The sequence below is a fragment of the Lycium barbarum genome, chromosome 11, assembly GCF_019175385.1.
Source record: "Lycium barbarum isolate Lr01 chromosome 11, ASM1917538v2, whole genome shotgun sequence".
NCBI lineage: Eukaryota > Viridiplantae > Streptophyta > Magnoliopsida > Solanales > Solanaceae > Lycium > Lycium barbarum.
Window position 1 is genome coordinate 39,826,404 of NC_083347.1, and position 144,179 is coordinate 39,970,582.

Below are 144,179 nucleotides of genomic sequence, written 5' to 3' on the forward strand. Positions count from 1 at the left end.
TTCTAGATATTGGAAGTTTCACAGGTTACGATAGTATTTATCCAACAAGAAGAGTAAGGGACTTTTCCAACCTTGGGGGAAATGCATTACAGGGTTTTATCTGGATTTCCCATTAGAACTTCAAATAGGTTTCTTTTTTAAAATATATGTGATAAAAGACCATGCAACAATAAAAAGGATGGATGTGATCCGTATAAGAAGGTTTACCTTGATTTTCAGACAGATGTGGTGAAGGTCACTTGACGACAGAAAAATAAGAGTGATGTTGGCTTATGAATAAAAAGGAAAGAAGATTAGGTGTTCGAGTGGAGATCGTTCATTAAGTATATATTGCCAGAGGCTCATAATCAGGACTTAGAAAATATGCTAATAAGTCTTACCGATTGAGACATACAAAAAATATGAGAAACCAAAATAGCCAAGGGAAATTAGGAGCATATGAGCCTTACGATTAGAATTTTAAATGATCGTGAGGTATAAGTCGGGCTAGCTGGGCAAAAAGAGGGAGATGTATTAAAGCCACAAATCCAGGGCAATTTTAAATAACATTGGGATATTTCGTAAGTGAGGTATTAATAAGCGATGTAAACGATAACTCATGTGTGACCACATTAAATATTATGTATGCCCTTATGATCGACCTTACGATATGCTAAAGGTATTGATTGAGCTGGGTATTGAAGTTAAGGTAGCAAGCGCTACAGGGCAGATTGATATTGTTCCCTCCGAATGTTAAAATTGGATAATCATGATTCAATAATATCAGGGAGAAGAAGAGAAGTGTAAGCAAGGGAAGTATGTTGCTAGAAAGGGTCAAGTAAAGTTTCCAAGAAAAGGATTAAGGCGGCGGTAGAGGCGAAGAGCCATTCGGATAATTTTTTAAAGTAAGTAAGCAAGAAGGATAGAGTATGGCAATATGTGATAAAGGAAAAATGCGAAGATCTCGGAAACAGATCTTGATAAACAGGATTGAAGTATAATAACGATGGGTATGGATATAACCTGAGAAAGAGTAATCAGGTTTTACGGAAGGTGTCAAGGGATTTCTGACTCTTAAGGTACATCCGAAAGGAAAAATATGAAGCCATATTGATACGTTCACCTAGAAAACGGAAAAGCCCCCCCCCCCCCCCCCCCCCCAAAAAAAACGATTTTAGAAATAGAAAGGATTCGTACTTCTAATAGAATATTCTATGAATCCCAGGGCCAATGCTATAGAATGGCAAACGGGGAAGAGCACTTTATGAGCAAGGGAAGTCAAGAAAGACCCTAAGGGCAAAAGTAAGGAAAGTGCACTAATGAATTGGTTAAAGGAAGGTGTGTAACCATCAAGGACAAGAGGAAGGTTGATAAGCTAATAAGTTTGGCCAAGAGGCAAAACATCGATAGCATAGGAAAAGAGTCTTGATAAGGAGTACAAAAATTCAATTATAAAGGAAATAGGATGAAAATACGAGGGATATGTATAAAAATGAACAAGTTATGGCATCGAAAGGGAAGATAAGAAAGGGATGAAAGGAGGAAAAAAAAAGATATTTTATAAGTATTTATGAGTAGGACAAGGATCGATAAGATATTGGAAGAACTACGACGCCTGACTATGGCACAACCACCTAGTAAAGAAGAACTACAGAACAGTATGAGCTGGGCAAATGCAAGAGAGAGTCATGGGAAATAGATGCGATGGTACATTGACTTATAATGGTATTAAAAGAAGAAACCAGATACGGTGGGCTAAAAGATAAGGTCAGTATAGGAGAGGGAACAAACAAGACTCTTCAATCGCAAAAGGTAAATACAGGAAATGAGTATTTACGGAATTTGGATATCTGTGCGACTGATAAACTCAAACAACAAATAGGGCATGCCAGACTATAGGGAAGATTTATCAGGTAAGAATCAAGCGAAGGCCAAGAGTCCAAGAAGAATCTCAAAGGAAGTAACAAAGGGATGATGTGTCTGACTGGAACAAAGCTGGTGGCAATGAAACCTTATGGAACAAGCAAAATAATGGTTCTGCTAGATATCTATGATTGAAAACTGCAGACAAAGGAAAGAGTGAAATGATTTGAATTTACTGCATGGTAAGGAGCCTGGTTCACATTTCGCTAAATTTCCAAATTTATCCCTAATTTATCAACTGGACTAAGGATTAGCAACTTCAAGGATAAATTGAAAGAAGAAGATCATTGAAGAAGAGATTCGAGATATTCTTGATGTAAGTACAAGAATTTCCGATAGCCAGACCGAGCATAAGAAGCCTTATTAAAAGAAGAAAAAAAAAATCAAGTAAAGTGTATGGGTGAAAGGAAATTTTGGGGTTATATTAGCTGGAAGATAAAATACCGCAAGGATTGATTCAGTTGCTACAGGAAAGCAAGGGATACTAAATTACCAGTTTCTGAGGTTATCCTTAGGGGGAAAGAATAAGTTAAACTCCAAGAAGATGAAGGCATGGAATGTCTGGGAAGCGTAAGAAGGATACATAAAGGTCAAAGGAGTAAGGATTTCTGATATACTAAAAGGGGATAAAAAGGAAGATGGGATCAAAAGTGTATAAGGGTATGTGGTAAGTACAGTGTAAACAAGCATATAAGGGTTTAAATGACAAAGGTCGAAGAGATAACGAGGATGATAAAGTATGAAGAACTAGTAGACATATAGGTGATAAGAAAAAGGGATGACCGTGAGTACGAGCATAAGTTTTAGCCACAAGAGAGGGAGAATAATATTCAAGAATCGATTGGGAAAGAAATTCAGCGAACTCGAGAATACACCCATTCGTAGTAAAACAACAGTAACCAATAAATACGAAATGAATTGTGAAACCATGAATATAGAGTCTACATATACGTAAGGATGATGAGATAGTAATTGCACGAGGAAGAACTATACATGTTAAGAAGAAACCATGTTATTGATCATATAGAAAAACCAAGGAATCCAAAAAAGATTAATCGTCAGAAATTGAGGCGCGCTCCAGTGTAAAGAATTATCGAATACTACTGCAGTAAGACTGGGAATGCCAAAGATTCAGTGTAAGAAAACCTAAGAGTTAAGGAAAATATTAATTAGTTGAGCAGAATCAATCAGTGCCGGCATAACTGAACGGTATGCAGACAAGAGACAGAGTAACATTTCAGCAGAAGAGCTCCAAATACGACTGTCAATCAACTGAGAAATGGAGGGTAAAGCTCAGAGGGGTGAGAATGAAGGAAAAAGTAAATACTAAGTTGATCACTATTCATATGAATGATGGGGTTAATGGATAAGATCTCAAAAATCGCCAGCAGAATATAAGGAAAGACTGAATGGACCATAAGTATAAAGATTTAAACCCCAAAATAAACAGGATAGGATTGTCGCTTCAACAAATAGATATAGCATCATAAGTCTGCAAATTATGGTTGCGATTTATTAATTTAAGGTGTATTGCCTCCAGGGAACCGCGAGGAGGATCATAAGTTGCGTAATTCGAATAAGTTCAGTTCTGAATACATGGGTAAGCCGGCAAGTAAGAAAAGTAACTACCAGCAGATGCAGGTGACAATATTGACATCAACGTCAAAACGAGCTCTACTTCAACATTCGAGGACGAATATTCCTAAAGGGGGAAGCATATTACACCCCGTACTTCCGGAGAAGCACTTATCAAATTTTAACGTAAGTATGTTGGACTATGCCTAAGTAAAAACAACTTTGGGAAAATAAGGAGTGGAGCATTATTGAGTATATTCTAGGAGTAAACAAGGCACATAAAGAGTACCGGGAGTTCCTATAAGGAAATGAGTTGACGAAGTTAAGTTAGTATGACTTTGGAAGAAAATGAGCGCTACTTTGAAGGACAAAGTATGAACAAACTTGGGGAAAGAATATCTTCTAGCATATGAAGAGTTTTGAAGAAAATCAACCTGCTAAGTTGAAGTTCAAGAAATCTAGTTTCCAACGCAACAAACCACTGGTCAATACGGCATCGGAGTAAAGAGTTATGGACGTTACAAGTCTGGCTGATAGGCTAAAGGGTTGGTCAGTGGGAACGCGCCACCACTAGGCACGAACGCGCAGAAGGGCATCAGACAACACAGTGCGTCCGCGCCACTTCCCAGCGCGATCGCGCAGGGTTAATTTTAAGTCGGTTTCCACCCACTTTGGCAAGTATAAAAGGGCCATCTTGGTCATTTTTGTGATGATTTACCAACTCTAGAGCATTCTACAATATAGATACATGTTCCTACAAGTCCATATGATATTTTTTATCATAAAGTGTTAAAGTTAGCCATCAACGAGGCTTGGGAGGCGTATAGGGTTTTGTAGTTCTGGTTCTAAACATCAAATCTTGACAGGACGAAGGAATCTATTGAAGATAAATAAGATTTCAAGCTCTTCCAACCTTGATTGAGGTAAGGATATTCTTTACTATTGATATTATGAATCGTATTATGGAGATTTAGTTGATAAAGCTTCGTAAAGTCGATTGATTGGTTGAGAAATTGGATAAACATCATGTGGGATGTTTTATTGAGTATATTGGTATTAATGATGATGTTGTTAATGTTACTGTTACTATTATTTTTCTTTTGTTGGTATTGTGATTTCGGGCTAAGGATATAAACAGAGGAGATGCTGCCCGAATTTCGGCACATTCTAAGAGGATTTAATTTGAAGCCTTAAGACAAACATATGACGATGAGCCTAACAATAGTATGAATAGTTTTATATGTAGATTATGAGACTACGAATGATCTTATGTAGCTTGCAAAGCAAGACGTAGGTTGGAAAGTCGAGAAGTAAGCTCCAGGTATGTTAAGGTTGTTCCTTCTTTTCTTGGCATGATTCCATATATAGTAAGAGCGTAATGAACCTTGTGACTAAAGATTTATCAAAGTAGAGCTTGTCATATTGTTTCATAACTTTTGAGTGCTGTGTTAATCTTTCTGAGGGGCTATATCCCCTCCCTATGTCCATGAGCTCATAGAGGGACAGAAAAGGGATGTCACAGTATCAGTATTTTTCAGCATATGCGTGATATGTTGCATGATATACATATATTTTCTTTAGCCTGGCCACTTGGTCAATGAGACAGATATGCCTAGCCTACAGGTCAGTGAAACAGATATGCCTGGCCTATGGGTTAGTGAGGTATTTTATTTAGCCTGGCCACTTAATTAGTGAGACATTTTTATTTTGCCTGGCCGACTGGTTAGTGAGACAGATTTGCCTGGCCTACGGGTCAGTGAGATTTTACAGTTGTCTGGCCACTTGGTCAGTGAGACATATGATATTATTGCATTACATTTCATATAAGACAGAACAGAGAGATATTCTAGAAATTCTTTGGCCTCCAGATTATGTTGTTTTCAATTCAGTTTCAGATATCGTTTGCCTTACATACTCGGTACATTGTTTCAAACTGACGTCCCTTTTACCGGGGGGCGTTGCTTTCATGCCCACAGGTTCAGGTAGCCAGACAGGCGATCCAGCTCAGTAGGTCTTCCACTCAGCTGCAGTCAGTACGCTCCACCTGGTTCGGAGCTGCAGTCCCTTTTGGTATGCTATTTTGACGTATATATATATATGGGTATGACAAGGCCTTGTCCTGTCCTTTCTACAGCTTGTGCTCCGTAGAGGTCTGTAGACATTTGTATGTAGTTGGGATGTCATGTAGCCTTGTCGGCTCTTATTTTTGTTGTACAACATATGTAGCGGCCTAGTCGGCTTGCACTATTATCCTCAGCACGTATGTGTGTATATATATATATGCTGGTTGTGCGTTCTCGATGCAGATTCTGTTGTGTTAATCTTACAGGAGTTAGCATAGCTCAGTTATAAATTATATGGGCCACCCTATTGCTTAGTGAGATCCAGGCATAAGTTTCAGGGTGCTTGGTCAGTAGAGGTTGGGCACTCGCCACGACTCATCAGCTTGGGTAGTGACAGCAGTATGCTGTAACCTCGGAGCACGAACTCCGCCTGGAGCTGGATCACCCACTCTGGCACCTTGAGCACCTGTAACAGTTGGTAACACACCTTCCTTTGTCAAACCATTCAACAAGTTCAACACTCGGACCATCACATCTGACAACACCGGAGGAGCTATAACATCTGGCTGAGCTGGTGCTGCTTCAAACTCTGCTACCTTATCTGGGACTACCTGAGGCTCAGGGGACTCAGCGCGTTGCTGACCAGCCGCAGAAGCCTCGCCCCTGGCGGGTGCTACTGCTCCCCTACCTCTACTATGACCTCGGCCTCTAGCTTGGCCTCTTCCACAAACTGCGGCCCCAGCAGCCTGACCTCCACCGCGCGCTGTGACCCCAGCGGCCGGCGCGGGTACCTTGTTAGTTGTTGCTACCGCACGAGTCCTCACCATCTGTGAGAGAATAGAAAGAAAAGCCAGATACCAATATGAATCATCCAGATACCAATTGCAATCAAGTAGCACGAAAGAAAGAAAGAAATTGAATTTTTCTAGTGTCCCATAGCCTCTCGAAGATAAGTACAAACGTCTTCATACCGATCCGCAAGACTCTACTAGACATGCCCTCTTATAACTAGATTGACTAAACTAGGGATCTGATACCAACTTTGTCACGACCCAAACAGATGTGAGTGGAACCAACACAAATCCCCTAGTGGGCGAATCATCTAATTAACTAACCATCCAAACGATTACCACATTACTTAGCCAATTTTAAAACATTCAAGGATATAACAGATATAAAAAATTCCAAACGTCTAGTCATGCCATAAATAAATAAAATTTGCGGAAGTCTAACTATTACAACCCCAAAATCTGAAAGTCATTGTACAAGGACTCTAAAACATAACTGCCTAAAGAATGAATAGTTGTTTAAAATAAACATAAATGTCTAAAAAATGAAATAGACATCTAAAATAAGAAAGATCTTCAGGCGGCCTAGCATTAATAAGAGCTCACCCTCGAATCTGTTGGGAATTGGCCTCACGCTAAATATGAGGTCTCATAGATGTCTCTGGATCATAATCTGCACTCAAAAGAATGCAGCAAGGCAGTATTAGTACAAACATTATTTACTGGTAGATATCATAGGTCGACTTAGTATCATGCATACAATCACAAAATCAATAAAATAGACAAATAGGCACAACATCACATAATCTCAAGAACTATCAACAGAAATCATCCAACACCGAAATATCAGCCAACACAGGGATAAGGTAGATCCACACAAGTAGAAATCAATAAGAGTAACTCAACCCGTGTAATCACCAAACACAATCGTAAATCACAAATTATCTCCACTCTGTCACATATCCGTACACACATGTTATATGGTAGTGTTTGACCCATTAGCCATAACCTGTAGGGGACCCATGGTGTCCATGTACCACTCGATCCGGAATTGACATCGGATCATGAGCCCATAACTAGGCCACATCCTCACCCCCTGTCAAATTTGTCTTTTCATATTTATAATATCTTTCTCATCACAATGTATTTTCGTTCCACAAACAACAAGGAATGGGAACAATTAATAAATCAATATCAAAGAACACAAGTCACCATGTCACAAGTCATATCAAGACTTAACAATCAATAACATGAATAAGGGAATCCTCCAAGTCAACAAAAAGAGTATTTATGAACTCTTCTTTGTCATTTGATATCAGTTCATCACATAATTAATTAATCAATCAATATCAAGCTATAGCAATTATCAACCAAACTTTATGTCTGAAGCCCTAATCATGCTTCTCCTATCAATTTCGTAACATATAAAATCAGCTAATCAAATTCTAACTCAAGTAGACTGTAACGTACCTCAAAGCAGAACTGGGACAATGCAATCACTCCGCAATAGCTCTCCCCTTTCGCAAAGATTCCGAACGTTCAAAGTCTAGAAATATAGAGCTACATGAATATTCAAATCATCTACTCCAACAATACAATAATTTAGGGAAAAGAACCTAACTACTTATACCCTTTTCAAATGGGTGAACTATCACTAAGCGTGAATTCGTCATAATATCAACCCCAATAATAATATTCTATCTGTTCATAGGCTTTCTAATCTTTCCAACCCTTTTACAAGCAGTTTGTATGCCAAAGTTATCATCTTTATGAAACCTTAGGTCTCGTTCAACAAGTTCCATCATTAATAGACAAGTTCTCACCCTAGGAAGTGATAATCAATACTCATAGATGATTAGACAGTAATAAAATCCATAACACATTCACAAATCAAGGGTTTCTTAAGTTCTTTTATCCCTTTCATTCACCATTAACGGACCTTTGACTAATCCCAGAATCTAACATGATGATGGAATTGACAAAGTCAAGGGTTGAGACTTACCTTTCAAGAGTACTCTAACCCTAGCCTTAGAATTTCGCCACAGGAGTTCTTGGAAATTGTTTTGAAGTTATGTAGGGAATGAGTTCGGAATAAAGAATATAAAACACGAGTTCGGCCTCCCATTAACCACTGCGGCGGTCTCGCTATAGCGGAAAAGCTCCCGCTATGGCAGACCTCAGTAAAGTCTCGCCTCCCCGCGGCGACGATCTCTACTCACTACGACGGACCACTACAGCGGTCCATTTTGAGCAGTAAATCAGTTTTTTGCACCAGTTTCCACCCAAACATCCCAACACTAATCCGAGGCCCTACAGACACAAACAAAACATGCACAGACACATAAAAAATTGCTACGGACTCACCCGCGGCCTCGAAATTCCCAATGGAGGTCTAGTTTTCTGAGTCACCCCGCTAGGTCGTTACACTATGTATGTCCATTATAAAAAATTATGACGATATTATTAAGTTTCAAAATATAGCAATAATTCTTTTTTTCAAAACATATCATACATACACACATACACTAGCCGTTGTACGTATATAGTCATACATAAAAAGTCTGCTATAAAATGAAAATTTAGCATTTTTTTTTAAATAATTTAAAAGTATTACTAAAACGAGTAATTAGTAGACTCATGTAAATCATTAATATCACGTAATTTTTTCAAACAAAAAAAGGCAAAATACATCAAATGACCCTTAAATTTTACCCAAAATGTCGATATCACATCTAAACTATACGGGCGACCTATTACACATCTCAACATCTTAAAAGTGAATTAAATTACCCCTTACACACCAAAACCCAGGCGCGTAATTCTTGACATTTTTTAGCGCGTTGGAGCTGATATAATGGGCATTAAAATTAAAAGAAAAAAGGAAAATCAATTAAACCACCCAATTAATGAATCCCAATGGTAAAATAATTTCACCCACCCACATTAATACCCATACCCGACCTAACCCTCAAGAACCCTAACTCCCCTAAATTCATGAAGAATAAGCGCAAATCAAAGCTCAACCCAAGTTTTTTTGAATCAAAGGTAACTAAATTCTAGTTTATTTAGCTTGTTCGACTGTATAAGCTCAATTATTGTTGTATTTCTCCGCTGTAAAAATCGCTTGGATTTTTCGCAATTTTTTTTTCTAGTTGTCTGTAATATTTCGTATGGAGCACTACTTAATTTGCTTTGTTTTTTTTTTCTTTTTCTGGTAATGAAGGTTATACAATGGCTAAAATAGGCTTGAGTAAGTTGTGTAAGTAAGAGGATGATCATAAGTTGAAGGATGTGCGATGCAAACATGGATTTATTCTGCCATTGTTGACTTCTTGGACCCCAAGGAACCTGGTAGAAGATATTGGAGTTTTCCATATTATGGTGTAAGTAAAATTTATCTCAAAAATTGAACTTTGAATAAGTGAATTTGATTTCATATATTAAACTTTGAAGAGTTGAAAGACTGATTTTTGTTTTCTTGATTTTATTACATTTTAGGATGCTAGATCATGTGATTTTTATTTTTGGAAGGATGATGACATTGATCCAAGATCCAAATTTGTGATTCCTAAATTGGTGGGAAGAATTGGTGAACTTGAAGCATCATTGCAGGCTTTTGGAAAAGATGATTACAAGCCTACTCCGTCAACAAACTCTGTGGAAAGTAAAATTGATATGAACAACATATAGATTCAACTAGACAATTTTGGAGAAGACATAAAGAAGATGACGGAAAAAGAGAAGAAGTGGAAGAGCAAGCTGGCTAAGTCCAAGAAAAGGGAGAAAGTACTTTTGATTTCTTTATTGTGTATTTGTATTGTAGTAGTAAGTTTTCTGTTTCAAAACATGTACTTGAGAGGTGTTTCAATGAAGTTGCCCGAAGCTCTTGTTGTAGTTGTTTTTGGCATGTTGTAAGGGGGTTGCAATGTTTAGTGTTAATGTTAATGTTGCAAATTGTTAATGATAGTGTTAGTGTTGCAATTGCAATTGTTAGTGTTGTAACCCTTATTTTGTTTAATGAAATGGTATTTGCTGGTTTTTAGATTGGTTTTGTCCATGTACTTTCTCTGTTGTTGCCTTGTTACATTTTGTACATCTTGTGCATATACTACACTAGTGGTGTCATTGCACATTTTGTGCCCATTTTGTGCTTATAATACACTACACATCACTGCACTTTTTGTGCATACTCTACACTAACTCACTGCACAACACATTTTCTGGTTATAAACTTATAATACACTGCATAGTTTGTGCATATACTGTACTAGCATTGCACATTTTGTGCCCGTTTTGTGCTTATAATACACTGCACGTCACTGCATTTTTTGTGCATACTCTACACATAATACACTACACAGTTTGTGCATAAACTGCACTAGCATTGCACATTTTCTGGTTATAATACACTTCACTAACTCACTATACATTTTGTGCATAACCTGCACTATAAAATTGAATACACAAAACTGCCAACAATAACTTCTTAACAATTGCCAACATAAATTAAAGTGCAGTCGCAGCTGCATAACCATTGATCAAAAGAGAGTGACTTTACATAGACTAGAACTAATGTTAAATGCAGTCACAACAACCAATTCAAGTGCAGTCACAGCTGCCCAAAACATTCTTAAATGCAGTCATATCTGCCAAACCACAACATATAGTTAACCCCAACCAAATGCAGTCAAAACTACCCAAAACAAAGTATTAAACAAACCACTAGATAGACAAATTCACAAAGTAGTCACAGCTGCCCAAAACAGAGTCTTAAACTAAACCACTAGAAACATAAATTCACAAAGCAGTCACAATTGCCCAAAACAAAGTCTTAAACTAAATCCAGAATTGACAAATTCACAATGCAGTCACTACTTAGACAATTTCACAAGGCAGTGGAGCTTCCTTGGCTCATTTGTGCAGCTTTAGTCCTGGTTTGAATCTACTTTTTGCCCCTTCTTTGTTGAAGCTGCCTGGAGGTCATAGCTTGTCTTCCTTGCCATTTCACACCACCACTTGCTTTGTGCTGCAGTTCTCCAGTGACAACTGCACTTGACTTGATGTTTCTAAGCCTTTGAGTAGGCAATCCAGGCTGCTCAAATGAATAGAACTACTTGCTAGTGGTACTAAATTTCAGAAAATGATATTTAAGTGATAAAAATAGAAAAGTCTTACATTGATGATAGTTTCTCCACTTTGTGTGCAACACTCCCATTCCAACCATTCTTGGCCTATTAGTAACAACACTCTACAAAATATACCAAAATATTAGCAACCAATTCAGCAACCAAACTATACTTGAAATAGGTGAAATTATATTACCTTTTCAGTTGATCCCTTTGGCCTACCCCTTCCTCTACCAGTTGGAGCAGCTGCCTTTCTTGGGCCAGAAGTTGAACTTGGGCCAGTAACTGAACTTGGGCCAGCAGAAGCACTTGCACTTAGGCCATCAGTGGTAGGCTCTCTAAGACATCTCCTTTTATTGTGACTTGGGTATAACACTTGATGCAAGTCATTTCAACCCCCCTTTTGGAGAGTTTTTTTTTTAGGTTCATTTTCTTCCTTCCTCCTAACAGTCTTAGGTCTGTCTGGCATCTTCCTCACTTCAGGTGGTGTAACAGTAGGATTTGTAGATGGTGGCCATATCTTCAAGTTCAGAACTGGTTGAATAAAGTGGCTATATGTCTTTATATAGGTATCTCTAGAATACCACTGAGAAATGTAATCCATTGGGTTCAACCTCTTGTGGTGAAGAGCAGCAATTGCATGAGGACATAGGATGCCTTTAAACATCCATGCTCTACAAGAACAAGTTTGTCTAGGCAGATCCACAACATGTCTGAATTGACCTTCAAGAATCTCATACCCTGTATCAGAATTCCACTCAGTACTGCACTTCATAGACCTTGCAGTGTGATTTGTTAGAACTTTCAATGCCATTGGAGAAAAGTTATGTATCCAACTGTCACAAAACTCCCTCATCTGTCCTACTCTCTTCATCATTTTCACTGTTATTTCTTCAAGCATAGTTATTATAGTCTTGTGCCTTGCAGTCAATATCCAAGAGTTGAAACATTCAGCCATGTTGTTGTCTATAATGTCACACGTTGTGGTACATTTCATGTAAACGTTGCTCCACCTTTCAGGGTTGTAATACATCAACTTATCAAGACATTCTTCTCCCAACAGTTTCATGTAGTCTAAGTTGTCATTCAGCTGAGACTCAAAAGTTGACTTTGCACACCTGCAGAAGCAATTCTTCCTCTCAAGGCCTCTGTGTTTTTGGGACCAATTGGCGAAAACATGCCTAGCACACATTCTATGTTCAACATTGGGCAGGTGCTCTTTTATGGCACTTTCAAGACCCTGTGAGGAATAAATAACATGCAGTTAGTAAAGCAAAAGAACATTAGTAAAAACAGTTATGAAATGGAGTGAATTCAACACTTAAATCTTACCTTTTGCATATCTGTTATAACAGCAATGTCTGTCCCATCTCCCAGCTGAAGATCTTCCTTTAAGATTCTAATAAACCAAGTCCAGTTGTGCTTGTTCTCAACCTCAACTACTGACCAGGCCAGTGGCATCATCTGATTGTTTTCATCTTTACAAACGGCAACAAGTAACTGACCTTTTGAGATTCCTTTTAAAAAGCAACCATCCAAACCAATGCACTTCTTACAACCAGCTAAGTATGACTTTTTCATTGCATCAAAACATATGTAGAATCCTCTAAACATTTTCCCCCTTCAAATGTCTCATCACTAAGCCTGACTACACATGTACTACCTGGATTTGATCTTAACAACTTATCCCTATAATCTAAAATTCTCCCAAACTCCAAAACATGGTCACCCATTAACTCAGCTAAAACCTTGTTTGTTGCTCTTCTACACACAGTTCTACCAACATAAAGATCCAACTCTTTCTTAATAAGCTGCTGAAACTCAAAAATCCTAATGTTTGGTTGTTCCTTTATTCTTTCATTATAGTGACTGGATAAGAATTTGGTATTCCAAAGCTTGCTCCTATTGGTAGGGTCACATTTGTGAATTGGATTATAGTTCTTCACCACAAAGTTGTTAGTCCTAGAGTCAAGACTAGCAAATAAAAGCCAAGGACAACCCTCTACACACCTAACCCTTACCCTTGTAGGTTCATTAACATGTTTTTCAATGGCAACATGCTCATGGACTGCATACTTGGTAACTGCAGTTCTAAATTCATTAACACTTTCAAATTGGAGGCATGTTTCCCAGACTATTTTCTTGCAGGTTTTATCAAACACAACTCTGTTTGTCACCTTCCTTCTTTTTGCTTTTACTCTCTGTTGAACTACTTCTTCATCATCAACAGATATGTCATCTGGATCAGTCTCAACACTGATAGCTTCATCTGAGGGGTAATAAGGCTCATCACCAGCCAACTTACCTTCTATGGTGTCTATATTACCACCTTCTGATTCATCATACCCCACATCTGGCCTTTTTAGTCCTAAACCTAACTTAACATGTTTAGGCACAGGAGCTCTTTCACCCCACTTCCTTCTTTTTGTTTTTCTAGCTCTCTTTTCCTCTCTAAAACCCTTAAGATCCTCATCTATATCACTCTCACTATGTACTTCTCCTTCATCAAATAATCCATTTAGGTCTGAATCTAAATCACTACCAGTTTCAAAAAAATCAGGGACAACCCTAGTTTGTGAAGATTCAGCAGTAGTATGAGGGGTATGATTTGATTTAGCAGTAGCATGAGGGGCATGATTTGATTCAACAGTGGTATGAGGGGCAAGATTAGATTCATTAGTAGTAGTAGGGGCAGGATTTGATGCAGGGGCAGGATTTGATGCAGTAGCAGTAGCAGTAGTGTTCGGGACAGGATTTGATTCAGTAGTAGTATTAGTGGCAGGATTTGATGCAGCAACAGTAGTATTCAGAGCAGGATTTGATTCAGTATTGTCAACAGTTGGAAGAGTACAAGGGACAGAAGTTAGAGGGCTAGGTTGGAGAGGGGCAGTATTTTGAGTTGGTTAAAAAGGAGGTTCATTGAATGGCTCTAAATTAGCATCAAAAGATGCATTATGTACACCACTACCCCCAATGTCTTGAGCAGTCACTTTATCAAAAGAAACATCACTTTCCCCCTCCACATAAGTTACATATTATAATAAGGGTGGGACCACTAGGGGTTCTTCAACCATGTGACACACAAAAGCCTCCAAAATATCCCCATCCCCCAAACATGCAGCAATTCGGATTGTATCCCTATCAGATTTGATTTCTACCAATGCCACACTACCAACAAATTTAAGCTAAATGGTGCATTTACCAGGGTCATACCCTATTTTTTTCACACAATCAAGCGATTCAAAGTAAGAAAACTTATCTAAATCCACACGTGTAAATTCAGTTACTTGTCCACCAACATAGGGATTTTTGCTAGTTGTTAAATTCCCACCATGGTAAAATTGTAAAGTAATCAGTTCATAAGACATATTTAGACCTGAAAACAGTATCAATACTTCAATTTCATATATAAAGTCAAACACTTGACAACGACCAAATCGACAACAACACATGCCACAACAATTGATTTTTACATATTCAAGCATTTACCTAATGGCTTATACTGTAAATTTGCAAAAACAATAAAGACACAAAAATACCCTAGTTCTAATTGCCTAACACAGAAACAAAATGAGACAGGGGGCTAACCTTTTAGTACTAGAGACGATGAATTGGTGTAACCTTTAAGATTGTCCTCCAAACGTCAACAAAAATGCCAACTTTCAATCGTCCAAGTTCAAAAAATCACCAACACTTCGATTATAGGTTTTTAAGATGAAGATAAACTAAAAAACTCTATGAAATCCGACAATATTGAGCAGGTAAACTAAAAAAATATATGATTTAGGACCAATATTGAACGATTTCTTGTTTGTGGTGTCGTTTGGTTTTCTTGTATTGGGATTTGGGTGTCTGATATGGGTTTAGGTGTTTTGAAACGGGTTTGGGGTGTTAAATGGGCTTGGGTGTTAAAATGGGTTGGATTATATTAAATATATTATAATTGTGCAATCAGGAAATTAATCAGTTCATTTAATACGTGGCATCACCCAAGGACGAGTGTTTCCCACGTCATTCAGTAATTGGGGGTTTTGGTGTGTTAAGGGGTAATTTAATTCACTTTTAAGATGTTAAGGCATGTAATAGGTCGCTGGTATAATTTAGGTATGATATCGACATTTTGGGTATAATTTAAAGGTCATTTGATGTATTTTGAAAAAAAAAAAGGTCAAAATGTTTAAAGATGTGACTAAGTTTGACCACCAGAAGCTGTCACCGGAGCGTTTGGTGCGACGTAAGGAAACTTCATGGGTACTTGCACCGAAAACACCTGACGGAAATCACAAGAAAGCGAATATAAAGGAGGACTTTTTTGTACTTTCACTCAACTTCACCCGTAGCCCAAGGCTTTCCTTTTCCCCTCTCTCTCCCGTTTGCCGATAACGTGAACGTGATAACACTACGAATCGACTTACAAACGGTTACTAATAACTTCAATCTGGCACCCTTTTTTCTCTCTCTCTCTAAAACCCTCAATCACAGTTTTCTCTCTCTCTCTCTCTCTCTCTAGCACAAAATGAAAATGAAAATGCGAGTGCTCTTCTTCGTTCTTCTTGTTCTTTCTTTCTCTTTCAAATGTGATGGTGATGGTGATGGTGATGAGAAGGTTGAAGAAGAGAGAAACGATGTGGTAGTAAATGGTTCTGAATTGAACAACTCGTCTAGATCTACGGAAGTTAGTTTCGCTAATATGATCGATCAAGCTCTTGAAAAGGAGTTCAATGAGACTGACGACAAGTCCGATGGTTAGTTTGTTCAATACGATTGCAATGCGGGGTTAAAATTGCAATGTTTCAGTAGTTGTTTCCCACTAGTTTCGAGTTTTCCTCTTTAAACTATTAAATCTGGATAATTTGAGTAGAATTACTTTCTGAACTGACAGTGTTGCTACTTGTGTAGATTTGGTTGTTTATTCTCTTGTATGCTAATAGAAACTTGATGGACTTGCCACTAATGCTAGTGATGACAATGGTTATGTGATTTAGGCTAAAATTGCAATGCTTCAGTAGCTATTTTCCCACTAGTTACAAGTTTACCTATTTAAACTAGTATTTAATCTGGACTGACAGTGTTGGTACTTGTACGGGTCGTTACAGATTTTCTTTTTCTAGATTTGGTCCTAGTATTACACTAGTAGTTTCTTGTCCTTCGATATCTGCTGTTATCTGCTGTTTCTTGTACTTCGATGATTATTATATTAATTTGTGGTAGTTATTGCTCCTTTTTTTTCAGACTGCTCTATCATGCTTTTTATAGTATTTTGCAATGGCTTATTCGCTCTCGTTATTTCCTTTTTTCGTACTGCTTTGAATTGCTTATCATTGTGCCGAGGGTCTATCGGAAACAACCTCTCTATCTCCCAAGGTAGGGATAAATTTTGCGTACTCTCTATCCTCCCCAGACCCCACTTTGTGGGATTTCACTGTGTATGTTGTTATGTAGATTTGGTTGTTTATTCTATGGTATGCTAATAGAAGCTTGATATACTTGCCACTAGTGCTAGTGAGCAAGAGGGTTCTAGAATGGCTTCAATATTGCTATATGTCTCTCTCGTACTATTATTTATCTATTTATTTTTCATTTCAGCTACTGACCAGAGAAGCTTCAACAACAGCGTGGCGGAACAAGAGGTTTGCCCTTAGTTCCTTTGAGTTGTCTTAAATAGTGAAAATAATTTGGGGTCAAATGACTTGTAAACTTCAAAAAACTACTGTTGTTTTACTTACCAGAAGTTATTGCGATAGTTCTTCAGTTATCTGTTCCTTGAAATAGCGGTTGGATAGGATACTTGAAGTCTGATTGCGGATCTGTAACTTTAATGGCTTGTTTTAGGGTTTTCCTTTATGTATTTATTTGCTACAGTTTTTGCGGTTTTGTTTTTTAGCCATAAATGGGAACTACTTAAATAATAATTATTCATCGATGAATTTTCGGGACTGCCATTTGGAACATCTTCTCTGAGAAAGTACATTCTAGTTCTGATGGCGGTTCTTTTCCTGCAAAGTTTTGGTTTGCTCGCTTGGTCAATTAGCAACTGTTATCTGTCGAAGATTCATTTATTACCAACTGGCTGGTCTTCTCTTACTCGAAGGAGATAAAAGGTCGGGGCTACAATGTGACGTCCAGTGGTATTTCTGCTCATATTTAGACTGAAACTTAATCCCTTTACTCCGATAAACCAAGTTGTCGCGCATGATAACGGTGATGCTTGTAGTTTAAGTTAGGCATGGCACAATTTGATGACAATGAAGTAGCATGCTTTTGTGAGCTAAATGGTATTGTGATATTTACTGTCTGTTTATGTGAAAATCATGATGATAACTTATAGCTTGTTGCCCTTTTGGTATTGATCTTTCCATTTTCAGTAACAGATGACAAGGGGAAAGATGCAAATCTGCGATTGCCAAGAAGAGCTAATAAAACATTGACTTTGTCACTGGAAAGTAAAAAGAATGAAGTGCTATTATGTTTGTAAATTAAATTTATGAAATAAGGATTTTGATATTGGAGTTTTATTGGTTGTTTTTCTTTAGAGCTAGATACAGATTAACATGGCTGCTATGGTGAAAAAAGATTTTTCAAAATTAGTGACTTGGATTTTTTTTTTTTTTTTTTTAAAGTTATTGTGCTAGTAGATTGAGAGATACAGATGCCCCAGTGCGGAGGTGTGAGAGGTTGGCCATGGATGGTTTCAGACGAGGTAGGAGTAGGCCGAAGAAGTATTGGGGAGAGGTAATTAGACACGACATGGCGCAATTACAGCTTACCGAGGACATGACCTTAGATAGGAGGGTTTGGAGGACCCAAATTAGGGTAGAAGGCTAGTAGATAGTCTCGTTATCCGTTCTTATTAGTAGTCGCATTATTGCAATATAATTTCTTGTGCTCCGATTTCTGCTATTATCTGTTATTATTTGTTATTTCCTGTGCTTTGGTTATCTTGTGTCATCTGCTCCGATTTCTGCTATTATCTGTTATTTCCTGTGCTCTGATTATCATGTGTTATCTGTGTCGCTTGCATTATTTCATTTCCATATCGCTTTAAATCTCTTATCCGAATCTCTTAACCTTATCTGACTTCTTTTTATGCTTTTATTGAGCCGGGGGTCTTTCGGAAACAGCCGTCCTACCTTGGTAGGAGTCAGGTCTGCGTACACTCTACCCTCCCCAGACCCCACGATGTGGGATTTCACTGGGTTGTTGTTGTTGTTGTTGTTGTTTATTGTGCTAGTAGATTGTATTAAATGATGCATTATTCCTTAGATTAAGGCTCTATTCTTTGCTTACCATGTAGCTTGTAGTTTAAATAAGAAATGTCAGAGAAGAATATTAAGATGTGTCTTCCTGTTTGTGTTATAACTGTGACCTGTTTCCAAATCCGTTGTATTTAGCGCAATAAACATTTCTTGAAATGCTTCATTTCTCAGGCAGTTTTGGAAACTGTTGCAAGGGTCAAGCCGAAGAAGAATGAGACGAAGGAGGAAAAGTAAGGTTAATCTAATATTTGGTACATGCTATTGTACTTTCAATGGTCTCCATGTTATTGGAAATGAAAAGACTGAATAGTGTTGGAATCACTGATTTTTAATAGGTCATTCCAGTTGCATGATGTTTTCCACTTGGAGAATGACAATGGAGCTGAAGATACACCTACCTTGATAGATCGAAAGGTACCTATTGCATCTAGAAAGTAGTGGGTCTAGTTATAGGCCGTACAGGAGCATTGGTAGTAGCGAGAGATGATTATGGATACCTGAACACGATTTACTAACTGGTAGCTTCCCTCCTGCTCCTCCATCAGGATAATGTCTTTATCATGTCTAATCGCAAGTCGAAGTTTCCAGTGCTGCAGCTGGACTTGAGGTTAGCTATAACTCTGTCCTACATCCTGGTCATTTTGAACTAAATGAAAAAGGAAGACTATTATGTTAAGAGGAGCTATATTGTTAACTAATCTGATTTTATTGTAAACCAATGGGCAGATTAATATCGGATCTCGTTGTTGTCATTGTTTCTGCAACTTGCGGTGGCATTGCGTTTGCTTGTGCTGGACAACCGGTGGGATTACTCATCCTTTGCATGTTTCTAATGCTAATTAAAGAGCATCTTTCATTTTCTTCTGCAGTTGTGCTATTTTAGATGCTGATGATATTTACTTGGGTGCTTTTACACACTTTAATTTATAAAAAAGTAAGTCCTCTCCTGGTAATATTTTTCAGGTTTTCACAGGATACTTGCTAGCAGGATCTGTAATTGGACCTGGGGGTTTTAACTTTGTCAGTGAAATGGTGCAGGTACGTTGATTTCCAGTCTGATTCATTAAAGTAATTTACATGGATAGTTTATCATGTGAAATACTTTTTATTCGATAAGTAACCAAGATGTTATAAATCAACAAAAACAAGCACTAAGATAATTAGCAAAATCCAGCACTTCCCCGTCAGCATGGTCAAATGTTTTCCCGGTGTCTAGTTTTCCCATCTGACTTTCCTTCTCATCTAATTCTGTCTGCATCCTGCTCATTGATTGTGCAATTCCCCGATCTAGTAAGCATGCTAAATAACTCTTCCAGTTCGCAGTATTGGAAGTATCTTCTGAAGTTAGGAGACCAAGTGTTGTTGTCTCTGTCCTGGGAGATGGTGGAGTTTGGGTTACTTGAGATTGAGAAGAGAGCTGGATGTTCATACTGGAGCGTACTGTTACCTATCCATCTGTCTTTCCAGAGCTTGACATGCAAATCGCAATCAGCTTAGTATTTACAGTACTGATTGATTTCCTCCCAAAGTTTAGCAATGTACTTCCAAGGGCCAACTCCAAAGGGTGCTCTGGAGACTTTTGTGCGCCAGTGTCACTGAATTCCATGTGTTGCGGAGTATCACCTTTTCACATAAGGCTTGATCTTCCCTATTAAAACCTCCATAACCATTTCATAAGCAGACATTTATTTTGGACGATCAAGTTCTTGATACCTAAACCACCAGTTGCTTAGGAAGTGCGATTTTTGGCCATTTGACCAAATGGAATTTGTGAGACTTGTTGTTCCCTCCAATAGGAAGTTCCTTCTAATTTTGTCTTGCTGCATCTATACCTTTTCTGGCATTTGGTAGAGAGACATGTAAGTACGTGGGTATGCTGTCTAGGGCACTGTTTGTGAGTGTAAACCTGCTCCCTAGAGGAAGGTATTGCATCTTCCATGAAGCATTTCTCTATGATGCCTCCCGATATATCCACAGCTCTAAATTTAGCCCCTAGATGTAAACCCAAGTATGTTTTGGGCAGTGTTTCAGTAGTACAACATAGGATGTCAGCCAAAGTTTCCAGGTTCTGGATTCACTGGATAAATGGTGCTCTTGAGCATATTAAGGTGTCATGCTGATAAGATTTCAAACATTAGTAATGGATAGATTTAAATGGAGCTCCTGTGAGTCCTCAGCTCTAAAGAAGATGAGTGTATCTGCGAGATGTTATTGAGTTTCCAGGCACATTCCCCAATTTAAGCCCCTTAATTCACTGTAGGCTTCTGGCTTTGTTGAGCATTTTGCTTAGCCCTTCCATTGCTAGTATAAAAAGGAAGGGGGACAGCAGATCCCTTTGTCTGATGCCTTTTTGAGGAGAGAAAAAACCAACTGGAAGTCTGGGATAGAGTTGATCAATATTGAGTATTTCTTTGGAGTAAAAAGTTATCTGTTCAATAGAATAAGATAAGAGATTTTTTTTGATTGGCAACAAGAAAGTAGAAACTAGAGAAACTGAATACTTTTTTTTTTTTGACTGAACATCTTCATGACTTTGTACAAGATCTAAACGATTTAAACCTATTAAGAACTAATAATTGGTTGTGGAGAAAGAAAAACAAACACACTTAATAGGCAAATTTAGGCCTCCATTAAGTGGAAACAAATGAGGCCTACGAAGCTACATACTAATTTTGTGCTCCTGTATTCAGATCTCCCTATAAAGCCCAGCTTAAGTCATTAGCATTGGAAGACAATAAGGCTGAGATAGAGTTGCAGCCTCTGACAAATTCTTTATACGTTAGCTCCTTTTGTCCCAAAGATCAGTTACAGGCTTTCAGGCCATGTTGTAGGTCCACTCAATTCTTGCACTTAGCCCCTCACTGAATTTTACGGACTTGAACATGTTACACTTACTATTTTGCCTTTTGCAATTTGTAATCTGTAAGGGCTAATGAGTCATTGCATACGTTTTCAGAGTTCTGAGATGCAAATTTATATAGTTGGTGAGCCGCTTAATGGCTATCTCACCATTTCTGCTCCTAGAAATTCAATTTCTTTACTAACTGCATATGGCAACAGTTATAGCCTCCTGATAGATTTTTGTGCTTATGGTGCATTTATGTTATTTAAGTTATCTTTTGGACTATCACCGTGGAATGTTGTGCTAATGGTCTAACGGGTATATTCTACTTAGGTTTTCTATGTTCGTGTTTCCTAATATCCAGTGGTTACATCATTCAGGTGGAAACAGTTGCTCAGTTTGGTGTTATTTTTCTTCTATTTGCATTAGGTTTGGAGTTCTCCACGGCGAAGGTTTGCCTTGATTTCTAAATTAAGACAATTTTGTACTTTATCTCATTGAGTAAAAGCAGAAATGCAATTTTAACCTTTAACCGCAGCTTCGCATTGTCCGAGCTGTTGCTGTGCTAGGAGGGTTACTCCAAATATTTCTCTTCATGTGTTTGTCTGGTATAACAGCCTCGGTATGTGATTTCTATCATCACCTTTTGTTGGAGCTACCTTTTCGACATGTAGTTCAGCTCTGGGGATTTGCATTTTTGAAATGTTGGTCTGAATGTTTGAAATTCCGCTTATGCAAAATTTAGCTTCCGTATCTCTATTATTTAGTTCCTTCAACTTACTCATAACTATGAACAAATGATACTTTCAGTTATGCGGCGGGGAAGCATCTGAAGGTGTTTTTGTCGGCGTCTTCTTATCAATGTCTTCGACAGCAGTGGCAAGTCCATGTCATTTTTGAATTTGTCTTTCCAATTTAATTCATTGTACCATCAAGTATTTTTCATGTGTTTTTGTTCAATTTTCATGTCGGGTGAGACTGAGAATAGCTCTCCCAAATAATGGAAGTTTCCCTGTTCCTAGAGGAAAATGGAAAAGGAAAAAAAAATTAGTTGAAATTTAAATTTACCTAAGGTATTCATTCTCAGAAAAAATTAAGGAAAGGACAATGAGAATTTCTATTGCGCATGCATGAATCACTTTCTGTTTTTGGTTCAACACCCTATATCAGTTACTTTGACAAAATGTTAGGACCTCTGTTGAGTGCTGAAAGACAGGAAGTAACCTCCCCATTCTAGGAAAGGTTTTCTGAATAATCTGAAAAGTGGTGTATTGTAGAAAAATGTACTAATAGAAGGAAGTGTATTATACAAAGATGTAGAATGGGATTCACTTAAATTGGAATATTGTCACAATACATGATGCATAAGCATTTCATTTCTGCCTGGATCAGTTTTGTGCTTAACTTGGTGCTTGAGAATTATGATTCGAGGTACTAAAGACCCAACAATAGAGTAACTGGAAATTGTTTCAGGATCCCTGACCTGCTACAGATTTTCTCTCCCAACACATTTGCTGTCATAACTGGCTAATTACTGAATAGAGAAAATGGTAAAACAGAGGGAAAAAATGCATTTTGAATGTTGAATCCTCTAATTGGATGTTATGGACCTGAAATATGGTAAAGGGCACATTATGCTTTAATTAGTAAAGCTTCTTATAATATATTGAAGGTCTTTTTATGAATAACAGGTGTTGAAATTTTTGATGGAAAGAAATAGTGTTAACACCCTCTATGGGCAAGTCACCATTGGAACTCTTATTCTGCAGGTCTGTCTCAGCTCTCCTCTTTTGTGAATATAGCAATGTCTTTGGCAAAATATTGGCTCACCACTATCTTTCACATGGATGTGATATAATTTTTTTTTTATTCATCAGATTTTTTTTTGTTCTTCTCAAGAGTCCTTCCGTGATTTGAACTTTTGAGATTTCTCTGGTTTCCAGGATTGCACGGTGGGTTTGCTATTTGCACTGCTTCCTATTCTAGGTGGTACTTCTGGTGCACTTCAAGGAATGTTTTCCATGGCAAAACTGTAAGCAGTTGTGATTGAATGATTTTTGAATTTGGAATGTAGACTCAAATCTTTGTGAAACAACTACTTTGTTACATGCTTTAAATCATATTTTCTGTCTACATAATGCCATATGTTGTTCGAATTTTGTCTTTCTTGGAGGTGAGATTATGATATCTATCATTCTATGGTGGTTATCTGGAAATTATGTTGCCAAGCAGAAGTGCTTTCAAGTTAATCTTGAACTTTTACCTTGTTTGACTCTTTCATTTTTATCAGTAAAAGGTAACTTTTATTTATGTTCAGCAACGAAGTATATGCTGGGGAAGTATTGTGTAATAAGCTCAAAAATCAGTCATAGCCATAGTAGAGTATAACTGCATTACTGGTTGTGTAATAAGCTCAAAAAATCATAGTCTTTTTACATCATTAACTAAATCCATGTTGCACCAAAAAGAAAGTACAGAGATACATATGTACTTCACTCTGATTATAGATTCTTTTTGCCCAAAAAAATTCTTGCATTTCCTTCCTTCCAAATGGACCGCCAGATTGCAGCTGAGTTTGAGTTCCAGTCCTTCACTGGAGCTTTTCCCAAAACTTTTCCGTGCTTCATTGACGTAGTTCCAATGTAGGCTTTGGCATTGACCAGTTAAGTCCTAACATGAATAAAAAGACAGTCTAAAGCTGAGAGGTGAAACTTTCAGTGCTTCATATGAGTTTTGACACCTAAGTCTGAAAACCCACTAGCTTAGACCAACTACTTTACTGAATGTGTTGGATTTTGTGCGAAACCAATAAAAGTCAGCGAGTGCGTCATTCTGGTTCAGGGTGTCATGTCTCTCTAAGCACTTAGGACGTATATCTCATACACTCAACATATGTATCAGTATTACAGGGTACATTTCATTTTCCCCTTCCATAAATCTTTACTCCAGTTTTGTTGATTAGTTTCACTACAGCACAACAAAAGCTCCAACTTTGCTTTAACCTCTATTATACCCAACCCCACTACCACCAAAAAAATAAAAGAGACCAAGAAGAAGAAGAAAGAATAAGAGCACATTTCCTGATTTTGTTTTCATTCTTCTATGCTATTGATATTAACTAGTTCAAATGTCAATCTTGTCCTTGACTGCTGCTATCCCTTTGATTACAGATTTGCTGTTCTGGTCACATTCTTGACCATTTTGTCGGTATTATGTCGCACTTGTGTACCTTGGTTTCTTAGGCTAATGATAGGCCTATCTTCACAGGTAACTTTGCATCTATTGAAATAAAACATCCTTTATGCCACAGCTGTTTCTATGTTTGACTGTGCTTTACTGAATTCTTTGCAGACTAATGAACTGTATCAACTTGCATCTGTAGCTTTCTGCTTGCTCGTTGCTTGGGTTTGTCTCTTTTTCACATCTCTGAACAGAAACTGCATGGTTCTCAACTTTGAACCTCTTACTATCTCCTAGAAATGGCCTACTTGTGGATTAAATGGACTGTTGCATCTCAGTGTAGTGATAAACTGGGATTGAGTCTTGAGCTGGGTTCTTTTGCCGCTGGAGTGATGATATCAACAACCGATCTGGCTCAACATACACTTGAGCAGGTTTGTCATCTCGTACATTTCATCAGCTTTTTGTTTTCCTCGTGTCTCTCTCATTGCTATCTTTATCTACGCGCAAGATACTGAATTGTCAAAGATTCTCAATTGACCCTTAGCTGTATCAAAATTATGAAGATTATCTAATTGGAACACGTATAAAAAATGAGAAAAGGGTAAAAAAATGCCCTCAACTAAAATAGAACAAGTCTACCATCGGCTAGAATTTGGTCCTAAATATGCCCTTATCGTTAATGGACGGGCTAAGGTTTACCCCCTCAGCTATAAGAAGAACAAATTTGCCCTCCGTTTGAATTTGGTCCAAAATAAATACCCTTATTGTGGAACAACTTGATCAGATTGGCCTCTCAGAACTAACAGAATTCATTTTTTTTCAGTCAACCCTTTTAGTTTAGGGTCAAAGGTTTATTTTACTTCTATTTAACAACGAGAGTAAGAACAAAAAGAGAGCCGAGGGTCTTTTGGAAACAGCCGCCCTACCTTTCAAGGTGGGGGTTAGGTCTGCGTACACTCTATCCTCCCCAGACCCGACATGGTGGGATTCTACTGGGCTTGTTGTTGTTGTTGTTGTTGTAGTAAGAACAAAAAGAAGAAAATAAATGAAAAGAAAAAACAAAATGTAGAAAGTTTTTTCCTTCAGAAATCACATCAAAAGTGGAGAAATATTTCCCAATAACATTCCTTTTTGCTCAACGGATGACTTATTTGACTTCTATTTTTTAAAACGAAAGAAAGTAACAACAAAAGAAGAAATAAAGGAAAAGGAAAAGGAAAAAGAAAATGTGGATTTATTTTTTTCTTCAGAAATCAATTCAAAAGCAAAGAAAATATTTCCCCAAAAACATTCCTATTTTCTCAACAGATAACTAATAAATCTTTTCGCTTTCCGATTTGTCTTTGAGAAGATCAATACTTCTTGTCTACGTAATTGTGATCTTTTTTGGCATCGCAACAATTGCTTTCTTCTGCAAGATCAAAACTTTTTGTTAAGCATATATAGTAACTCCTTCCAATTTCTCATTTACTTTCAATTATTTCTCACTGATTTAAGAATATCAATTCGGTGTGGGTTCTTGAACATTATTTATTTTCCCATGAAAAAAATTTGATTTTCTAGAATTTGTGCTCTATTTATTGTTGTTTTCTAGAAATTAGATGTAATTCAACTCTTTAACCATCTTGGTGTGACAACCTGTCACGTCATCATGACACTTAAGCGCCACTTGGAACTATTTTTGCCATGTAGGAAGCTTATGTGTACAGAAGAGGGTAGCTTATGTGAGAAGGTTCTAGAGAAATATGGGGATTTCTCTTGAAAGACCTTAGAACTCTTTGGTTTTGTTAGAAAGTCCTTGGAACTTTCTAGCCTTGTAGAGAGTTCTAGAGAAAAGGCCGTCTCTTGTAAATATGAGGGACTTGTACAATAATTATTATTTACCCACTAGTCCCTAAACAACTAGTATAAATAGGGGCCATTCATTTGTAAATGCATTAAGCAAACAAATCAAGTTCTCCACAATACAAAAAGCTTCTTTATTTTTTATTTTTTTGAGTCAAAGGTAACCATTTGTATTAACCATAACTTAACACCTAAAAAATGTTAAGTTAAGCACTTTACAGAATCATACTTACAGCAAAAATCAGTGCCCCTATTCAAAAGCTAAAGCTTATGCATTGCCAATTAAATCTACCAATTCTCCTATATCCCCCCACAAATTCTGTTTACACCAAAAAAAGAACAAACTAAGACAATCCATCCTGATTTTCTGAATGGAACTGCTAGTATCCTCAAAATGTCCTGAATTCCTTTCTTTCCAGACTACCCACCATATACAAGCAGGGATGACCTGCCACCAATCTTCATCACTATTTCTTTTCCCCACACTTTTCCAACTGCTTAGAAGTCCAAATGTAGAACTAGGCATTACCCATTCAACACCCAAAATACAACAGAACATGTGCCACAAATTTTTAGTTGTCTTGCAATGCAAAAAAAAGATGCTCATTGTTTTCACCTTCCTGCTCACATAATAGACATCTTGAACAAATCTTGAAACCTCTTTTTTTTTTTTTTTTTTACAAAAAGCTTCTTTATTGCAAATTTCTAGTCTTCCTTATCTACTATTTCCTTAGCGATCTTGAGTGTATTAATCTAGGGTGACTTGGCATAGCAAGATCGTCAGCAAGTTGTCAAGTGTTGCACGTGCGCTTAGTTTAAGACTAAGGACGTGACAACATGGTATCAGAGCGAAGGTTGCAAGTAAGAGAATGGCGAATAACGGAGAAATCAACACTGCTTAAATCCAAGCCAACATCACCAATGATGTCACTGGCAAGAAGGGTCATATCAAGAAGAGGAATGCCGCCAACAAGAGCCAGGAGGTGCCGCTCGAGGTTGTGTCAAGCGAAGGCTCCTCAGTGAAGTAGAGGTCTTGCCCGAGGGCGTCTAGCTCAGTAAAAAGCGTGGATCGTAAAGGTGAAATGAGGTCTTGCCAGAGGGCGTTTAGCCAATGCTGGGAGGAAGGTAGATGTCACCCTTAGCGTTCTTGAGGGGCACACTCTTGAAGAGATTGAGAGCATCCAAAATTACTTGGAGGGGCGTATGCGGGACGAGATAGAGCTAAGCCAAACCATCACTGCCTTGTGCAGACTCATGGAGGCGTTGAGCACTATCGAGTCCATAAAGGCAAAAATGGAGGCACTGGGGAGCAGGTCGACGCTGGCATGACTGAGGCAACCAATAATGTTGTGACGAGGAGGTCCAGATCGAAGCTCCCAAGACACCAGTGTTCAAAGGTGTTCGTGATGGACAAAAGGTAGAGAACTTCCTTTGGCACCTAGAGAACTACTTCAGGTACGGCAAAGTGAGGGACGATGAGGCCAAGATCAACACCGATGTGTTGTATCTATCTGAGACTGACATGTTACAGTAGAGAAGGAAGGTGGCCGATGCTGAGAGAGGTCTGTGCATTATTAGCACGTGGCATTAGTTCAAGTCCGAGTTCAAGCGATAGTTCCCCCAAAATAGTGTCTTGTACAAGGCAAGGCAAGCTTAGAGAGTTGAAGCAAACAAGGAGCATACGTGACTATGTTAAGGAGTTCACCACCCTTATGCTTCAAATCCTCACCTCACCAGCGACGATGTTATTTCACTTCATGGACGATTTGCCTTATTGGGCTAAGCAGGAGTTGCAACGCCAGCAAGTCGTGTACATAGATCAAGCCATAGTGGCGGCTGAGGCTTTGATGGATTTCAGGCATGACAAAGGCAAAGTGAATGACTCAAAAGGTGGCAATGCTAAAGGTGGGCAAGACCATGTAAAAAGGAAGGAGATACATTAACAACACCCGAAGACCCGAGATACCAACAAGTTCGATAGCAAGAAGTCGATTGGCCGCCAGGGCTACGTCGAGAAAAAAGCACAGACCGAGAAGAAGGGATGCCACATATGCATAGGGCCGCACGACTTTAGGATTTGTCCCGACTTAAAGAGTCTTAGTGCCATGGTACGTGAGCGAAAGAAGCAGACATAATGAGAGTTCGCGTGTGGTGCTATCACGAACTAAGTTGCGCAGACTCTTCATTTTTGATGCAGCTCCCGTCTCGACACGGGCTGGGTGCGGGTGCGGGAGCGGGATACATCTCGGAGACGGTCAACCAACTTCGGATACTTTGACCGGAATTCATAGACAAATTTGGGGGGAAAATTGAGATTGACTTCTCAAAATGAAAGATACAACAGATTTAAGACATGGAAAATGGCATACCTTTAATATTATAGTCCTTTTATCTCATATTCGTTGCTTTCTGTTTCAGCCCAAACAGAGAGAAACCAAGAATTCAAGGGGTCTTTTCTTTATAACTCTATATTTGTTATTTTGAATTTTCTTAGTTGAATCCCCACACCCGTATCCATACTTGGATCCACACCCCCAAATCTTAAAATTTATATTTTGCTGAATCCAACACTCGAATCCTTACCTTTATCGGATACCTGCACCCGAGTCTGAGCAACTTAGATCACAAAGCCAGCTAGCCAGCTTGAAGAGAATAACAATCAATACGCGGACCTTACCATTAACAACATGTTGGCTCTGTCATTGGTGGACATTGGAGTGACTCAATTTTGTGACCGAGGCCATAGCGAAGAGAATAGATTTGAAGTTCGCTCCAACTAACTCCCGTGTCAAGATCTTGAATATTGAGGCACAAAATGCTCGTCTGTAGCCAATGGTGTTGGTGTCAAATTGGGCAATTGGAAAGGTACGACAAATTTTACCGCTACATCTATGGATATCTTTGACATTGTGCTGGGGCAAGAGTTTTTTAGATGTTGCCACGCGATGATCGACCCCTACCTCCAACATGTCTTAGTGTTGGAGTGAGGAGCTTGCACGGTGCCTATTGTGACTATGTCGTAAGGACATTGCCAATCACAACTTTCAACTATGCAACTTATCAAAGGGCTTAAGAAAAGGGGAGCCGACATTCATAGCAACCATTGCAAGTTTGGACGAAAACAATGGTATTCAAGAAACACTACTGCCTTGCATAAGAAGTTGCTCGAGGAAAACATTGAGTTTATGCCTGACGAGTTACCTAAGCACTTGCCTTCTAGGCATGAGGTGGATCACAAGATTAAGTTGTAGCAAGGGGCTAAGCCACCCGCATTCGCCCTTTATCGCATGACACCGCCTGAGTTGGGGGAGCTTAGGAAACAATTGAAAGAGCTACCGGATGTTGGTCACATCCGCCCATCGAAGGCACCCTTTGGCGCACTGGTGTTGTTCCAAAAGAAGAAAAGATGAATTGTTGTGCGTATGCATAGACTACCCGACGCTTAAATAAGGTCACATTTAAGAACAAGTACCCGATCCGCTCATTGATGACTTATTTGATAGACCAGAACAAGCCAAGTACTTTACCAAGGTGGATCTTTGCAAGGGTTACTACCAAGTTCAGATTGCGGAAGAGGACAAACCGAAGAAAGTGTGTGTGACGAGGTACGAAGCCTTTGAGTGGTTAGTGATGCCCTTTGGTTTAACCACCACACCATTTGCATTTTCCATCCTCCTGAACAAGATCTTTCGTCCCTACCTTGATCCGTTCATGGCAGTCTACTTGGATGACACAGTCATCTACAACAACACCTTGGAAGAGCATGTGGAGCACTTAACAAAGGTTTTCCTAGCTTTGCGGGAGAACAAATTATACATCACGACGGAGAATTATGACTTTGCACAATTAAATGTGCACTTCGTTGGCCATGTCATTAGCAATGGTGAGCTACTCATGGACGAGGCTAAGGTATGGGCTATCCAAGAGTGGGAAGCGCCTACAAAGGTAATCGAGTTTTGATCCTTCCTTGGCCTTGTTAACTACTATTGTCGGTTCATCAACGGCTATTTAGGCAAGGCAGTACCATTGACTGAGTTGCTAAAGAAGAACAAGACATGGTTTTGGACAGAGCACTACCAAAAGGCGTTTGAAGACCTTAAGGCAGTCGTGACAGATAAGCCAGTTTTGGCGTTGCCCGACTTTACCAAGACATTCGCGATGCATACAGATGCTTATGACTTTGCCATTGGGGGGTCCTGATGTAAAATAGGCATCCATTGCATTTGAGGGCCGCAAGTTGAACGAGACGGAGCGGCGTTACACGGTGCAAGAGGGGATGACTGCCATTATGCATTGCCTTTACATATGGAGACACTACTTGCTCGGGTCAAGGTTGCCAAGTCAGCCTAAATTACTACACTCAAGATTGCTAAGGGATTGGTAGATAAGGAAGACTAAGAGAAATTGGCTAAAGAAAGCTTTTGTATCGTAAAGAACTTGATTGATTTGCTTGATCCATTTACAAATGAATGACCGCCTATTTATACTAGTCATTAGGGCTAGTAGGTACATAATAATTATTGTACAAGTCCCTTGTATTTATGGGATAAGAGCTTTTCTCTAGAACTCTCTACAAGGCTAGAAAGTTCTAAGGACTTTCCTAGCAAATCCATAGAGTTCTAAGGTCTTCGTAGAGAAATCCCCATATTTCTCTAGAACCTTCTCACATAAGCTAGCCTCTTTTGTAAACGGTAAAAATAGTTTCAAGTGATGCTCAAGTGTTATGATGACATGGCTGGTGTGACTCTCTCCCCTACCTAATGTTGCGAAGACCGCGACGCAATGCTGCTCCATGAACGCTTCAATTTTGTCCTCGGACTGCTGCAAGTCTTCGTATCGCTTCAATGTGGCTTCTTCCGGTGCTTGCCCCTTCCAATGGATGAGAAACATGGCGGTGGCCTTTTGTCCTTGTTTTAACCTGGCCTGGTAATCAATGATAGGCTTAATCTCTCTATCATACGAGGCAATGATAGTAATAGGCGCGCTACCCGATTGGCCCCTACTCGGATCATCCTTGTCTTCGTTCAAATAAGATGTTGGAAGTTTTTGAGTTCTGAGAGGAAAATCTGAGCAAGTTTTTCAACGATAACGGCATATTTGGGACCAAATTCAAGCGGAAGGCAAATTTGTTCTATTTCCCATAGTTAAGGGGCCAATTTGAGTCCGTCCACTAAGGATAGAGACATATTTAGGACCAAATACAAAAGGAGGGCAAACTTGTTCTATTTCCCCATAGTTGAGGGGCATTTTTGATCCTTTTCCCATAAAATTTTGATATCATTAGTTTTCCAGAGAAGATAAGTTTAACAAGATAAGTTTTAACAGATTAGAAAATCTATAATCATCAGGACAATAATGGATAGAGAGAATTCATTTGGTGGACCGCAACTAAATTGGCATTAGGTATGTTTATTGAGAAATGGTAAGTGTATTATAATATGGCGCCAAGGGAGGTGCTATAAAAAATATTTACAAGATACCATCAGAATATCCCTTCCCGTTCTTAAAGGGATTCTATGAGTTCTATCACTGCTTCAACATCATTTACAAAACCGAAAAGGGCCAAAACCGTCCCTGATCTATTATTGGATTGGTTTAAAAATGCCCTCTGTTAACTTATTGGACCTGAAATACCCCTACCGTATCTTATGGTTCAAATATACCCCTGAACAATTAAAAAAGTCCAAATATGTCCCTCGCATCAACTGCGGAAGCCACGTGGGGTTATATTTGGGCCTTTTTAATTGCTTAGGGGTATATTTGGACCATTTCAATTGTTCAGGGGTATCTTGGAGCTAATGTTGGAGTTAGGTCAAAGCTATTACATATAAAGCTCATAACTTGGACTCTGCTTAGCTTAGCTATTTCAACCGTTGTGTCTTATGCCAACTGGATAAAGTATACCAATTTAGCAGCAAAAGACGTAATTTGAAGCATGTCCACGAACAATTGAAAGAGTCTAAATATTAATCTTGAGCAATTAAGAAGGTCCAAATATACCCCGACCCCGCGTGGCTTCCGCCATTAGTGCGAGGGGCATATTTAGACCTTTTTAATTGTTTAGGGGTATACTTGAACCATAAGATGGCAATAGGGGTTTGAAACCAAATCCAATAGTCAGGGGAATCATTTACAAAATTCTGTTTACACCAAAAAATGAAACAAAATTAAATGATTCGTCTTGATTTTCTGAATAGGGTTTCCTTTATCTTCAAAACACCTGGCGTTTCGCTTCCTCCAACCTCTCTACCATATGCAAGTCGGAATGTTTGCCACAATTTCCTTCGATTGGAATTCTTGCCTCTGATGCTTCAATATTTCAGTAGCTCACAAGTGCACCCTGGCATGCTCCATTTTAGTCTCACCATACTAAGAAAGAATTGCCATAGCTGGTCCTTAAGATAACAGTGCAAAATTAAATGATTGATACTAAGAGGGTGTTTAGATTGGCTTATTTTAAGTGCTTATTGGCTTTAAGCTCTTTTCTACTTTTTGTGGTGTTTGGGAAAGATAAAAAGTGCTTTTAAGCATTTACTTTAACACCAAAAAAGTACAAAAAATAAGCCAAAAGCTAAAAGTTGGGTATTCCCAACTTAGGACTTTTAGCTTTTAGCTTATAAGCTACTCTTAAAAAGCCAATCCAAACACCCTCTTAGGCTTGTCTCCACATAGATAACGTATAGAGCACAACTGGAATCCTATTTTTTGGAAATTTTCATATCTTAAACAAGCCTCTTGTGCTACCAACCAAGTGAAAGAAGCCACTTTGTGAGGTGCATTTTGTTTTCTAGATTTGCTTCCATGGAGAATGATCCCTTTGCTTCCCACCAGAATCGAAGTGGAAGTAACATGACTTTACTGTGAAGTTGCCCTTTCTATGAATCTTCCAAATTAGCCTGTCACTGTTGTTATTGTCCAGACCTTTAAAAGGCTCTAGTGCATCCAAAAATTCAGCAAGCCTTCCCATTTCCCAGTCATTCAAGAGTCTTCTAAAGTGGAAATTCCAACCTTAATGTTCTCTGTTGATGGCCCACCTCGATCAGGCACCAAAGTAGGTCTGGAAACGAGTCTTCTAAAGGGGTTTGTCCAATCAAAATTTCTCGCCAGGAGGCAATTTTCCTTACATTCACCCACTTGAAACCCAACATTACTTGCAAACTTGTGCCAGAATGATCTGATGTTTTTCCACACACCAACACCAGCTGAAGTAGTTGCTGCTTTTGTGATCCAGTAGCCTTGAAGGCCAAATTTCTCACTGACAACAACTTTCCATGATGATTGTTCTTGTGAAGAAAACATCCAGATTTTCAAAATAGAAAACATCCAGAGCCATTTCATCATCAAGCTCGTGATGTCTTGGATTCCTAATGCCAAGACCACCTTCCTTCTTGCTATCTGTAAGAATACTCTATTTTACCTAAGGCAAAGATATTTGTTTCTCTATTGCCCTACCAAAGAAAGTCAACTCAATTTATCCAACCTTCTCCTCTTTGACAGGAAGAGGAAACAGGGACATCACATATGTAGAGCGTGAATCTAGAATACTATTAATCAGTATTAGTCTATCCCTAAGGACAGATACTGGCTTTTCCATCTTGGCAACCTCTTCTCACTTCTTTAACCACCCCTTGCCTGATATCTAGAGGCTCAATAAGTAGTAGGAAGAGTTCCCATCTCGCAACCCCACACACCAGCTGAGCTTCAATACTGCCGACATCATTCACTGGGAAGACATAAATCTTGTTCCAATTTTGACATGAAGATCAGACACTGGTTCAAAAGACAGTCAGAATTATTCTTAAATGTTTAAGCTGCTCACCTGTAGCGTCACACATCACGAGTGCCATGGACATATAGGAGATATGAAATTTCCAAGTTGCTATTCCTCCTACTGGTCACCTTGAAGCCCCTAATGAAATCATTCTGTTTTGCAATCTTTAACATATGACTCGAGAATAGGGGAAATCGGAGGGAAAGAAAAGACAAAATACTGGAACAAGTTGGCAGCCTAGAGGTCATTCAAGAACAAAGACCTCTGACTGAAGATGAGCAGTTGCAGAAGGCTCATCCGGATATGGATTATGAAGAAATGGCTAGAAATGAAGAGATAGTCTGGAGACAAAGATCTAGAGTGGAGACAAAAACACAAAGTATTTTCTGAAACTTTAATGGTTGATGGAGTTAGCTCCTCTGAACCTATGGATATTCAGAATGTAATTCTAGAATTCTATCAGAACCTTTACAGGGAGACAGAAAAATGGAGACCAAACTTGAACATAGCAGGTGTCCATAGCATTACTGTAGAAGAGCAAGTATGGATGTCAAGGCAATTTGAAGAAGATGAAGTATTGGAAGGGATCAAACTCTGTGCTGTTGACAAGGCACCTGGCCCGGATGGATACACAATGGCCTTCTTTCAGGCTTTTTGGGATGTTTTGAAGGAGGACTTGATCTTGACTTTTCAGAATTTTCATTCTCAACAGATGTTTGAAAAAAGTTTCAATGCCAACTTTGTGGCCTTGATTCCAAAGAAGGTGGGTGCAACTGAACTAAGGGACTTTAGGCCCATTAGTTTAATCACTGGTGTGTACAAGATAATTTCCAAAGTGCTGGCAAAAAGGTTAAAGAGGGTGGTGAGCAAGTTAGTCAATAAGCACCAAATGGCATTCATTAAGGGAGGCAAATTGTGGATGCTGCTTTAATAGCGAGTGTATTGAGACCTGAACTAGAGGAGAAGAACCAGGAGTGATGTGCTAAGTTGGATATTGAAAAAGCCTATGACCATTCGAACTGGAATTTTCTTATCAACAGTGTTAAGACAAATGGGGTTTGATTGCAGATGGCTAAAGTGGATGGAATTCTGCATTAAAACTACCAGGTTCTCTATTCTAGTAAATGGAGAACCTGTGGGGTTTTTTCCAGCGGAAAGGAGCAGAAAGGGGGCTCAGGGAGGGGGGGTTCTTTATCCCCTTTCCTTTTCATATAGCTATGGAAGGCTTGGACAACATGATGGGAATTGCTTCTCATAATAGCTGGATCAGAGGATTTAATGTGAGAAACAGGGCAAATGAGGCTATGAAAATATCCCATCTACTGTATGCTGATGATACAGTAGTTTTTTTTAAGGCAAATCAGGAACAGATCTGCCATCTGAGGGTGATACTAGTGGTTTTTGAAGCATGCTCTGGGCTGAAAGTTAACCGGAGGAAGAGCAGTATCTTCCCAGTCAAGGAGGTGCAGTAGATCCAAGTGCTTGCAAGCATTTTGAATTGCAAGATTGAGAACTTGCCTACTTTTTATCTGGAAATGTCTCTGGGATCAATGCATAAAGTAGTGGAAATCTGGGATGGCATCATAGAGAAGATTGAGAAGGAACTAGCTCTATGGAAATCTCAATACCTATCCTTGGGAGGAAGACTCATCTTAATCAACTCAGTCTTGGATTCTTTGCCTACATATGTGATGTCCTTATTTCCTATTCCAAGCAAGGCGGTTAAGGCTTTGGACACTCTAAGCAGGAACTTTCTATGGCAAGGAAACAATGAGGAAAAAAAGTTCAACTTGGTAAATTGGGAAGTAGTTCAACAAAGCAGAATGCATGGAGGATTGGGGGTGAAGAATCTAAAATTACAGAACAAGAGCTTACTTATGAAGTGCTTATGGATATATAATCAGGAACGCCAGGCACTAAGAAAAGAGGTGATCCAACATAAGTATGGCCAAAATGGAAAATGGTGTACAAATGAGGTGACAAATACCTATGGTGTGGGGGGTATGGAGGACCATTAGAGCTTTCTGGCTGGCTCTGAAGGCAAATGCTAACTAAAAGGTGGGTAAAGGTGACACGATTCTTTTCTGGAAGGAAAATTGGAGTGGACAGGGGACTCTACAACTACTGTTTCCTGGCTTATTTTCTATAAGCACAAATCTAAATAGTACAGGCATTGTTCATTAACTTGGCTATGGTGAACTGGACTATGGGTGGACACACTACAGACCTTCTAAGCTGTTGGATAAGGGGTGGGGGGGGGGGGGGGAGCGAGAGTCTGAAAATTTGGTGGAAAACAGTTCCTGCCTGCATCTGGTGGAACATTTGGAAGGAAAAAAAAAATGACGGAATATTTGAAGGCAGAGAATGTTCATTGCAGAAGATCCAATGGAAGGTCATTACTTCATTAAGTTTTTGGTGTAAAGAACAATATGTAGAAGAGGAAGTTTAGTTAGTGGACTTTTTAGGATTACTTCAAGTATTTTTCTTTCAGTAAGGTGTAAATTTTTGGAGGTGGAGCATACCCTTAATACTGAGGAATACAAAGTTACTAGTTTCAAAAAAAAAAAAAATGACTGAGCCCTTCCACGACTAAGATGAACACTAAAGGAGACATTGGATCACCTTGCCTTAATCTTCCTTTGGAGGGAAGGAGGAAAATAAATCCACCGGAGACCAAATGACTAAAACAGAGTATCTAACAGTGCTAATGCAGTAATAGATACCGCTTTTCCATTTCCTACCAAACCCCATCTGACTTAGAAGTTTAAGTAGGAAGTTCTAATTTACATGTCTGTTTATTATGAAAGCCGGCTGTGAATTATCCACCGGCTTGTTTATCTGTAATTCGTGACCTCCATTCTGACAATGTGCTAACATGATTGAAAAACCCCATAGGGTACCCGTCAGGACCTGATGCTTTATCATTAGCACTCTGATTAATTGTGTCAACAATATCCTTCTCTTCAAAAGGCCTCTGCAACCACCTGTTTTCCTCTTCAGTGATTTTAGGACATTACCCATGCTAAACTCTGGCCTCCATTCTTCATTTTGAGTGTAGAGATTCGTGTAGGGATTAGGCATGTTCAATAATCCCAAATAACACAAAATTTGTTTACATCTTCTCTGTTAATCAAAGTATTCAGTGATGTTACGCCACGGCAATGCCATTATTACAAATACATATATATTTTAAGTCTCGATGGAGCCTAATAACTATCAATACAAACGGCCCCTTCGAAAGCTCTTTTATTTCCCTTTTTTTCCCTTCAAGTTACCAGTTTCAAAAAAAAAAAAAAAACTCTTTTATTTCCTTTTCCCTAGTTTATATTAACCTGAAAGTACAAAATGGAGACATTCCAGCTTCAATCTGTGTGACCCCCAACTTGTCTTCATTTTTTGCCTCGGTTTTAGGAAAACCCAATTGAATGTTAAATACTCCCTCCGTCCCAATTTATGTGGCACCGTTTGACTAGGCACAAAGTTTAAGAAAGAAAGTACGACTTTTGAAATTGTGGTTAAAAACAAACCTTAGATATTTATGTGACTATAAATCATTTCATTAGGGGTAAAAGGGGAATTTTAAAATTAAGTTGTTTCTAATTATAGAAATGTGACATTCCCTTTGGGACAGACTAAAACAGAAAGTGGGCCACAAGGATGGAGGGAGTAATAAATATGCTAATTTCCAACTGTAACAAAATTACAGTGCAGTGGATAGTGATCGACATCTTCCCTTGTCTTCTATACAAGCAGCAACAGCTTATTATTACAGATCTCAGCCTTCTCAAATTATCTTGCTGTCAAGATAGCATAACTCATTGCACAAGAAGTGCTCTTTTCAGTGCTCTAGTACTCCACAATGATTTCCATTAAGGTCGAGTTGCATACAATGGATAATTGGAAATAATATTTTTGAAGGCAAATCAGGAAATATACTCAGCCTTAAGTTTAGATCTCTTTCTTTGTTAGCTTTTTGGTGCAACCTGGTCGTAGTACATGACGTAGATGCCCAAGTTAGATACGATTGAGTAGATGCACAATATGTAATTTGCTAAGATGCATAATTTCAAAGACCTCTCTCCAGGTTTGACTTTATCTCACTCACTTTGTTGTGGGTTGCAATATTATGCTCACAACTCCCTTATTTTGACACCTTTGTAACAATTGTTTTAACTTAATAATCATTAATGCAAACCAAAAAATACAACTTGAGTACTAGAGCACTGAGAAGAGCATTTCTTGAGGTTGCAACCGGACTCATTTTTTATTTATTGAGGCTTTGAGCTTATATATATTTTTCTTTGCTGAGGAAATGATCCTCTCTAACAGTTTCATAGAGTTGTATGTATGTTGGAAGATGTGGGTTTCACATACTCTTAGCTTATGCTTAGATTGTTACATCATCTGCACTACATGCATTGTTCTTAGCTGGGTTTTCATTTTGTTGCAGGTTGAACCTATACGGAACTTCTTTGCTGCTCTTTTTCTAGCTAGCATCGGAATGCTCATCCATGTTCATTTTCTTTGGAATCACATCGATATCTTAGTAGCAGCTGTTATATTGGTCATTGTTATAAAAACTATAGTGGTTGCTGCAGTTGTCAAGGGTTTTGGTTACACCAATAAGGCTGCCATTCTTGTAAGTTCTCCTAATCTTTTGAAGTTATTATTTCTGAACTCTTTTTGGTATATAAAGCATCTATTATATCTGGTCTTGTCTACCCATTTTACATTACTGACTCTTTTTTGTATGGTATGTCCAGGTTGGAATGTCTCTGGCTCAAATTGGAGAGTTTGCTTTTGTTCTTCTTAGCCGTGCTTCAAATCTTCATCTAATTGAGGTGCTGGTTTAGTAAGCCCTTTTTAAGCAGTGTCGAAAATTCTTTTATGCTTATGTCTACAATAATCTGATGCCCATGTGATATTTCAATTACCATTTTGGAGGAATTTTGTGTGACTTGATGGAATTGAAATTGATTCATTAATAAGTTGTCTTTCTTTACTTGTTGCCACTCTCAATTATGTATAGTCAATCATTGTTAGAGTTATCCGACTGCTGATTTGAGATGAATAATGGAATTCGGTTATGCTGCAGGGTAAAGTGTATATGCTGCTTCTAGGCACAACTGCACTTAGCTTGGTATGTTTACTGTTTATTCGCTTTTCTAGAAACAGTTGCTGTAACTTATGAGAGTGTGTTGTACGTTTTATTTGCCTTCTCGCTTTTGATACTCGTTTCCCTTTCTATGAGTGATAAATTGGCGAATCTGGACGTGACAGTGCATGTTCTCTTGGGAGGTAAAGAGCTGCTGCTTCGAAAAAAGTGGAGGACTTGTGATCACTGCATTAAGTGGTTTTCCATAATTCCGTCCTGGTAGGGGGTGGGTGTCAGTGGTTAGGCATAAAGAAGCATATCGAGACTCTTCCTGAACTAAGCGTATTTGAGCGCTAAACATCTTTTACAGTTATCCTGGTGAAATTTCTTGAACACCTACAATTGGATTGCAAATGAAAAGGTTTCTGCAGATTTTACCAAGAAAGCTTTACTTGTACTTGGCTGCATGGATTATTATGTGCTTGTGATGGGTTAAATTATACTTTAGAGTGGTCGACTAAACAGGTGAGCCAGTGTTACAGATAAATCAATTCAGAGAAAAAGAGTTGCATGCAAATGTAAGAGCTTCTGCACGGGCGTTTTGGAAAACGTTCATGGACTTCATGATCTGTTTTTTGGATTCTAGAGGAATAATAAATAGGATTCTTACATAAGGTTGTTGAAGATTAAATAGAAGAAAAAAACAGAATTGGAATGTCAGAGAGTGTGGAAGAGTGGTTAATGAAGGGTCAATGAAGTGGGAGTAGAATCTTGAGGTCTCAATTCGAAATTACAACGGAAGCTAAAACACTAGGTGATTTCTTCCCTTTGATTAATTCTTGATGAGGGTAGAGTTACCCAAACCTGTGTTGGTGGAGGTAGCAGTCAGTACCTGATGGAATAATCGAGGTGTGCTCAAGCTTGCCCTGACACCTCCTTCTAAAAAACAATTGGCATGTAAAAGGGTAGTCCATTGAGTAGTGTCTTCAACAAGGGTTGTAACAGCTCAGTTTCATTGCTACCAGAACACTCATCATTTCTTAGTATGTCTAGTTTGTCAGTCTTTTCCGGGAGTCTGAATTTTGAAATTTATCCTTAGTCAAGATATTGTTGGAAATTATATTTGCAATGCTTTGGCTAGAGTTAGCAACCAAACCTTGAATAAGGACTGCTGCCATCTGTTTTTGACAACTAAACTAATAATTTGGTGATGAAGACGACTTATGAATTATTAAATGGGCCAATATGGAGAATATTTTAGGGAAAGGCCCATCAGTAATAAATTTGATGGTTCTATTTTATCTTTCATTTTTGTTTCTATGCTGATATGTGAGTGCTCCAAATCAATGTTACAGGTGACAACACCTTTGCTTTTCAAGTTAATTCCTGCTGTTGTGCATCTTGGAGTACTACTACGGTGGTTCTCGCCTGAAATACCGAATGAGGTAACTTTTCCCGTGTAAAGTATGGCTGGTGTTTTTGCAGTTTTATCAGCTCACTTGGTTACATTTTCCCTTGAATACTTGCCTGGGTTGAGAGTTGAGATCTTAGAAATGATTTTTTCATCCCAGATTGGACCCAAAGGAGATATCCTACGTGCAGATAGTTCTAAGCGTATCAGTGTACTGATCCAAGGATCCCGTGATTCATGATAGTTAAACAAAAAAACAAGAAGCAGCAAACGCAATTCTCACTTACCTGATGGTATTCTTATGCTAGAAGACAGGAGTGCAACGGAGGTTGACTGACTGGACAGTTCATAATCATGAAGCTCCTATGCACCAACATCGGGTAGTTTTCTTTGATACATCAGAGAGATCGCAAGATGCAGAGCCCTTGATCTATCTGCCAACATTCTCTGGCATTTATTTTTTGATAGGTCATTACTTCCAATTAGGTGCGCGACATACAATTATGTCCATCTGTAATGCAATTGTTTATATTCTAGCTTGATTTTAGTTTTGTTTGCCGGGGTTGTCAAAATAACCCTCTCAATTTCAGTCTGTAAATAGATGATAAACACAAATGTACGAATTATAGCTGTATGTATACAACTGATCCTGAAATTTTCTGCTGGAGTATCCAGTGCATAAAATTGCATGTAAGCCAACTCCCCCCCCCCCCCCCCCCCCCCTCCTTCGGGGCTCTGCCGTCGACAGATCCCTCTCCCCTAACCAAGCATCAGAACTCCAGCTGATCTTATTTCGCATAACTTGTACCCTGTTTTCAAAGTTTGCACTTCATAACGAAGCAACACTGATGAAAATGCCAATTTTACTTTGTCGCCTGCAAACAAATTAAGAGCTTCTTGCTATGTTATTTAGTCGTGATAGCTGCAGCAATAACCACATAGCTTTGGAAGTGTATTGGATTCTTCTCACCATCTATATTTCTATGCAAGACCTTGTATGAAGCAAGGATTCGGTCCGCTAATGACAGGTTTTTGCTCAAGTGCTTGATTGGCTTGAAGGGACAGAAAGAAACTGAAAGTAAATGAAAAGAAAGGTAATGCACTTTAAATATGGACCATTTTTCTTTTTTCCTGTTTGTTCGAATCCTACAGTTCTAACAGGACCTAATTTTCTCTTTTTTATTTTTTATGTATCAGGTAGGGGTGTCAAAAAAATATGAAAAACCGACCGAACCGATTTATAGTGTTTTTTCAATAAAACCGTGGATTTTTATTTAAGCTTATAACCGTTCCGAACAATTAGGGTGGTCTTTTTAATTTATACAAAAAATCAAAAAATTTCCGAACCGAACCGAATAGCCTTACATGTATGAAATATATTTTATATATTACAAATATGTTAAATTGAATATATATAATATATTTTATATGTTCTGTTTCAAATATAAAAAAGAAATTTGACCACTAAATTTTGGGCCTTTAGTTGATTGGATTTAGTTTCAAAAGGATACGTCATATACATAGTCATACGGTCCTAGATTAAAATGATTTAAGTAGGCATTTTTTGTTATAGTTAGCACTAACAGAAGTTTACCTCCATCTTGATCTCCCCTACTATGTTGCTTGATGTATATGTATCAAATTCAAGCTGTGATTTCTGTGGCCTGTAAGCTAATGTTTGTTTTGGCTCAATTCAACATTGTTGTGTTTGGCAAGTTATTCTTCTCCCTGGTCAATCAGGAAGGTTTCACGTTGCGATGATGCCATCGTTGTTGTCTTGCTACTTGATATAACACATTTCAGTTTAATTACTTTGTGTAGTTTTTTTAATATCTTTTACATTAAATATTTCATAAGAAACAAATAGAATATTTATTTGATGGTGTACTACAAATAGGTTTGTGGAGGTTTGTGTCGTGACATTTTAATGGTGGTGTATTCTTAGGTGACACTTTAAAACTAAATTAATCGAACCGAACCGATATCGAAGAAAAACCGAGATGATGAGACGGTCTCGAAAAGTCTAATTTTGGTTATACAAAATAAAATAACCGAAGAATTAGGATGGTATAATTTTTTAAAAATATCCGACCGAATCGTCCCATAGATTATCAGGAACATTGTTTTAAAAGGCAGTGTCAAGACTCGCCCCGAGGCGAGCCTCGGGGCAGGGCAGTGGCAAAACGCCCTGGGGCTAACGCGCGGGGCTTAGTTCCTATGAGGCTTACGCCCTAAGCGCCCAACCGTACGCCCTAAACACGCCTAACGCCCAACGCCCAGGGCTCGCCTAACAGTTCTTACACAAATTATAATTTAAATTCCTTAATTAAAATCATTCACCCTCATAATTGTTTAACAAAATAATGATACTTAATAGTTTATCATCTATAGAAATAGAAGATTGGGTGTAACTCATATAACAAGTCGTAGTATTGGATATTTACTATTTGAGAACGTCGTGAGGGTGAATATCACTTAATTCTTAAAAAAAAAAAACACACATAGCGGAATTGTACATTTTAACTTGTCATTGGTCATAAGTCCTATGTATCAGGATAAAATGAATAGTATGATAGTAATAGTGTTTTAAGAAACTGTGTTTTTTTTCGTGTTTGAAAGTTAAAATGTTAGAATTTTTTTGCATTTCATAATAGCTTTTATTTCATTATATTGTTTATACTTGTAAAATTATGTTATATATAATTACAAGTTATAAGCGGTGTATAATGGATTGCTTTGATCATTTTTTTGTAAGGATCAAGCGCGCGCGCGCTCACACACACACACACACACACACACACACACACACACACACATATATATATATATATATATATATATATATATATATATATATATATATATATATATATATATATATATTCATTTATTTGCAGTTTTCTTTTATTTTTTTTATGTAATTTTATCTATTTAAAAATATTTATTGTAATTATATTATTTTAAGAAATACTAAAAATTAAATACCCATGGGGCTTACGTCCCGTGCCTCGAGGCTTACGCCTCGTCGAGGTGTATGTAAAACACCCCGCCTTACGCCCCCGCTTTTTAAAACACTGATCAGGAATAAGGTTGAGTCAGAGAAACATCAAATGGATTTAAGGTTAGATTTTGCATCCTTGTTGACAATAATAGGATAACGTGTGGACCCTGTTAGTTCAAACGCCACTGTTCTTAAAAGCTAAACTTAAATGTGAAAAGTCCTTTGCATCCAATTACATAAACAGTTATCTCGTCCTCACTGTCACTAGAAATATAACTACTCCCTCCGTCTTAATTTATGTGACACTTTTCATTTTTTGAGAGTCAATTTGACTAAATTTTGAAGCTAAATTGACTTAAATTTGTATAAAGTAAAAAACCGGATACGGGTAAATCCGGGGCAACTATGGATCGGAGAGGAAAAAGGGGCGAGAGTTCGTACGAGGACATCACCTTCCCGGATAAGCACTTTGATCGCTGCCGAGTGGAAGCGCCATCTGACTCGGTCTCTAAGCCACCGAGGGTTCGGGATCTCTTTCCGGGGTTTTATCACCGTTGGTCCGGTCTCCGTGAGTCCGTTGTTCGTTGTGACCGTTGCTGGGACGCGTCAGTGGTATCACATCATGGACAGCTACCAACTATGCGTGTGTCAGACGGCGCCGTCAGTCACATCACACCAAACCCGTGCAGGGGCTATCCCTTTTATTACTATTTTATTGATTCACGTTGGAGAGAGCCCATGGGCTCATTACTATAAATAGAGTACTCCCACCTCCCTTAGGTCGGTTGATTCTTCTTTTACTTTCAAGAGCATTTGTAACACAATATATATATATATATATCCAGTTCTTGTTGAACCTCTTCAATCAACTCGTCATATGTGTAAGCAGCCGGTATTTATGCTCCTTATTTGTGTATTAAAAAGCGTTCTTATCCACTCTTTGTAATCCATATTTAGGCCCAAGCACATATCCTATATCCACATACAAATTCAATTGGTTACCAAATCGGGGGTAAACAGTTTGGCGCCCACCGTGGGGCTAGGATAATAGTGGTCTTTGGCCTTAACTTTCACCGCATTCATCGAAACCAAAAACTCCCTCTCCGTCTCTGTGAAAACGGTCCAAATGGCTGACATCGAGCAATCCGGTCATGTCAATAATGCTGAGATAGTGGCGGAAAACGAAGGGAGCGGACTGCGGGCATTGCCGAACCCCGCTGATCCGAACCCCGTTGATTCAAGGGAAGGACTTAACCGGCAAAACACCGTAGATCAAGAGAATGCCGTTCCGCCGGCAACCGATCCTCTAAACACTCACCATTCCGTTACGTTATCCCGGGATAGGGTCCGGAGAGAGCCAGACGCGCCAAACGACGGCGTTAGCTTGCGTTTGATCTTTGAAATGCTGCAGGAACAAAGGGCGGCAATCGCCGAGCAAGGGCTAGCGATTGCTCAACTGCAGAGCGGAAAGGGTGAAGCAGGGCCGATAAAGTCAAAAGGTACGGTTGAAACCGGAAGAAACGGAGAACAAATGATCGAGAGCGACGGCTCCGGAGCCGGCTCCTCAACTGAGGTCCTAAAAATTCTCGAGATCTTGGCAAAACGGGTGGATTCGACCGAGAAGAGGGTCGAGACGTACAATTCTCGGGTGGACCAGATACCGGGGGCTCCACCTCTACTGAAAGGGCCGAATTCGAAGAGGTACATCCAAAGGCCTTTCCCGCCAAGTGCGGCCCCGAAACTGATCCCGAAGAGGTTCAAAATGCCCGATATACAGAAGTATGACGGCACCACAGACCCACACGAGCATGTGACCTCATATACTTGTGCCATAAAAGGCAATGATATGGAAGAAGATGAGATCGAGTCGGTGTTGTTAAAGAAATTTGGGGAAACTCTGTCGAAGGGGGCATTGACGTGGTATGACCATCTACCCGAGCATTCGATCACTTCTTTTGAAATGCTCGCTGATGCGTTCGTAAAGGCACATGCCGGTGCGATAAAGGTGCAAGCCCGTAAGGCTGATATCTACTGGATAACCCAAAGGGACGATGAGCTGCTACGGGAATTCGTCACCCGGTTCCAGAGGGAACGGATGGAGCTCCCTCCGGTGCCAGAAGAATGGGCCGCACAGGCCTTCACAAAAGGACTCAACATGCTAAGTTCGGTGGCCTCGGCCAAACCGAAAGAGAATTTGTTAGAATACGAGGCCGTAACTTGGGCCGACGTCCACAACAGGTATGAGTCAAATATCCGGGTGGAGGATGATCAATTCGAGCTCCCTCCGGTAAGGACCAAAGTAAATAGAGGTTTCGAGGAACCGAGGAAGGGATATGAAGGCAAGTCCGAATCATTGAAAGAGAGGTTTCGGCCATATCCCTACACGGAGAAGCAAAATTTCAGGTCAGAAAAGGCAGTAGAGAGTCCGAGCCATTTCTTGGGACGGGGCAGCAAGCGGGTTGAACGCCCGTCTAACAGTCGGGGACTCTCGTTTAGGAGCGACACCGGAAGTTCCGCCAGCAATAAAGTTTCTCCAAAAATTTCGGAGTACAACTTCAACGTTAGTACTTCGGGACTTGTCTCGGCTATTGGACGTATACCCGATGTAAGGTGGCCTAAACCATTGAGGACGGACCCGGGTCAGCGAGATCCAAGTGTAGTGTGCGAATATCACGGGACCCACAGTCATCGAACTGAAGATTGCCGCCAATTGAGAGAGGAGGTAGCCCGGCTATTGAAAAATGGTCACCTCCGAGATCTGCTGAGCGAGCGGGCCAAAAATCACTATAAGGAAAGAGAATCTTATCAAATGCCCGAGCCTGTTGAACCCCAACATACGATCAACATGATAGTGGGGGGCACTGATGCCCCTCGAGGGCCGGTAATGAAACGGACAAAGATTTTTATTGTCCGTGAAAAGCGCACTCGAGATCATTCGACCGAGGAATCTATCTTCTTTAATGATGAAGACACGGAGGGCATCATCCAACCCCACAATGATGCGTTGGTAATTTCTATACTGGTCTTTAAAACTAAGGTCAAACGCGTTTTGGTTGACCCGGGTAGCTCGGCCAACATCATCCGATGGAGGGTGGTTGAACAGATGGGACTGCTCGGTCAGATCGTACCAGTGGCCCGGGTATTAAGTGGGTTCAATATGGCAAGCGAAACCACAAAGGGGGAAATCTCACTGCCTGTAAATGTGGGTGGCACCATTCAGCAAACGGTGTTCTACGTGATCGAGGGTGACATGAAATATAATGCCCTATTGGGCAGACCTTGGATACATAACATGAGGGCCGTGCCTTCAACACTACACCAGCTGTTGAAGTTCCCCACGCCGGAGGGAGTGAAAACCATCCGAGGCGAGCAGCCCGCTGTAAGGGAAATGTTCGCAGTAGAGGAAGTGGCACATCAGCCCAAGGGGCCGGAAGAGAAATGTGCAATAGGAGGAGAAGTTCCCAAATAGCAATCAAAGTGCGTCGGGTTTAATCCGGTGCATGAAGAGGAAGATTACGAGGTACCCAGATCGTTCGTCATGCCGGATGACTCGGATGCAACCCAGTCGACAGTGGAGGAGCTGGAGCAGGTCATCCTGTTCGAATATCTCCCGGAAAGAAAGGTATACCTGGGCACGGGGCTCACCCCGGAGCTCAGGCGTCAATTAATTGAATTCCTCCTTGCTAATGCTGATTGCTTTGCATGGTCACATATAGATATGACAGGTATATCACCAGACATAGCAACTCACAAGCTCAGCCTGGACGGGAGGTTTGCTCCGGTAAAGCAGAAAAGAAGACCCATGGCGGAGGCTAAACACGCATTAGTGAAGGACGAGGTAACAAAACTTTTGAAAATAGGCTCCATACGGGAAGTGAAATATCCGAAGTGGCTGGCTAACGTTGTGGTAGTACCCAAAAAAGGTAACAAATTTCGAATGTGTGTTGATTTCAAAGATTTAAACAAGGCATGTCCGAAGGACTCGTTTCCGTTGCCCCACATCGATAGAATGATCGATGCAACGGCCGGGCACGAGATGTTGAGTTTTCTCGACGCTTACTCCGGGTATAACCAGATCCGGATGTACCCGGAGGACCAAGAGAAAACATCCTTCATCACCCGGTACGGGACCTACTGTTATAATGTCATGCCTTTTGGATTAAAAATGCCGGTGCAACTTACCAACGCCTAGTTAATGGAATGCTCGAAGAACAAATAGGGAAAACAATGGAAGTTTACGTTGACGATATGGTTGTTAAGTCCCTGGAAACAGAGGACCATTTAAAGCATTTGCAGGAAACCTTCGATGTGCTTCGCAAATACAACATGAAGCTCAACCCGGAGAAGTGTGCCTTCGGTGTAAGATCTGGCAGATTCCTGGGTTTCATGGTGTCAAACCGAGGGATCGAAATCAACCCGGACAAGATCAAAGCCATCGAAGATATCGAGGTGGTGAACAACATAAAGGGGGTTTAGAGACACACCGGGAGAATCGCAGCGCTAAGTCGCTTCATATCAAGATCCTCGGACAGGAGTCACCGGTTCTTCTCCTTGCTCAGGAAGAAGAACGATTTTGTCTGGACACCCGAGTGCCAAGAAGCTCTACAGGATTTGAAGAAATACTTGTCTAGCCCCCCTCTACTGCACACGCCGAAGGCGGGTGAGACACTATTTCTATATCTAGCTGTCTCCAAAGTGGCGGTAAGCGGCGTTTTGGTCCGAGAAGAATCAGGTACGCAATTCCCTATCTATTATGTGAGTAGAACATTGGGGGACGCGGAGACCCGTTACCCCCATTTGGAGAAGCTGGCATTAGCACTGGTGAGCGCCTCCCGAAAGCTTAAACCTTATTTTCAAAGCCATCCCGTATGTGTAGTAACTACTTATCCTTTGAAAAACATCATGCATAAACCGGAGTTGTCGGGTAGGCTAACGAAGTGAGCTGTAGAGGTTAGCGGTTACGACCTCGAATACAGACCCCGAACGGCCATCAAATCCCAAATCTTGGCCGATTTGGTAGCAGACTTCGCCCCGGCCATGGTCCCCGAGGTCGAAAAAGAATTCCTACTAACCTCAGGAAAGGCCACGGGCATTTGGTCTCTGCATACGGACGGGGCCTCGAACCTTAGAGGTTCCGGGCTTGGTATTGTCCTTAGGGCCCCGGCCGGTGATGTCATCCGACAGTCCATCAAAACTGCCAAATTAACTAACAATGAAGCCGAGTATGAGGCTATGATTGCAGGTTTGGAATTGGCCCGGAGCATGGGGGCAGAAACTATCGAGGCAAAGTGCGACTCGCTTCTGGTCGCAAACCAGGTGAATGGAACATTTGAAGTCAAGGACGAACGGATGCAGAGGTACCTCGAGAAAACCCAAGTGGTGCTTCACCGATTTAAAAAATGGACCATGCAGCATATACCAAGAGAACAGAACTGCGAGGCCGATGCATTAGCAAATTTGGGATCTGCGGTCGAAGGGGCCGAAATCAACCCCGGGTCAACGGTGCTACTATCAAACACGGCCATAGAAAACGGACACGCCGAAATATATTCAACAGGTTTGACTTGGGATAGGCGCAACAAATACATTGATTACTTGCGTGATGATAAGCTCCCAAGCGACCCAAAGGAGTCACGTTCGTTACGAACAAAGGCAGCCCGTTTTTGCTTAGTGGACGACCAATTATACCGACGCTCTTTCCACGGACCTTTGGCTAAATGTTTGGGCCCTGTGGAAATGGAGTATGTGATGAGAGAAGTACATGAAGGAACCTGTGGCAATCACTCCGGTGCGGAAGCTCTGGTCCGAAAGCTTATCAGAGCCGGATATTACTGGAATCGGATGGATGAAGACACGAGAAACTTTGTCCGAAAGTGTGACGGGTGTCAGAGGCATGCCCCGATGGTTCACCGGCCCGGGGAGTTGCTGCATTCGGTGGTCTCACCATGGCCGTTCATGAAGTGGGGGATGGACATCGTGGGCCCGTTACCCCGGGCACCAGGTAAGGCACGCTTCATCTTATTTATGACTGACTATTTTTCTAAGTGGGTCGAAGCACAGGCCTTTGAAAAAATCAGAGAAAAGGAGGTTATCGACTTCATTTGGGATCACATCGTCTGCCGTTTTGGCATTCCGGCCGAAATAACTTGTGATAACGGTCCTCAGTTTGTGGGTAGCAAGGTCAACAGTTTTCTTGAAGGGTTGAAGATCAAGAAGATTGTGTCGACCCCATATCACCCATGTGCAAACGGACAAGCGGAATCCACAAACAAAACAATAATCCAAAACCTAAGGAAAAGGCTAGAAGCATCAAAGCACCATTGGAGAGAAGTATTACCCGAGGTGTTGTGGGCGTACCGAACCACGGCCAAGTCTAGCACGGGCGAGACCCCTTTCTCATTGGTGTACGGGGCCGAAGCCCTTATCCCCGTCGAGGTTGGCGAACCGACTCTCCGGTTCAGGTATACAACCGAGGAATTAAACGGGGAGGCCATGGCCGTAAGACTCGACCTCGCCGATGAGATGCGTGAGAGAACATTGGTCCGAATTGCGGCCCAAAAGCAGAGAACGGAAAGATACTACAATCGGAGAGCCAACTTTCGGCATTTTTGAGTTGGGGACTTAGTACTTCGAAAGGTCACTTTGCATACAAAGAACCCAAAAGAGGGAAAGCTAGGACCAAACTGGGAAGGACCGTACAAGGTGACCGGTGTAACGGGCAAAGGGTCATACCAGCTGGAGTCCATGGATGGGCAATGCCTGCGCAACAACTGGAACGTAGCCCATCTAAAAAGATACTACTGCTAAGGTATGATCCTCTCATATACCTTTTGTTAACCGTACTGCCTTTTTACAGGAAGTCGAGGACGGCACAAAAATAGAATTTAGGACTGAAAGCACGTGTTGCACTCTTTTCCTTAGTGCGATTTTGTCCCAAAATGGGTTTTCCGACGAGGATTTTAATGAGGCAACAAGTACAACGTGCTACACAACGAAGATAAAGGGCCAGAACTCGGGCACCCGAGGTTACATCTTCCGAGTAGGGGCTTGGTAACACTCACTCGACCCCGAAGCTCGGACAAGTGTTAGGGGGGCACAGTACCCACATCGGAGCATGAAACGATAAAGAGAAACAAAGAAAGTGTCACGACCCGACTAGGGGCCGTGACGAGTACCCGATACTTGTACCGAGCACCCTTTATCTATCGTATTACCTGTACCTCTTAGCAAGCCGTGTAAACCGAGCCATTTTTTTTTCCGTTGAACATAAACTAATAAACTCCGTTATTACCTTGTACAACAATATTAACATGCCAAAACACTATACATATATCTGTACCTGACTGACTGTATGTATCTGTCTACGAGCCTCTAGACATAGTACACTTATACATAGAAAGGGCCGGGGTGCTACCAAGCCCGAATGTATATGCATAAAATAGTACCGCTGGAGTGAGGCTCCGGAACAACTGGAGCGCTGTCAAGTGCGGCTGGTAGAGCTTCTAAGGATCACGTCCACCTGTCTGCTGACCTGCGCGGCATGAAACTCAGCGTCCACAAGAAGGGACGTCAGTACGAATAGTGTACCGAGTATGTAAGGCATGGAAGACAATGCAAGCAATAACATAGAGTGCGATTAATAATATCATGGAGTCACAGGACATATAACGAGGCAAGAAAGTAACCTGTACATAGGAAGGCCCCTTTTTGGGCGGCTATCATGCATGGCTTGTCTTTCCCTTTTAAAAACGTTTCCCCTCCATGAACGTAGAAAATAGAACTTATATTATGTCGTATCTTGTTGTATCGTGTCCTATCGTGCCCTATCGTATCCTATCGTGGCATATCAGGTCGTATCCTATCGTGGCATATCAGGTCGTATCCTATCGTGTCTTATCATGGCATATTATATCGTGTAATGTCATGTCTTACTACAGCATGTCGTATCGTGTTATATCATGTCAATGTCATAGTATAGTGTGTCATAGTGTATCATGCCATAGCGTAACTTGTCATATCATAGCATAACTTATCATATCATAGCATAGCTTGTCGTAGCGTATCATATCATGGCATAGCGTATCATAGCGTATCATATCATAGCTTAGCTTTCCGTTGAAAATCTTTTCTTGTTCATATATATATAAAAATAGAACATGTCATATTGCCGAGGCGTCGGCAGCCGATCCATTTAGCCATAAATACACATCCCGCGTCCGGGCATCCCGCGTCCGGGACGATATCATGTCATGTAATGCCAACTGATCAGGTGGATATGCGTGTATAACGCTCTGCCCTTATTCCCATCTTCCCCGTATACATATGCATACATCATGTACATATATCAGCGTCTATAGAGCTCTGAATCTTTTATCATATACATATACTGGTATCATGTACGTATATCAGCGACTATAGCGCTCTGGATCTTTTATCATATACATATATCAGCGTCTATAGCGCTCTGGATCTTTCATCGTATACATATACGTATATCATGTACATATTTTATAAACATATATATATCTTATATACATATACATGTCTTATATACTTTTACATATCTTATATACATATACATATTTTATATACATATACATATTTCCATTAGAATGGTACAGTACTTATCGTTTGATAATCGGAACGAGGATCAAAAGTTTCCTTTGGATTCTACTCCCAAAATAAGTCAAACGGAGCAATAGGGAAAATCCGGGAACAATGCGCCCACCTCAGGTCAAATGAGGCGGCGTACCAAATTTACGTACATTATATTTCATGACGTCACTTGTGAGGGTTTTAAGGTAGTCGGGTCATATTTATGCCAGTTCTAGATGTTTAGGAAGTTTCTCCAATATTTTACACAATTTCTAATTCAATTCTACTGAATGAAAAAGGGGAAACTTTAAGTGCGGATTCCGGGAAATAGAGTTGTCCCCGAGGCTCGTACCCAACTTATTACGTTTAAGACATGCCATAGAAGGAAGGGTGAAGCCTTACATACCTTTTCCGCTTCATACACGTCTCCAAAATCAAGTTTCAAGTTCGCCAAAATCTACAATTTGGTCACAATTACCAAATGTTAATTGTAAGGCTTTAAGATTTCAATCTTAACCAATACTTGTCTACAAAAATTTGGGCAGCATCTCCCCTATAAATACACCATCCCCAAAATTCAACTTAGCCAATTTTTTATCAACAACAATCCGGGAATTCAACCCGGCCAAACTATCAACACAATGACAACAACCATGACTACAAAACACAATATAACACAACTAGTCTTCTTTCCAACATAATGCAATAGCTTTCATTCCAACTTCACATTTCCAAACCAATCTCAATGTTTTTACATTCATTACTAATCAAGATCATTACAATATAATTCGGAAGCATTTCATATCGTTTCTACCAAATATTCACAAGATATACAAAATATACAAACTTTCCACCAAAACCATAATCCATCCAAAACTTCTAATCTTCAATCTACATATTCATAACATATTTCCATCTTCCAATTTCATCAACCATAATCATAATTTGCACCTTAATAATTTCATTTTCATAATTACATAAATCTACCATAAAATCACAAAACTTCTCATAACCACTTAACAACCAATCTTTCATGCCAATATGGACTATTATCCTTCCAAATTCACCAACTAACATAATAATTCACATTTAAAACTCCACTTCTATAATTACATAAAAACTTCATTAAAATCACATAATTTCCTATAACTATTTCCAATAATTTTCCATGCCAACTTGAACCATTTTCTTCCATTTCCAATATAAATTTCACCATAACCACAACTAGAATACAACATAAAATTCAACTCATACTATTTATACAACAATATACATATATGTCCACTTACATATATGCACACCCACTTTGTAAACTTCCATATTTCCATAAATTCTACTCATTTCTACATACTACAACATAAACCAACCTTCATAACATAATAAAAAGGGATTAATTCTTACCTTTTTCTACAATCTTTTTCACTTGACCAAGTTGTCAACTTGAAGAAACAAGTGCTCTTTCTTCCAAAATAATTACACCAAGTTGTAAAGGACCCTTGAATTAGTAGAAATACCACAAGAAAATAATTTTTGGAGAAAGATTTCAAAGGGCAAAAATTTGCAAGCTATGGCCGTATGGCCTTTAAGCTTTTGTTCTTCTTTTTGTTGTTTTTCTCTTTCTCAAATTTTCTTGAAGTTTCTAAGACTAATGATCCCTTCTAGTCTTATTTATCACATGAAAAATTAATTAAGTGACATGGGTTGGGCCAGGTATGGCCGGCCACCCTCACTTTTGGGCCTAAATTCGTTTTTTTTATTTTTTTGGGCCAACTCGGTTGATCCCGAGTTGGGCCTAGCCCACTGACCTTTCGACCTTAAAACGTCCATATCTCCTTGTACCGACGTCACCTGAGAACCCACGACCTATGGTTGGAAAGCTAATTCAATTATCTACAACTTCTATTTCTTGGTATTGTTCCAAATTCCAAACTTATAATACCGTTTTTGCCCCTAAAAGTCAGATCACCCGAAAACGTTTTCTTAAAAATATTCGTTTGGAGGACTTCCACTTTGATTTGGCCCAAGGGTCCTTCTTGAGTTGTGTTTAACTTCACATATGTGATTCATATGACTTTTCAGATGTCCAAAAAAAATCTCGATGTGTGGGCCCCACCTCAGCTTACAAATAATCCGACGAAAAAAAAATATGGGATATAACAGAAAGAAGCTCATCATTTGCCACGGCAAAAACAAAGGCCGGGCACCGGCCACCTCCTCCGATGTAAGAACCAAACGATCATAATGAATCGTGTCCCATCCAACATTTGCCACGGCAAAAACAAAGGCCGGGCACCGGCCACCTCCTCCGATGTAAGGACCAAACGATCATAATGAATCGTGTCCCATTTAGTGTTTGCTACGGCAAAGATACAAGAAATGAAAATTCTCATATGTACAAACACTTGCAATACAGAAACCATTACAATGACCGTATTTCGGCATTGCTCAATTAATACGCCCTGTACCGGACACTATGGCCGATATTAGACAAGGCCAATGAGGTCATCGTAAATCGGCCATGAAAAACGCCGGTCCTAGAGAAGCCCTTATCATGGGCACAGAAAGGTCCGAAGCCCACAAAACATTTGGTAAGTCCCACGGGCAGAATTAATCAATGACTACGGATAATCTCTTCCGAAAAACGGACCAATAATTCAAGGTAAAATAAAAACAAGCACTCAAACGAAGACACAAGAGGAGTGCAACTTTCATGTACGCAAAAGATACTTTTATAAAGAGTACATTTACATCAAAAGAGTACGTTTACATCAAAAAATCCTATGCTACTCGGCATGGCTAGAGGCAGAATGATCGGACTCGGTTCGTTCGGAATCATCCGAGTCGGACCCGAGGGCATGGTTTGCCTCCTCCTCCATCTCTTTGGCCTGGTTTATCAGGGCCGGAAGATCAGAGAATCCGCGATCGGCTTCTTCGAGGGTGAGTCGCCGAGACTTCCACTTCTCATACTCGGCGACAATGGCAGTATGGGCCTCGGACGTTTCCACGCCTTTCCAGGTTTCTTCCAAATCGGCCTCAACTTTAGCCAACTTAGTCTCCAGCTCGGCCCGACCCGCCACTGCAATAGTCCTCATATGGACAGTAGCTTCTAGCTCGGCCTTAAGAACATCGTTGGCACTCACCGCCTCCTCCAGCTCGGCTTTTAAGCCCTCACTTATCCGAGACCGCTCCTCGACTTTCTCTTCGAAAACTTTCATGCGTTCTTTATATAGAGCGGTATCAGATTCCAGTAGCCCGTTCCTCCCGGCTAAGCTCGCTGCATCGGCTTTCACCAAATCAAGTTCCCCCCGGAGTTGGGACACGGTGGTCTCCAGCTCATCCAGCCTCGACGAAAATTGAGCTTTGTCTCGGCTAAGAAAAATCTTCTCAGCCTCGAAGCTTCGGTTATAATCAGTCATGGCGGCCAACTCATTTTTCAAACGACGATTTTCGTCCTTGGCCGCATCAAGCTTGGGACGAAGGTTGGCAAGAACGGCGGCCCGACCCAACTCTTCATCCTTCTCTCGGAGGAGATGCTTGTATTTCTCCGTTTCTCGGCCTTGGGCATCTAGCTGGCCTCGAAGATCATCCATCTCATGTTGGGCACGAATGAAGGCTTCGTTTTCCAGTACTACACTCTGTAAAGAAAGCAAACATAAAGAATCAAACGAAATGAGCATAAGGTCTATTGATATACAAAGATGGCCGAGAGCCTTACCCGGTTGCCCGCGTGCATGCCTTCGTTCATAAGGCACTGCCAGGTGACCCCGGTCATTTTACGCTTGTCCGAGTCGGAGACGAGAGGACGCAAATAACTGGCTACTCCTACCGGACGTGATAGAAAGCCACAATCCTCGGGGACGGTGATTACGGCCGATCTGGTCCTTCTTGGTTCTACGCTCGGGGCTGGGAAGATAGTCACCAGGTTGTCTCTAGAGCCAGATTCTGACTGTCGGTGGGCCGACCTCGTGACCCGAGGAATTGGAAGATGGCCAAAACCCGCAGCTTCACCGGTAGCAGGAGGAGTAGTTGAAAACATATCTTCAAAGTCTTCAACCCTCGGGGCGGGGGTAGACGAGCTTGGCGTAGACTCGATGTTCCGGGCAAGGACCGGGGGTTCCGGAGTAGAAACAGGTTCGTGGCCGGGCGATGGGCGAGCCTGAATGGGGGCTTCGGTCTCCGAAACTGGAATTGTCCTTTGATTGGTTGCAGTGACAGCCGTTTCCCCGGCTCCTTTACTCCTCTGCAGGGGAGTATCTTCCGAGGAAGTTTCACCTAAAATATCGACAAAGTCAACCGACCGAAGAGGAGCCGGGGAAAGGATTTCTTCCGCACCTGAAGGAAGAACGGGAATCAAGATACCTTCGTTGATAGAAGGCAAGGGCGGTTCGGAGGCAGTATCCTCGGGTATTGGGGCTGTTGACGGAGCCGGGTCGACCCTCCGAACTATGATGTCGGGCTCCGTTTCCCCTCTCTGGGGCCGGGCAACGCTTCTTGCCTTCTTTCGTTTGGACGACTGCCCCTTTTCTGAGGGTCGTTTTCTTTTGGTGGCTTCGGCAAGAACACGGGAGGAACCCGCCGTATCGAACGCGGATGCCGGTGCAGGGGAAGCGGCCCCCGACTCCGATCTAGATGCCACCGAGCCCTTCGGCAAACCTGAACGATAAAAGACGTTGACAGGTTAAGAAAACTGACGACCTCGAATGGCTAAAGATGCAGCAAGATCGAAGGAAAGTCGAAAGTTACCATGATTTTGAGCGATCCATCGACCGCGTGACAAGTGGGCCCAAGTCCGGTCTTCATAGGGAAGCTGGTTGAGGAGCGTCATGACCCACTCACTCAGATCTCGGATAACCGGGGGAACAAACCCATTTGCTACAAAAATAAGGAAAGGGCGGTGAAAAAACAATACCATAAGCGACTGAACAGGTAAGGGCGATGGCTCAAAGGTTCGAACTTACGTTTGTCGTTCCACTTCTCCGGAAAAGGTAGATGGGCGGCCGGGATTATGTCCTCGGTTTTTACCCGGACGTAGCGTTCTAACCACCCCCTGTCCCGATCTTCGTCCATCTTCGAGAAGAACGGGTTCCGGCTGCGCTTGGTTAGTTATATGACACCACCCCGAAATATTCTTGGGGAGTACAGGCGTATTAGGTGGCCCAGTGAGAATTCTTTCTCAGCTCTGTTGGCTAGCAACCGGAGGCAAGCAACGACCCTCCAAACAATCGGGCCGATCTGAGCCAAAGTCACGCCATAGGTCCGGCACATATCCAGTATGACCGGATCAACCGGGGGATCGAGCTTAAGGGTAAAGGGATAAGTGTATACGTACAAGAACCCTTCCCGGTGATCGGTAACGGATTCGTCTGGCCCGGGTGCAAAAACCCCTACTGGGCGTGTGTCCCACCCACAGTCTGCCCGGACTGTGTTGAGTTTATCCTCGGTTATGGAGGAAGGATATCGCCTCACGTCGTATCCCCGGTCTGAGACGGCAGAGGGCTTTTCCGCCTCCAGGTCTTTATTGAAGTTAAATTTGGCCGGTATAACATCCGAGGCCGTAGTTTCGGGGTTACTCTTTTGTTTAGTCGGGGACACAGCCTCGGCCCTCGGGGATGAAACTGACGGAACTTCGGTAGAAGTGGTTTCAGACATGTTGAAGGAATGGAAGGAAAAGGATTTTGGGAAACAACGCAAAGGAAACGAAGGAAATAACGATTTGAAGAAGCAAAGAGCAGTTGGCAAGAATGATGACAAAATTAATCCCCCCTTCTTTTTCGTATAAACAAGAGAAGATTTGGCAACAAATTTGTAATAGAAAGGACGGATCTGGAACACAGATGGAAGAGGAAAAGAGAGGACAGATCGAAAAAAGTGAAAAAATGAGGGAATGAGGGGCTTTATATAGGCATAAGGAAGGGAACGGTTATCGAGGACGGACAATCGAGGATCGCCACGTGTCACGTCATTAATGTGAAGCGACGCGAAATGACGTGCAAGAGGCGGTTGATAGGAACGGACCATCCGGAATAGGACACGTGGCCGGCAAAGGGGAAGACATGACGCACCCATTCCCGCCAAAATAAGGAGATAAGGATAGGTCGTCCGGACGGTCGGATGTATGATTCATTCACTTCCCGTCACTCCGATGGATCGTTGGTCCGGGAAGCGTGGGGGCTATCTGTATACGGTAAAAAACCGGATACGTGTAAATCCGGGGCAACTATGGATCGGAGAGGAAAAAGGGGCGAGAGTTCGTACGAGGACATCACCTTCCCGGATAAGCACTTTGATCGCTGCCGAGTGGAAGCACCATCTGACTCGGTCTCTAAGTCACTGAGGGTTCGGGATCTCTTTCCGGGGTTTTATCACCGTTGGTCTGGTCTCCGTGAGTCCGTTGTTCGTTGTGACCGTTGCTGGGACGCGTCAGTGGTATCACATCATGGGCAGCTACCAACTATGCGTGTGTCAGACGGCGCCGTCAGTCACATCACACCAAACCCGTGCAGGGGCTGTCCCTTTTATTACTATTTTATTGATTCACGTTGGAGAGAGCCCATGGGCTCATTACTATAAATAGAGTACTCCCACCTCCCTTAGGTCGGTTGATTCTTCTTTTACTTTCAAGAGCATTTGTAACACAATATATATATATATATATATCCAGTTCTTGTTGAACCTCTTCAATCAACTCGTCATATGTGTAAGCAGCCGGTATTTATGCTCCTTATTTGTGTATTAAAAAGCGTTCTTATCCACTCTTTGTAATCCATATTTAGGCCAAAGCACATATCCTATATCCACATACAAATTCAATTGGTTACCAAATCGGGGGTAAACAAAATTAACTTAATATTTTAAGGTTAAAATTTATATAGTTGAAAACTACATGAAAAGTATTATAATTTGCTAACGTTTCTCGTATCAATCTGATGAAAAAATACATGTTAAAATGTTAGTCAAAATTCATACAGTTTGAATCTCGAAAACTAAAAGTGCCACATAAATTGATACTATTTTTTTAAAAAAGTGGCATCATTTTTCTAAATAGAATCCTGTTACGATCATCAGCAATCTTAAGCATGTGCACAAAACCACATGGAATGAAATGTCGAAACGTGTCCAAGTTTGGGTTCATCCTATTTATGGACTGATTCATTATAAAACCTTTCCATTTTATCTAGAATTTGTCGTGCATATGTTTCATAGATACGACAATCTGACCCAATTTGCAAAAGCTTTAAAGCAAGTTGTCCTTCTGCAAAAGCAACAGCGGGTTTGCAAGACTGGGCCAAAAGCTTAAATATGCACATCACAATCACTTGGATCCTATACTAACTCAAAATATTCAGAATAAAGTCGAATCACACTTGCATAACTGGGATTAAACTAAAACGTGACGGGCAATTCACCCGATTGCCCCTATTTTGGGGTGGTCTTTAATTTTTACCATCAAATTGGTAATTTTTAATTTGTGCTCTTCGCCTTAAAAAGTCGAAATACCTTGAGGAGGGTTCAAACCCTAACTCAGTTAAAAAAAAAAAAAAATCTCAAGGCAAATGTTTCGCAAAAGTTAGGCCTTATAAGACAACACTTAAGCAAAAGTTATGCCTAGTTCTGCCTTATAAGACCTTAGACTTTCGCGAAACCTTACCTTATGATTTTTTTTTTGACTGAGTTAGAGTTCGAATCCAGAATCTCAGGATATTTTCGGCCACCTTTTTATGAGAAGGACAAAAATTAAAGGCCAACGCATTTGAAGGACAATCCCCGCAAAAAAATGAAACGTGACCTTACACATTTAAAACATTTTTTTGCACGGATTGCCCTTGTTTTGGGGTGGTCTTTAAATTTTGCCCCTCATATTTGTGTTCTTTAAGTTTTGTCTTTCGCTTGGATACTTGAGGTTCTGGGTTCGAACCCCCGCTCAGGCATAAAATAAAAAAATAATTTCGCAAGGCAGGGCTAGGGAGTGTATGCCGGATCCGGCATACAATCCTTAAGGAAAAACTAAAGTTATTCCGGAGGGGGCAGACTTTGCTTTGAGACATATATTTTGTTTTTTTTACTTTTCAAGACAAACTTTTAATTATGCCTTAAGGAAAAGTTCCGCCTTATGGGGTATACTTTTAGTTATGCCTTAACTAAAAGTGTGTTCCATAAAATATAACTAAAAGTATGTCTCATAAGGCGGAACTTTTCATTAAGGCAACACTAAAAGTTTGCCTTAAGGAAAAATTCTGCCTTATGAGGCATACTTTTGGTTATGCCTTAATTAAAAGTCTGCCCCATAAGGCACAGTTCCTTATGGAAAAGTTTTGCCCCATAAGGCATAACTAAAACTATGCCTTGAGGAAAAGTTATGCCCCCTCCGGCATAACTTTAGTTTTTCCTTAAGGACTTTATGCCGGATCCGGCATACAATCCTTAAGGAAAAACTAAAGTTATGCCGGAGGGGCAGACTTTGCTTTGAGACATATATTTTATTTTATTTACTTTTCAAGGCAAACTTTTAATTATGTCTTAAGGAAAAGTTCCACCTTATGGGACATACTTTTAGTTATGCCTTAACTAAAAGTGTGCCCCATAAAATATAACTAAAAGTATGCCCCATAAGGCGGAACTTTTCATTAAGGCAACACTAAAAGTTTGCCTTAAGGAAAAATTCTGCCTTATGAGGCATACTTTTGGTTATGCCTTAATTAAAAGTCTGCCCCATAAGGCACAGTTCCTTATGGAAAAGTTTTGCCCCATAAGGCATAACTAAAACTATGCCTTGAGGAAAAATTATGCCCCCTCCGGCATAACTTTAGTTTTTCCTTAAGGACTTTATGCCGGATCCGGCATACAATCCTTAAGGAAAAACTAAAGTTATGCCGGAGGGGGCAGACTTTGCTTTGAGACATATATTTTATTTTATTTACTTTTCAAGGCAAACTTTTAATTATGTCTTAAGGAAAAGTTCCGCCTTATAGGGCATACATTTAGTTATGCCTTATCTAAAAGTGTGCCCCATAAAATATAACTAAAAGTATGCCCCATAAGGCAGAACTTTTCATTAAGGCAACACTAAAAGTTTGCCTTAAGGAAAAATTCTAACTTATGAGGCATACTTTTGGTTATGCCTTAATTAAAAGTCTGCCCCATAAGGCATAGCTCCTTATGGAAAAGTTTTGCCCCATAAGGCATAACTAAAACTATGCCTTGAGGAAAAGTTATGCCCCCTCCGGCATAACTTTAGTTTTTCCTTAAGGACTTCATGCCGGATCCGGCATACACTCCCTCCAGCCCTGCCTTGCGAAATTATTTTTTTATTTTATGCCTGAGCGGTGGTTCGAACCCAGAACCTCAGGTATCCAAGCTAAGGGCAAAACTTAAAGACCACAAATATGAGGAGTAAAATTTAAAGACCGCAAATATGAGGGGCAAAATTTAAAGACCACCCCAAAAGAAGGGAAATTCGCAGAATTGCCCCATTTAAAATCCAAAATTAGTAGCCCATAGCCCAGCCAACATTTATGATTAATATTCACAAGTCACAACTAATAAGTTCATTGGATAAACTTTCTTAATGTCCTTTTAATCATTTTTTTGCACGGATTGCCCTTGTTTTGGGGTGGTCTTTAAATTTTGCCCCTCATATTTGTGTTCTTTAAGTTTTGCCCTTCGCTTGGATACCTGAGGTTCTGGTTTCGAACCCCCGCTCAGGCATAGAATAAAAACATAATTTCGCACGGCAGGGCTGGGGGGAGTGTATGCCGGATCCGGCATACAATCCTTAAGGAAAAACTAAAGTTATGCCGGAGGGGGCAGACTTTGCTTTAAGACATATATTTTATTTTTTTACTTTTCAAGGCAAACTTTTAATTATGCCTTAAGGAAAAGTTCCGCCTTATGGGGTATACTTTTAGTTATGCCTTAACTAAAAGTGTGTCCCATAAAATATAACTAAAAGTATGTCCCATAAGGCGGAACTTTTCATTAAGGCAACACTAAAAGTTTGCCTTAAGGAAAAATTCTGCCTTATGAGGCATACTTTTGGTTATGCCTTAATTAAAAGTCTGCCCCATAAGGCATAGTTCCTTATGGAAAAGTTTTGCCCCATAAGGCATAACTAAAACTATGCCTTGAGAAAAACTTATGCCCCCTCCGGCATAACTTTAGTTTTTCCTTAAGGACTTTATGCCGGATCCGGCATACACTCCCTCCAGCCCTGCCTTGCGAAATTATTTTTTTATTTTATGCCTGAGCGGGGGTTCGAACCCAGAACCTCAAGTATCCAAGCTAAGGGCAAAACTTAAAGACCACAAATATGAGGGGCAAAATTTAAAGACCGCAAATATGAGTGGCAAAATTTAAAGACCACCCCAAAAGAAGGGCAATTCGCCCTTTTAATTAACCTTGGACTTCTTGACCTGTTACTTAGCTAACTCCGGATTCAGACAGTTCAATTACACTAACGTGGTATGATTGTTCTCGCTTTGAGCCAAGTGCACATGATTTTCGGTGTTCAACTGATCACCACATCTGTGTTGTAAATATGCAGCTAGGAATAATCCAACAAAGTAATAGGAATTGGATTAGAATTAAAAGCATTCCTAAATCTTGTGGGTAGCTTATTTGTTTATCAAGTATAATTTGGAACTACCACAACGAACCCAATGGTGGGTTGACAGGGAGGGTTGGGGTGGGGTGGGGTGGGTGTGTGTGTGGGAGGGGGGGCGGGGGTCCATATAAAGCTTCTAGTCTTGTCGATGGTCCAGCTTTAGTAGTGGTCCAACTCACAAGGAGATATATAGGACGGCTTATAAATATGTCTTGATGAAGATACAAGAAAAGTTAATAAAAAGACAATTATTTTGTCTGTATCATCCTACTATGTATAATATTTTGCAGAACAATCCTGTTTCCTCCTCTTGGCATGATCCTCAACATTGTATCTTAGTGCGCAAAGAATGAGCTCAATCGTCAATATGTTAGTATCAACTGCGAAAAAGAAAGCGCAGAAATTTATCGAGACTTTAAGCGCAAATAAAGCACGAGATTTAGTAAAAAAAGATGCAAAGTGAAAAAAAATGACGATTAAGAATATACATTTATTTTGTTGTTTAATAATGATTCCTATCAGCTCAAACAATAATTATGTAGACAAAAGAATGGAAAATTACATATAGGTGAAATATTTAGTGTTTAGTGTCGATCTTTTCAAGATAGAATTAATCTCTAGGTGATGAGGCACACACTTTCACGCCTAGATGCATACACTAAAAAGCAGCTTGCGCAAGCCAAAGCATACAACCTAATTTGTAATGAGCTTCAAGGCTTAGGCGTGTCTCAAAAACGCCTTTGACAAACACTGCAATCATGAATATATCCTAAACAAGGGGTATCTTGATTGTCCAATGGAATTTTGTAGTTGAAGCTTCTATATACATATAATATAATTGGAGTTTGAACATACATGAACCAAAATCCACAAAATAGAGTAGTAGACTAGTAGAATATATCAGTATCCATATGATACGAACTTGACACTTCTCATGGTGATGATACGATAAAGTGTGCTTATTCTGATGGATTCTTCCTGGAAGAACTTGATACAATTTTACTTTGTGCCCTCACACAACTAACATAAATTGTGTGAGGCTTCTTTCTGTTTTACGAATTGCTGGATCCATTGTTTGTGTACCCAAAAAGATGTAAGATTTGGGTTCACTAATTTGTGAACAAAAACAGCCTCACGCAGTATAAAATAAAGTTCTGGTTAGAATAGATAACTGATAATGTCCGTGGGTGAAGAATACTATGATTCAAAATTGACATGCTCTGAGAATCATGTACACATGTGATCAAGGCTTTAGCTTTAATGGATAAAATAAATGTTGGGTGGGGGGAAGAGGACAATCTCTATCCTCCACAGGAAACATGTGAATAAATATGTACTATATGGTAATGTGAGAGTTGTCACTGATATTAACAGGTAATTTATTAAGATATGGATGCTTGTTGGTTCAAAGGACACTATCCCTTGAAATGAATGCACGATGTGACAATTGACAACCGGAAGCATATTTATTTAGATTATGCCAAAGGAAGTTACCTAAAATAGATGCCCTCCAGCTAAAAAAGAAAGCAAGTAAAACCAAGACCCTCCAAACAAAAAAGAGAAGAAAAACATAGATGATACTTATTAAAGTGGTATCAATTAAGAAGGTGGCTGATTTGTATATTAGAGTGGCTAATCAATAATTGCACAACTGAAATCAAGAAAGTGCTGACTGGTTATTGTTACTGTTAAAAGGCAGGGGCAAAGCTAGCGGCGCAAGTAAATACCTCTATTATACTGCAGAAAATTTAGTACGTACGTCAATTTGTTTTAATGTGTGTGTGTTTTATATATATATATATATGTATGTCTGTATATTAAATTATTTATTTTTTAAATTTAATTTCTTATATTTTGAATCCCCTTTTACCTATCTAGATTGGTCAAATGACCAAGATTTTTATCCTGGGGCCACACACCCAAACAAATCATATTTTCTCCAAATTTTGAATGCTCTATCTTCTATAGACTATAGTGGATGTGTTAGTCACAGCTGAAAGGGATATAAATTTGCTTGTAATTTTTCTAGCAAAAAATACTCCCATAGTTTCATTTTATTTGGCGGTTTTCATTTGTTTCAAAAAATTTACAATATTTTTATATTTTAGAAAAAATCTAACTGTAAGTTTCTCATTTTACTCTTAATGTCAAGCTTTTATAATCATATAAATATAATGACATTTTTAATCCCACATATTTTTAAAGTCTTCATTTTTTCGTGAATTTTGTATTCAATCAAAAATGAAACGGGGGGAGTAGTGCTCCTTAAAGAGCTAAAATAATTTTTCCTTTGGCAGGCACTTTTAAAAATAATGTAGGAGTACTTTTAACAAGAAAATTTTGATGCACTGTAATTCTATATTAATTTTCAATTATATAAATTTTATTTGATAAAATTAATTACCCAACTCATACTGAAAATTAGATGTTTAAGTATAAGAGTCCGTAACTATTTATAGTCTATAAGTACATAGCCATCTTATAGCATGTTACTATGATCTTCTACTTATTTGTTTGACTGAGTAGTCACATTCACATATAAAATAGAATACAATTTTGCAAAGAAATTAATCCTAAGTTACTTGTTTATTAATTAAATAGTTGACACAGTTCCTTGTTAGTCCGGTATCCTTGAATTATGGTGCTCTTGTCTGATAAAGGGAGTACAGTTTATATATTTTTTTTCTTCATCATTCTTCATGTTCTAATACAATGGTTTTAATTTTCAAGAAGCCAAGAGAAGGCAGAGCTGTTAACTGTTTCTGTTATATGGTGGTCTTACGATGTCAGTTTCTATGGAGCAAAAATGTCTTAAAAAGATAAATAATACTCTCGTTCTTGTTCCAGAATTCGAAGAAGTTAAAAGAAAGTGCCTCTTTATACTAACAAAGGAGGGCTGTACTTTCTGACGCCATAATAATATATCTTTGTAGTTGTATAATAAATCATACTAGTACATACTATATAGATGCTAATGCAACCAGTAATATCAGTATACAGAGATAGCATATGGAATCTGATCAAGCAAAATTTTACCAGCCGATAATAAGTGATCATGCGATACGCTAACTACTTTATTTTAACTTTTCTACTAGTTAATACTATTTTTTGTTTTCTTGTAGGCGAGTAATCTTTAGGAAACAACCTCTTTACCTCACAAAGGTAAAAATAGGGTCTGCGTACATCTTACCCTCCTTAGACCCACTTGTGAGATCACACTGTGTATGTTGTAGCCTAGTAATCTTATGAAAAATTAAGGAAGTTTATCCGCACTACCCGAAATGGATTTTCATTAATTTAAAATTAGTTTATCTCACCCTTTATTACTTTTATTGATTAGTAAATTCGGGTATGAAGATTAAAAGTAGCATTCATTGTGCCAAATCTCAACAAACTAGTTATGCTCTCATCTTGAAAATTTAGAGATGGAGAATACAGTTATATACTAGTCCATAATACTAGCAAGCAACTACATGAGACAATTAAGAGGAACTACATTCATTAATTAGCATATACTATATATTAACAGGCAATTCCGGATCAGATTTAAGTAACAGGAATTGGTCCAACTAGAAAGGTATTTGAGGGCTTGTTTTTATCCACATTTGTTGGAGCTGCTAGGCTTAGCTCCAAATCAACTGGAGAAAGGGATGACTCATAACAAGACCAAATTTGAGGTTGTTTATGATCTTTGGTTGATAACGGTATCTCTTCTCCAAATGCATTGAGATCCATCATACATGGACTACTTGAATTTCCATACTCTGCCTTACTATAAATGCTTTCTTCGGTTTTGGCATCATGTTGGATTTTGTTGTTGCTCTTTTCCTATCATGTTGAGAAACATAAAAACATTAAATTTCAACTATCACATAAGTTATTTTACAAGGAAAATGTTTTTCCTGAATCATGGGTACTTGATTGGTGAAAAGGAATTTTGGAGAAAAAGTAAAGTTATCTTCGCATGATCTATAGGCTGCAAAATTGAACCATAGAATAAACCACTAACGCTTGTGTCGAGGTAAGCTGCCCACATCATTCTCCTTAATTGTGCGGCCCTTCCATGAATCTTGTGTCAATGTGGGATGCTTCGTGCACTAAACTCCCTTTTTGTAGGTGCTTGATTGGTTGGTGAAAAGGGGAAACACTAAATATTACTCTCTCCGTCTCTAATTAATTGTCGTGCTTTTCTTTTACATGAACCTTAAAAAACATTAATTAGGAGGGCTATTTTGACTATTTTACTCTTATTTATGTCTTAAGATATAATCTATCTTCATTGAATATTTACTCCCTTTCTGTGTCATAATTGAGGTGTTTATAGTCTTTAAGAACAATTACTACTAAGAGTAAATGAAAAAAAAAGAATCAATTTTGTCTTGAACTTCTAAAATGATAAATAAATTGAGATAACTATTTTTAAAAATCAAGACAAATAATTTGAAATGAGGGAGTGGTAGTAATAACAACGTCCAACTTAATAGCAACAATAATGTCTAACTTTAGTTGGAGTAAGTACTATGAAGTTAAAAGTTAAGATAATTATAAGAAAAAATACCTCCACCCATAAGCAGGAAAGTCTTTTCTAGTAACCAAAGATAACAAAAAGATTAATGAAAAATATTTTCCTAAAGAATGACTTACATCGTACCAAATATGTAAAAACGGGATGGGGCTCCTCTCCATTTTCTCCAAGTTCTTACTTGGATGGGAGACATGTGTCATGATTAAAAATTAACGATTGAGATTTAATTAACCAAATCAAAGTCTTAGATTAGGAAAATAAATATACCATATATTTGCTTCAAATTTTATTGGAAATCCCATAACGTTGGCTACAGATGTTCATCTATATATATATTAAACACTTTTCTCTCTTTTTCCAGCTTTGTTATGAGTTTTTTTTTTTTTTTTTGAATAGTTCTTTTCTCTTTCTTTGAACAGATGGGAATATCATTGAAAAAATAGTGGACATTAAATGCTTAGTGGGAGTAAATTCAGTAAGATGGCCAATTAATCAATGTATTATATCAAAAAATTAAAAAGAATAAAGAATAAGATTGGTATAATAAAAGTAATTTGTACAAATTTTAAAATTTCAGTGGCCATTAATTGCTAAAAACAAAAAAGAAAAGAAATACCAAACAAATTAAAAGAGAAAGGGAACACAACAAATAACTAAGTAAAGATTAACTTGACATATAAAAACGAATTATTTGAAGTTCTGAAGTTTTTAAAAGAGGAATTATCGGAAATTACAAAAATCGATAAGGAAATATATATTTATTATCCTAACAACCATTAATTTTTAATCATGACACATGTTTCCCATCCAAGTAAGAACTTGAAAAAAATGGAGAGAAGGAAAATGGAGAGGAGCCCCGTCTGTAAAAATGTAAAATTGTTGAACATACCATGTCAAAGAGGCTGGAACGACGCTTCTTTTTGTTGAGATCACTTGACTGTCTTAGGAAATATTTTTGAGCATGACTAGCAACTTGAGTTGGAGTCCTTGTTGTTACAAAGTTTCTTGAAATTCCTCTCCAATCTCCTTTCCCTAATTTTTCTAGTCCCACTAAGAATGTCCTGTGTTCCTCCTCTGTCCATGGTACTCCTAATCATCCAATAGTAACTTGGTCAAAATGATAAAACCACTTTGATTAGTTGTAAGTAGTCCAATTGAAAACAATAGTTCAGATCAAATAGGCATAAAAATTGGGAAAGTCCGCCAGAAATTCACGTCTTTTTAGTAACTTAATTAAAATTCCTTTCAGAAGTAAGAAGATGCATTGCTATTAAGTAAATTCCAATAGAAAGAGACATATGCAAATGTAACTCCAGTTCCTTTGGAATCGATAATCAATCGTCTTTCCGGTAAGGACGGTTGACAATAGAATACGATTTTGACTGTTATTTTCATACAACGCCTTAATGTAGTCAAACAATAATATTTAAAAATGAATAAGTATTCCAAACCTTTTCTTCTATCTTGAGGTTGGCCTAAGAGACAACCAGAGAGATAGCTATTTGTGCAAGTAGTACTCTTTTCATTAACAGTAACAAGTGATGAGGCAGGAGAAACAGAAGCTGGAGATGAAGATAAGCAATCTAAGCTTAAACTTTTTTTTAAGTAAATATCATAATAATAAGAAGAAGAAGAAGAAGAAGAAGAAGAAGAAGAAGAAGAAGAAGAAGAAGAAGAATATGTTGATGATGAGGTTGTTGAAGATGAAGAAGAGATGTCAAATTGCACTCCAAAGAGCCTTAATCCACCAACAAAACTAGCACTAGAACCTAACTTGAAAGTGTTGCAAGTTCTTGCATTGTGACCTATGTTCCCACAATGCGAACACTTTCTCCCCATTTTTATTACCCTTGACGACTTACTCCAAGAACTCAATATCCACTAAGTGGTCGTTTGGTTTAAGGTATAACATGGGTTATGCCGGTATTAATTTTTATACCACGTTTGGTATAAGGTATAGATTTATCCCGGGATTATTTTATACCTTGTACCAAACGTGGTATAAAAATTAGTGCTGGAATAACTCAACTTATACCTTCTTAACCCACTTATACTGGTATTATTTTATACCATCTTTCAGATGGTATAAAATAATACCAACAGATGGTATAAATTAGTCCCGGGATTGTAATCCCGGGACTATTTTAACCTCAAACCAAACGACCACTAAGAGTTTTCTCCTTTTGGTTGTTTGGTTAGGGGGTAGTGGACAGAGGAGGAAATGGATTGTATCAACAACTATATGATAAGTGGTTTATATGAGTAATATGTTTTCTAGTACAAGTTGGGTCTTGTAAAATAGGAGCACACCAAGTGAAGGTGATTGGATGGGCCACTAGCTATTATTGTTTATTCTTGGATATGTTGCCAACTTGGGTTCATGAGTAGAAAGGAACAACTCTCTTTCCTTTACAAATTAAAACGCAAAAGAAAAGATAGAATTAAATGTAGCAGTAGGAAATAAACTCAAGTTCGAGTTTGAGAAGGTAAAAATTTCTGGTAGAGAGTGTTTTTTTTTTAACGAGTCTTGTGTGGTATGAATCAGATTAAATTAGTCTGGCAAATAAATATCGGATATCGAATGATTATAGGAAAAAGTAGAAAATGATATAGATTATCTTATGAAATATCATATATAATTACAGTATCAATTTTCTTGATTTGTATATGTATAGTGGGGTACACTTTTACATATATTTGCCTTGATATGATACTCCATGCATTTGCATGCGTTTAAGCATGTAAAACGTCAACTAAACAATTACTACTAAAAAAGTAGCCATAATATCTCATATAATGGAAGATTTGTCACACCGGCCATTATCTCATATCTCAACAATTATAAAATAATTGGTCATCAAGGTGATCATGTTCAAATTATCATTGGATAAATAACCTTATCTACAAAATTTAATAAGTTTATCTCGGAATATCTCTAGGAAATTTAACTTTTTTTTTTTTAAGTAAAACCACCATAAATGGTGGTGTTTATTAATAAATAAAATCTGTACATAATCAACCCAAAAGTGGTTGATCAATAAGAAAATAACATAAAGATAAACAATAGTAGAAAATGCTAGGAATACAGATTCTAAATGTATAACAGACTTATTAACTAAGATTTTAAGGGCCTTGACTTGATGGCACTCTTTCACACCTTCAAAGTCTCACAGATGGTATGTCTCAAGTCCAATGAATTATGCTTCAGGCATACTTAGAAGTAGTTGAATTGCTGAGATAAATCAACAACTGTATTGCCAGCATTTACTGTACATAATCCCTATGTTGTCTCCACCAGAAAATGCTCATAGCCTGTACTATTGCAGAATCCCTGTTAAGGAATGAGTATGTAAACACGCTAATACCATCTCTTCACAGTTTTTGCTATAACACAGACTAAGCTCAGACTGGAACTGATGAAAACAGCCTTACAACCATATATCATCTTGATCTTCAATTTGGAGCCTTGTCTGCTACTCTTATTCTCAAGTTCGGAAGTTCAGATTTTTCAATATTGATTATTTTCCTTGCTTGCACTGGTAGATTCTGAAAATTGCTAAACTGAATTGTCCCCGCAAAATAAAAAACCACGTTAGTAAAAAAATCTACCAGGCCATTCCCTTTTCTGTGTATGTGTTGAACTTGCACAGTATGCCCTCTCCTTAATCTCCTTATGTCCTCAACTATCATTTCTATACTCCAAGGTACATTCCATTCTGCTTGTAAAATCATTTTCATTGCCATTGAATATGTCTCCATAATCACAGGTGTTAGCTGATTATGTATACAATATTGCAGTCCCATTCTAATTGTTATTGCCTCAGCAAACAAACTTGAACCATCCTACAGTCTACTAGCTTCTGCATGAACTACATTCGCCTCCTCATTTCTGATGCAAAAGGCAGCAGAACTTAGCCCAGGATTACCTTTAGCAGCTCCATCTATATTAAATTTGAACCAACCTGAAGTAGGTAGTTTCCATGTAACCAATCTGCAGACAATTCTTGACCTATAGTTTTCAAAGAACTGACTAATATGAGCTATTTTCTTTGGGAGGTTGAGACTTGAATCTTACACAATAGGTAAATGGTAAGACTAATCTCATAGATCGCCTTGTTGAATGTCATTGTTCTCTCATGCAGTTGATTGTTCCTCCATTTCTAGATTTTCCATACAATAATTGCAGGAACTGCCTTATAAACCTGCTTGAGCTTGTAAGGACAGTTTGCTTCCCACCAACTTCTAAGACCTGTACACATTGCAAATTCAATCCAGCAGTAGCATTAAAAACTCTCCAAACCTTTGTAGCAAACTCTCCCATAAGAAATAAGTGATCCATGGTCTCTATAGCAGGATTAGCACAACAACAACACTTGGAAACTATAGCAATGCCCATTCTTGCCAGTACTTCATCAATAGGCAATTTAAACTTCCACGTCCTCCATAACAAAAATGAAATTTTGAAAGGCAGCCCTTTTATCCACATGTTCTCAAAAGTCTTTGTGACAGATGCTTTTTGTCTCAATAAGCCTCATGCACTTCCAACTGTAAACTTGTCTGAACTTATGCACATCCACCATGGGGTATCCCACTCTTCTGAAACATGCTTAATACCAATTCGTGAGTGATATGTTGTACAATTTCACCAGGAAATACTATGCTGAGTTTTTGTACATTCCATACTCCATTTGTCATTAATTCTGAAACATCTTCAACTGATTCATCTACTGGCCAATTCTGAGGAACAACAAAGCCAAGAGCACCTAACCTTGTCCAATTATCAAACCAAACATTTGAAGTTCCACTTTTAGGCTCCCATCAGATTTCTTGCTCAATGTTGTCCCTTGCCTCTACCATCATCTTCCATACTTGTGAACCTCTACTCCATTGTACAAGTTGTGGAATGTGCTTTTTACAATACTTATTCCACATAAAGTTTTCCCACAATGAATTAAAGGTTCTAAACCTCCACCAAAGCTTAGCAGCCATTGCTTTTGACATGTCAAAAATTGATCTGAAACATAAACCACCTTCTTGTTTTGGAAAGCACATGTTCAACCATGAAGACCAGCGTATGCTTCTTCTTTCTTCTGTGTTATTCCAAAACAACTTAGCAAAGATCTTGTGTAGCTCCTTGATCACACACTTTGGAGGCAACTATAGATAATAAATTAATAGGGATGCTTTGAAGAACACTAGTAATCAGTACTGCCTTTCCTTCATATGACAACATTTTCTCTTTTCATAATTGCAGCTTGTCATTTACTTTTTCCAACAAATCTGAGTAATCTATTTTCCTCTTTCTTGCATGAGTGATAGGACAACTCAGGTAACTAAATGGAAACTCCCCCCTAACAAAACCTGTTATAGCCTCCACCTGTTGGATTAACTTATTTGAAGCTTTGTTATACATATAGAAATAACTTTTCCCTTTGTTAATCATTTGCCCTGACACTTTCTCATATTCTTGGAGAGTTTGCATCAACAGTTCTAAAGACTTTTTATCTGCAGATGAAAAAATTATTGTATCATCTGCATAAGCAAGATGATTTAGTTCACTCCACTTTGGCATACCATAACCTCTAAAAAAAAGTATGATCAAATAATGCATTTAAAGATCTAGATAAGACTTCTATAGAAATGATGAAAAGGGCAGGAGATAAGGGATCTCCTTGCTTGACCCCTCTTGTAGATTGAAAAATCCATGAGCTTGACCATTTAATAGAACTGAGTACCAATTATTAGCCACCAGCCTCCAAATCATATCTACAAATATCTCTGAGAATTGTATCTTCTTCATCACCTTTGTCAAGTACAACCAAGCAACTCTATCATAAGCTTTAGCCATATCTAAGTTAATGATCACATTGGAAGGTTTTCCTCTCTTTCTAATATCAGTAACTATTTCTTGAGTCAGCAGCACATTTTCTATAATTTTCCTTCCCTTGACAAAACCAGATTGATCTGCAGATATCACTGATGCAAGAATCCTTTCTAGCTTATCATGAACCACTCTTGAAATAACCTTATTGATAAAGTTACTAAGACTGACGGGCCTCATATCTGAAAAGGTCTGTAATAATGTTCTTCTTAGTAAGCAACACTAAATTGGTATGAGTTATGGATTTGGGAAGAGTAGAACCTTCAAAAAAAGCCTTAACCACATTGTACACATCAGAATTGATCACTTCCCAACATTTCTGATAAAAATACTAGAAAAGCCATCAGAGCCACAAGCACTATCTCCTGAAAGTTCAAATACTGCCTTCTTCACCTCATCCATAGTTGGAATTTGCTGAAGCAATAGATTGTCATCCACACCAACCAATTCAGGAACATGATTCCAAATACCAGATTCCTCAAACTTAAAATAACAGTCAACAGCCTCATCAGCTATCTTAACTGCTTCTTCTAGCCATGCTCCATCAACATTTTGAATTCTTTTGACCTGAATTCTATTCTTCCTACTCTTAACTAGACTATGAAAGAATCTAGAGTTTTTATCTCCTTCTGAGAAATAAGTCAGACTTGATTTCTGCCTCCAAAACTCTTCCTCATAATGCAAATATAGTTTCAATTCAGCCTGAGCCCTTTGTAATACCATCCTATTCTCTTCAGTTGGTTCTTTTTTAAACAGATGCTCTTTAATTCTCACAATATCTCCCCTTATAGAAAGTTGCTTGAAAATATCTCCAAATGTGTATATACTCCATTTGCTCAATGCTCTATTGATATTCTTCAACTTGAACTTGAAGTCAAAAAAGGATCATCTAAACTATGATCAACCCAATCCTTGTTAACCACTCCAAAAAAGTCTAATGCTCCACGCAAAATTTTAAAAACCTGAAAAGTTTTGAAAACTCTTAAACTTGATCCCCACAGGATAATAATTCTTGGTGCGCGATCTGAACCTGTTCTAAAAAGGTGTTCCACCTCCAAATTTCCAAACCAATTGTGAAACTGATCATTATATAACATCCTGTCAAGCCTCTTAAATATATAATAACTTTCTGCTCTTCCATTCCACCAAGTCAATGGGCTACCTTTAAAAGGAACCTCAAATAACTCACGAAAGTTCATGCAAAAGGCAAAATCTTCATAATCCCGAGGTAAAATTGGTAAGCCCCCAATCTTCTCTTCCTCATTCAAAATAACATTAACCCCCCCACAACCAACCAAGGACAATTCATATTATATGACAAACCATGCAAGTTGACCCATAACTGAATTCTTTCTGTTTCATCACATTTGGCATATATCATGGACACCACCATTGACTTGTTAAACTCTTGGAAAAAAAGTTTAACTGTAATCTGTTGATCGGTATCCAACAATACCTCCACATCTACCTTGTCTTCAACAAAGAACCACATTTTACTACTACGGTTGTAATTTGTATAAGGCATTCCAAGTCTTCTTCTATACTTTTGAATCTGACTAGCTTGCTGAAAAGGTTCCATTAAAGTAATCAAGAAAAACTTATAGCGCCTATGTAATATTTGAACCCTCTGAAAAGCTTGTTGGGTATTTACTGATCTGATATTCTAAAAAAGAGTTTTAATAATCATTTAGAACTATTTTTAGCAGCACCCCTCTTTGGCAGAATCCTTAATGGTTGTTGTGCTTCTACAGGCCCTTGTTTCATCCCCTTCTTTCTCCCTTTAGCATGAGACTTAGGAGAAATTCCAGCTTCTCTATTGACTTGCTCACAAATCTGCTCCAACTGAACATTATCAACATCCACCTTGTCAATATTATGAAGTAAGATATTTTCCTTCCCAGATGCTTTAGGAAGATCTATACAATGAGAAACCACATTATGTAGAGCTTTATTTGGTCAACATCTTTTTTCAACTCTCAAAGGCTGAACTTCCTGGACAATCACTAAAGAATTCACCTCCTGCAAAGCATTGCCTTTTGTAGGAGGATAAGATCCTATCATCTGCATATTATCCTCAGCACCTGTATCTGCATTATTTGTATCTAAAGCTTCTTCTTGTCCTCCTACGTGACTTGGAGAAGACTGAAGTTGGATTGTAACATCATCTTGTGAAATCTCTTCTTCAATCATATAAGTTAAAGCATCATCTTACTTATGTTGCTGCCTTTCAATATCAACCTCAACATCAAGTTGTGCGCCACTTTCCTTCAAATCAACATCAAGGGATTGTATCCCTTTTCCTTCCACTACAGTATTTGAGTGAATATCAATTTATGATGAACCAGCAGTTGGAGCATCATTCTCTAGGTTCTCAGTAAGTTGAGCTACACTTTCCTTCAAGTCACTATCAGAAGGTTGTGTCCCTTTATCTTCTAACTCAGTATCTAGTTAATCCTTGACTATATTTCCAGAAGAATCAGCAGCTGGATCTGAATTCTCTTGAACAACCTCTGCTAATATTGATGAAGGCTCGTTCAGCTTGATACTAATCACCTCACTACTGTTACCAGAAAAAGCCCCTCAGTTACAGAAGTAGCACCATGATCAACTGATTTTGGAACACCAACATCAGTCAAACACTTATGAATCTGATCCTCTCCACCTGCCTATCAGTGCAATTCTCTGCATCCTTATCATTGTTTTCTTGATTATCACTATTTGTATTACTATCTGATTATTGTAAAGCATCAAACTTGTTCTGTGTTAAAATTGAATCAGATTTCTCTGTGGTTGCATTCTTCATAGTAGCCTCAACATTTCCTTGATTTGACATATTGAAAACTCTATTGTCCTTTACAGCATTCCAATTGCCTGGATTACCAACCACCCTTCCACTAGATAACAACCTTGCATTAAATCTCCTCTTATTGGTCTGGAAATTCTTGTTGAAATTCTTTGGACCCTGAACAACCTTGTTGTTCTTCTGACCCTCCTCCCTTACAATTTCCTTTCCTTTCTCAACAACCATAGACTGTGCCACCTCTGGTAATTCTTCTTCCTCTTGCTCTACAAGTTCAGGATGAAGATTCTTGCTCATTATGGCTTTGTAAACGACATTCACTGCAGTATTTAGGCAAGTAGTCATAGTGAATCTTTACTTTATGAATTGCCATCTCTTCCGTTACCTCATCTAATATTTCCATATCAACATGTTTTGGAAGATCCGATAATAAATCCATCCAAACTTTAACCCTTGCACAACTTGGCCTTGTACGATTAACAGTTGCTAAATCAAGTTGTAATGGTACTCCTACAACAGAAGCTAGAGAGAACAATGATTCCTTTACAAAAAAAGTAGGTAGCAGATATGGGAAAGAGATCCATGATATATTCCTCCTCCACATTGAATTTTGAATCGAATATCAATGGTCTTATTTGATATGAACATCCATCTTTTGAATTCAGATAATATGCACCCTTCGAACATAAGTTAATGAAATCCTCTATAAGAGATAGTCGAATAAGCACATGTCTATCTCGGAATGAACCAACCTCACACTTCTCTTTAACTCCACATTGATCCGGAATAAACTTCCGCAATTCTTCCATTGATCGCCAACCATATGAAAATTTGCCAAGGACTGTATGCTTTAGATTCTCCATTGACTCCATCTGCTCCACCTTCTTTTGTGTCCAACGAAGGACAGGAACTCCATTTCGATATGTCAACTTCTTTTGCTAAATCAACGTAGGGTTTTGCATGTTATCAGAGTTGGTAAGTTTAAAAAATTGTAGGAAATCAATTTTGGGAGATTCCGCGTGAGTGCGAGTTATGTCAGGGGTTGTAATGGGTGTCGTAGAAGGCTGGCCAGCCACCGGAGGAGGCTGACTAACGACCATGTTGCCGGCGGCAATAGTTTAGAAATTAGGGTTTTGCATGGGAGAGGAGTGAGAGCTTTTTTAATTTAAGATTAAGTCACATCTACAGTTTAGGAGATCATTTAATAAGTTTCTATTAAGTAGAGTAGTAATGCTTAATTGGACCACACAAAATGTAGTGCTCCTGTCTCAATTTATGTAATACACTTTTCCTTTCAGTCTGTCCCAAAAAAAATTATACATTTCTGTATTTAGAATATTTAACTTAAAACTTTCGCTTTTACTCTTAATGAAATGATTTACAACCACACAAATATCTATAACTTATTTTAGACCACAAATTTTAAAAGTCTTCCTTTTTTTTCTTAAACTACTTGTCTAATCAAACTAAATCACATAAATTGGGATGAAGGGAGTATAGTTTTTTTTTGGAAAATATATAAATGCCCCAGATATGGAAAAAGGTGATCCAAAATGAAATTAGCTATGTCCAGTGATTTGAAAGGGGAGGTTGATGGGTTAGAGGAGGGAGGATAATAGAGAATATTGATGTTTTCAATTATCAACTCTTCTTTTTTAATAAAAAGAAAGATCAAGTCCAATATATGTACTAGATTCAAGAAATTGAAAAGACAATTTTACTATTTGTAAATTTCTTTACAATTTCTGCTAGAAAAATCAAAATTGAAGTTCACTCCAGTAGGCTAGCTGGTGCAGGTGTTATCCTTGATAATATATTTAAAATAAAGAGAAAAACAACTTGACATGTCAAGTCTTCCATTTTTATGTTTTATAACATGTACTTACTTGGCTGCTACACCAACAATAACAACATACCCAGTGAAATCTCACAGTGTGGAGTTTGGGGAAGGTAAAATGTACGCAGACCTTACCCCATCTCGGAAGATAGAGAAGTTGTTTCACCTTAGTCATTAATTAATCAATGAACTGACCAACAGTTTACTTGGATTAAGAGTAACATATATTTTAGTACTCAAAAAGTTTTGTGGATAGCTATCTTACCCAACTAGGCTTGTCTCATAATAGAGTTCTACTTAAAAAAAAAAATAGCGGCCAATTGCTTTTTAATGAAATACTATATGTCAAAAAAGATGTATACTTGTTTAATGGTTTTAATCTTTATCCTTCTAGAAGACTATGTAATTTATGGTCAATGTACTTAATTAATCCCCACCAAAACCATGATTTGGCATTATTATCCCAAGGAAGGATCTTGATTTGGGGAATTAATAAGATAAAGATAAACTTTCTTTTCCATACCTTCCTTCCATGACTTCATCACTTGCCGTAATGTTTTAATAATAAGTATGTAGTACCCAAAAAAAATAGTATCGAATATTAGATTGTGTCCAATCCTTTCATCTTTTCATTTGAGGTGTCATAAGATAATATTTCCTTTTAGCCACTATTACGAAATTGGAACAATAAAATAAATAAATCATGATAATTAAGATTCCTTAAAATAGAGCATCTTTCTCAAGTCATAACCAGTGGGACTTCCAATATGTATCAAGCTCTGAGTTGGAGAAGAAAAAGATGTTGATATATATTGAACAGGTCAAGGTTAGTTGAAATTATAAAGAATCCACTTGGAGTGCAAAATCAATTCATTTTCTCTATTGCTTTCCTTTTCCTACCATAAAGGAGGAGGGTGTTTTTCTTTCCGTTGAGAAGCTAATACATTATTTTCTTGAAAGACTGAGATACCTCTATAAAGTTAGATGAAATATGTAAATTCTTGAATTCTAAGTTCTCAACTTCTTAACATGTTGCACATATATGGAATTAAATATGAATGAATAACCACTCAAAGTTGCCAGAGGATGGGTTAACTTCTTGTCTGGCCAGTTTAGCATGAACTCAGGATCATCATATAAAAGAGCTCAAAAGATACTACGGGTCCCAAGTGACACAGTAAATGTCTTCTTGGAGGGTTCCAGTGGTACGGGGCTCAATTGGGGTGTCCAAGTGGACTTTCTGGACAAGTTCAAGGACCTATCCATGAATTACGCCAAAAGTAAGCATGAAACAAAAAGTGAGACGGTGAGATGCAGTCATGCAGCTATCACAATCTTTAGGAATAGAAGAGCACTTTGTACTAGGATCACTGATCGCTTTAATAAAACTTGCAAAAGAATCATGTATTAATGTACCATGTTACATGGATCAGCTAGCTGGAACTCCGTCTGCTCCTAAAGATACAGTGTTGCCTAGGTTAGTAGGTTAACATGATTTTTGAAGTCATTTTCAATCACAAAGCTTCAGAAAGTTTTAATGAATACCACTTGAGCTAGGTGATTTCAATATTTCCGGAACTTGTATCAGTGGACATAAATATCCTTTTATAAACTGCTCTCAAGCTCATAACCTGAATGTTGCCGAAAGCATATAGAACTAGAATCAGGGTATAAAAGGGATGACAGACAAACTATGCTATGAGCAAACAAATTGAAAGAGATGGTATAAATCTTCAATCAAAAGGCCCTATTCGTAAATTAGAGAAGAACCATAATGAACTCATCTTCTCAAAATTCTTTGCTGCTTTTCACTTTAGAACCAAAAAGCTGAAGCAAAATGAAATACCTGAGGCAGCTATTGCTAAGTCTTCCCTAGTTCCCAAGAATTATTGTTCAATATTGCATGGCCTTTTTCTTGGTACTTAAAAGTAACACAAAGAATGCAGAGCCTAAACAGCTCTGGAGGAACAAAGTGGAAAAGACAATGCGAACTTCACGTTCTCAAGAACATGGGAAAATTGTTAGTAAAACTTACATAAATAGCTAGCTTTTAGTAGCTTATAACAAGAAATAGCTATAAAATTGTTATTTACTAAGCGTAGCTGATTTTTTAGTTGAAACGCGTGTATTTCATTTTTTTGAAATATAGTGAAATACACGGAACGACCGACACTGCTGAGTAAAATTAGGCCGTATTTATGGAAAAAGATTTTTTTTTTTTAAATTCAGGGATTCAGTTAAAATCTGCCCATTAATCACGCGTAATGAATGTTCTTCCATAACAGATTACGTATCTCTCTCCACCTTTATCACAATCAAAACTTTTTGAATTCAAAAAAATACTGAAGATCTAAAAAGATCCAACTACAGAAGAATCTCTTTGAGCTCTGTTTTCTACATTCGAATTCTTCAAAATCAAGTTGAAATACACTCAATAAGATAAGGACGAGTGTATATATGGAATTTTAGTGAAGATCAGATTTGTATTTCAGATTCTACAAAAGGTATGTTTCAAATTTTCAATGATTTGTGTGATTTTTTTTTTATTCAATTTTCTGTGATTGGAACGATGATTTTTTTTTCCAATGCAGTCACTGTTCTTCTAGTTTTGTTGAATTATCAAAACGAAACATGTCAAGCATAACAACAGTGATCAGACACTCCGGTTTTTGGAATGAACAGAATTGCTTTGTTGATTACAAACTAGACGCAGTTGTCTTCAAAGATTATTGTTCATACGGTGATTTGGTTGAAACTATAGCAATTCAGTTAGGTGTTGATATTAGCAGGAAAACGATATCAATAAAATATGTTGTTGAAGGAGACAACATGCCAATTGAAATACGCAACAATATGGGAGTAAGGGTGTATGTTGAGCTTAAGAGAGAAAACAGGGGATTTGAAGCATATCCGTTGTGCGTTAGCATAACTGATAATGATCTTGAGAATTTTATGTCCGGCGAATCTGCAGTTGGAGACGATATGTTTCAACTTGAATTTAATGATTATATGTATGCTATAAACGTAGTTGATTCAAATGATTTGGATGCGTCGGATTGTGCTAAGGCTGTTGTTTTATTTCAAAACAACGATGACTTGATAATTTCGAACAAGGAACATAAAGATGTTTTTGTTGATCAAATCTACAAAGATAAGGACACTCTGAAGAATGTTATGGCAAATTATGCAATTCGCAAAAGATTCAATTTCAGGACAGAGAGGTCGAATGCCGTAAGGTATGTTAGTCACCTAAAAATATGAAATACATTGAAATATACTATGAAATATATATGAAATATAGTGAAATATACTAAGAAATGCATTGAAATACAGTGACGTAAACTGTTGTATTGCCATTACATTTCAGTTGGATTTAATTAAATACAGTGAAATACGAACTGTTTGAATTATTTAATTCCATTATCTAACCATTTCAGTATATATAGACAATGTATTTAGGATGTTGTATGTGTTTGAAACTTCAATCTGATTGTTCTTTTCTTGTATTGGTTTATGTAGTTACACTCTGGTATGTTGTTCAACTGATTGTCGTTGGAAATTCAGAGCTTCAAGTATAGCGAACTCTGAAATGTTCAGAGTGAGATCTTTTCATGACGAACATACGTGTCCATTGAAGGACAAAGTGTATTCCCAAAGGCAAGCAACAAGTTGGTTGATTGGTGCGTCAGTTGTTAAGCCAAAAATAGCAAATCACAAGAGGAAATATACACCTGGTGATATAGTAGATGACGTAAAAAATGAGTATGGCGTTGATGTTTCTTATATGACGGCCTGGAGGGCTAGAGAAAAGGCAATGAATGAATTAAGAGGGGAACCAACAGAATCATACAAGAAGTTACCGGGATATGTCTACATATTGGATAAAACATACCCTGGATCACATGTGAGAATGCACAAATCACAACAAAACGAGTTCTTGTATTTGTTTATAGCACTTAAAGCGTTCATAAAAGGCTTCGAGTGTTGTAGACCAATAGTTGTAGTAGATGGTTCCCACCTTAAAACTACATATAACGGTACTTTTGTATCAGCCAGCACGTTGGATGGTGCAGGTAGATGCCAAAATGTTTAAATACATTTTTTTTCTGTTTTTGGTATATTTCGTTGTATTTCATTATATTTCTAATGTAGTTCCAATATGCTTTATGCTATATTTCACTGTAATAATACACAAAAACATGTATGTGCAGGTAATATTCTACCATTGGCGTATGGTGTGATAGATTCAGAGAACGATAAGTCTTGGACCTGGTTCTTTGAGCAGTTCAAACAAGCTTATGGGAATAGGGATAACATGTGTGTTGTATCAGACAGACATGAGAGCATCATTAAGGCGGTGAGTAGAGTGTATCCAATTGTGCCACATTTGGCGTGCATATGGCATTTATGGAAAAATGTGACCACGAAATACAAGTCGAATGGTGAAGTATTGAGTCCTGTATTCTATGCACTTGCAAAATCATACACACAGGCTGAGTTTGATAAGCTGATGGAGAAGATTGAGAAGGTTGATTTTCGGGTAAAAGAGTACTTGGAGGATGCTGGAAGGGAAAAGTGGGCTCGACTGTATTCACCCGTTAACAGAGGATGGACAATGACTTCAAATATAGCCGAATGTATTAATGGAAAATTGGTAGCAGCAAGAGAGTTGCCGGTTTTCGATTTTCTTGAAGAAGTGAGGAAGATGTTTGGGAGATGGAATTGCACTAATAGGAGGAACGGTACATACACATTCACAACACTTGGGAAAGCATTCCAGCAATTATTATCAATAAACGAATGTAAATCTCTACGTATGACGGTATGTTACTGTTTATTTTGTTGAAGTCTGCCTACATATATTTCAATATATTTCAGCATATTTAGAAGGTACTTAAGTAATTCTGTTTGGATTGTATATTTCCATGTATTTCATATTAAGTAATTCTGTTTGGATTGTATATTTCCATGTATTTCATATTACTTATCGTTGTTAATATTCAATGTATTCTGGTCTGACACATTTCATCTTGATTAGGTTGAACCATCAACTGAATATGTGTATACCATAAATGATGAGGCAAGGCGATTCATAATTGATCTTAAAAAGAAAACATGCAGTTGTCGGATGTTCCAAATGGATGAGATACCATGTCCACATGCATGGGCTGTATTGAAGAGTAAAAGTCTTATGCCTGATGAATATTGTTCAGACCTATTCAAACCAAAGACAGTGATTAAGACATATGATGTGCCTGTGGATCCTCTGCCTGACGAGAGTGAGTGGAATATTCCCAAACACATAAGCGATGAAGTTGTTTTGCCACCAAGATACAAGAGACCCCCGGGAAGGCCAAAGAAAAAGCGAGATAAACCATTAATGGAGACGATGATTGGTAAACGTAGGAATGCTTGTAGTACTTGTGGACGTCTTGGTCACAATAGACATTCTTGTTCCAATGAGCCACGTAAGAAGTAGATGTTTAGATTGTAATTGTTTTTTTTTTTTAAAATACCTTATCCCCAAAAATATTAAATAAAGAAATTTTTGGTTCATCGTTGTATTCTGTAATTTTTGTCCTTTATTTTCATAATAATATTGCATACAATTCGGTGTTAACGGACATTAAAATGAAAAATAAGTGAAATGTTTAAGAAATATTAAGTTGCATTAGGACTGGAATAACCAGAAGCAGGTGCTGGAATACAACACTGATTTTTTGTATTTCACTATATTTCGGTGTATTTCCTTTTGCATTTTCACTATATTTTTTTTACATTTTACTATATTTCTGTGTATTTCTCTGTATTTCAGTGTTCAAAATGTAAGAGTATTCTAGTTGTAAGAGTACTCCAGTTCACCTGGAATAATTTGTCGAATTGAAGAGTGGGTATATAACATTGGAATATATTGAAAATACACCAGAGGCTGTTTTCATTAAACGATAAATAAAAATATGGGAGACTTAAACAAAAAATAGTCGTGAAAGAAATTAGTTAAGTCATTGATGAAAAAACACTGCCATTTGTCAATTCTTTACAAAACAACACAACAAAATGTAGAAAAATGGTCAGCAAAACAGTACTGTGAAAAACGATTGAACATTAAAACCTAGTGGACTAATTAACAACTACTGTGTCGACCGCGTTGTAATCTATGGCAGGCCTAACTGGTCTTGGCGGCAGTTCATTGTCACTGAAGGCATTCAAATCATCCTTTTGCCATCCGTATTCCCATAGTAATGCCCCGTATCTATTACGTAGGTTTCTGCATCAATTTCAGATGGAACGCCTCGTCCAGAACAAAAGTATTCAGCAAATGCGGCAACATACACACCACAATCCCTGAAAAAATAAAAAATAAAAATGATTATTGGTTGAGAATTTTGAAAAAAAAAAAATGGAACTCTGATGTTGAAAGACATACATGCTGCCAGAGGCTTGTTGTGGCAGGTCGTTCACATACATGACATGAAAGTCATCAGTCTGTTGTTTGCCCTTGTATGATGGGTGGTTAATCCAATCGATGCCTTTTTTTTTCTCATAAAATCGAGACAAATGTAGATGATGTGGCAATAGGGTAGCTATCTTGTGTATTTCTCTTCTAACAACAGCATCATGACCAGCAGCTCGGTATGAGTTGTAGATGTACAGACGCCTGCACGTAAAAGAATATTACATCAGCTCGGTTAACAGGTTGGTAAATTAAATTTCATACGGACCTTGTAGGATAGAAATACGAGGAACATACAGGGAGATATGCAGATTTAATGAATTTTTTTTTAAAAAAGAGTAGAAATACCTGTCAGTGAATGGCACTATAATCAAGATCCAGTGATTTTCCTCTTTGATGTTGACAGGGATGAGAACACAATCAACTGTATGCCATGGCACATTAGCCAGCATCCTATGCCCGTTAATGTACTCGCATATTTCGTTCTCCGAACTGGCAACACTACTGTTCCCCTCCGGATTAGCATATGCACGATGAATTTCATCAATTTTGGAGAAGAACATACAATCAACAGTTGTGAATTTGAATCTGTTATCCTTGTCGTACTTGCCTTTCTTCCGCAAGTAGTAAAAAATGACATCAATATGCTGTAAAAAAATGAAATTAGTCTAATGGATACTGGTTAAAAAAATGAAATAAGCTTCTGCAGAAAAATATGCAGTCAAGATGCAGGAAATATAGAGAAATACACAGAAGGAATATCGAGAAATATGGGAAATATAGAGAAATATGGGAAAAGAGGGAATGGGAAATATAGCACCTCATCATTCCAAGACTGTCCATTCATCGATAAGAGATAGAACCAGTTTTTGTCGTCAACATGTAACACACCAAAATTGAAGCCAAAATTGATGTCATCTGGATCCAAAGCTTGCTTATTCTTTTTGTAACGGCTTTCCTTACCCTTTCTAAATAACAACAATCAGTTATTTTCATTTTGAACAGTTTACTTTGCTGAAAGAATGAATATATAAATTAAAAAGGTAAATACGTTCAAACTTACTTTTTATCATGCCTTAGAAGTAGATCCTGTTCAAGCCAATTCCGGTATTGTTGAATAAGCGAAGTATTTCGCGGGCCATTAATTGTATCTTCAACAAATGGATGCTTCTTTTCAAATATGGAAGGTGTGGGGTCTTGAACAGAAGCTTCTGCAGAGCCGTAATTGGTCATGTAAGGTGAACTGAAGTATTTACTAGGTTTGACTATCCTAGTTGGAGTAACATCTGGTTGAGCAATTACAACTTCCGCATTAATGACTGGCTGTTGTATTCCTTTATCAGCAGACATTACTGGTATAACAAATCCTTTGTGACCAGTTTGATGAAACACAGATAATCCTGACGAACCTATTTGGCTTGGTAACATTTCGTCAGGGATCAACCATTGTGACTTAGTAATGTTCTCATCGAACCTGTGTGGAGTCTCTAAAATTGAATGATCAGTGATGTCCCCGGGTTGTATTCCCGCACCTGCTTCTGGTACACGAGTTTCTAGAGGCAACTCAATGAGCATCTCTGCGACCATTCCCTAAAAAAAAGGAGATTTAATAAATGTTAAGTATAGCAGTATCTTGAAAAGATCTATAAGATTGAATGTAAAATTTACCTCTGTTGAATTGAAAGATCCTTCGTCCGCCCGATTAATCTCTTCAGATGAAGCTTTACGTGTATCTGCTCTTAAATTATCGGCGGTTACTACAATTTCCGGAACTTCCTCATGTAACTTTGGTCCAACACCCTTTTGAATAAGAAAAAATCAAAATTTAAAACAAAATCATAACATAAAAAATATAAGGTTGGAGAATTACTAAATACACAGAAATAGGGCCAGGATTAGATTGATTCTGTGGGGGTGGAAATACATAGATATACAAAAAAAAAAAAAAAAAAAAAGTTTGTAAAATAGACAATTGTACCAGTGAAATACAAACGAAACGCCATAAAATACGAAAGTTTGTAAAATAGAAAATACCGAGGAAAACATAACTTTAAAATTTAATACTGGAACATGGCAACCATATACTTTTTTGTGCATACAATGCACAACAACATAACTTTAAAAGATGGATTTCACGTCACAAACTCATTTTACCTTAATTGACTCATCATCATGTTTCGGAGGAGATGTTTGAATGGTAGAATCATGTCGTAAGTTTTCTTCAGGCGTTAACTGTAGCCCAGCATCAGTTTGATGCTCCGGCGCCTCACTATCTGCAGCCTTCACATAAAAAAAATGAATTAATATAAATTGTATTTCGCAATAAGAGTCTAAAAATGTTAGTTCAATTTCTATTTCACACGTTTACCTTGTCCGCAGAATTGTTCACCTTGATTGCTTCAAATAGCTTCTTGAAGTGGTCATCCATGAAAGTTCGAAGCTTGGACAACTCACTTGTGAACTCACCAACGACCTAATATTTAAACAAAAATAGTATTTCAATTTGTTTAGAAATAGTAAATTAAATACACCAAAATATTTTTTGTTTCGTAACTAAAAACACTTACTGATTCCTTGAAAACTTGAAAATCTTTCCTTAGCAATTGCATTTCCTCTTTCATGGAACTAGTAGGGACATCACGTAGGACTGTGGTGTTTTGGGGTCTATTCATTTGTTCATTCAACTTTGGTGAAGCAGACTTCTGTAAAATAGGTTTTTGAGCAACCTTTTGATCCTTGTGATTCTTCTTCACAGTTGTCTGTGGTTCGGTGTGGATTTGTTGTTTCTTAGATGTGGAAGCTGTTGTATGAAGTTGTCTGCGTCTCTTTGAAGGTGGAGAATCTGTCTGATTCGTCCGTTGTTGTTGTTTGCCCTTAGAAAGGTGGGGGGGAGTAGTACTGAAATCATCAAAGTCATCCACTGGCATATCTGTGACTTGGGTACCTTCATTGGCATCAACTAAGTCATTTTTGTCTACTGTATCTCGACAGACAACATCGGGCAATTGGAGGCTCTCCAACTCACTGCTAGTGGGGATTGTATTTGCAAATGTATAGCTCTGAAGAAGAAAGAAATAAATATTTAATTAGTGTGTTATAAAACTATTCACACTTACATTTTGAACATTGAAAAACATAGAAATACACAGAAATATAGTGAAATTTAAAAAGTATGGTGAAAATGCAAAAGGAAATACACCGAAATATAGTGAAATACAAAAAACCAGGAAAAAAAACCAGCAGAAAAGCAATAATACGACAGTAGAACAGTGGAGTACAAACTAAAATCAGTATTTAATTAGTGTGAAATAAATATTTAATTAGTGTGTTATAAAACTATTCACACTTACATTTTGAACACTGAAAAACATGGAAATACAAAGAAATATAGTGAAATTTAAAAAGTATGGTGAAAATGCAAAAGGAAATACACCGAAATATAGTGAAATACAAAAAACCAGGAAAAAAAACCAGCAGAAAAGCAATAAATACGACAGTAGAACAGTGGAGTACAAACTAAAATCAGTAAGGCATAATTGCAAAATAAAATGCTATGAAAAAACATAAAAATAAGTTAGAGTGTTCGAATATTACCGACTGTTTGCCGTCTCTAAAAATGCCTTCCATCAAAATATTATATTTGGGCTGACTGTCGATGGACCTCCAATTCAACATTCTTGGAATGGAATTTCCGGATTTAATAGCGAGATACGATGGAACTCTTGAACAACACTCATAAAGCCAAACTTGCATAGCCAGTGGCATCCCATGGATCCCATAATACTGTGTTGTGGCAGAATACTTCTTGCTGATGCTTCTAATCAACTCGTTAAAAGCTTCTTTGCCCCATGGATAATCTACATACCTTCCATCCTCAACCACTTCAAAATGAACCCTTGGTATATTCATTTTCCTAGGCTCACCGCAAAAGATGTATGTATTTATAAAAAACAAAATTGCAAACTTAACAGCGTCCTCATCATTATCTCCCCAACACTTATTCTTAAAGCAATCAATGAACTCCAATCTTTTTACTTTACTCCTAGTTCCACCAAAATAATCATCCATAATCCTATTCGATTTTTCCTCATCGTATGTAAATTCACCTTCATCGGCTACACAATTTAGCCCGCTCATAAGGGCAAATTCTCTCATGCTAAATCTCAATACGGTACCATTTATATCAATTGTAAAGCAATCAGAAGTGCTCTCCTTGAGCTCTCTTACCATGAAGCACCTAAAAATTTGTGCTTGAACCTCCAGGTGCTGCATTCCGAGGAATTTCCCAAATATTGTCTTGGAAAAGATCTCTAACTGTGCAACAGTTAGCTTACTCTTGATATCTTTGAACACCTCGATATTAGTGTACCGTTGCATCGATGGAGCCTCTTCAGGATGACTCCTAACATAGAATTTAGGATCCTAAAATAAAAATGCAACACTAAGTTAAGGCTGAAACAATTGTATAATAAAACATAGACACACACAAGAAATATACTGAATTGCATATCCAAGAAAAATATAAACACAAAAAAAAAAATTGCATAACACATCTTTTAAAATCAATAAGTACAGAATAGTAAACATATGTACTTGTGAAAATACATAGAAATATAATGAAATACAATTAACCACGAAAAACAACTTCCACAGTTATGTTGTATATGATGTAAATTACAGTTGATGCACATATAGATTTTATTAAATACACGGAAATATACTGAATTGCATATCCAATTATGTCGAAATATACAGAAATATAGTGAAATACAAAACAACAAAATCGAAAAATTTCATCAATACCTATTCATCCTCTTCCAGATCTACATCTTTAACAACATTTTTACCCTTAACGTCTGAAGAAGGCTTGGTTACTTTTCTCTTATTTTGTTGAGAAACTTTAGAACTTTTTTTTTACTGGTACATCATCTTTTGGCTTGCTCCGTTTTGGAACTTCAGTTGGAGGAAGTTGACGCATCCTTGATGGGTCATGAATCTTCTTGCTTCTTCTCTCAGCAGCAATTTTAGCAAATTCTCCTGCAATTGGAAGTTGTTGTTGTGAAAATCCCAAAGAGAAACTAGGACCATCATAAGCATGAGGACTACCTCGAGTATTCCTACTTGGAGTATCTCTTTCCGCCATTAAAATGGATAATTAGATCTTGTTTTAAAGACTCTAACAATGGCTAAAAACAGGAAAAAAAAAAAAAAAAGGAATGAAAAAGAAACAAAGAAAACGATGAAATATAAGAATAAATATAGAGAAATACAACAAAGAAAGTAAAAAAAATCTAATAAATTATTAAAATTCGTTACCTACACTGTGTGGGTAACAATTAAGGAAGATGGAATCGTGATAATAATGATGATAGATAATGAGCGTATAATACGGTTGAAGATATTGAAGATGGGAGAGAAATTAATTTTAAAAGAGAAGAGATTGGGAGTTATTGGGGAACATGGGCCGTAACTTTAGGGAAATACAGAGACGCTTGTAGATCAGTTACAACCGGTAATTTTGAAATTAATTTAAGCTATTAACAATAAATAAAATAAAAGGTAGTTATTATTAATAAATAAGTCTTAGAGGTAGTTATGTCCAGTAAATTTTCCAAATTGTTAACTGTATTTGGCTTCAAGGCGTAGCTGACAAGCACAGCCCAGTTTTTCACAAGGCCCAATACAGACAACAGGGAGAAAAGGGGAAGAGGAGTGGACTTCTAATTTTTTCAAATCTTGTATGTTATGTAATTAAGCTGGTATGTTTTGTAAATAAAATATCCTCATTTTTGTTATATAGAGTTTTAAGTAGTGTTTGTTATATCCCGTAATTTTATACGTCGAGTTATTCGCAAAAGAATCGACTCAAGTTAAAGACGGGATCATTTTCGGGCACGAAGTAGAAATCTTTAATTTCCGGTTTCTATTAGAACATGAATTGCTTATAAATTTTACTTAGTGTATAAATATTAATGGAGATTAGGGATTAATTAACCATGATTAGATTATTAAGTGGGGATTAAAAATTAATTATTCACTAATTAGGCACTAGTGGTCGTGTGGGCCCCACCAAGACATGTGGCCAAATTTGATTGGCTCAAGCCATGAGTGGGACATGTGTCCAACTAGTAGGCATGATATTTAAGTCAAATTGATGACTAAGGAACTCATTTATCATCTTTCAAACTTGAGAAACTTAGAGATAGAGAGAGGAGCTCTCAAACCTAAAGAGAGAGAAGGTCACGGCCGCACTGTTCACGGCGGCTACTGTTCACGCCGCCACTGTTCACGCCGTCACTGTTCACGGGTGGCGCAATGTTCACGCCGCCACTGTTCACGGCCAGCCCATTTTTGCCCCCTTCTACACAATTAATTAGAGAGATTTGAAGATCAAGAGGAGGAAAAAGATGGAGATCATGGTAGCCATGGCAACTCACGGCCATGGCTTTCTTGAAGACATTTCATGGTGAAAAATTAGAGCTTGTCTCTAAGGTAAGATTTAATTCTTTTCTACATGTTTTGGAGGTAGTTTAGACTTGTATAACTTGGTAGATGTGTGTTGAATACACACGGGTCATGTATGTTGATGTTGAATTATAAATTGAGCAGTGTAAGGGGGGTGTTTTGAGTAAGAATGATGAATTGATTTTAATAGCATTATGTAGGAATTAAATGGTTAAATTTGAAGCTGTGTTGTTTTATGGACATGTTGTTATCCTTGCTGAATTGAAAGGATTGAGGGTATGATTATGTTCATATGATTATTGTTGTTGTTATCATGGGTTATGTGATGAGAATGAAGGAATTTAATGGTTAGAAACTTTATAGAGGTCGTGTGGGTGTGTGAAGAGGAGTGTGGCCATGAGCCATAGTAATGAAAGAGGATGGTGAATTAAAATTTATTTAGCTTGTTAGAGGTGTCGTCGTGACATTGATGACGTAGATAAAGGGTTAACGAGTTGAGTTGGTGTTGAAATTGGTTGTATGTTGTTATGAGAAATTATGTGATTTTTATATAATTTTTATACAATTATGAAAGTAAGATGCTAAATGTGAACTATGGTTGTTATTAATGAATTTGGAAGAAAACAATGTGATTTGGTAGTTTCGTTGCAATTGTAGAAGTTTCGAATGGAATATGAAAATGGGCGGAATGGTTCGAATCCTTGGATATTGTTTAAAATGTTATTGAAATATGTTTGGGTAATCTTGAGTTAGTTAATGAATATGGAAAAATGTTGATATTAGTTGGATGGTGTGAAGTTAGAATGGAAGAGTTACATTATGTGGAAAGGAAGGGAAAATTATGTTAGAATGCGTTTTGTTGTGATTTTGATGATTGTTGTTATTGTTGTGGTTGTTGTTGTTGATATTATGGCCGAGCTAAGTCTCGGGGATGTTGGATTTATAGGGGAAATGCTGCCGAAATTTCGGTAGACAAATATGAATTTAAGTTGAATTCTTAGAAGCTATAACTCACATTTGGTAAATGTGACCAAATTGTAGATTTTGGCGAACTTGAGACTTGATTTTGGAGACGTATAGGAGGCGGAAAAGGTATGTAGAGCTATCCCTTTTCTTCTTTTGGCATGTCCTAGTTATTCTAGGTTGAGATTTGAGCCTCGGGAATAATTTTGTTCTTAGAAACCCGAGCTAGATTTTGGGTACTATTCATTCAATGTAATTGAATTACAATTCTTATGTTTAGTTGGAAAAGTGATCAAACATTCGTAAATTTCATAAGCGTAACCGAATCTCCTTGAAACTTCCTTGGATGACTCCATAGAGTCTAATGTTCGTAATTTATATCCGCCACCTCGATTTGACCGAGGTGGGCCCACTAGTCCCGAGACGTCCTTCGTTTGTCTTACTTAATCTACTTTCGTATGATATAAAGATGGGGCTTTTGCCTATGAATTTAAGGCTCCGTTTGATTTGTTCCATAAGTTATTTGAAAGCTCCTAAATGTGAACGACGCACAATTTTCAGAAATTGGCTTATGAAGTATTTTTCGAAAGTTTTGTAAATTTAAAGGCTCATATTTTTGTATACTAATTCTGACAGACTCGATACCTATTTTGAACCTTCTGACCTCTCTCTCTCTCTCTCTCTCTCTCTCTCTATATATATATATATATATATATATATATATATATATATATACGTGTATTTATTTGTCGAGTCTTGGAATTAAATTGTGTATATGCATATGGTTTCTGTACTACTCTGCTCGTGCCTATTACTATGATATCGTTAACCGGTTCCCGGGCCGGTTTTGTGATCGTGCGCACTATGATATATTCGGCAGTATGATGTGTTACGGTTCCCGAGACCTCGTCATAGGGCTGGGTTCCGTTTATGGAGTTATGCTGTGATATGGCTTATGATATGTTGTGATGATGTGTTATGTTCGGGATTGTACGGAGATTTGAAACCTTCTGGAGTTATGCTGTGTTGTGGCACCAGCGTCGGAGTGGTGACCACGTTCCTGAGCCTTATGCATGATTTTGATTTGCATTACTTATACATATGCTTTCGGCACAGACTTTGATATACTGGTCCGGTATTTACTTCCTGTACCCTTTTATGTCAGTTATGGTTTGGATTTCTGTACTTTATGCTTTACATACTCAGTACATCTTTCGTACTGACCCCCTTTCTTCGGGGGGCTGCGTTTCATGCCCGCAGGTACAGTGGTTCGAGATCCGCCAGTGTAGGTCACACATTCTGCTATTATAGAGTGCTCCTTTTGATCCGGAGCCCATATGTTGGTACACATCTTTTGTGACATATATGCTTTTGTATATCTGACTATTTGGGGTACGGCGGGGCCCTGTCCCGTCATACGATTCTGTTATGGTTTGTAGAGGCCTGTAGTCATATATGTGGGTAATGGGTCATGTGTGTGTTCGTTTGTCTATGATCTACGTCTCAATGCGGTCCCGTTTGCTATTATGGCCACAACGGCCTAATTGTCTGTACGTGTGTCTGTATCTGGCGATGTACATTCCGCCAATCTATCAGATTTTGATGCGGCCTAAATGGCCTGTATGTTTGTATATGTGTGTATGTATTCCGCCGTCCCTTCTGACTTTGATGTAATATTGTTGCACGTGTGACCGCTTAAGATAATAATTGCTTCTAATCTGTTTAAAATGATTAATATGAAATCTGTGATAATTTAGAGAATGACGAGTTAGCATGTGAGTTTGTTTGGGGTGTCCAAATAGGGCACCAGTCGCGGCCCACGGAGCTGGGTCGTGACAGTGTTATTAGGTCATTTTCCCTTTCTCATTGCTAGTAGCTCTTAGGTTGTTTCTGCAATAGTTGAGTTGATCTTTCAAGGGATTCTACCAGGCAAATAGAATAAAGTTCAAGAAAATGTGAATTCAAGCCATGCCATTGCATTTCGAGAGATTGAAGACAAGTTACACTTCCACTGCCACTCCCATATCCAACGTTTCCTCCTAATTATACTATGAATAAAAATTCAAAAAAAAAGTAACACATTCATACTTATCACTGCTATAAAACATCTATAATGCATGTGGATCATGAAGTGAAACCATAAAGAGGACCAAAATGTGGTAGATGGTGATAGGAGGACTAAAAATGGCCAATACATTCTTGTTTTCTTCCCATCATGTAAGCTTCCTTTGTCTCATATATAGGAGAACCTTTCTGCCTGTGGCATCTTCTTGCAGCCCAGAACAGTTGGAGCATTATTCTGACACGTCCCTTGCTAGCTTTGGCTCGATTGTCTTTTGTCAAACTTAAAGACTTTCTTTCGAAACATCAACTCCAGAGCATTGTCCTTTACCATACGAACTTAGCTCACTAACACGTCCCCTTCCAACATCCGGAGTACCTACAAGTGCAATGAGAAAACAAGAAGTGTGTATATACAAAAGGATCATATTATAATAATCAACTGAGTTTTATTATGGGGAGTTGTTAACATGATGTCATTAAGGTTAACCTTAAAAGTAACATGAGCTTCACTCACTGAAAATAAACAATTAAAAATGACACAGATTATATGCCAGTTCCAAATAATCTAGTGAATAAGCAATGTTTTCCTTCATATAGAGCAGGGCAGAAACAAGACTATTAGATGATGTATCAAACAACAGAGCACGGAGTACCATCACCGGTTTTAACCTCCTGCTACTGTCGAGCAATGGGGGACTTCCTGCGTTATAATAACTTTACTCAAGAATGATCTTTCACTGAAACAAAGCCGAAATACCACTCATGAATCTATTAACATTAGGTCCTCTCTTTTATTTTTTTCTGGGTGGTGGGGGTGGGCGGGTGGGGTGTATATATCAAAGCAATAGGTCAATGCATAACAACTTCACATTTTAAAAATAGTTTCAGGCTTGAATGCAAATTAATATGAGAATATCATTTGCATTCAAAGATATGCATAAAAGACATTTTCAACATTAGGTCAAATGTTTGGAGCGCAGTCATTATAGTCAGTATATAATTAACTTCCAGATCTAGAAACTCTCGTAGCAAAATTAGGCAGTTTTCTCGCAAGTTTAAATTTTCAGACAGCAACATTCAGTATATAACTCTACCTGAGACATCCTCGGCCTTGAATTAGGGTCCCGTCGAATGCATAATGACGCACAATGTAGCATGCCATCAACCTCCTGCTCCAAGTAGCAGTTCCCTAGACATGGGTCGATGAGTTCGGAGACGGCACTCTTTCGCAGCCGAGGACGTGCCTGGTCCATTTTGGAAGATAAGGATAAACTATTAGTACTCTATACCATTAAGGCAAGGGCATATTCAGCCATTGATGTGCCCATAAAACACAAGAAAAACTTAAAAAACTCATACCCACTCGCTGAGGGACTGTTGGCCCTTGGGGCGGTTAATGTCTATAGCTTTTCTTCCAGTAACGAGTTCCAATAGTACTACTCCTAATGAGTACACATCAGCCTTTTCAGTTATTTGACCACTTTGAGCATATTCCGGTGCCAAGTACCTGAACAAGAAAAAAATCGTGTATCAATTCATAGGCCGAAAGATAGTGTGTCAGGGTCAACTGTTTATGTTTCATATTTAATTAATTACCCAAATGTTCCAATAACTCTTGTATCAACTCCTAAGTCCCCTTCTGGTTGCCACCTCGCCAATCCAAAGTCACCAACCTATATCACAAAGAAAAAAATGAAGAGCGGACTTAAAAATAAAGAATGAAAGAAGAGAATAACACTAGCAAGCAAGGACAGGTAGATACTTCATTTTGTGACCAGTTTCAGAGGACAAACAACTTACTACATTTTAAAGATAAATTACAGCAGATATTTCTGAATACTATTTTCCCTTCCATTATGTAAAGAAAAAGATTTACAAAAATCAACAAAAGCTTGTGTTTTAAGAAAAATGAAAGAGGCCATTATGTAAGAAAAAGATATACAAAAATCAACTAAAGCTTGTGTTTTAAAAAAATAAAATAAGGCCAAAACATGACAAAGAACCATGTAAATAGAGAAACATAAAGCGTATAAGAGCACCAACAACAACAACATACCTAGTGGAATCCCACAATGTGGGGTCTGGGAAGGGTAAAGTGTACGCAGACGTTACCCCCACCTTGGAAGGTAGGAAGGCTGTGTCCGAAAGACCCTCGACATAAAAGAAAACAAGGGAAAACAAGAGCAATACGTACCAATGGCTCAAAATCATGAGTTAGGAGGATATTATTTGGCCGCAGGTCACGATGAACAATACAACCTACTCTGCACTCCTCGTGTAGGTATCTCAGTCCTCGAGCAGCTCCAACGGCAATCTTTTGACGTGCTGACCAATTTAATGGATGTCCTTTACGTCCTGTGGTTTGAGAAATTGATTATCAACATATAGTTTTGGGTTGCACAGTTTGTGACAGGTTCCGAAGCTTTCAAGAACCTTCACTGTTCTCTACATGCTCTACACATGAGCAAAAAAGGTTCTTATAACAGCCGTCCATATAAAGTGATTTAGATATAGTTTGTAAGGTGAAAAGTACTTTTGACAGATCTATGTAACGGAAGAGTCACGGCTGGAAATGGAACCTCACTCTCAAAATTATCAAATTAGAAAAAAGGAAAAAAAGGCTTGAATTTCCACTCAATTAAAGCATTTCAATATCACAGATCAAGAACCGGACATGTGGTGCAAAGAGGATTTAGATATAATGACATATGACTGGAGAAGTTGGTACCATAAAGGTGAGAATCTAAAGAGCCATTGCAGATGTATTCATAAACTAGCAACCTTCTTCCATCTTCCACACAGAAGCCAATCAGCATCACAACATTTCGATGTTGAGCACAGCTCAGGACCTCCACTTCAGAGCAAAATTCAGGGTCGCCCTGTGAGCTAGCTGATTTGTATTGCTTGACTGCTATGACTTGGCCATCTGGCAAGTGTCCACGATGTACAGAACCATACCCACCCTCAGCCAAAAAGTTAGCTTCTGAAAATCCACTGGTAGCGCGTTCGAGCTCAGAATAAGTGAACCACCGAGGTGGTTTTCCAAATAAAGGCGCCTTGTGTTGACATATTGAACAAAGTGGAGGAGGATCAGCGAGAGAATTTTTGGTTAATGACATCATTTTTCTCATATTACTGTTTATTTCCACATCATATCTTTCTTTCTTTAGACAAACTTTAGGTTCCCGATCAAGTTCAAATGATTTTTCTGGGGAAACATCATGCTTTAACTTTAGCAATGTGCCTTTGGATCTTGGAAAGTCTCTCTTTAAGTAATGTGAGAAATCCTTTGCTGCAATGAGAATGTCTTGCATCCATTGATGGGAGCATACGCTGCTTGTAGGAGAACTCAATTTTTCACTATCTGTATCAGAATCAGATTCATCTGAATAATGACTGCATTTATGAGAAAAGTTCTTCTTCATATCCCAATTGATCTCAGAAGAGAAGAGTGGAGAGGTCCCTATGTCTAGACTGGACATTGAGGATGTACCAGCGTCAGTTGTGGTGAATGATGAATGATCTGGACTACTTGCTGGAGTCACGTTCGGCACCCGAATCTCATCATCAGACTTTTCATCTAACTGTTTTGAAGACGCTTGTGACGTACGGCTGACTTCAGCTTCAGTGTTGGGAGATCCAATGAAATTCAAACGAAGCACTTTTGGTTGAGAGTTTTTCATCTGAACAATATTGCATTCCAGTTGATCCATACAGAGCCTGGCCTCTTTTTTCATTCGCCTGGACATGAGTCATCAAGGAAATATGCGTTTAGCACCAAGAGAACACCCACATTTTAATCAGATACAAGACACAAAGTTTTAATATGAAATAAGATGTAGACCGTATTACTTATCCAAGACCACCCATCGAGTATGAACTCTCCTGGCTTCAGCAGCCACTACTCCAGACTGTGACCCAGAAATGACTTTGACCTTCAACTTCATCTGTGAAATAGAACTGAATGATGTGGAAATACTATATGAGGGAACTAAGATTTCAGAATTAGATGGATCACTTACTTTATTTGGATCATAAATGTCATGAAGTTGAAGCAACATTTGAGTGCATGATTCTGAAACGAAATCCTTTTGATCTAAAGTTGTTCCAGAAAGTGATCTCCAGTTGCCAGTCGTGCAATCACTGTTAATTAATCTAGGAAAACCCCAAAGCCTTTTACCTGAAAGTGTAGCTAACATGTTCAAGTTACTTTAACAGATTTCTCTACAGCAAATGAAAGTACGGATGAATAGACTGAAGAAATTAGAATCACACGTGTAACTAGCCTAATTCTTGAGCAGATCAAGTTAAACAGGAAAATGACACTATAATTCTCGAAGAATCTGCCTATTAATTATCAGGAGAAAACACTGAAGTTTCGCTTAGTGAAGGAAAGAGAAATAGTTAGCAAGTTGACAAAACTCAAAGTAGGGTAATCCTCTAAATATCGATAGCAACTTCTCCTGCAATAATTGATACAAATTTTGAACAAACCACCCCAAAAATAAAATGAAACGCAAAACGAGGAGCACCATACAGAAGCTGAATTTCGCCCAACTACAACAAAGTTGAAGGGTTGATGCCTGGCATAAACTAAGAACTATACTCATAAATTCATTTGTATTACAATTAAGTACTATATAAATGTATAGCACCCAAGAGTGTGGCCGTGTGGTCAAAACCATTAGGTGATATCTTTCCATCCGTCCTAGGCTTAGTGGACAAAGACTAAAGTTACCTGATACCTATTGCTGGTGGGAGGTAGAAGGTATCTGATTTAACAACAAAAAAGTACTAATGTAAATGTATGTTAGGGCAAAAAAGTTTACTTGAACTATAAGCAGGAATGATCACCAGCAACTTAACAGAATCCCCAGTTTGAACCACATGAGTTAATGCCCATATAAAGGCACTTCTTGATATATCTCTCGAAGCCTTTACGGCAACAAGCACAGCTCTCTTTCCCCCATCCAAGCTTCTATCAATCCCACTCTTCATCTCAACAACTAAGTTCAATTCTTGATTATTCCTCAGAAACCCAAACTTCAGTTATCTAACAAAAAGCTGCCTTCTTTGTACCTCCACTTGCAAAATCTGTAAAATACCTAGCACACCAATTATAGGAATGAAGTTGATATGAAGCAAATTTCCACTACACCAAGACTCCAAAACCCAAGATCAAGAATAGGAAATAGGACAGTAACTGAAAGTTACTTGATAGGAAGAAAAAGATGTGGAAAGTATGAACCAGAAACAGAAAGTGAGGTGTCATGATTTTCTTGTGTTAAGTAAAAAGGGTGTAAAGCAGACAAAGCCAAATAGTCAGCATAGCCAGCAATTGCAGGCTTGATTTATTGCATCATGTTTCAGCAGGATAGCTTTGGGAGTTAGTAAATTATTGAGATCAATCAAGCAAATAAGTACAAACAAGAGAGAGGTGCCAAACAAAAACTGAAAAGAGAATTGGAGGACAAAGACAGTGAAAGGTAAACTAACTTTGAATAACAGCTCGTTTTCCAGTGACCCCACATGCACTTTTATATCTACTCTTTCCTTTTATTCATGAAAAGTCTCTATTACTGTATGTAAGTACAATGGAATCAACGATGCTACACTCCAAGAATATAACTAGTGGCAACAGCGGCACCTGCCTTTTCTTTTTCTTTTTCTTTTTCTTTTTTCACTTTTCATACTAGTACTAGTTCTAACTTTTAAGATAAATGAAGGCGTTCTTGAGTATGAAAAATCAAGCAGGCGTTTGGACACGAAAATCAAATATTTTTCACATTTTTTAGAATTTTGAAATTGGAGTTGAAGGTGTAAGTGTATGATTTTTATAGTACAAGGGGCGTAGAAGGTTGATTTTGAAATACAGAGGGTCTATTCGTAACTGAGTCATAATACAGAGATGTTCGTGTAGTAAGCCTAAAAACAAAAACAAAAAACAATCGCTGCATGAATTAATTCTGTGAATGGTTGGTCTTATCGAACTGTGCGGTTGTGCCTCGTTAATACCTCTATAAGGTTTGTGAGAATTTATATAGTATTTATTTTATATGAAATAAAATGTGTAGAAAAAGATGCAATAAAAATATACTTATTAGCAATACATAGACAAGAATAACTAAATACAAACAAAAAAAATCACCATTATATTCCATGAATAACTAAGATATGTTTAAGATCTTTAGAAGACCTTATATAATAAACATGGGGAAATAAATAATTCAACAGTGATAAATCAGATAGGATGTTTGGCTGATTTCTTCTGTGATTTCTTAGTAACCTTTTACATCTAGCGAAAAAATGAAGATGAAAAGAAAAAAGGAAAGATTTGTTTTCAACAAAAAAAAAAAGGATTAAAAGAGAAAAAATTTGAAATCTTATGGTGGTTGCCAACTAAATGATTATTTAAGCTACAATCAAATCCTAAATTAAAAAAATATTGAAAAGGCAGTCCTTGTCATTTAAGTATCAATCTGCTTAACAGGCTGTACAAGGAAATTTCTTAAAAAATCACTTATGCCCTACATCCTAAATTTTTTTATTTTTTTTTTGTCTTTTACCTTTTGCTTTTCATCCTGAATGGTCGTTTGTTTCATCCATGATAGGGCTGGCCAGTGGGACGGGATGGGACGGGACGGGATTAAGGGGACGGGGATTTGGGGGATGGTGGAGTGGGTCGGGATCGAGATTAGGGGGACGGAGGGGGATGGGATTAGGGGGATGAGAAGTGGTCTCATCCCGTCCCACATCCCACTATCGGGGGGGACGGGATTTGGGGGGACGGGATGGGACGGGAAGGGGGATTTGGGGGGATTTTTTTCAACTTTTTCTTGGACGTTTAATTTTTTTTTTCGAACACTTAAATAATTGAACAAGACAGTGAAAAAACATCCCAAAGGCTAATAGCCTTTTTCTATTATTTATCAGAAATATGTTTTTTTTTTCTAATACAATTTCAAAATCGCAACTTTGTTTTGTAGTTCAAAAGTTGCAAATCACAAAGTAGAATTGGCATTAAAAGAAATTACATATGCAACCACACTTTTTCTAATTTTCTGACAATCTCTTGAGGATCTTCAGTCGGAATTGGGATTTGTTGGTTAAAGTCTTCAACGTCACTTCCTGCTCCCTCGGATAAGATTGCGTTGTAATTGTAGTCATCTTCTTCATTGATCTCTGGTTGACCGCACCTTCTACGCTCCGCTCTAATCCAATCTCTAAATAAAACTGCAATTTCCAAACTGTCTCCCGCCAATGAGTGTCTATGCTCTCCTATTTGAAATCTTCCAGCACTAAAAGCGCTTTCAGAAGCTGTAGATGACGCTTGAATATTCAACACATCTCGGGCCATCTTTGATAGAGTCGGAAATGTCTTTTGATTGTCCCTCCAGTATTTCAGCAAGTCTTCACGTCCATTTTCATCAGTAATTGATTCGAACGGTACAACACCCTGCAAAACATAAACATCAAACTCGCTAACTTGTGAAGCACTTGAACCGCTATACATTCTATTTCGAAGGCCTTGAATACTTGAAGTAGAAATAGCATGTTTTTTATAAGGTTGAACTTCAGAAGAAGAAGGTACAGAAGCAGGTTGATTATTTGCACTTTCCTCTTGGTAATACATATACATAGCTTTGCATTGTGGTTGTATGCCAGCGATAACATATTCCTTAGTTGGTAATTCCGTTTCAGGTATTTCTAGGCATTCATAAATTGTTTCAACAAGGGCACTACAACCATCTACTTTAATAGTAGGATTTAATACAGCACCAATAAAATAAATAGTGGGAATAGGAAAAAAATATTTTTTAAATTTTTCAATCATTTTCGTAACAGCTTGGATGTAAATTGGTTTTTTCTTATATTCATTAAATAACAAAGATATTAGAGCTATATAAAATAACATAGAGGAAATCGTAGGATAATAAACACCAGAAAATTCCTTAGTAGCTAGAAAAAATTTCTCTAAGAATACAATAAGTTCCCAAATTTGTTCCCAATCATCATCTACAAGCATATCAGAAGGATTTTGATTATGGGCGTTAAATACTAAAGTTAAAGGCCTTCTATACTCGTGAGCAACAACTAATTGTTCATACAAAGAATTCCACCTAGTTGCAACTTCTTCTGGAATTCTCCTAAAAGGTAATTCACAATCCACACATGTTTTTTTAAACTCTTTACGTCTTTGTATTTTATTACCTTTAAAAACAAAGTTGATAGCAAATTGTACTTTATCAAGAATACAGCTAAAAAGTTTTAAGCCATCTTTTACAACTAAGTTATAAATATGACATGCACATCTAACATGAAAAATATGGGGAAAAGATGGAGTCCATCGAGTTTTTAAAGTGTCTATAGCTTTAGAATTACTAGAAGCATTATCTAATGAAATAGTCATAATTTTATCATTAATTGCATAATATTCACTAACTTCATGAATATTTCTTGAAATAAAATTTCCAGTGTGCCTTTCATCAATATATCTATATGCTATAACACGTTTTTGCATAAACCAATTTTGATCAATCCAATGACATGTAACGGTTAAATAATCGTTACCATTAGTACTACGACCTATGTCAGAGGTGATAGCCACTTTACCCTCAAAATGATACAATGCATAACGTAAATATTGTTGATATTCATGCGCAAATTTAAAAACATCTCTTCTAACAGTTGATCTAGGAAAACCATTAAAAGCAGGGTTATATGTTTCTCGAATATAATGAATAAAACCAGGAGAGGAAGGAAACGAAAAAGGCAAACCCTCCACAACAACTAATTTTGCTAAATTTTCCCGATCTTTGTATTTATCATATTTCGGACCTATAATTCCCCCAGTCATTGGGTTAATTCGACCCTGTACTTGGTTATGAACACTATGTGAACTCTGTCCCGACTCAGAAGGCACACCCGAAATTTTAGCCATGTATTGGTTATACCTGTCTTTATGTTCTCTTTCCATGTGTCTCATTAAACCCCCTGTCCCACCTTGACCTTTTCCACTTTTAAACTTATAAGGTTCGCCGCAAATTTTACAAATAGCTACCTGATTAGGAATGTCCCTTTCAAAAAAATCCCATGCAGGTGATTTTAATTTTCGTTGTGTTGGGCCTCTTCTCATACTAGGGGGAATAGGAGGGGTTCCAGTTCCAACTTGAGACTGCGTCTGAGCCTGAGGTGGAGCTGTACTAGTGGGTGTGTCATCTAAATTATCTTCTAATTCATTTTCTAAATCATCATCAAGTTCAGTAGTTGGAAAAGCTGCAGATAAAACCTCGTGATTTAATGATCGCACATTTGCATTAACATCAATATTATAAAGATCAGTTTCATCTACGTGAGTGAAATCATCATAATTAGGAATAGGATTACTAGAAGTTATACCCTTACCCCTACTACCCCTACTAGTAAAACGGCCACCTCGTTCCATTATAATTATGTAAATAAAGGGTTCAACTTGAGAAAATTAAGTACGTAAACAAAATTAAAAGATGAAACGAGTGTACCAAACGCCGACGTATCGTCGAGGTGTAATTGAAGTTGAAAATTGAAACGTTACTCGATGATCTTCAATCTAGTTGCTAACTTCACTCCCAATTTTTGATATTTGAAAGCAATGAACAAATAAAAAATAATATTTAGTTTGCAATTTAGAATTATAGAGAGAGAGAGAGAGAGAGAGAGAGAGAGAGAGAGAGAGAGAGAGAGAGAGAGAGATTGGAGAGATGGTAGGAAATTTTGTGAAAAAAATGAGAAGAAGAAAAGGTATTTATAGTTGGAAATTGGGTTAAAATGTAAATATACTAACTTAGGGGTTAAAATTAAATATTAAGGGGGTAGGGGGATTTTGGGGAGTGTTTGGGGAGCCAAGGTGACGGATTATAGCCGTTGCCAACGGGTATAATTGCAAATGGCTGTTTGTGCAACGGCTATTTTGTAACAGAATTTAAAAAAAAAAAAAAAAAAACTTGTGTTAACTACTTTATTATTGTATGTAGTTTGCTTAGCAAAAGGCATTGTAGCCCAGTTGGTTAAAGTGCAGGTGAGGGGTTTAAGGTCATGTGTTCGAACCTCCCTTACCCCATAATTAATTTTACACTTTAAAAATGTAATGGGCCGGGGCGGGATGGGCCGGGGTCGGGGCGGGTCGAGACTGGAGCGGGCCTAGCGGGGTCGGGTCACACGGGACAACCTCTAGGCCCATCTCGAGTTCGAGCCCGCCAAGCTCCAATCCCCATCCCCTCTTTCCCCAACGAAATGGGGTGGGCCGGGTCGGGATTCGGGATGGGCCGGGGCGGGATCGGGCTGTCCCGGCCCACTGGCCAGCCTTAATCCATGATCATCAGTCTTTCTTGATTGAATTATATTTTGATCAAATTTTTTGACCTCTTAAAACATTAAAACCTTTCAAGTAGTATGATTGTTTATCATCGTCCAATTTCATGTCAAAGATGAATTTACCTTATATACACGAACATCGCGAAAAAGTTTTAAAGTATTTATATAATTTAACTTATTACTGTAACAACCCGCTAGGTCATTATGGGGGCTTTGACCAGTTAACCCTTGCTAGTACCTTTCCGAGTATAAAAATGAGCTTAATGGGAACTCAGAAAAAGTTGGAAAACTAAAACTGAAACTTGTGTTGGTTGTGTTGTGCATTGTCTGAAACTTGTCTTCATTTCTGTTGGGGGGTGACTTAGTAAACTAGACGATGGAAATTCCGAGGCTGTGGGTGAGTCTGTAGCGTGCTTTTATGCATATGTACATGTTTGTTTTGCATCTGTAGGTCGGATTGGTGTTGAGATTTTTGGGTGGAAAACTGGTGGAACAACCAGAGCTACTGGTCAATATGGACCGTTGCAGTGGTGGTAGTACTGTTGTAGCGAGTCCGTCGTAGCGGGGAGGTGGTGGCCTCCTAGAAAGTCGGGAAAGTTAATGAGGTCAGCCTTGACGGGACCTTTCTCGCTATAGTGAGACCATCGTAGCGAAACGAAGGTAGAAACTGTATTTTATATTCCATATTTCGAACCCATTCCCCACATAACACCCAAAACAGTTCCCAAGAACAGCAGGTGGCGATTTTCTAAGGCTAGGGCATTACTCCTCATTGCAGGCAAATCCTAATCTCTACATAGTTCATTCCCTATTCTTTCTCAAGTTTCATGACTAGCTTAAGGTCCTCTAATGATGAATGAAAGATTGGAACCTTAGAAATAGTAAACCCTTAGATAATGAATAAGTTGTTGATTTTATTATTGTTTATTCATCTAGGAGTTTAAAGTATCACTTTCTAGGATGAGAATTGATTACTTATGGAGGAAATTGCATATTGAGACTTAGGGTTCTAATAAAAATAGAAACTTTAGCTTAAAAACTGTTTGAAATGAGACGAACTGATTAGAAAACCTATGAAAAAGGATAGGAATGGTTGGGATCTCTTTTCCCAATTGTTATTTTGTTGAATAGATAATCCAATGCTGACTTAGCGTTATGATTTCTAGACTTTGAACGTTCCGAAGCTTTGCGAAGGGGAAAAACTGTTGCAGAATAATTGCATTGTTCCAGTTCGGCTTTGAGATAAGTTACGGTTTACTTGAGTTAGACTTTGGTTAGTTGATTACATGTGTAGTAAAGTTGATAGGAGAAAGTATGATTGGTTGGTATGACTTCTGATTACGTGTGCTTGTTGCCATTTCTTCATACATCGAAACTTGAGATGAAATTGTTGTGTTTTGAGAAGGAAGGAGTCCATATATACTCTTCTTGTTGGTTGAGATGGTTGCATATTCTTGCTGTTGTGGAATTGCATTATATGAGTCTTGTTATGACTTGTGGCGTGGTGCTTTGTAGTCATTGGTGTTGATATTATTGACTGATCATGTTCCATAATGACTATTGGACCGGAATACGTTGAGATTTATATTGTGATTAGATACAGAGATATGTATGTATATGTGTGTGTGTGTGTGTGTGTGTATGTGTGTGTGTGTGTGTGTGTGTATAAAGGCACATTTGATAGGGGTGAGGATGCGGCCTAGTTATTGGCTATCCGAGGTCAGTTCCGGAGCGAGTGGTACATGGACACCATGGGTACCCTGCAGGTCATGACTATTTGGGGGAAACAATACCATTTAGCATGTGTGTATACGGTTGAAATACTTCCATTATTTTACTGCATTGCAATCGAGCTCATGTTATTTCTGTTGTTGGCTGATGACTGAACTTATATCAACTCGGTGATTGATTGATAGCCGGACTTATCTTATTCCTGTGATTGGCTAATTTCTGTTGATGACATTATTTGGTTATGTGTTGTTGTGCCTGTCTGCCTATCTTATTGATTTTATGAACGTATGCATGATACTAATCTTAGTCGGACTAGGATATCTACCGGTATATAGTATTTGTACTGATACTACCTTGCTGCACTTTTTATTTGAGTGCAGATTGTGTTCCAGAGACATCTTCCAGACCTCATCTCTAGTGTGTGGCCAGTTCCCGATTAGGTCCAAGGGTGAGCTCCTATCCATGCCATGCCGCCGGAAGATCTCTCTTGTTGATGTCTATTTTCATTCCAGACATCGTTTACGTTTATAAACAGTTATCTATTCTTTAGACAGTTATATTTTAGAGACCTTGTACGATGACGTTCGGATCTTTAGGGATGTAATAGTTAGATTTCTGTACTTTTATTTATTGATGGAATGACTAGACAGTTTTATGAGTTAATTCTGGTTATCGATTTATAATTATTTAAAATGGTTGATAATTGGGTAAGGGAATGATTCGCCCACTAAGGGATTTGTTTGGGTACCACTCACGGCTACTTGGGTTGTGACAATTATAGTAGGTTTATTTTAATTTCTATGTTATCAAGTTAGGTTTATTTTATTTTTACATGATGGATCTCAAGGAGTACCAAACAAACTGAAATATTAATGGAATGTGAAGGTAGATAGGCAGTTGCCTAATGCGCCAAAATAAAGCATCAGAAGAGGATCCGGTACTTTTGTAACCCAAAAAAAAAAAAATTAGAACCAAACTAACCCATTAAAAAAAAAATAGAACCAAAGTAGGCTTCACGCACAGAATCTGTGTGATGAGGCCAAAGTGCATAGGAAATTTCGCTCGTACTCTGTCAAATTCTAATATAGTTTAAGATATCGTCCCACAGAGATTGAAAAATCTATGCTACAGACTTGTAGTATTTTTGCTGCTATCTGAGAGAATCAGATTGATGAAAGGAGAGTAATTACTTAAATTTGTAAATTATTTTAACAAAAGAAACAACTTTCAAAAGATTATCTAAAAAGAAAGAGTTGGGAGTCGTCGAATCCACTTAGTGTATATATAACAATAAAACCTTTTTTTAGTAAATTTCACAAAACAATAGAAATAGTTCCTAGACTTGATTTGTGTTATGAGGAATAAAGACCTCTTGCGATTAGTCCTTAAATCAATAAACTTATTTGAAACAATCCCTCCGCGAGAATTAGAATTGAAAGAAATAAGATAGAGATCCCTCAAATCAATAAACTTATTTGAGACTGTCCCTCCGTGAGAATTAGGACGGAAAGAAATAAGATAAAGATTTAAACGTGAGAACTAACTTGAAATAACCCTCCGTGAGAATTAGGATTAAAAGAAGCAAGTTCAAAGATTTGGAATAATAGATGACTAAAAATTATTATTACATATATATTTTATGCGATTATTATAGTATATTAATTTCCTTCCTTCTTAGAAGTACAAATTAATATAACTATAATCATAACACAAAATATACTAAGTAACGATAATGATTAGTAAAACATATCATTCCAACACAAAGTATGACACTTAAATAATATCAAGACGAGGAATAACTAAAATAAGATAATATAACATTACACCAAGTTTCTTCAACTATCCCAACAAAAAGAGATTACTCCATTATGGAGTTAGGAAAGAGAAAATATGAATTTAAGAAGCTAGAAATATTGAAAGACTTGGAGAAATATTTTTACTACAAGGGAAAGAAAAGAGAATAGAACAAGATTAACACTTTGTCTTCTAAATTATTGGATGATTTGTAAGCAAAGTGATGCTTCTATTTATAGGAAAATGTAGTGTCTCCCCCCTACGGATGCATTCCTTGAAGTGGTGCTCACATCCGTGACCTAACTTGACGGGTGAGAGTATAACAAGGGTAGTCGCACCCATAAATTTTGCAACTTCTTTCTTGATGCCCATAGTTGACGGGTGTGAGTATGAAAGTGGCGGTGACACCTGTGAATTTCAACACTTGACGGGTGTGGGATTATGCAACTTCTTTCTTGATGGCCATAGTTGACGGGTGTGAGTATGAAAGTGGTTGTGACACCCGTGGATTTCAACACTTGACGGGTGTGAGATTATGCAACTTCTCCCAATGTTGTCTTTTGTAATTCCCACATGTAAAACTCCACGGTTATGACTTATGAATTCATGGTTGCACCTATTGAATTCTTTGCTTACTTCTTTGACAATTTGTTTTTTCTCTATTCTTCTACATTACTCTTCTTCCTGTAGAATTTGTCAGAAAATATGCGAGAATAGGATATATTTATTCATGTTTTATTTAAAAACTTATTTTTATATACAAAATATCATAAATAATTTATATCCATCACTGTGCGTGAAAGGGCCAAAGTGTACATTTACAAAACTTTAAGACATGTTTTTGGGAGTGCAAAAGTGTGTTGAAAGGGTGAAAATGTAGGAAATGAAAGAGAAGAGTATGCTGGAAATGGGAGGGGTTTTTGTTAGGGGTTTCCCGTGCGTGAAAGGACCAAAGTGTAAATGTACACTTTGACCCTTTCAATTCTGTGCGTGAAGCCTATTTTGATTTTTTTTTTTTTTAATGAGTTAGTTTGGTTCCAATTTTTTTTTTTTTTTGGGTTACAAAAGTGTCGGGCTCATCAAAAGATAACTGGACGTTATCAATGTGATATTTCTAAGAAAGGATTTAATTAGTAATGAACTGAAGATAAGTTGTCATTATTTAAGTGTCAAAATGATGTTACTACTTACTGAATTATTGGCAAACACATATTAGTACCGGTCAAAAGTCAAAACAAAGAGATTTTGATTTGTAGCAATTATTAGGACAAAAGACACACATACAAAAAGTTTAAAGTTGTAACTGGATGGCATTACTTGCCAAGCAGAGGCTTTCATCTAGTGAAAGCTAAATTAATATTGAGAACCAATCAATATGGTCCTCTACTTGTTAAATTTTTTAATCATGATCACTTTTAACCAATTATTCGAGGTCGTTTGTTTTACTGGTATTGACTAGTACGTAATTAATATCCCTTTTTGTCTTTCTTCTTCGTCTGTTTTCTAGTACTAGTAATTATTTATGATATACAATGGGGATTAAGCAAAATTACAAAGTTGTAGAATACAACATCACAGATATACCAGCATTTCAAAACGTTTATGTAAGTGTTTTAAAAGGGATTTATTACGATCTTAACATATTTCACTCATTTAATATATTTTGTTTTGGATATTTAGACGGCACATTAGGATTGGTGTCGGTTTAATTATCTTTTGAAAAACTAAAATTTTGAAAAAGTTCTTGAAAAACATTTTTGGGTAAAAGTTGTATGTTAAGATGAACTTTTGAGAAAATGTTTGTGGGTTGGTGTTTGGAGTAACCTAGCTCCCGTTTGGCCATAGATTTTGGAAGCAGTTTTTCAAAATATTTTTTCAAATATTTGTCTGGCCATAAAATTTTGGGAGATTTTGAGTAGTATCATCTTGTTTGAACTCTCTCGGTTACATACAACTAAAAATTAACCCTCCATATTTGTTCAATTAAATTCAAACGGGCCAGAGTTGAAGATATTTCATAAATGTTGGAGAGTAAACAAAACAACTTAGGACATGCATTCAATCAAGCGCATCCCCAATAATTTTTTATTAGATAATGATTAAATATAAGCTTTTACAATTTGAATAGAAAGAAAATGATTCTGCAACAAAAATTTCTATGTTATTGTTAAATTTTTTTATGTGTAAAAATAAAGATTTTTGGTGCGTAAAACAAATGATTTGAAACAGTTGAGAAGTGGAAAAGCAATTCATGAAAACCATGGCCAACTTTTTTTTTTTTTTCTTTCCCCTTTTTGCATGAAAGTTATCGTCACTTTAGTAAAGCTACTAATGGTGGAGTAACTTTTTGGGTTTTATTTAGAGCCCGTTTGGATTGGCTTATAAGTTGGCTTATAAGCTGTTTTCAGCTTTTTTGAGTGTTTGGTTGGCCAGCTTAAAGTCATTTTATGCTTAAAATAAGCTCAAAAAAATAATTGGACTCATTTGACTTAGTTTATCTAAAGCAGCTTATAAGCTGAAAACAGCTTATAAGCCAAAAAAACTAAGTTGGACTACCCCAACTTATTTTTTTCAGCTTATAAGCTGCAAACAGCTTTAAGCTGTAAGCCAATCCAAACGGGCTCTTAGTCTTTATGCCATTCATCCATAAAGAGAAAAAAGTGTGTTTACATTGATAAGACTTTAGTTTTGAGCATCTCGGATCAATTCATACTTATCAAAAAGTCACTGTGGATCCTCTATAATAATGTATATATGATTAATCCCCAAAATCGGGAACAAAAATCCCCAAAAACTTTTCTAAAATTCCTAGCGTTCATAAACTAAAGTCAAACGCCACCTAGCGTAGAGAATATATTCCTCTCTATACAAGAAAGGCACCTTGTAATGGAAAGAACTCACCGACTCTTAATGTCAATTGCATATAGAAGCCGGGCCTTTAATTAAGAGAATTTTAGAACTTCTCTGGTTGAGTTGTAGAAATAAGAATGAAAAAGTAGGCTTTATGGCTCATTTTAAATATTGTACTAGAGATATCATAATAAATCGGATTTAGTCTAAAATATGAAACTATGGTTCTCTTTGAACTTGGATAAATTGCACGTAGACCCAGAAGATCGTTGGGGCGAAGTGCACAACTATCTGACTTTTGGGACCGATATTTGAGTTGTTGTGGAAGTTGAATTTGTTTTGCAAATATACTGACTTTGGAACCACTTCAAAGTTCAAGTTCTTGGGGACTGAAGTTACAAAAATTCATGTCTCAAGTGACAAGTCTCACAAACTACAGCCAATTCTTACCCGAAGTATGGCCCTGTCAATGCCAGACATTATACATTTTTGCTTGAAGTTTGGCCTAGCTCGCCTTTTTTTACTAAAGTTGGAATTTGGGCAAGGTCATACTTTTGACATTTTTTATTGAAATTGTGGGGTCTAATTTAAGACATATAATGGCTGCACCTCAGACATATAATGGCTTGCCAAAGCCAACTTCACATATTTCACTGAAATTGTGATCTTGGCAAGGCCAACCTTCAAACATATAGGATGTGTTTGGTAGGAAGGAAAATATTGTCCATGTAAAAATGTCTTCCTAAAAAATGTTTTCTTAGAAAAGTCGGTTTCTTACTTATTTTTTAGTGTTTGGTAAGTAAGCAAAAAATATTGTTCTAAAAATATTTATATGTAATCTAACAAAACACAATGGAGGTGGGTGAGGTGGGGAGTGGGGGATCGGGATGGATGGTCAAAGGGGTGGGTTGGAGGCATTGGGTAGTTGGGTGGGAGACAATGAACTTGGAATGACACTTATGGAATTTGTTTTTTCTACTTTCATCAGGGAAGTCATTTACTCCCTCCGTCCCAATTTATATGATACTCTTTTCTTTTTAGTCAGTATAAAAAAAAATGACACCTTTCTATATTTAGTAACAATTCAACTTTAAATTTACCTTTTTACCCCTAATGAAATAATTTCTAGCCACACATTTCTATGGTTTGTTTTAGACCACAAGTTTTAAAAGTCTTGCTTTATTTCTTAAACTATATGTCAAGTCAAACACCTTCATTTAAAATGGGAGGAAGGAGTACTTGTTTTCCTACAGAAATATAACGATATGAAGAGCTCTGGTGAGCTCAACAACGGAGAAATTAGAAAAAAGGGAAGAAAAGAAAAGGAAGAAGAAGATAGAAATATTTGTTTCATTCAAGATATCTACAAAATAGCACCAGTAGAACATTCAAAGGGAAACTAGCTCTGACAAATAGGACACGTGGCTCCAAATGATAATGCCACCGTTAGGGACTAACTAGCAATTATGAAAGACTGAAATGAAAATAACTAAATATACAGGACTGGACACCTCAGAAAACTTAAGGCTAATTTTGGGCAATCCAAACATCTCCCAAAATTCCCAATTCGTGACATTTCATCCTCCTTTAAAACAAACCCGTCAACCGGTTCGGATTAACCGGTTCAAACCGATAACCGAACCGGTAAAATCGGAACCGAAACCGGAACCGGTTGAACCGGTTCCGGTTAACCATTAATTAACTACCGGTCCAGTTTTGATTTTTTTTGGAATCAAAACTGGAACCGGACCGGTTAAACCGGTAAAACCAGTCGAATTAAAAAAAAAAAAATGTAGCCGTTGGGCTGCTAATATGGACCGTTGGCCAATGGTCCATTTGCAAAAATGGTCGTTGCCAAACGGTCCCAAACCCATATTTTGGCCCCCCAACCCCCCAAACTTTTTTAACACTTTAACTCATCTCCCACCCCTATATAAACCCCTCTCCATTTTTATTTTAATTCACACCAATTCACTCTTCTTTTTCTCTCAATTATAGTTACTTTGCAACAATTAGCCACTTTAAATTTCTCTCAAATAAATATTATAAAGTCTTATTATAGTTTCAAATATTAATTTTGCAATTATAATATTGTTGGTGAAGTTGGTGATTTTGCAACAATACGAAGTAGCTTTGGTGGATTTGCAATTCTAGCCGCCTTCACTTTGTTGGAAACTAGTCCGGCAATTTGGTACTTTCGTTCTAACTCTATCTTTATTTTTCGCAATTTAATTTACGCAATTTAATTTGTTGCAATTTATTTTCTTGTGATTTATTTGAGTGTGATTTAAATTAATTCTATTTAAATATGGCGAAGAGATTTAGACGTGGTGCTGGTAGTAGTGGTATTGTTAGGGGTGGGTTTAATGAGGAAAAATTTGTGGAAGAAACACCTAATTTAGGTATTGATGTTGGTGGAAATAATTCACTTTTAGGTCATGAGGCAATGCAACAACATTATACCGACACTTTTAATGAAATTGATGATGATGATGATGATGATGAAACACAAGCCCCCGAAAATCTCATAGGAGATACAGGTCCTGCACAATCACATACACAAGATAAACCGCCTAGAACTCGTAAGCCAATCGCTAAAATTTGAAATTTTATGACTAAGGATAAGGAAAGCCAAACAGTTAAATGTAACATATGTAAACAAGTATTTGCTTTTAGGCCCGAACTAGTAAGGATGGTGGAACGGGTACACTAAATGGTCATATGAGAAAGAAACATATGGATGTTTGGGGAGAGCAAACGGGTTCAAATGTGGGAGGTATTCAAATGACAATAGACCCACGAACCGGTAAAAATTTTAAGTATGACAAGAAAAAAGAGCGTGTAGAAATAGCTAAAATGGTAGCTTATGATTGTTTACCATTTTCCTTTCCTTCAGGTTTGGGGTTTGTTACTTACATTCAACGTTGTTATAATCCGTTATTTGAGGGTATTCCTGCAAGTACTTGTAGAGAGGATGTTCTAGATTTGTATAAAAATATAGATTTTATTTGCGCCAAGTATTTAATTCTTTAAATTGTAATGTTTCTCTTACCGTTGATTTGGGTCTTAGTCTTAACAAGTTAAATTTTTTTGCTATTACATGTTATTGGGTTGATGATAATTGGGTTATGCAAAAAAGAATTATAGCTTTTTTATATGATGAAGGGAAAGGTCGTCACGATGGAAAATTTTTAGCGGATTCAATGTCTACTATTATGAGATTTTTTAACATTTATAGAAAAACACTTTGTATTACTTTAGATAATGCTTCTAATAATACAAAGGCGATTGGTCTTTTAAAAAGAGAATTAAACCCTCCGCTAAACAACATTTTTCATGTGAGATGTAGTTGTCACATTTTAAACTTAGTTATTAAAGATGGTCTTGTGTGTTTTGACGATTCTATTCAAAAAGTTAGAGAGGCGGTTGCGTTTCTTTTTTGTAATGCTAATAGGGGAAGACTTATAGATTTTAAGAATTGTTGTGCGGAAAATAACCTTAGACCTAGAAAAATTCAAGTAGAAATTGAGACTAGGTGGAACTACACTTACATTATGCTACAACAAGCATATGAGTATAGGATTCCCATACAACAAGTTCACAACAAATATAATATTACTAATGATGATTGGTTAAATTTTACGCATTGGGAAGATGTTAAGAAATGTGTTGAACTCTTAGAAATTTTTTATAATGCAACTCTTGCTTTTTCTAAACAATTCTATCCCACGGTAACCGGAATTTTAGCCTACTTAGCGGAAATAGCTAGAGTTTTACAAGAGTATAAATATAAACCCAGTTATCAAGCGGCTATTTTTTATATGATAACAAAATTTAAGAAGTATTTTTTTCCCATCCTAACTTTATTTATATTGGGTTCTCTTTTAAATCCTTGTTTAAAAGTGTCTTATACTAAAGCATTGGTTAATCAAATTTATACATTTTTAGAAATTGAAGAGGGAGTTCAACCATCTTTAGCTGAAGCCGAACTCGCTATTGATGTCGAGTTTAGAAAAGTTTTTAGTCATTATTCTAATTTGGAAGAACATGCTACACCCGTTGCTCCACGCCCTACTACTTCTCAAAGTAGCAAAAAGGGCTTGTCGGGTTTGTCGCATTTAAAAGTTTTACATTCACATCCAACTCCTTCTTGTAATGCAAACTTTGATGAATATAACTTTTATTTGATGCAGCCAAATGTGGATATCAAGGAACTAGATGATTTGGACGTCTTAGCATGGTGGAAGAAATACAAGGCAAGTCATCCGATACTCTCAAGAATGGCTCGAGATATCCTTACGGTTCAAGTATCGACCGTGGCTTCGGAGGGTGAATTTAGCCAAGGAAGACAATAAATTGGAGACCATAGACACTCATTATCCGGCTTTAGCTTGCAAGTACTAGTGTGCATTCGCGATTGGATTAGATCGGAGTGACACAACCAAAACTTAGAAGCGGAGGAAGGCGAAGAGGAAGAGATTGAAGATTTGATAGCAAGTGGAGCGGACCAAATGGAAGACTTTGAAGATATCTCCATGGCCGAATATGATATGGGGGAAATTAACCAAATGATTGAGAATTGGTGATTTTTTTATTCTATTATTTCTTTGCAACTCATGTATTATTTGCAAGTTAAAAAAAAACTACAACTTGAAAATAAATGTTATCCAAGAATGAATAAAATATATGGCTCATTGAGCTTTCTTCTATTTACTTGTGTTCATATTTTTACTTATATTAAATTAGGAATATACCTAAAATATACTAAGAATATACTTATAATATACATCTACTTAAATTAAAAACTAGAAAGTTATATACTTGAAAAATAACTAAAATATACTAAGAATATACTTATAATATAAATATACTTAATTTATAAAATACGAATTTATAAACTTAGAAAAAAAATAAGCTATAAATAATTTAAGTTATAATATATAAGTATATATAGTATACATATAACTTAAACATATATATATATATATATATATATATATATATATATATATATATATATATAAGTTATATAACCTAAGTATATTGATATATATAAGTATATTCTTAGTATATTTTAGGTATATGTAGTATAACTTAAGGATATAACTTAATATATATATATGTATATGTTGTATTGTTGTTAGTCAGTAAATATATAAACCTTACTTATAAACTTATATAACATATGTAAATATACCTACAATATACTAATAAATACTATAATATATATATATATATAATATACAAAAAACAAACAAAAAAAAAAAGAGGTTTTTGACACTTTTGAACCGGAACGGTCCGGTTTCGACTATTTAACCGATAAACCGGCCGGTTTGTTAACCGGTTACCGGTCCGGTCCGGTCCGGTCCGGTTCAAATCGGTTAACAGGCTTACCTTGACCTAAAGATTTGAGTTCTGGAAATAGTAATAACCTTCTTATGCCCACTTCCTTCCATTATGTTACTCAAAATACTACTGTTAATTCATTGAACATGTGAAATTTGCTTGAAGGTTCCCATTTACTATTGGAATAGTTTATTCAAGTCGAAACCACTGTTAGCTTTAGTACCAAGTACAAAGGGAGCAATATGGATGAGATAAAATTCTTTGATTTTTTATTTCCCGCCGGTTTCTTTACAATGAAGACCACCTTGAACAGTTCATAAATACCCGGCATCAGTGTTATACCCCTCCATTTACTTTAATTATTATAACCAGCAACCTTCAAGACATATATGCTATCAATTCCCAATAAGGATGTAGTTACCACCCAATGGCGATAATTAGATGCCGCCAAAAATTAAAAGAAACTCAACAAGACAGATTAATGGTCAAAGTAATCTTCCAAACCAGCAGCAATGTACCAGAAACAACATCATCTCCAACTAAAGCTTTCTTCATAAGAACCTTGGAAAATGAATAGCAAACAAGAGCAATGAAACAAACTGACCCAAGAAGTGATTGCATGATAAGCTTAAGATTAATGAAAAGACAACTAGAGGATTTAATGAACTCCAGCACATGTCTGCTACAAGATATAACACTTGTACTTGTGGAGCGTCTCGACTTTCCAGTTAATCCTCATAAAATAAAGTCACACACACTAAACGACCAACTTGCTAGTCTAGCTTATGAAATCGTACATTCTGGAACATAGAATCTTCATTGTTAGCCACATCCTTCTCTGTAACACCAACAATAAGAATGGCGTCGCATCTTACCCAGTCAACCATCTTAGCTGCCTTGAAAATCTTTGTTTCCTTAAGCCAACTCAACTTAGCATTTGCACAAGAATCATCGACAAAACTAATAGTTGATGCTGAAGATATCTTTCTCCCACAAGCAGATAGTTCAAATGTATAACTGATCATATTAAGTTGGATAAAAACCACTAAAATAAACGAGACATTTCCAACCATTTTAATGACAACCCTTCCCATAATGTCTTCCCAAAAACTTTGCACCAGTAAGTATTTCATAACCTTCCTTCACTTTTGAATGTGGGAAAAGCTTACCATAAGGAGGCAGCAAAAATCTCTACATTTAAGTGTTAGCTTAAATTTATCCTCATCTCTGGAAGTGTAACCCCTACCTCCGGCATATAAAAGAATCATAATATAATCAAAAGGAATACCACTAATGCCCGTAGGATAATCTAACAGTAACTACTTCAATTTCTCTATAGATTTCACAGAGAAAGTAGAATAAATAATTTTTAAATTAGGCAACTCACATATGACGATCCGCCTGTTAGTATGCCTGTGTTCAAAATCAGAAAACAGAAACCAACAACTGGAAACGGAAAAAAACCAGAAATTGTGAAAAACGCAAAAAACCAGAAACTTGAAAATAATGCAGAAAGTAAGAAAATATCCGAGACCACAGAATTCACTGTGTGTCCTTAAGGAATTTAATCCCCTCACTGTACCCGAGGTTATGGATTACTTCCTCCCAGGATAAAACGGATATACCTGTCGCAGGAGTAGCGGTACGTCAAACGCCTACGACTTCGACGAACTCAAATTTGGCAACGAAACACAGTAAGACTCGATAGTTTTATTTCTGGAAAAAGAATGCAGAATTTGCAATGCAGGAAAAAGATTTCAGTAGTCGAAAAATGAGGCATTGCCTCAGTTTATATAACCTCGAAAGTGCCTGTTCAGAATAGGCAGGTTGGTGACTGTTCGGAAAGGCCCTTGCCTTTTCAGAAAAATAAGAACGTTAGGAGTTTTAATTTATTCCGCGAAATTTAATTAATTACCAATTAATATTTTTCCGGCGGAAATAAACAAAATAATTTCAGAAAATGAAGATTGAAGTTAAATAAATTTGGTCCAAAAAGATTATCAATCAATCAGATCATTTGACTAAATCCAAAGCCAAAGCCGAAGCCGAAGCCGAAGCCTAGCCGAGCGATGACGACGGCGCGGGGGGAGTTCCTCTTCTCAACCCTTTAAGAGCTAGAGGAAGTGCTTTCTAATATAAGCACATAACTTTCCCTTTCTACCACCAATGTGGTACAAAGCTCCTTTTCAAAGGAACTTTGCTTTGAACTTCATTTTCCTTCCATTGTCTTTTTTCCCTCAATCATTAACTAGCTTTAACAATCCCCCACATGAATGGGGAATGGCTATATGATGAAAAACATGCATGACAAAAAAAAATTGTGTGATTCGTAAGCAAGGATTAATCGCATCTGGATAAGTAGATTTCTCTTTGAACTTTCCGTAGTGAACATATGTCGGATATACTCGGTCAATCAGTAAATTTGATATCTTTGAACCGTCGAGCTTTTGTGTATACCTAGACAACCACATGTCACACAATTAACCCTTTAACCGTCTTTGGTTCTCATTGTTTTGTTCGTTTCAGCCATGAACACTGCCTGGTTCATAAGTGCGTAGAGAATTGGCCTTACAGAATTCTCCTTGAAGTGGCTTACACTTCACACTTACATAGGTGATTCCTAAATGTGTCATCCCGTAGATACACTATTTGATATACCCCGTATCAAACTTAGAAACCATTAAAAAGCCGTAATGTTTTATCTTGGTACTGAACATCGTCTCATCACAAGAATGGACCAAAAAGTTATTGTGACAATGTTGAATCGTCATCAATAACTTTGTTTGATCTCTTTGAACCTAGATCTTGGGATCTCCAGTCTTCTAGGTAGAGTTACCGCCACGATGACTTGTCCTCGGCCATAGTCCCATTTCCCTCGATGATCTTTCAACCACCTCTCTAGTTAGGCCTTTAGTTAGTGGACCCGACACATTATCTCTTGACTTAACATAGTCAATTGTGATAATTCCACTAGAGAGTAGTTGTCTAACGGTATTATGTCTTCGTCGTATGTGACGAGACTTTCCGTTGTACATAACGCTCCCAGCTCTTCCTATGGCCGCTTGGCTATCGCAATGCATGCATATAGGAGCCAACGGTTTGGGCCAAAATGGAATATCTTCTAAGAAATTCCGGAGCCATTCAACTTCTTCACCATCTTTGTCTAAAGCTATGAACTCAGATTCCATTGTAGAGCGGGCGATACATGTCTGTTTGGATGACTTCCAAGACACTGCTCCTCCACCTATAGTAAAAACATATCCACTTGTGGATTTAGTTTCAGTTGAACCGGTGATCCAATTTGCATCACTGTATCCTTCAATAACTGCAGGATACCTGTTATAATGCAAAGAAAAGTTTTGAGTATGTTTCAAATACCCCAAAACTCGTTTCATTGCCAGCCAATGATTTTGGTCGGGATTACTAGTGCAGCGACTTAGTTTACTTATAGCACACGCAATATCAGGTCGCGTACAGTTCATGATATACATCAAACTTCCTAACACTCTGGAATAATCCAATTGAGAATGACTTTCACCTTTATTCTTTGCAAGAGCAAGGTTCATATCAATTGGCGTCTTTCCAACTTTAAAGTCCAAATACTTGAACTTTTCAAGTACCTTTTCAATATAATGAGATTGAGACAATGCTAGACCTTGAGGAGTCTTATGGATTTTAATTCCCAGAATTAAATCGACAACTCCTAAGTCTTTCATATCAAACTTACTAGCAAGCATGAGCTTAGTAGCATTTATGTTAGCAATGTCGTTACTCATTATCAACATATCATCCACGTATAAACAAAAAATGACGACGTGGTTCGAAGTGTTCTTAATGTAGACACATTTATCACACTCATTCATCTTGAATCCATTTGACAGCATCGTATGGTCAAAATTTGCATGCCATTGTTTGGGTGGTTGTTTTACTCCGTAAAGAGACTTAACAAGTCGACACACCTTCTTCTCTTTCCCTGGAACTACAAACCCTTCAGGTTGTTCCATGTAAATTTCTTCCTCTAACTCTCCATTTAAGAAGGTTGTTTTCACATCCATTTGATGGATTTCAAGACCGTACACGGCGGCTAACGCTACTAACACCCGAATAGATGTAATCCTCGTTACCGGCGAGTATGTATCAAAGTAATCAAGACCTTTTAACAACTAGTCTTGCCTTATATTTATCAATAGTACCATCAGCTCTCATTTTCCGCTTGAAAATCCATTTGGAACCTAAAGGTTTATTCCCTGGAGGAAGATCAACCAATTCCCAAGTATGGTTGTTCAATATGGATTCTATCTCACTATTGATTGCCTCTTTCCAAAATTGAGCTTCCGATGAAGACATAGCTTCGTTGAAAGTTCGAGGCTCATTTTCCAACAAGAATGTTAGAAATTCTGGTCCAAAGGAAGTAGACATCCTTTGACGTTTGCTGCGTCTTGGATTTTCCTCATCAGGAACATTTTCCTTTGTTTCTTCCCGAGGTCGTTTAGATTCTTTGCTAGACGACTCACATTCCTTTTTATACGGATATATGGTTTCAAAGAAGTCAGCATTATCTAATTCAATTACCTTACTCACCTGAATGTCAGGATTTTCTGATTTGTGAACCAGAAATCGATATGCCTTACTATTTGTGGCATATCCTATGAAAACACAATCAACAGTTTTAGCTCCTATTTTTACCCTTTTGGGTTTAGGAACTTGCATCTTGGCCAAACACCCCCACACTTTGAAGTATTCCAAATTGGGCTTCCTTCCTTTCCACTTTTCGTATGGAATAGATTTTGTTTTGCTATGGGGCACTCGATTGAGTATTCGGCTAGCTGTTACAATAGCTTCCCCCCACAAGTTCTGGGGTAAACCAGAACTTATTAACAGGGCATTCATCATTTCTTTCAGTGTTCTATTTTTCATTTCCGCAATTCCTTTTGATTGTGGCGAGTAAGGGGCAGTTGTTTGATGAATAATGCCATATTCCAAACATATTTGTTCAAAAGGAGATTCATATTCACCGCCCCTATCACTCCTTATCATTTTAATCTTTTTGTTAAGTTGAGTCTCAACTTCAGTTTTGTATTGCCTGAATGCTTCAATTGCTTCATCTTTACTATTAAGTAAATAAACGTAGGCAATACCATGTACTATCATCAATAAAAGTTATGAAGTACTTCTTTCCACCGCGAGATGGGATTGACTTCATGTCATAAATATCTGTATGGATTAAGTCTAAAGCACTTGAATTCCTTTCAACTGACTTATAAGGATGTTTAACATACTTAGATTCAACACAGATTTGACATTTTGATTGATTGCATTCAAACTTAGACAATACTTCCAAACTAATCATTTTTCGCAAGGTTCTATAATTGACATGTCCTAAACGTGAACGCCATAAATCATTTGACTCAAGCAAGTAAGACGAAGCAGAAACTTTATTATTATTAGCAACAAAGATTACATTCAGTTTGAAAAGGCCCTCTGTGAGGTAACCTTTTCCTATGTACATCTCGTTCTTACTTATTACGACTTTGTCAGAAACATAAACACACTTAAAATCGTTCTTCACTAGAAGTCCGGTAGATACTAGATTTTTTCTAATTTCAGGAACATGACAGACGTTATTGAGAGTCACCACCTTGCCAGAGGTCGTCTTCAGCAGTATCTTTCCATAACCTTCAATCTTGGCCGTTGCAGAATTTCCCATATATATGGTCTCGTCGGGCCCGGCGGGAGCATATGAAGCAAAGGCTTCTCTAACAGCACAAATATGGCAAGTGGCGCAAGAGTCAATCCACCACTCGTTCGGATTTCCCACTAGGTTGCACTCAGACAACATAGCGCACAAGTCATCAACCTCCTCGTTTGTTTCAACCATATTAGCCTGACCCTTCTTCTTTTCCTTTTTTGGAGCACGACAGTCTGCAGCTTTGTGTCCGATTTTTGCACAATTGTGGAAGTTTCCCTTGAATTTCTTCTTGTTGGGATAGTTCCTTGGTCCCGATGCCTTTTTCCTCTTTTTCAGATTAGTTGGGGCAGTTTCAACAATATGTGCTCCCCCTATGGTTGATCTCCCATTTGCCTTCTTCTCCGCTGCCTTGTTATCTTCCTCGATTCTCAACCGGACGATGAGATCTTCCAGTGTCATCTCCTTTCGCTTGTATTTCAAGTAATTTTTGAAGTCCTTCCATGAAGGAGGTAACTTCTCTATCACTGCCGCAACTTGAAACGCCCCACTAATCACCAAACCTACAACAAACAATATGTAAGTAATAGCGCACTGAATACTTTCGACAAAGGTATTAATTTGATTTATACCTTCAGCGAGGAGATCGTGGATGATAACCTGCAACTCTTGAACTTGAGTAACAACAGACTTGCCATCTACCATTTTGTAGTCCAGAAACTTGGCAGCGATAAACTTCTTTAACCCAACATCTTCTGTTTTATATTTCTTTTCCAACGCATCCCATAGTTCTTTTGATGTTCCCACATTACTATAGACGTTGTAAAGATCATCCTCCAGTCCGCTAATAATATAACTCTTGCACAAAAAATCTGAGTGCTTCCACGCCTCAGTTACAACAAAACGTTCATTCTCAGGTGTTGATTCCGGCAAAACCGGAACGACCTCCTTAATAAACTTTTGGAGGCTTAAAGTAGTTAAATAGAAGAACATCTTTTGTTGCCATCGTTTGAAATCAATTCTGGTGAATTTTTCAGGCTTCTCTACTGGAGCCGGTGCTGGTGCAGTACGACTGGAGGACGCAAATTGCTCATAGAACCAACCACATGGGCTGGTGTGGCAGTAGCAGTAGCATTTAAATTTGGAGTCATGTCTCCCATTCCTGTCGCAAACGAAACAACAGAAAAATTTTAATAAACGGTGAAGTTTTTTTTTTTTTAAGTCTTCGAACCGAATAAGTTTTGACAGAAACAAATATAATACATAACAGTGAAGATTTTAACCGAATCAAGGTTACACAAACAGATTTTAAACTACTTGAAACGGAATGCAGTAAATTGTATGTTGTATACTTGATGAAGTTTTTATATCTTCAAATCAAGTACCCAAATGAGTAGAAAGTTATGAAAACTTTAATCTCAACCGGAGTAGAAAATCCGAAGATTTTAGTCTCCAAACAACATATAAGTTCGTTACACCGAAACAGCAAACATACACATTTCCTTTTTTTTATTTTCTGGAAAGCACTATTTTATGTTAAAGAAAAACATTTTTTTTTCCTTTTCTGATAACGTTCTGTAATCGTTAAACAAGAACAAATGAACACAGAAATAATTACTAAATTCCTTAAGCTTGTTAGTATGCCTGTGTTCAAAATCAGAAAACAGAAACCAACAACTGGAAACGGAAAAAAAAAACAAGAAATTGTGAAAAACGCAAAAAACCAGAAACTGGAAAATAATGCAGAAAGTAAGAAAATATCCGAGACCACAGAATTCACTGTGTGTCCTTAAGGAATTTAATCCCCTCACTGTACCTGAGGTTATGGATTACTTCCTCCCACGATAAAACGGATATACCTGTCGCAGGAGTAGCGGTACGTCAAACGCCTACGACTTCGACGAACTCAAATTTGGCAACGAAACACAATAAGACTCGATAGTTTTATTTCTGGAAAAAGAATGCAAAATTTGCAATGCAGGAAAAAAAATTCAATAGTCGAAAAATGAGGCATTGCCTCAATTTATATAGCCTCGAAAGTGCCTGTTCAGAATAGGCAGGTTGGTGACTGTTCGGAAAGTTCCTTGCCTTTTCAGAACAATAAGAACGTTAGGAGTTTTAATTTATTCCGCGAAATTTAATTATTTACCAATTAATATTTTTCCAGTGGAAATAAACAAAATAATTTCAGAAAATGATGATTGAAGTTAAATAAATTTGGTCCAAAAAGATTATCAATCAATCAGATCATTTGACCAAATTCAAATTCAAATTCAAATTCAAAGCCAAAGCCGAAGTCGAGCGACGACGACGGCGCGAGGGTAGTCCCTCTTCTCAACCCTTTAAGAGCTAGAGGAAGTGTTTTCTAATATAAGCACATAACTTTCCGTTTCTACCACCAATGTGGTACAAAGCTCCTTTTCAAAGGAACTTTGCTTTGAACTTCATTTTCCTTCCATTGTCTTTTTTCCCTCCATTTCTCATTCACACCAACTTAGCTAGCTTCAATCATTAACTAGCTTTAACACCGCCACCTTTTATCCAACCACAATTATCCCAAATCTTTTAGACTACAAACAAAGTATAAGACTAAAGAAAAGAAGTACAAGATTGCTTGAAGTACCATGAAACTGTGACTTTTGAGAGTTTTGAGTGCATACAATCAACAACGTACTCCACATTCCAAGGTTTCTTGAAATACGATAAACATCTTTAACCATACCTAACTTGGAATAAGAAGACATTAAGGTGCTTTCCACAAATCTAGATGAATCATGACTAGTGTTCATGCACAAATCAAGTATTGACTGAGTTATGTCAAGTAAAGTAGACTTCCTATACACCTCAATAACCAAATAAATGTTATTGACATCCAAATTTGCAGCGAAAACAACATGGGAAAACCTTACTTTCTTATCAATTTCACAGCATATCATTGCAATTCTAGAAATTGCTTTTCTGCTGAACTTTTCATCCAATAATTTGCTAGCCACTGGAACCTCTTCATATTCGGCATATGTAGAAATCACAGTTTTGGGTTTGACCAAGGTTATAACAAAGAGGGAATTATTCATTCCTGCTTCATTTGAATTGAGATCAATTTGTATTGTAATGGCTACTATGAGAGACTTTCGATACATTCCCTACTCGTCGATGTCGGTTACAGGGGAATTGAAGGTTACTCCTTGTCCTTCATTAAGAGTTTCTCCTTCAGAGAGGGGTTCTTCATCCCTTGAAAGACTTTCATCGAACACCATGTCCATGTGATTTCTAGAGTTCTCAACATCTCTCAATTTTATTGGCGCATTTTCATCCGTCATCTCAGGTTTCTAATATTCACATCAAATTTCTTAAGACAAAACTCAAATGGAATGTGATGCTTCATTACAAACTCTTCATCTTTCATTTACAATAGCACATCGCCAGTAGTGTCCTCCAATTGTTCATCCGTCACACTGATTTTATCTCTCTGAGGAAATTTATCAAACATTTGATGTACACTACCTTTGAACTGTTTAGCATCAGAGGCGGAGCCAGGATTCGAAGTTTGTGGGTTCGGAGTTCTAATTCTTTAAAGTTACTAGGTTGTTAATTAATAATTTGTACATATTTGACAAAAATATTAATGCAAATATATGATTCGGACAAAAGCTACTGGGTTCGGCCGAGCCCACACCCGAAAGGATGGCTCCGCCCCTGTTTAGCATCTTTTTCATGTGCCAGTGTTGTTTCCTCTTGTGATAATCCAGCTACTTGCAATTCCTTATCATCTCGAACCTCATATTCGCCTTTAAGAGAACTTATATCAAACATCTTGTACTATTTAATTTCTGACTTTTGTGCGCTATTGTCAAGTTTAAGAGGTTCATCTCCTACACTTTCATCCCATTGCATATCCTTCATATTGATTCTGTACATCTGAAGAATTTGATCAAGCATTTGATATTGGTTATCATCTAACTTCTCCTCTTCAGGTTTTCCAGATTCCAATTGTCATAGTGTTTCTTCTTCTTCTTCTTCTTCTTCTTCCAGCCCTACTTTCTCTATGATGTCATTGTGATGAGATGATGTTCCTGGTCTTTGTTGCTCAGACAAGTTCCTACGGTTGTGAAAACCTCAATACCCATTTTCCCAAAGTAACCTCAATGGTATATGTCAAAGAGGATTCTGTGATGGTACATTTCATCAGCATTTCCTCTATCTCAAGGATTTTTCTGTTTCAATAACCCGGTCGGTCATTTTGAGAACCAATGCTTTATTTTACATGTCGACTATTTCAGAAGCTCCTTCATAATTATTTTGACTTGCTTGCAAAATTTGAAGTCAAATGGATATCATTTAGTCCACTTTAGGAGAAGGCTTCATTTAGAAAATCTCGATATTTAATTATTTTGATTAATCACTCATTTTGGGAAACCATGCTCTGATTGGCGATCTCAATTTGTTTTTTTTTTTAGATTTAGAATATTATTTATGACCTGTAGAAATTGACGGAGCTAATTTTAGAGTTCGTTTGGTTGGTTTTTGATAATTAAGTCACTTTAGCATTTAATATGCCTATTTATGGTGAAAAGAGGATCACGAGAAGAAATAAAACCCAGATTGAAAATTTGGTTTTTCCTTTAGCTTTGTATTGATGCTTATGACTTGCGGGAATTGATGACTCACTTTCCGAAACTTTTGGGTGAGTTATGGGTGAGGAAAAGGATATTTTGGAAGTTCGTAAGTTGCAAAATGAGATTGATTGATCAAAGTTAACATTGGGGGTAAATATATCTTTTTAGAAGTTTCATCGATCCCATTAGGTCAGAAATGTGATTTATGACTTAGCGGACTCGTTGGTTCGGTTCCCGAGGGGTTCGAGTGTGATTTAGTCCATTGGTTGAGAAACTAGTTAAGGAATTGGAGTTTACCACGGTCAATTTTGGTTCAAGATGACCCCGTGTAGATGTTTTGAAAGTTCCAAAAGTTTGTATGATGATTTTGGACTTGTGTGCAAGTTTTGGTGACATTCGGATGAGTTTGGATGGATTTGGGTTGTGTCGCGCTCGTGTTTGTTGTTTATTTAGGCATAAAGGGTACCTTATTGAGAAAATGTGATCCTAATTGTGTTCCTACTTAACCATTAGATCCTTATCATGATTACGGAACCGTAGCAAAAAGAATCGTCGAATTTGAATGTTGTATGAGTGAGTTATGGCCATTTTAGTGTCAGTGTGGTCTGCAGAAGCAGAGCTGCGGAAGCAGACAAAGGACAGATGAAGTATAAATGAAACACAACACCCCACAGAAGCGTACTTTTGGCCGTGGAAGCGGAAATCGCTGAGTTAAAAACTCCAGACTTCATTCATTTGGTATTTTCATCATATCTTGACTTCTAGAGCTCCGTTTGAGGTGATTTTCACGAAATTGTTCTCGTGTCATTGGGGGGGTGTGAGTATCTAACCTTTATTTTGGTGTTTACCCATGGTAATTTTCGTTGGTTATTTTTTTTATCCATGTTTGGGTTGTAGAAGTTGGAGTTTTGAGCCTTAAGGATAAGAGAATGAAAAAATCACGATTTGGGTGATTTTCTAGATCTAGACTATATAAGTTATGGGTACACCGATTTTTAAATAAAATTTCAATTTTTCCCTTGGGGGCTCGGGGTTATATTTTTGGGTTACGATTTAAAGTATAGAAATATGGGTACCATTAGATTTGCTTTACGTCGTAGAGTACTATTTGGACTATTGAACTCGATTTTGCAATGGCATTAAAGTTTTGACCTTTGGGGTACAGGAGTGGATTTTTGGACCCAAATTACTATCATAGCAATGTGGGTGTCTACGATCTCGTATACTTACGTAGATTACTTATTTGAACAGTTTGGGATCATTCGGAGGCTTTGAAGAAGGGAAAGACCGTGTGGTGATTGCTTGAGCTTCGGACTTCAAATCAGGCAAGTAAAGACATTTATTGACTTTATTTAAAGTGTTGTGGTTGGTTAAGATGGACTAATAAAGAGGAAGTAATGGAGAAAACTAAGGGGTCCCGATACTCGTGAGGTGATGAGCACTTGTATCGGGTACCAGTGTCATATTATGGGTTTTCGTGTATATTCAAGTTGTATAGCCGGTCTAAATGTCATGCTTTAGGCATTAGCTGATAACATAGATTGATTTTGTGATTCGTGATTGGGACATGAGATCCATTAGTTGTTGCTTCTATGTTTATTACATGTCTTAACTGTGATTAAGTGTTGTCATCACTCCTAAAATACTCGTGTAAAAGTGGAAGGAGCTAAAGATTAAGCCTTTTATAATGTAGTAATGTTGCTTACTGTTGCGCATGCCATATTCATGCTTTCATATGGTATCTCATGCATATTACACATAAGGTTACATATGTGAGGTCCGAGGGAAAATAGTTCCGGACAGAGTCGTCAACACGAACCCACAACGAATCTGTCGGACCAGTACTCCAATCTTCTAGGTGACTACAGTACACCTGACAACCAACATAACAACAACAACCTCATACAAGTCTCTTTAATTTCACATCACTACTACCCCTAAGATTCTTATCAAAACAGCCCAATATTCCCTTGTATACAACACTTATACACTTTCTTCTTCCAATTATATTAAGCATAACCCCCTTAATACAATCTCAGCACCAACTACTATCCTTACAACAAGATTCTAGCTCAAAAACACATTAACAACATGACTCAATTTAGATTATATCTCAACATAATATCAAGTTCATATTTGAACCTTCCCTCCAAAGTTCTTTGGGTCGAAACCGGAGGAGGACCCACAGAATTTTATAGACAAAATGCTGAGAACGTTGCGAGTGATGCATGCTTTAGATACCGAGTCAGTAGAGTTAGCCTCCCACAGATTACGGGATGTGGTTGTGTATTGGTCTAATGCTTGGATGTCTTCCAGAGGGGCTAATGCACCTCCACCCGTGTGGCAAGAGTTCGTAGATGTCTTTCTTCGACATTATTTGCCACCAGAGGTATGTCAGGCGAGAGTAGATAGATTCTTAACTCTTAGGAAAAGGAACAGAAGTGTGCAGGAGTATAGTCTCCAGTTTAACTCTTTAGCTAGGTATGCTCCCACTATTGTAGCAGAAATGGAAGACTGAGTGCACCGGTTTGTGGCGAGACTCGAGCCGCATTTGATTAATGAATGTTCCACCGCTGCTTTACTTGACGGTATGGACATCGCCGTATCTAGGCATACACTCATAATCTAGAAGATCAGAAGAGACGGCAGTCTGAGGATTTGAATGAGGGTCAGTCTAAGAAAGCTAGATTTTCTAGTCAATTACAGGATGTCAGGGGTAGTTTTAGGTCCCCACTTTCAGCTACTAGTATACCTTCACCGTCACAGGGGCCGTGTTATGAGAGGCCGGCTTGTTCAGAGTTAGGTCGGAATTCGAAGGCTTCGGGTTTTCAGCACCGGAGAGAATCGGCACAGATGAGGATGCCCCCTCCACAATGCAGTCAGTGTGGTAGAGTCCATTCTGGACGATGTAGTCAGGGCTCTGATGTATGTTATACATGTGGGGTTTCAGGTCACTGTATGAGGGATTGCCTGATGAATGATAGAGGTGGTATGGCTCGACCTATTGGATCAGTAGCAGCTTCAACTTCCTCAGTACGCTTCCCAGAACGAGGCCCTCAGACATAAGTTAGCAGAGGTTGAGGTGGAGCGTCTAGCTCTCGCGGTGGTCAGAACCGCATATATGCTTTGAATAGGCATCAGAATCAGAAACACCTTCCCTATGATAATACAGGTATAATTACAAGTTATGTGTGGGTAAAAAGTTATTATTACTTATGGTGGCCGATGTGGTATTGTGTATTTTAGCTTGCTGTGTCACAGGTTGGTAGTATTATAGTTACCGAGGAAACTCTGCAGAAATTTCCATAGAGATCCCTAAGAATTTAACATTCGAGGACGAATGTTTTTAAAGAGAGAGGATGTTACACCCTGTAGTTTCGTATGTTGAGATTCGAGCTACCTTTCAGGAGGTATGTGAGATTATATGTGTTTATCTTATGGTTATGAGAGTTTAAGTTCATATAATAAGCTATGGAAGGATAGGAGGACAAGTAATTTAAGGAAATTAAGGTTGTTGGAACTTTGGAGAAAATATGAAGGGCAATTTTGGCCCAACTTGGAGAAAGAATATCTTTTAGTATATGTAAAGTTTTGAAGCAAAGCGAAAGCCTAAAGTGAAGTTCATGAAGTGTAGTTTCTAACACAACAAACTGTGCGTCGATCCGACGTCGGAATAGAGAATAATGAGCATTTTAAGATGAGCTGTCAGAGCAAGGAATTAACCCTACGCGAACGCGCCACAAGGCAGCGCCATCGCGCTAAGCAATTTTTGAGTCGGTACTAACCGACTCTAGCCAAGTATAAAAGGGGGTTTACCCTCTTATTTTCAGACCAAATACCCCCTAAAAGTTCCCAAATATTCTGGAGAGTTCCCCCAACTTCCATTTATCAAATTTTAACGCAAATTAAGTGAAATCTCCGGATTCAGGTCCGGACAGAGTACAGTTGTAATTATAATATCGTATTGCGGCGAAACATGGCTTGGATTCAAGGTGAATATTGAGGAGATTGCGGTTCTAGTGGAAGTGAGGTATGAATCTTCCCTTATAAATATTGATTTAAGCTTATTTACGGAAGAAACGATATTAAATGATTGTATAATGAATTTATGGGTTGAGAAATTGGATAAAACATCGTGAGGGATGTTTATGGAATATATTGGTATTGATAATATTGTTGTTGATGTTGGTATTTTTATTGTTTGTTACACCCCGTAGTTTCGTACGTGGAAATTTATAAGTGTTGGATGCTCTAAGTATGGATATTGGAGTTCCCTTCAAGGATGTATGATATTATACGAAGTAATCCTATGGTCATGACGGTTTACGATCATATAATAAGCTATGCGAAACTCCGGGACCAAGCAAATCGAAGAAAATAAATTTGTCGAAAATTTGGAAAAAGTTGATAGAATTTTGGACAGAATTTTAGGTCAATTTTGGAGGGGTATATCTCCTAGTATATTAAGAGTTTAAAGGTATTTCAAAAGCCTAAAATGACGTTCGTTGAGTCTAGTTTTCAGCGCAACAAACCGCTCGTCAATAAGATATCGGAGCAGAGAATTATGGACATTACAAGTTCAGCTGACAGAGCAGAAACGCGTGCTACAGTAACCGCTACAGTACTGCTACAGTGACCCGACCATTTGAACCAATATAAAAGGGGCTTGCCCCCTCTTTTTTCAGCCAAAAATTCTTCCAAAATACTCTAAAATCCTCTAGAAAGTTCCCCAACTCTCAAACCCAAATTTCAAGCCTAAATTAGCTATAATTCTCGAATTCCGGTTCAGGCAACGTATAGTTGCGAGTATAGAATCGTATAGCGATGCGTGTGGTTTAAGTTTAAGGTGAAAAAAAAGGTGAAGATATAGCGATATTATCAAGAGTAAGGTATGAATATCCTATTATTAATGTTAATTTTGGTTTATTTACGGAGATAAAACTGTTAAATAGCCGTATAATAGTTTTGTTGGTGGAAATATAGGATAAACCCCATATGGGATGTTTATGGATTATTTTGGTGTTGAGAATATTATGATTAATGTTGGTATTGATGTTGTTGTTGTTGGTTGCTGAATTACGATTTTGGGCTAGGCATATAAATAGGAGAGATGCTGCCGAAATTTCGGCAGATTCTAGAAAGATTTATTTGAAGGACTAAGACAAGCATTTAGTAGTTAAAGTTAAGGCGACAAAAAAGGTATGTTAAGGCTCGTCCCTTTCTTTCAAAGGCATGATTCCTATGTTATGATTCCATACATATTTTTCATAACCTTCTTACTTTCAAAAGTTAGAAGTTCATGATTCTTAAAAGCTTTTTATAATGCTAAGGATGAGATATTTTCTATGATGAACATCATGATGATGATTTTAATTCTAGAAATTCCAAAGCTATGATTTGAGCGCATTATGAGATTGTTGAACCATTCCATGAATCCCTTGATCTTACTTATTGTTGATGGTCTCACCTCATGTCATTCGTTCCTTCGAAGTGAGATATAGCGAAGATAATGGTTATATTTTCGGTGCTACCAAAGTTCATGATTCTCGAGACTCCCATGACATTATCGATTTCATCTTACGATGGTTGACCCTTCAAGGAATGATATAGTGACAATGGCAATGCTAATGATGATGTTGATTTAATTTATGTATTTTTTATGTATATGAATGTATGTATGCATTGCATCCCACTGATTAGCTGGGAATAACACCGCGCCTATATGGCCGGGCAAGATAACACCGCGCCTATACGGCCGGGCAAGATAACACCGCGCCTATACGGCCGGGCAAGATAACACCGTGCCTTAATGGCCTGGCAAGACGCTAGATATATTACCGTGCCTTAGTGGCCGAGCAAGATTCTTTATACATTACCGTGCCTTAGTGGCCGGGCAAGATGCTATATACATTACCGTGCCTTAGTGGCCGGGCAAGATGCTTTATATATTACCGTGCCTTAGTGGTCGGGCAAGATGCTATATATATTACCGCGCCTTAACGGCCTGACAAGATATTATATATGGATATATATGGAAAAGGTTTTCTTTAAAAGCTAAGCATGCAGGACATTCGCCTTAAAAGGGCATTCAGAGGCATAGATTGATCTCTTTTATATTACTTTATCTTCATACTTTCATCATATTATTTTCCAGGTTCGGTATCTCTTACTATATTACTATTCATGCCTTACATACTTAGCACATTGCTCGTACTGACGTCCCTTCTTGTGGACGCTGCGTTCATGCCCGCAGGTGTAGATAGACGAGACGAGGATCTTTCATCGTAGGCTGCCTTCAGGTACCAATTTTGATTGGTGAGCTCCACTTCTTCCTAGAGCATTACCGAGTCTGAGTTGTATATGTTTTTTTGTGACAAGAGGGTATGTCGGGGCCCTTGTCCTGACTTAAATACTTCAGTCATGTTCATAGAGGCTTTGCAGACAGTTCCTGTGTACAACTTAGTTGTATTATGTCGGTTGTTATATTGGCATCATGGGTCCATTGTACATATATTTATACATGATATTACGTTCATATTTAGCCCTTATCCTTATTTTTTTTCATTTGAGACATAGAGAACGCAAGTTATAAGTTGGTTCGCTCGGTTTCCGTAAGGTGTCGGGTGCCAATCACGCCTTACCTAGGGTGGGGTGTGACATTGTTGTTGTTGGCTGCTGGATTGTGATTTCGGGCTAGGCATATAAATAGGGGAGATGCTGCCCGAATTTCGGCAAATTCAAAATGGATGGAAATTAAAGGCTTAAGACAAATGTATGATGGTGAGCCTAACAATAGTATGAATGGTTTTATATGTAGATTACGAGACTACGAACGATCGTAAATAGATTGCAAGACGGGAGGTAGGTTGGAAAGTCGAGAAGTGAGTTTCCAGGTATGTTAAGGCTAAACCCTTCTTTCTTAAGGCATGATTCCTTGTTGTGAACCTATACATGATATCTTCAATGGCCCTGTTTCTAAAGATGCCAAAGCTTATAGTTTGCGATGTTCTTAGTATATCATTAAGCTTGTTTCATAACTATAGATGTTATTCGTTATTGTCAATCTCACCTTAAGATTTTGTTCCTTCAAGGTGAGATATAGCGATGATGATTGTTCCATAAGATAATCGGAGGTTTACCGAACTTACGTCACTCCGATGAGTTTAGGAAGGTGTACTTAAGCAATATTTTGAAGGACATGAATAGAGTGCTAATAGAGGATTCCTAATGAGGTATTTGATGCTAGAAGAGGGACTTATGATGTATCTCAGGATTTGGTAAATGTTTAGTTAAGCAAGAAGACCCGAACTGTGCCCATAAAGTCTTATGTGATCATGTACGCAATAACAGACAAGTGATGACTATGAGAAGTGCATAGAGATTACTCGTGTAGACCAGGTCATGATGTTGATTACATCTACTACTGGTCTATGACCAGTTGGGCAGTTATATATTTACCACCATGCTACGGCTGGTTGGGTAGTTATTACCACCGAGTTACTACCGGTTGGGCAGTTACCACTGATCAGTCGGGCAGTTGCGCTCTACCGTCGGGTGATAATTGGACGGGCAGTTACCACCGTGCTACAACCGGTCGGGCAGTTACCACTGATCAGTCGGGCAGATAGCACCAGGATGATATATGAAACGTAGATCAGGTCATATTATTTTATATACAGATGTAGTTAAAGATATGAGAGTATAAAGAGACATGCGTACTAGATTCTCATTAGCAAGTCAGATGTACCAAGTTGATTCTTATCCTTCTTCTTTGCAGCATATATTTATTATATTATATTACATTTCCACCTTACATACTCGGTACACTATTCATACTGACGTCCTTTCTTATGGACGTTGCGTTCATGCCCGCAGGTATAGACAGATGAGACGAGGACCTTCCACAGTAAGCTGCCTCCAGGTACTAGTCTTGATTGGTGGGCTCCACTTCTTTCTAGAGAATTGTCGAGTCTGGGCGCATATATGTATTTTTGTGTGTTATGGGTATGTCGGGGGCCCTATCCCGACTTATGTACTTCAGTCATGTTCATAGAGGCTTTGCAAACAGATTCTTGTATACAATTGAGTTATGTTTTGTCAGTGGATATGTTGGCATCATCGGCCTATTGTACTTATACGTATGTATGATATTATGTTCATATTTTAGCCTCTTTGGTCTTGTGTTGCCATTCGAGACATAGTAAGTGTAAGTTACAGCTTGGTTCGCTCAGCCCCAGTAAGGTGCCGGGTGCCGGTTACGCCTTACCAAGGTTAGGGCGTGACAAGTATAATGCATACCTAAAGATAATGGTATCGTATCCTGAGCTTTATCTGGAATCAGAAATAAATGACCGTATCTAGACTTCATATCTTCCTCGGCTTCCCAAGTCATCTTTTCTACATTCTTATTCCTCCAGAGTACTTTTACGGAAGCTACATCTTTGGTTCACAACCTACGAACCTGGCGATCTAGAATAGCAATAGGGACTTCCTCATATGATAAATGCTCTGTAATTTGGACATCATCTACGGGTACAACTCTGGAAGGATCTCCGATGCACTTGTGGAGCATGGATACATAGAAAACCGAATGTACAGACTCCAAGTCTGGAGGTAGGTCTAACTCACAGGCTACTTATCCTACCCTGTGTATAATCCTATTTTGCCCAATGTACCTAGGGCTAAGCTTGACTTTCTTACCGAATCTCATGACACACTTCATAGGTGACACCTTCAGGAATACCCAGTCATCTACCTAGAACTCCAAGTGTCGCCATCTATTATCTGCATAAGACTTATGGCAACCCTGACCTGCTAGAAATCTCTCTTGAATGAGCTTAACCTTCTCTACCGCGTGTTAGACCAATTCAGGCCCTATCAACTTTAATTCTCCAACCTCAAAACATCCAATAGGAGATCTGCACTTCCGCCCATATAGGGCCTCATACGGGGCCATCTGGATATTGCATGGTAGCTATTATTATACATGAACTCAATAAGTAGCAAATGATCGTCATAGCTACCTCTAAAGTCTATCACACATGCTTGTAGCATATCCTCGAGCATCTAAATAGTACGCTCAGCCTGTCCATCTGTTTGAAGATAGAATGCTTTACTAAGATTCACCTGTGTCCCCAATCTCTTCTGGAAGGATCTCCATAAATTAGTTGTAAACTGTGCACCTCCGTCTGAAATAATAGATACTGGAACACCATGAAGTCACACTATCTCTTTAATATATAATTTTGCATAATCCTCAGCGGAATAAGTATTCTTGACAGGTAGAAAATATGCTGACTTTGTAAGTCTATGAACAATCACCCATATCGAATCAAACCTGCGCTGGGAAGGAGGTAAGCCTGTAATGAAATCCATATTAATCGCCTCCCATTTCCAAGTTGGAATCTCTATATCCTGCAACAGTCCACCAGGCTTCTGATGCTCAACCTTTACCTGCTGACAATTACGGCATTGAGCCACGAACTCTGCTATATCCTTGTTCATACCATTCAACCAGTAAATTTCTTTGATATCATGGTACATCTTCATCGACCCTGGATGAATAGAGTAGCGGGAAAAATGAGCTTCTGCCATAATATACTGACGTAACCCTGCAACATCTGGAACGCACAATCTGCTAGATACCTTAGAACTCCATCTTTGAAAATCTCGAAGGATGACTTCTTTTTTGTGGGGCTATCTCTTTGTAACGAATCAAAGAAGGATTCGCATGCTGGTGTTCCTTAACCTCAGCTACTAAGGATGATGTCATTATATCCTAATTTGTATCTCTTACATCACTTGAGTCCAATAATCTAACTCCTAGGCCGGATAACCGATAAAGCTCGTGAGCTAACTCCCTTTTTTCTGTTCACAAGTAAGACAAACTACCCATAGATCTGCGGCTAAGGGCATCGGCTACAACATTCGCCTTCCTTGGATGATATAGAATATCAAAATCATAATCCGTCAACAGCTCTAACCATCGCCTCTGATGCAGATTAAACTCTTTCTGCTTAAAGATGTACTGAAGGCTCTTATGATCTATGTAAACATCAACGTGAACATCATATAAATAATGTCTCCAAACCTTTAGTGCATGAATCACCGCAGCTAACTCCAAATCATGGGTCGGATAGTTCTTCTTATGATTTATTGAAGCATAAGCAATAACCTTATCATGCTATATCAACGCGCAACCCAATTCGACGCCCCGGGAGTCACAATAGATGGCATAACCCTCTGATCCCTCTAGAAGTGTCAAATTCTTCAACTCCTGAAAACTCCGCTCACAAGTGTCTATCCACTCGAACTTAGCTGCCTTTTGTTTCAACTTCGTCAATGGCGTTGAAAGAGAGGAGAAGCCCTCCACAAATCACCAATATGTCTGAGGAAAGCCACGAAATTCAACTCGAACTCACATTTAGAGAACTTTGCTTACAACTTCTGATTTTGAAGAACTCTGAGCACAGTACACAAATGATCTGAATGCTCCGCTTTTGATCGAGAGTAGACTAGAATATCATCGATAAACACAATAAAAATTTGATCTAAGAAAGGTCTAAATATGAGGTTCATCTGGCGTATTAGTCAACCCAAAAGACATCATCAGAAACTCAAAGTGACCATATGTGGTCCTGAATGCTGTCTTCAGAATATCTTTCTCTCTGACCCTGACCTGATGATAACCTGATCTCAAGTCTATCTTTGAAAAACATCTAGCACGATACAACTGATCAAATAAACCATCAATTCTCATAAGCGGATACTTGTTCTTTATCGTCACCTTATTCAACTATCTGTAATCTATACACATTCGCAACGAGCTATCTTTCTTCCTTACAAATAACACTGGTGCTCCCCACGGCGACGTACTAGGCCTAATAAAGCCCTTCTCGAGCAAATCTTTCAACTGCTCCTTTAATTCCTTCAGCTCAGCAGCGGCCATCCTATAAGGGGAAATAGATATCGGCTAAGCATTTGGTAGCACATCGATAGCAAAGTCAATCTCCCGCTCTGGCGAAATTCCTGGAAGTTCGTCTGGAAATACATCTGAAAATTCATTAACCACTGGAACAGACTGAAGGGTCGTTGGTTCTGCTTCTGCATTCCGGACTCGAACAATATGATAAATACAACCCTTTGCGATCAACTTCTTTCCCTTGAGATAGGAAATAAACCTGCCTTTTGGCACAGCTGTGTTACCTTTCTATTACAGTACTGACTCTCCTGGAAACTGACACCGAACCATCTTTGTTCTGCAATCAATGTTAGCATAACAGGAAGCCAACCGATCCATACCCATAATAACATCAAAGTCTACTATATCCAATTCAATCAAATTTGCTAAGGTATCACAATTACAGAATATAACTACACAATTCCTGTATACTATAGCTACACAATTCCTGTATACTCATCTAGCTATCATCGATTCTCCAACAGGGGTAAACACCTCAAAAGTCCTAATCTTTTCAGGTTCTATCCCAAACTTACTAGCAATAAAAGGAGAGACGTATAATAAAGTAGAGCCTGGATCTAATAATACATATATGTCATGGGAGAATACTGATAATATACCTGTAATAACATCAGACGACGACTCAAGATCCTGCCGACCAACCAATGCATAGATGCGGTTCAGAGGACCGCTCGAACTGGATGCTCCACTTTTGCCTCTACCACGACCGACTGATGTCTGAGAACCCTGCCCATGAGGGTGTACCGATGACGAAAAATCAGTTACAGCTCCTATCGATTGAACTACACCTCCACCACCTTTCAATAGAAAATCTCGCATAATATGGCTTGGATGACCGTAGGTATAATACACATATGAACCCAAATGGCACTGTCTGTTGTGCAACTTACCACACTGAGTGCATCGTGATAGAGATAGCCTCATCTGGCTGGAATCACCCCTAGACTGGGAAGCGAAGGCCTTGGAACTCTGGCTTGACTCAAAATAAGTAGGTTGATTAAACCTCGATCCTGGAAATTGTGAAGGCGCACGAGCCGCGGAATAGGCTAGACACCTAGGAAACTGTTGTCTATGACTACCCCAGTACTCACCAAAAGACCCAGAGATCTAGCTCTATTGCTTTGGCCCTGTCATGCTCTCGCTCAGCTCGCTATAGCTGCTTCTGCTCTTCTAGGCCATGAGCATATGCCTGAATACGATAAATATCCATACCCTCCTGAAGTGAGGCCATCATGAAATCATTAATCAAATGCGGCCCAAGTCCAATCACAAACCCATATACCCGATCCTCCATCTCAGCTACTGAGTTAAAGCGAATAATATACTCTCGAACACTCATATTACCCTATGTCGGGTCTCTGCTGGCAAATAATGTCGAAGGAAGGCCTCAATGAACTCCTGCCATACTGCTGGAGGGGCATTAGCCCCTCTAGACAACTCCCAAGTCTCATACCACCGGATAACAACATCTCGAAAACGGTAAGAAGCTAACTTTACTGACTCAGTGTCAGAAGCATGCATTACCCTCAATGTCATTTGCATCCGATCTATAAAATTCTGCAGGTTCTTATCTGGTTTTGATCGTATAAATACTGGAGGGTCAAAATTGATGAACTCTCAAACCCTGGCACTAACCTCCCTATCAACATAACCAGTACCCGTGCCCTGACACTGGGCCTGAACGGCCACTAACTGAGTCAATAATCGAATAACATCTCGTATCTCCTGGCCTGGTGCATCATGTGGAAGAACTGGGTGTACTGTAGTTGCAGCCCCTCTGGGATCCGCTAGAACGGAAGGGCTTTGAGAAGATGAGATGGAGCCTCACTTTAAGACTCACCCTGTCCCACATCTACTGGTAGCACCCGACTGATACCCTCATCTGTCGCAGACTTGCCTCTCTGGCCAGCTGAAGCTCTCCTTGTCACAGGCATCGCTAAAATCACATTATGTTATTAGAAAAGGAATCCTGATGATATGACTCTAACGCACGATCATAGATAAGAAAGAATGACAATCTTTCTAAATGCCCTGCAGCCCCCTGTTTATAAGTGTGGTGTACAACACACCATAAATAAGACTCTGCTAGACACGTCTTGTAGACAACCCTAGGATGGAACTGCTCTAATACCAAGTTTGTCACGATCCAAACCGGAGAGCTATGACGGGCACCCGGGCCCTACCTACCGGGCACCGCTAATCATGTTTTCATATCATAATCATGAACAAAGGTGGACTACGAGGTTCATCAAATGGACACCTATTAGATCATAAGAGAAATATGCTAAAAAGGGGTGAGCCCAAAGAGAAATACTATATAACTATGCTGGACAAAACTGTACAAATTGACAAGGCCACTATAGACAACTATACAACAAAATATAGGCCGAGAGGGCCATACAATGTCTAACTATACCACAACTGTCAACAAGCCTCAACTAGAGTATATGACATAATAAGGTCGGGACAGGGCCCCGCCATACCCATATATACATAAAAGTATAAAGTACCAAAACACAACAGCAACTCCGGGACAAGAGGAGTGCTCCAATATCAGCTGAACAACAACCTACGAAGGCGGATCATCAACCTGTCTACCTGAACCTACGGGCATGAAATGCAGCATCCTAGAAAAGGGACGTCAGTACGGACAAAGTACTGAGTATGTAAGGTATGAAAGTAACATGAAGGAGACATAAAAGTACATAGGATAAAAGGAATGCAACCTGTATGTCTAAACTGCCTCTGAGGGCCAATGATATGCATAAGTACTATATATATGCATGCGTATATAACGTTTGGTCATACATATATATATGCGTATATAACGCCTGTCAAGCCTCGGTGGGCATCCCATCATATCATATCGGCCACTGTGGGCATCATCATCATCATGTGACCAGTTAATTAGGTGGTAGTGCGTATAAAACGTCGTCACCTTCCCCATACCCTATATAGATATAATGCAATATACGCGTATATAACGCCTGTAATATATATATATATATATAAGAGTACACCCTGAATCTGTCGGAGTGACGGGTCGTTACACCTCCAAACATCATTATGAGATAGCATTTTCATCAACATGTGACTCTATGAATCATATTGAATCGGAAGAAGGACTTACTGAAAACAACATTACTAGAACATGAATCAACATGGGACATCCCTAGCCGCTAAGAATAGAATCATTATGGAGTAGCGTTACGTTTACGTTTCGTTCATAAGGATCATACCAACAGAAGGAAAGTTAGCCTTAACATACCTCAAGTCGTCAACACGAACCCACAACGAATCTGCCGAACCAGTACTCCAATCTCTTTGGTCGTTATAGCACACCTGGCAGCCAACATAACAACAACAACCTCATACAAGTCTCTTTAATTTCACATCACTGCTACCCTTAAGATTCTCATCAAAACAGCCCAATATACGCTTGTATACAACACTTATACACTTTCTTCTTCCAATTATATCAAGTATAACCTCCTTAATACAATCTCAACACCAATGACTATCCTTACAACAAGATTCTAGCTCAAAAACACATTAACAACATGACTTCAGTTACATCACATCTCAACAAAATCTCATGTTCATATTTGAACCTTCCCTCCAATTTCTTCCCCTCCAAACCTAACATAACCATCATATAAACAAATAAACATGGAAATAAGATGAAATTATACCTTAAGAGCTCAAGAATACTTCAATACCAAGATTAGTTCATCTTGGATTATCTTCCATAGCTTCTACAAGAAGGAGAAACAAACTTCAATCAATCACTTTAGAACCTTTGAGCACTTGATCTTCTCTTTTGATCCTTGATTTTAGGTAGAGGCGTTACGGTTCGCAATTCGCCAGCTATGTTAGCACTCAGAAGCTACTTCAAATTTGGTGGTGCTCTTTCGGATTTTGTTTTAAAAGAGTCACCACCTAATTTTTAGGAAATTAGGAAAACCAAGGGTGAAGGATTTATTCATGCACCGTGAAAAATACTTTGTAATCCAGAGTTCTAGGTAAAGATTCTGGTGATCCCCTAGGAAAGGTATTAGGCACCCTAGTATTAAGGATCCGTACTATACGGTTGACCTTCGAATTCCAATGTATGAGTATTTGCATGAAATGTTTATTTAGTGTTTATTCCCGCATTTATGAAATCTGTCGTTTGCATATCATTCTTTAGGAGAACTTGAATATATCCCCTTTATATATAGGGTACTTAGGTTTCGAATTTATAATATCCGGATAAGAATAGTCTCCTTTTATGTAAAAGGATAATATATTTCGGTTTATAAAATGCCTTAGTTTCAATACTAGGTGAGTATGGCCGGTGCCAACACCGGCCCAACACAATACTCCCTTTGCCTCAATTATGGATAGTTGCTTTTTAATTTCGAGAGTCAAATAAAAAAAATCGTAATTTTTTTATATTTCTTTTAAATATTTTAAATTATCAATTCTTGTGACTTATATTACGTTTTTACGTAGTTTTTGGATATGTAAATTTTATTTTAAAAACTTAAAATTCAATATCTGAATTCACGACCAAAATTAAACTTTTTACTAACCTCCGCATGTCTTCTCTTAATATCTTATCAATATCAAAATTTATATCATTATGATTATCCTCACCATTATACATGTTGGATATATTATTCTTGTAAAAGCCACTAAGAGGACATGAAACCAACATAAGGACCAAAAAATATGTGCTCGAATTTCGTCTCAAGGGGAAGATGAGAGACGACGCACTGAAAATAAATACGCAACATCCATTGAATTTCAAAATTAATAAGGATGGATAGAAATCCAAAGATAACACCAAAAAGGAGAAGGATGAAGGAAAAGGAGAAGAAGATGTGGGCAAAATTGATTGACAGGGAACACCACAAACATAGACATGAGACATGGAACATAAACTTTAGAGACATACATGCAGCTGAGAATATAAACGCGCTCGACAGAAGCAGGAAGAAGAATTGTAAAAGCCACATAAACATCGTGATTCAAGTATATACATTTCTATATTATATAAATGTTGGATCTTCAATTTACTTTTAATTCTTATGTAGAGGTCTCTAAGTTTTGTTCCATTTTATAAAGTATCTAGCATAATCAAAATATCCTACATTTTTTTGGAATAGTTTTATCTAGAAATTTGTCTATTACAAATTAAAAATTGTGATTACTATTGATACAATCCATCATCGAAAAAGTTCAAGAGTCGCAACAATATGACATTAACATGTATTTTGGAATGCCGAAATGTGATGGTTTATAATATCAAATAAAAAAATCAAGATAAAAAAGTGTACACTTTTGAAATGACATGTTTGTTAGCGTTTTCTTCACGCAAATGAGTGTTATATTGTGGATTATGTATTTGTAATTTATTGATTTTAGTTCGAGAAAATATCATGCAATAATTAAATACTGTCATACTTGATTTTAATACCAAGAAATAGTGATTTCGACTATTAACACCAAATAAATCATATTAGTCTTTTTGAAATTCAAAGAGGTAATATCTCAGATGGTCACTCAACTTTGTTTTCTAACTCAAAGATCACTAAAATATTGGTATTTCACTTAGAAAGTCATCGAACCTATTTTAAGTGATTGTTTCCATTAAATTTTGCTAAGATGAACTTTTTATTTAAAGTCAATTTTTTAAGAAATAAAAAGATACTCATTTTAACTATTTTATTGACCCGCCCCACTTAACCCGACTCGCTAAAAATATATTGACCAAGAGTCAACGGATACGACTTACATAAAAAAATATATATCTGAAAATCAATATCTAAATTGATCCAGAGTAATCTAGTTTACCTTTGAATTACAACATATTGTGAACGAATTGCCTTCTTTTGTTCAAATCAATTTTTTCTTTTGTCATTTTGTGTTATCTAGTTTATCACTTTATAAAATAAGCCATCATAGATTGATTGTCATCAGCTTATCAAGATTAATAATGATAAACTTGTAAGCATATTACTGAACCGGAGGTAATTATTTAACGTCATAGATGAAGAGTGCGATTTAATAATTCTTTTTAATTATATTGATACATTAAATAATTAAACTTCATTGTACTCATTTTAAACTTTATTTTAATTGACAAACTTTATTTTAAAGATACTCATTTTGTAGTAAGTTACTTAAGATATTAATTTAGAATTTAAATAATAACACCTTTGTGTTTGTGGATAATGTTTTGCTATTTTATCAATTAGTTGCATTACTATTTTTAAATGTAAAATGGTAATCTTAAAATTTTGTTTAAAAAAAAAACAAACAAAGGGAAAAAAAACTGAAAGCCTCAACTTGAAGTCCGTGCGTAGTTAAGGAGAGAAGGTATTGGGGGGTTTGAGGGCGTGGGGGAAGAGGGTTTTTTATTTTATTTTTAAAGAGGCCCTTCAGTTTCTTAAGCCACGTAGTGCATAGAAAGTTGTGGGCCTTGTGGAGTGATGGATGATGACATAAGCAAAATGGTAGTTTGGTCAAAGCAGAAAAATATTTGCTTTGTAGCTACAGTACAATTCCCTCTAACCAATCATGTTACTCCATTTTAAAGTTTTACGAAAATAGACTTATGAGTGCCAGGCAAGCATGTTGAAACCAGCATTTATAAAATATAGAGATATAAGTAAGTATACGTCCCTTTTTATTCATGCGTATTCCTGATATGTTATAATGCCCTGTCTTACAACCTTGCGTTTTATGAACGCTTTTATTTAAAAACAGGCTTATCTTATAAAAATGGTACATTTT

The 144,179-nt window shown here is 37.9% G+C and overlaps 6 protein-coding genes and 1 long non-coding RNA gene across 8 annotated transcripts; 2 read left to right on the plus strand and 5 right to left on the minus strand.

Annotated features, from left to right (window-relative positions):
• The first annotated feature begins 15,657 nt into the window (after positions 1–15,657).
• Positions 15,658–41,541, plus strand: LOC132620492 (K(+) efflux antiporter 4-like). Its single transcript, XM_060335173.1, has 20 exons — positions 15,658–16,199; positions 17,041–17,084; positions 18,882–18,940; positions 19,046–19,124; positions 19,256–19,317; positions 19,437–19,512; positions 19,674–19,748; positions 21,933–22,004; positions 22,091–22,174; positions 22,363–22,431; positions 23,244–23,321; positions 23,496–23,584; positions 24,723–24,819; positions 24,904–24,957; positions 25,071–25,166; positions 38,802–38,990; positions 39,115–39,192; positions 39,447–39,491; positions 40,802–40,891; positions 41,018–41,541. The coding sequence occupies exons 1-20, from the start codon at positions 15,971–15,973 to the stop codon at positions 41,096–41,098; spliced, it is 1,746 nt and encodes a 581-aa protein (XP_060191156.1). The 5' UTR covers positions 15,658–15,970; the 3' UTR covers positions 41,099–41,541.
• Positions 41,542–51,220: 9,679 nt separating this feature from the next.
• LOC132618194 (uncharacterized) lies at positions 51,221–54,270 on the minus strand. The gene is made up of 3 exons (XR_009574021.1): positions 53,855–54,270; positions 52,860–52,910; positions 51,221–51,389 (listed from the first exon to the last, which is right to left on the minus strand). It is a non-coding gene; the product is annotated as an uncharacterized LOC132618194 (long non-coding RNA).
• Positions 54,271–66,439: 12,169 nt separating this feature from the next.
• Positions 66,440–69,743, minus strand: LOC132619068 (transcription factor MYBS3-like). Its single transcript, XM_060334040.1, has 3 exons — positions 69,030–69,743; positions 68,468–68,667; positions 66,440–66,881 (listed from the first exon to the last, which is right to left on the minus strand). The coding sequence occupies exons 1-3, from the start codon at positions 69,415–69,417 to the stop codon at positions 66,600–66,602; spliced, it is 870 nt and encodes a 289-aa protein (XP_060190023.1). The 5' UTR covers positions 69,418–69,743; the 3' UTR covers positions 66,440–66,599.
• A 4,019-nt stretch (positions 69,744–73,762) lies between these two features.
• On the minus strand, positions 73,763–75,038 carry LOC132619760 (uncharacterized). The gene is made up of 3 exons (XM_060334564.1): positions 74,783–75,038; positions 74,422–74,621; positions 73,763–74,326 (listed from the first exon to the last, which is right to left on the minus strand). Exons 1-3 carry the CDS (start codon positions 75,036–75,038, stop codon positions 73,763–73,765), a joined length of 1,020 nt encoding a protein of 339 aa, XP_060190547.1.
• Positions 75,039–79,415: 4,377 nt separating this feature from the next.
• LOC132619761 (uncharacterized) lies at positions 79,416–83,575 on the plus strand. Its single transcript, XM_060334565.1, has 5 exons — positions 79,416–79,573; positions 80,688–81,332; positions 81,616–82,169; positions 82,308–82,918; positions 83,135–83,575. Exons 1-5 carry the CDS (start codon positions 79,416–79,418, stop codon positions 83,573–83,575), a joined length of 2,409 nt encoding a protein of 802 aa, XP_060190548.1.
• Positions 83,576–84,302: 727 nt separating this feature from the next.
• LOC132619763 (uncharacterized) lies at positions 84,303–89,693 on the minus strand. Its single transcript, XM_060334566.1, has 11 exons — positions 89,469–89,693; positions 88,145–88,972; positions 87,118–87,609; positions 86,919–87,023; positions 86,705–86,830; positions 86,219–86,350; positions 85,614–86,140; positions 85,371–85,518; positions 84,899–85,197; positions 84,524–84,754; positions 84,303–84,441 (listed from the first exon to the last, which is right to left on the minus strand). Exons 1-11 carry the CDS (start codon positions 89,691–89,693, stop codon positions 84,303–84,305), a joined length of 3,252 nt encoding a protein of 1,083 aa, XP_060190549.1.
• A 4,229-nt stretch (positions 89,694–93,922) lies between these two features.
• LOC132616663 (inactive protein kinase SELMODRAFT_444075-like) lies at positions 93,923–99,571 on the minus strand. 2 transcript variants are annotated; one of them, XM_060331231.1, is made up of 9 exons: positions 98,872–99,571; positions 98,065–98,234; positions 97,895–97,989; positions 96,771–97,783; positions 96,237–96,397; positions 95,639–95,715; positions 95,402–95,549; positions 95,137–95,286; positions 93,923–94,418 (listed from the first exon to the last, which is right to left on the minus strand). In XM_060331231.1, the coding sequence occupies exons 1-9, from the start codon at positions 99,038–99,040 to the stop codon at positions 94,380–94,382; spliced, it is 2,022 nt and encodes a 673-aa protein (XP_060187214.1). In that variant the 5' UTR covers positions 99,041–99,571; the 3' UTR covers positions 93,923–94,379. The 2 variants fall into 2 exon arrangements, with proteins under 2 accessions (XP_060187214.1, XP_060187215.1); XM_060331232.1 differs by having other exon boundaries at positions 98,065–98,222; positions 98,872–99,566.
• Positions 99,572–144,179: the final 44,608 nt, after the last annotated feature.

Coding starts and splice junctions, on each gene's coding strand:
- LOC132619761 (XM_060334565.1), top strand. CDS start 79,416: ATGCAGCTATCACAATCTTTAGGAATAGAAGAGCACTTTGTACTAGGA. Junction 82,170..82,307: donor CAGCACGTTGGATGGTGCAG/GTAGATGCCAAA, acceptor ATGTATGTGCAG/GTAATATTCTACCATTGGCG. Junction 82,919..83,134: donor GTAAATCTCTACGTATGACG/GTATGTTACTGT, acceptor CATCTTGATTAG/GTTGAACCATCAACTGAATA.
- LOC132619763 (XM_060334566.1), bottom strand. CDS start 89,693: ATGGCGGAAAGAGATACTCCAAGTAGGAATACTCGAGGTAGTCCTCAT. Junction 87,610..88,144: donor TTAGAGACGGCAAACAGTCG/GTAATATTCGAA, acceptor TTTCTTCTTCAG/AGCTATACATTTGCAAATAC. Junction 84,755..84,898: donor ATAGTGCCATTCACTGACAG/GTATTTCTACTC, acceptor TTTTACGTGCAG/GCGTCTGTACATCTACAACT.
- LOC132619068 (XM_060334040.1), bottom strand. CDS start 69,417: ATGGGGAGAAAGTGTTCGCATTGTGGGAACATAGGTCACAATGCAAGA. Junction 68,668..69,029: donor ACCTCAAGATAGAAGAAAAG/GTTTGGAATACT, acceptor TTGGATGATTAG/GAGTACCATGGACAGAGGAG. Junction 66,882..68,467: donor GTTCCAGCCTCTTTGACATG/GTATGTTCAACA, acceptor TCAACATGATAG/GAAAAGAGCAACAACAAAAT.
- LOC132620492 (XM_060335173.1), top strand. CDS start 15,971: ATGAAAATGAAAATGCGAGTGCTCTTCTTCGTTCTTCTTGTTCTTTCT. Junction 23,322..23,495: donor TTGGAACTCTTATTCTGCAG/GTCTGTCTCAGC, acceptor TCTGGTTTCCAG/GATTGCACGGTGGGTTTGCT. Junction 39,193..39,446: donor CAAATCTTCATCTAATTGAG/GTGCTGGTTTAG, acceptor GTTATGCTGCAG/GGTAAAGTGTATATGCTGCT.
- LOC132619760 (XM_060334564.1), bottom strand. CDS start 75,038: ATGGAACCTTTTCAGCAAGCTAGTCAGATTCAAAAGTATAGAAGAAGA. Junction 74,622..74,782: donor GTTATGGGTCAACTTGCATG/GTTTGTCATATA, acceptor TTCCTTTTAAAG/GTAGCCCATTGACTTGGTGG. Junction 74,327..74,421: donor GAGTTTTCAAAACTTTTCAG/GTTTTTAAAATT, acceptor TTTGACTTCAAG/TTCAAGTTGAAGAATATCAA.
- LOC132616663 (XM_060331231.1), bottom strand. CDS start 99,040: ATGAAGAGTGGGATTGATAGAAGCTTGGATGGGGGAAAGAGAGCTGTG. Junction 97,990..98,064: donor ACATTTATGATCCAAATAAA/GTAAGTGATCCA, acceptor TCTATTTCACAG/ATGAAGTTGAAGGTCAAAGT. Junction 97,784..97,894: donor CGATGGGTGGTCTTGGATAA/GTAATACGGTCT, acceptor ACTCATGTCCAG/GCGAATGAAAAAAGAGGCCA.